Below are 144,179 nucleotides of genomic sequence, written 5' to 3'. Positions count from 1 at the left end.
CAGAGTAGCACAAAGTAATGACATGTTCTAACTATGTAGGGACAGAGTGGGGAAATGATAATGACATAAAAAATTTTACATGTCCAGGAAGGCTTTATTAGTTCCTTACTCTTCCTGGAACCTTTCCTTCTAATTTGGAGAAATCATGACACATTATTTCTCCTTCTCATTTGAGAAGATAGGAGACTTCCCAATATTCAAAAGGATGACATCCCATAATAATATAAAAATGAATTGAACCAAATGAATTTAAGAGAATGCCATCATATGAAGTCACTGCATCAAACAGTAATCTTCCCAGTTAAAACTACAAAGCACTGATAAAGGTAGGTAGATACGTAGTTAAGCGAGTAGATAAATGTCAGGTAAAAATTAGTATAGTATTTTCCAAAGTATATAAAAGTATATTTACATATAAGTACCTAGTGACATAGTGTCAACCTCTAGATAACTATTAACATATTTTCTACTCATAACCCTTCATAGTCTTATAGGAATATGATGTCCTTCTGCAGTTATACCTCTTCATAGGTTTTGTGGCAGTAGGGAAGGTTACCTAAATCCGTGAATTTTGTATTTAAAGACAGTACCCAGTGGTTGTCAAGGGCTAACTGTCAAAAATATCTTCTCATAGCAATGTCTTTCCAAATTGATATTTAATGGTTATAGAACATGTTGTCATTCAAGGTTGTCGACAGTGTGAAATGATCACTATTTTCTTACTGGTTTTGGCAACTTGAAAAATATGACAATCACAAGATGAAAAGGGACATCGTGACCTTTGGACCTGGTGGAAAGTGTTAAAGTGACAAAGGAAAAAGGGCATTCATTCTGTAAGTTCAGAAAACAAACAAACAAAAAAATCAATAGTCCTGTATATGTGAAAAATACACAAAAATTTTCCTTAGAGCTTAAATTAATTCCCTGGTTATCTTAAATAAGCTTTTAAGATTGGGGAATTAAATAACAGAAAGGTAGCCAGAGAAGAGTTCACATGATTTCAAAAAGCCTCAGAATAGTCTTTTTTGTTTTGCTTGAATTTAACTCCTATATTCAATTTTAGGACTTTAGAGTATCCTGTACTATGATTATATGAAAGCTACCAAATTAACATAAGGAGCTACTATTTCCTGTTTATTGTTAGAGGTAATATGAACCTTTTATATGAAATAGAGTATAGAGAAAATTAACAAAATTTACAGGAGAAAAAATGAATTATTAATAAGGTTTATGATTTGATTCTGTGATCAAAGATTGTCTGAATATGCTTTTGTCTTTGTTTTGAGATAGGAAATTTGGAAAGCTCAGAATATCACAGACAGGGCTGCTGAACTACACTCAAGGCTAAGCTGCTAGATTTAAAGCCCAAATCTTGCCAAAAGGAGAAAACAAAACAACAATAACAAAGACACTTCCACAATCACTGTGAACTATACTTCACAATTTGTATTATTTGCTTTTCTTTGCCAGGATCTTGAATTTGCTTGAAGCACTATTGAATCCTACAAGACCTCCTCTTTTCTGCCAGTGATTCACCCATCCACCTTTCCTCCACAATTACCTTTATTAGTCTAAGACTTAGAGAGAACTTCTTGTGACTCTACTTGCTCTCCTCCTCTCCTTTATTTATCACCAGCACCTGAGTCAAGCTCTGGTCTGGATTCTTCTGCATGGCATATCGTTGGCCATATGCTTCTTGACTAGCTGTTAGAAGGGTGGTAATATAAATATATCAGGCAGGGGAAGCATTTTCACAGCCCAACTGAGTAAAGTCCTCCAGAATTTAAAGGATTCATATCTAGCAGAAGAAATCAAAGTTTCAGCTTTAAATACAATTATCTGTAAAACAGAAGCATACTTTTGTGTTTTATAGTTAGTATTGATATTGATGGCAGTGGTAATGGTGGTATATGTATATTTGATTAGTTTTGCTTTTATCTATTTTCTTTCAATCCACTGAGACAGAGTATAGGTTTAGGTTGTAATATGAATAATTCAGCTTTATTGTTAGGAAAATAGCAAATTACAAATGTAAGCATTGAAACACTATCCTAGGGAGTACTATGACAATAGTTTTCTTTCTACTTTTGCTAGAATTGTTGCAACATAATAAGTATTTCTGTCATTGTCCAGGTTGTATGTCATGTCTAATTCAACATGAAGCTTTATTGCAACCCTAGTCATTAACCTTCAAGTACAGTCAGTATTTTTGCCACAACCCCTCCTTAAATTTTCATTGAGATCATGCGTTTCATGGCATACTGTAGAAAAGTATGAAAAATACATATAATTCTATCCTTCCACAATCCTTAAAAATGCAGTTTCCTGTAAGATCCTAAAGCCCTGCTTCTCATATATCTTTAAGTAACTGTGTTTTCAAAGAATGTCTTCTAAAAAAAATAGAAAAAATAATATATTCTCAGACGATATTTTCATTCTCTTCATCTAATTTTAAATAACAGCTCTGTAAACATCTATTAAATAAAATCTGACATTTCAGAAGAGACTTAAGCAAACAATAACTGGAATTGTTATGAAATGACAAAACTTTAGAACAAGTCTCCATTGCCATCTTTTTAGTTATCATAAAAAGAATTATTTTGCTATCTACAGGCATGCAATTAATAAAATCTGATCAAGTACAGGAAAATGATTATTATCTGTTATTTCAGATCCCATACATGATTTTGATTGAGTTTGAATTGTATAAAACATGTTGAACAAATGCAAATTAGAACAAAGATAAATTCTTGTCTCGTTTGACTTTAAATAACAATGTTTTGTAGCTGAAAGTCATTAGTTACTAAGCTTACAGATTTGTTATATCAAATGAGATAATGCATTTGCAAATACATTGTAAACTTTGAAACATTAAAATAAATATTCAACATTACTGTTTTCAAAGATAAAGCAAATGACCTAGAGCAAGCAAACTTATCTAATTAAGAAAAGACACATGCCTGCATTAGGGAAAAAAAATGTTCCCACCTGCTTATTACATTTTATTTTCAGATTGCTAAATTTATAAAATAAATATTGTGGATGGTGAGTGTGCTCTAGCTAATTCTTAAGCAAATGTTATCAACTTGAATTGATCAAAAATGACTGTAAAACTTACTAAAGCAAAGCAAAACAAATAATACATTTAGTCTGACAGCTTATATGTCTTATATGAAATGTGACTATTTTATATTACCCTTAATGCAATCGACAAAATAACAGCACTGGAAATGAAGTTCCATGCACCCTGAAATATGCGCACCTGGACATTTTCAAAGTTAGGGTTAATGCTAAGAAACATATTATATTAAACATCCTGTAGTCTGAATATCCCAACAGCAGGGAGGGGGGATATTGCCTATCAGCCACTTAATTATCTGCAATGTATATGCAAATACTCAGAGTTTGATGAGGTCTTTACATTTCACCTCTAAGCACCACATTAGTAATTCATGAATCCACTACTAATGTTTCTGTGGCATTCATGCAGCAGTGAAAAATTAAGCAATAATGACTTCAAAGGTGGAAGAACCACAAAATAACTCTGTACCTTTGAGGTCATTTTTACCATTTGAACACAAATTATATGAGTGCACTTCATTGGCTTCAGCATTTGCAAAGCATTGCTAATGAATAGGGAGGATATTTAGGAAATGGAGTGCAGGAGGTGGATATAGATAGAACACTGACGCTTAGCAGAATTGATTCCAAATATAAAAAGAAACACACTTATTGCTTTTAAATGGCCTCCAATGCAAAATCCACAGATGAAACAGATTTTGAGAAAATCCGGGGAATGCACTAAAGTTGTTCAATCAGCATTATCAACTTCAGGTACTTGCTTTCGTAAATCTTCCTTGGCTCAGTAGGAACTCACAACTAATCATATATAAATGCCTCTTTGCTCTGTACAGTAGTTGTTTTTGAAAATGCAGTCATACAACACAAAGTATACCCTCCTTAGGATTGCTTAAAAGCAATTTTCCTTTAGGTGACTAAATTGTACATTGATACATATTATCATTGTGTTAAAAATATTAAAAATGTAGTAAAGCAAATTGACTCAGCCTTAACTGTAAAACTTCACCATTATAAAAATAATAAAGGAAATATCAATTTGCAAATGGTCTATTGTTTCAATTTTTTGGAAATCATTATGCAAAATGGTGTAATGCTAAATGTAAAACAATATATTTTGAAATATTCTATGTTATTTAATTCAATGGAAACGAGGCAATCATATTACAGTATGTATTAACTACAAATAAAGACATTCCCATTTTACCATCAGGTAACCATAAAAAAATCAGAAAATCAACAATGATATATTAATACAATGTAATTCTCAGCCCCCATTCAAATTTTGACCATTATCTCAATAATATCCTTTACAGAAAAAAGATCAAATCCAGGATCACTCAGAGAGAGAGAGAGGCAGAGACACAGGCAGAGGGACAAGCAGGTTCCATGCAGGGAGCCCGTTGTGGGACTCGATCCCCAGCTCCAGGACCACGCCCTGAGCTGAAGGCAGGTGCTAAACCGCTGAGTCACCCAGGGATCCCCATCCTTGACACTTTTAATGATTACAGGCCAGGTATTTTGTAATTTACCCCTCCATTTGGTGTATCTGATAGTTTTATATCATTAGATTCAGGTTATATTGTCTTGCCAAGAATATCACAGAAAGGGGATCCCTGGATGGCTTAGCGGTTTAGCACCTGCCTTCAGCAGGCCCTGCCTTCGGCCCAGGGCTTGGTCCTGGGGTCCGGGATCGAGTCCCACATCGAGCTCCTTGTGTGGAGCCTGCTTCTCCCTCTGCCCGTGTCTCTGCCTCTCTATCTCTGTGGGTCTCTCATGAATAAATAAATAAAATCTTAAAAAAAAAAAGAATATCACAGAAGAATATTCTGCTCTTCTCACAGCATCCCAGGAAGTGTACCCAGGAAATACCTGTCCCACTTCCTGTGATATTAACTTTGGTCACTTAAATAAGGATCTATCTCACTACTTTAGTGTAATTCCTTTTTACCTTTGTCATTAATAATATTTAATGGGACCATACTCTGAGACTATGTAATTATTAATCCTTATTGATATATTATGTTGTCTTATTAGCAGCTCTTGCTATTTCTTGCTGAATTAAATTTAAGTATGATGGTGGCAAAGTAATTTTCTAATTTCTTCAAAATGATTAGTTGGCATTATCCCATAGAAAATATCTCTCTGGTCCCCCTATTTATTCATGTCTTCATTTAGTTTATTTATATCAGTAAGAACATGTGAATTGCTCATTTATTCAGCAAGTTATAATCTTTTACTTCTATTATCTGCATTAATGTTTTGGCCAACAAGAGCCCCTTCTTTGTCTTCTTGACATGTTTCCATTATTTTTTCAGCAACCTGTAGCTTTCTGAAACAAAAAGATATCCCTTCGCCGGCCTTGGAATCAGCTCTTCCTTCAAGAACCCCATGAAATGCTTTTCCAAGTAATACCTTATTCAAGTGATCAAAGCTAATATTACAAGGAGTAGGACAAATCTGTAATGTGAACTGCCTTATGAGGTGCAATGAGAAGAACAGGACATTCTTTTGTGATTTTGTTGCCAAGATATATAACTTGAATCTAATAATGATGTTTGGAAATCAAGATTTGAATGTTAAATATGCTCACTGCCATTGGAGATTGCTGTTCTCAGGTCCTGTATGTGGGTAGAACTTGGGGTTACAAAATATAAACGGATGTGTATATCTTATTTTTCTGTATATGTCTGCATGTATTGAAAACTGTAAGTGCACATTAACAAAACCAAATTTGGTCTAATAGCACAAGGTTCATTGTAGTGTGTTATCCTTCATAATATTTGGTCATACATGGGACACTAGAACCCTTTGACCATGAGAAAAATGGCTGCTATTATCTTCAATATATTTACTCATTTGATCAATCCTCCTGTGAGTAAACAGTTCCTTTCACCATGGAAGCCAATGACCCTCTTTATGGCTGCACTCTTCACATTTCTTGTGCTTTGATATCCTGGACCACCTTTACCATAGCTCACCCTCTACATTAACATCTTCTCCATCAGGCCTGGGCCCTGACACCCTACATCAAGATTCATAGATGTGCTTGTCACTCCACTCAGGTCTGACAGCCAACCAGGTTAATGCTGTCACTGCTCAACCTGCACAGACTCACACCTTACTCAGTCCTCTTCAGCCTCCCCTAATGACTTTCAGACTAAAGGAATCAAAGGAGAAAGGGACTTATCATGATCTTTCTCTTGATATATGCATATGATATGTATATGTAAAATACATAATGCATATATGTGTATAATGTATATTAATACATTGTTTTTCATATGCATACAATATATATTTGTATATACATATATAATGTAAATGCATTAAAATATATATGCAAAATATGTATAGATAATACCTATGAATCATAAAATATATATGTATTTATAAAATATATATTATATGCATATATAAAATATATATGCATATATATACATATGTATGTATATATATTTTTATTTTTATGAATCACATAGCTTATAATCTTAAATGCTAAAACAATACAAATTTTATGTTTTGTGTTTTACCAAAGACAAAATGAGGTTCAAAAGTGTTAAGTGACTTGCCCAGGGTCACCCCACTTAAAAGTGCTGGAGTTGAGATTTTTTTTTTTTTTTTTTTTTTTGGAGTTGAGATTTAAACTCATCCAACTGATCTCAGAGCTAGAGCTGCTTGTGCCCCATTACATTGGCCCCTAGATCTTCATCCTAAGGCAAAGAGCAGCTTGTATTGATTATTGGTTTGAGGGTTGCAAATCAGTGAATAGGTGAATTTGCAAATATGGCATCCACTAATGGCAAAAACAACTATTAGCATACCTATACATTTATATATGTTTTTATATCTATATCTATGTCATTTCATATAAATATGATATAACACATTCATATATATGATATATATGATATAACACAATCATATATATATATATATATATATATATATATATGATAGTGTTGAAGACAGTTTTCCCTGAATTTTTCATGTTCCTGAACCATCTGGGCCTTCTGAGAAAATGGCATGTGTGAACAGCAAACATGCCTTGGAAGTTAGAGAACATGTTTTCCTAAAGAGAGAGACCCCAGAAATATCCCAAGGCTAATAATAAAGATAGAGCCTTCGCCATGCTGTCCCATGGACAGCTGCTTCCATACCAAGGTAACGAGTCATCACTTTCTCTGGAAGGGGGTGTGAGCAAATGAGTCAGCCACTCATAAAAACTTAGCACTTCTTAATTTGGAGGTCCTCTCCTGTGATGCAAACCCACTGCATGTGCAGGTAGACAGCTGACCTTGTCATGTCTCACCATAGGGATGGGCATCTGGAAATCCAGTATTAAATCTATCTGGCTGTTCCCTTTCCTATGCCTTATAAACCATCTGTGTCTCTGATTCAGGTTCTAGTGTCTTTTGTCAGCATATTCCATGAAACTGAGGCAGACTGACTTTCTAGCTTTTAAGAAAGGAAAAAGATTAGATCCTTCATAGCCATGGTTTTGGACTTAACAGTAATCTTCAAGAAATATAATAAAACTAAAACAAATAAACAAACAAAAAATCTTAACATTATATTTGAAATAATTATTTCTAAAATTAACAGATGAAAGAAAATACCTTTGCTAATTGCAGTATTGATTTTTATATACCTAACTCTGGCCACTGAAAGGAATAGGGAAATTTTTTTTTTCCCAACTCAACCTAAGAAGAATCCTTGATACCTCTTCTCTCTCTGTTTCTCAAACACACACACACACACACACACACACACAAACGCACACACGTCCATATCCAATCAGTCCTCAAGTGCTGCTGCTTTCGTACCTTGTATTACTTAGAATAGTGTATTTTATGCAAAAGAAAACTGTACAGTCAAAAATATCTGCTTGACTGATGACACTCAATATATGCTGATTCATATTTTCAGTCTTTTTCCAACTTGATTTTTCATGAAACTGTTGGCTGCTGAAGTCTTCTATATTCATCTGGCAGCCAGCAAAAGTGTTAAAATAACTTCCATTTGCATTTCACTGTCCTCAGATTCTACCTGGATTCAGTAAGGTCCAAGAAATGTACCCATGGCTAACCATTTAACCAAACAACAAGTTTACATTATATAAGAGGGCAGTAAAATTTTTCAGTTGGAAATACAACTATCTCAGTTATACCTTAATATATAACCCTCCTCTGTATGCCCATTTTGATCGACCACACATAGATTTTGGCCATAGTTTCATAGGTATTACTAAAAAAACTCCCAAAGTAATTTCAATGTGTCCTCTCTTCTCCTATCCACTAAAATCCACTTTCTCTCTTCACGCAAATTGAAATCCTAATTATAAAATTAAGCATGCTATTTAATTTAGTATGCATCCAGGGACCATTCTCTGTTTCTCAACATGATTTATGAAGCGTCTGTAATAACTGGCCTCTGCCTATGTTCTCACTCTTCACTTTGGACAATTGAAGGCTCACCTTTTATGATCCAGAATGTGAACTTGTAATTTCTCACACATCACTTCCTTTTCACCTTGAATTACCATTAAAATACCAAGTCAGAAGTGATCTACTATGTAACCTTTGCTTATTCAAATTGGCTGGTTTATACAACATGACAAAATGCAGTACATGATAGTATTTTTTATTCTATTGTATTATTAACAGGACCAAATGATATGTCATTTAAGACTTTAATTTGGAGCGTGCCTGGGTGGCGCAGTTGGTTAAGTGTCTGACTCTTGATTTTGGCTCAGGTCATGATCTCAGGGTCGTTGGACTGAGCCCTGCATTAGGGTCCACACTCAGCACAGAGTCTGCTCAAGATTCTCTCCTTCTGCCTTCCCCTTGCTCAGGCTCTCTCTCTCTCAAATAAATAAATAAAAATGAATGAATGAATGAATCTAATAGATAATATGAAATTCTCTTTCACTTGCTATATACCATGTTGTTTCAAATATAAACATATTCAAAAGTCCATCTTGTTATATTAGACAAAGTAAATGACTATGCCAGTTTCTCTGTTCCAATAGCAGGTTACATATAACACTATCATTTCATACGCTAGAACACATTTTGCTATCTTTATCCCCAACTGACCTGTAATAGCTTAGAGTACAGAATGCAATTTAAAAAAAAAATTACTGTTGAAGTATAGTTGACATACAATGTTATATTAGTTTCAGATGTACAGCGTAGTGTTTCAACAATTCCATGTGTTATGTATGCATTGCTCACCACAGCAAGTGTAGTCGCCATCTGTCACCATACCACATTATTATAACATTATTGACTGCATTCCCTATGCTATGCTTTTCAACTCTGTGACTTATTTATTTACTTATTTTATTTTAGCATAGTTAACACAATATTACATTAATTTCACGTGTATAGCTTAGTGATTTGACAAGTTTATACATTATGCTATGTTCACCACAAGTATAGCTACCGTATGTCTCATTATATTGCTACTCTAATATCATTGACTGTATTCTTTATGTCCCTCTTTTTATCCCAGTGGCTTATTCTTTCCATAACTAGAGGCTTATCTGGTCATTTTTTATCTCCTGTGTTAGCAGAAGATTTAGATCACAGATAGTAAATAGGTTTGCTAAGTTTTATGAAATGTGGTATGTTTCAAATAAAACATTATTTTTAGAAATTGGGTAAGATGCATTAATATAGGATCTTGACTGGAGCAAGATATTTTTGAGACTCAAATACAATAACTATAATAAAGGACTTTGTTCCATAAATGAAAGTGATAGAATAATATAATAAAAATAATTCTAACCATTCGACTTTCCCATGAGTTCCTGAAATTTAAGCTCCATTTAACATTCTATCTCTATGATTTCAATTTAGGAAAATTATCATTTTCCACTCATGTGAAAAACCATTCTACTTTTTAATTTTTTTTTCTGGCTCAGAGATACAGGGAGGGACCCAGAGATAAATTGGGAACTGCATTTTTGCACTGCCTTTTAAAACCTTTACCTAGAAAAAAAAAATAATATAAATAAATAAATAAATAAATAAATAAATAAATAAAATCTTTACCTAGTGCTTTCAAATTGATGCTACCTTTCTTTTAAAGTACATCTTTGACTTTCTACATTTTAAACAGCTTTGTTTCTAAAATATTTGTCATTTTAATGGACTTTTGGAGACTAGGGTTTTTTTTGTTTTTTTTGTTTTTTTCTTATTTGACATTTTGGGGAAATTTTTCTGAAGACTCTTAAAGTGCACTAACATTTTGATACCATTATTACACTTAGTGACAGTTTTTAAAAAGGTGAAGATTTAATACTGTGAAATATTTCCTTCAAACATTTTTTACAGATTTTATTTATTTATTCGAGGGAGAGAGAGAGGCAGAGACACAGGCTGAGGGAGAAGCAGGCTCCATGCAGGGAGTCTGACGTGGGACTGGATCCCAGGTCTCCAGGATCACTCCCTGGGCTGAAGGCGGCTCTAAACTGCTGAGCTACCCGGGATGCCCTCCTTCAAACATTTTATCTGTAAAACTGAATTACACCTTAATTGGTAAGCTGCTAAATAACAAATCTTTATTCAGCTGCAATCATGTAAATTAGTGGAATTATATATGCTATGCACATATTTAACACCTAATGTTCTATTTATTGTTTTAAAAAATAAGAAGAGTTTTAAAAAATAAGAAGAGTAAGACAGTGATACTAAACAGAAAAAACTGAGCATGACTTCATTCATATATTCATCAGATAAATCCCAATTGCCTTCCATTTATATGAGACACTTTGTTAGAAATGGGGGCTTTGTATAGGAGTTGTATATTTATTTCTTGTTTTCTTTTTTTTATTTCTTGTTTTCCTTTCAAGATAAACGAAATAATACATACATAGCAAAAACATCTATGTGAAGAACAGATAAATGCCAGAAAATATTTTCTCTCTATCTCAATATACATACAATCCAAGCTGTATTTTAATCTCACAAAATTAAGGGCTGGAGAAACAAAGGATTATAACTAACTCCCAAAGTGACTATATCTTCTTTCAAAGAGCTTGGAATGTATATATTAATGTGTTCTAATTATACAGTCTAAGAAGCAAAGCAATGAAATCTCCAGGTAGTGACTTCATCTTTAGGTATATATCTAATCATTATCACTGTGTATTCTCAAATAGGAAGAACATTTTTAATTTAAGGTATGTACAACTTTTTTTTCATTTCTAATATGAAAAATAAAAGTGCTTTATCATAAAAGATGGAAATAAAGTCAAAGACAATTTTTTTGGATCTATGTTGTTTGCATTAAATCATTTTTTAGGTGATCTAAAATAATGGATTTGAAATTTATAAAAAAAAAACTAGATAATTTATTTTGGAAGTGTTGGTCAATAATTAAGTCATATAAAAAAAGAAGTCATATACTGAGTAGCATGGCTATGAGACTGATGAAAATAAAATCCACAGTATCTATTATAAATTAAAATACTAGAGAGATTACTGGCAGGTGGATAAAATCAGATAAATATGTGTTTTTTTTAATTGGTAAAGAGTAGTTATAAAATGCATACTATGTTCTTTCTATTTGAATTATTATTATGGAAGAAAATGTATTAATCCAATAAATATTTATAGGAAATTTACTATATACTATCATTGAGAGGCTGCAGGGGAAAACAAAACAAAACAAACAAACAAAAAAACAAATCCCAAAAATAATAACATCAAAAACCTATCCCTGCTAAAAAGAAGTATAATGAGAATTAGATTCAATAAAATCATGATCACAACAAAATTTGTTGGTGGTCCAGCAGCCATATACAGGGGAATCTATAAGGGGACAGAGGTGGTTATAGATTTCATCTCGGTAAGATAAGGGCATTCCCCTGGGATAAATAGGATTTAAAACTCTTTTGAAGTACTATTGGAAATTGGGAAGCTAATTTGGCTAAATTTAAAGTGTTCCAAATAATGGGAACAATGTTTACAAATTAGCTGATGAGTTAGATCAAGTATTCTTGAAGTGATTCAGTATAACAGGAATAAAGAGAGAGGGAGACAGAGAGAGTGTGTAGGCTTTGACTTCCATCTAGATCGCAAGCTTATATTTTATTTGTTACTCTAAGAATTCTGCCTGTATTTTGAAGACTGTGGCACACTTTGCAGTACATATATATGCTATTGTGTAGTTATTCGATATTTCCTACAGATGGCTAATTTTATTTAATAAATATCAAATTAAATGGCACTCTTTAAGACTTCTTGAACTTCCGAGTGGTTTGTTTTCCAATTTCAGACCCCCGTTTTTCATAAACAACAATTTACATTCAGTAGTATTATTCTGACTGTAACAAGAATTTGATAAACCAAATATGGAAGAAACACTTTAGGCTAAACTGCCAAAATATTCTGAGGAGGCTTAGCTCAGTTTTATTAAAATAAATTAGTTCTCTTATCGATTAAATAAAGTATACTTGGCAACAAGTTATGCCATTTCTAAAACCTTCAAAATATTTTCTAAGATAGTAAATCATACACTCCTCTATATATGCTTTCAGTAAAACATTCTTATCCTCATGCAAAAACAACAACAGAATACTATTTAGGAGTAAACAGACATCTCTAATGTGGGATATTTCACTCACAAACATAAGGCTAATAAGAGTAACAAAAAATGTGCCCACAATACATCCTATTTATATAAAGTACAACAGACAATCAGTTTACAGGGTTAGGTTGTAATGGTGTGTAGTGACTAGGAGAGAGAACAATGGGGTCTTCTGGGTGCTGACAATGCCATTTCTTGATCTGGGTACTGCTCTAAATAGGTGTGTTCTCTTAATGAAAAACCATCAAGCTCTGTATTTATGATTTCTGGACCCTAAAGGAAGTTCCCTTAAAACGTTAGGAAGATCTATTTACCATGATTCCCATTTTTCTGCATTTTAAGGGAACCAATTTAGCATTAGTTCTGACTCGCTCATAAAACATATATATCAATGGTATTTAGAAATTTAAAAATCATATTCTTGGATTTATGGTATGAGATCACAGAGTAAAATAATTTTTGTAAGTGTTGGGGGGAAAACTGATATTCATGTTAGTGTCAACCAGGCACTATGGAAGACTTAAAAAGGATTTTTCTAATCTAAACTATTCATATGATGGCAGCCCAGGTGGCTCAGCGGTTTAGCACTGCCTGCTGCCCTGGGTGTGATCCTGGAGATCCAGGATCAAGTCCCACGTCCGGCTCCCTGCATGGAGCCTGCTTCTCCCCCTGCCCCTCTCTCTCTCTCTCTCCCTGTCTCTCTCATGAATAAATAAATAAAATCTTAAAAAAATAAACTATTCATATGAAACAAAGATTTAACTCTACATTGAAAAAGTACAAACTACTCCTTTATTCAAAAAGCAAAGAATGAAATGAATGTTGGCAGTCTGAAGATTGCATGAGGAACCAAAGCAGATTCAGGACAGGTGCATTTTCACATAAGAATGGCTTATCAGGGACAGCCCTGGTGGCTCAGCAGTTTACCTCAGCCTTCAGCCCAGGGCGTGATCCTGGAGATCCAGGATCGAGTCCCACATCAGGCTCCCTGCATGGAGCCTGTTTCTCCCTCTGCCTGTGTCTCTGCCTCTCTCTGTGTGTGTCTCTCATGAATATATAAATAAAAAAAAAATCTAAAAAAAAAAAAAGAATGGCTTATCAAAATGTTCTAATTGATAAGCTTTCTGGTAAGGAAATGCACTCATCTTCAAGTTAGTGGGGTCAATAATTCAAAAACTATTCATTAGATTTTGTAGCTGTGATCTAAAGAAAATATAAATTTAAATTGTTTAGTTTACAGAGAAAATCTGTATTCAAATCATGAAGCTGCATGAAGGTCTGTTACTAATCTAGCAGTGTATTTTTTAAGTAGGATACAGTTTATGTGCAGTGCACTGTTCAGTCTTCCCAAACCAGTGACATAGGAGTTATTTTTAATTTTATTTAAGCCCAATTTGCCCACATATAGCATAATGCCCAGTGCTCATCTCATCACGTGCCTTCCTTAGTGCCTGGCACCCAGTTACCCCATCCCCCCACCATTCTCCCCTTCTGGAACCCTTTGTTGTTTCCCAGAGTTAGGAGTCTCTCATGGTTTGTCTTTATCTCTAATATTTTCCCACTCAGAGTCTCTCCTTTCCCTTATAATTCCTTTCACTATTTCTTATATTCCACATATGAGGGAGACTGTATGATAAATTTCTTTCTCCATTTGACTTATTTCACTCAGCATAAACCCTCCAGTTCCATCCACCTCAAAGCATATGGTAGGTATTTGTCCTTTCTGAAGGCTGAGTAATATTCCATTATATAAAGATTATATATATATATATATATATATACACATACATATATAATTTATACATACATAAGTATATAATGATATATATCATATATAGATATCATATCTTCTTTATCCATTCATCTGTCAAGGGCCACATAGCACAATTTGGCTGTTGTGGACATTGCTGCTATGAACATTGGGGTACAGGTGTTTCATCATTTTACTAGATCTGTATCTTTGGGATAAATACCCAGTAGTGCAATTTCTGGGTAGTAGGGTAGCTCTATTTTTAACTTCTTGAGGAACCTCCACAGTTTTCCAGAGTGGCTGCACCAATGTGCATTTCCACCAACAGTGCAAGAGGGTTCCCCCTTCTACACATCCTCACCAACATTTGTTGTTTCCTGTTTTGTTAATTTTTGCCATTCTCATTGGTATGAGGTGGTATCTCATTGTGGTTTTGATTTGTATTTCACTGATGTTGAGTGATGTGGAGCATTTTTCATGTAGTTGTTGGCCATGAGTATGTCTTTGGAGAAATGTTTGTTCATGACTTCTGCCCATTTCTTGACTGGATTGTTTGTTTCTTGGGTGTTGAGTTTGATAAGTTCTTTATAGATCTTGGATACTAGCCCTTTATCTGATATGTCATTTGAAAATATCCTCTTCCATTCTGCAAATTGTCTTTTAATTTTGTTTGCTATTTCCTCTGTTGTACAGAAGCTTTTTATCTTGATGAAGTCCCAATAGTTCATTTTTGCTTTTGTTTCCCTTGCCTTCATAGACGTGTCTTGCAAGAAGTTGCTGTGGCCAAGTTAAAAAAAAAAAAAAAAAAAGTTGTTGTTGTGCTCTCCTCTAGGATTTTGATGGATTCTCAGAATCATTTTGAGTTTATCTTTGTGTAAGGGGTAAGAGAATGGTCCAGTTTCATTCTTCTGCACGTGGCTGTCTAATTTTGCCACCACCATTTATTGAAAAGACTGTCTATTTTCCAGTGGATAGTCTTTCCTGCTTTGTTGAAGATGCATTGACTGTAGAATTGAGAGTCCATTTCTGGGATCTCTATTCTGTTCCATTGATCTATGTATCTGTCTTTGTGCCAGTACCATATCGTCTTGATGATCACAGCTTTGTCTATCACTTGAAGTCAGGCATTTTGATGCCCCCAGCTTTGGTTTTTTTTCAACACACTGCTGGCTATTCGAGGTCTTCTCTGGTTCCATACAAATCTTAAGATTATTTGTTCCAACTCTGTGAAGAAAGTCCATGGTATTTTGATAGGGATTGCATTGAATGTGTAAATTGCCCTTGGTATCATTGACATTTTCACAATATTTATTATTCCATCCATGAGCATGGAATGTTTTTCCAGCTCTTGGTGTCTTTCTCAACTTATTTCATAAGAAACCAAGTAGTATTTTATGCCAAATTAGAAGAGGATTTCATTCTTTCTTTAGAGGAAGTTTTATCTTTGTAATTTTTATTTTATTTTTGTTTTGTGGGAGATAGTTGAATATATGATGCAACATTAAAAACTTATTTATGGGGGGATCCCTGGGTGGCTTAGCGGTTTAGCGCCTGCCTTTGGCCCGGGGTGCGATCCTGGAGTCCTGGGATCGAGTTCTGCGTCAGGCTCCCTGCATGGAGCCTGCTTCTCCATCTGCCTGTGTCTCTGCCTCTCTCTCTCTCTCTCTCTTCTCTGTGTGTGTGTGTGTGTCTATCATGAATAAATAAATCTTAAAAAAACTTATTTACAATATAAAATCTTATTATATGTTTTTAACACCTTATATATGATACGATAACACTTCTTTATGGACAGTGATTTATGAAGAATTTCTCTGTCTCCATTAAAAAAAACATAGAACATAAAACAACTGTGCTTCCCCGTATGGGGTAATTCGAATTTTGGATTTTCTACAAAAGACACAATGATCCATTTTAAAAGCTGGTGGCTCAGTTATTTAAGTATCCGACTCTTGATTTTGGTTCAGGTCATGATCTCAGAGTCATGAAATCAAACCCTGCAACTGGCTCCATGCTCAGCTGGGAGTATGCTTGAGATTCTCTTTCTCCCTCTTCCTCTGCCCCTTCCCTCACATGCTCAATCTCTCTCTCTAAAATAAATAGTCTTAAAAAAAAATCAATCAATCAATCAATCAATCAATCAATCCTAGGTATAATGTAGAGGCTCCCCATGCTGTTAGATGCTGGGTTGAACAAAGACATACATTAAAGATTAGAAAAATATATGAAAAGATAACATGAATGAATATAACATTATACAGGAGCTGACTTGTATAGGCTGACAAGAGCCTATTATTAAATACTCAGTAATTTTTGCACAGGCTATTAAATACAAATGTTTTTTGAAGTAAAATATATGAATTGTACTATATATACATATATATATATACACACACATTTATATTATACTAAAACAAAAGTAATGGTAAAAAAAAAACTTAAAACATAAACTTTTGGGGTACCTAGGTAACTCAGTGGTTGAGTGTCTGCCTTTGGCCCAGGGAGTGATCCTGGTGTCTCACGTGGCTCCCTGCATAGATCCTGCTTCTCCCTCTGCCTATGTATCTGCCTCTCTCTCATGAATTAATAAATACAATAAAAAAAAAAAAAACCTTTCATGCTTTACTAACTTTTACTCTTATCTATACCCTTGAGGTTATTTTTGTCTATTGTACCTATAGAGTAGAAATGATAATAATCATGTGCCTATTTCTTCCTAACTCTATGTTGTTTTTTTAAATTTTATTATTTTTTATTGGAGTTCAATTTGCCAATATATAGCATATCACCCATTGGTAATTTTCCATTTGTATAGTAAAATTTTCACTATTGATTTCTGATGTCTTTTAATTATATCTTCCATTGAGTGAAGGTTTATTTGCATTAAAAATAGTTGGATGAAAGATGAATGGATAAAGAAGCTGTGGTCTATGTATACAATGGAATATTACTCAGCCATTAGAAACGACAAATACCCACCATTTGCTTCGACGTGGGTGGAACTGGAGGATATTGTGCTGAGTGAAATAAGTCAATTGGAGAAGGACAAACATTATATGGTCTCATTCATTTGGGGAATATAAAAAAATAGTGAAAGGGAATAAAGGGGAAAGGAGAAAAAATGAGTGGGAACTATCAGAAAGGGAGAGAGAACATGAAAGACTCCTAACTCTGGGAAACGAACTAGGGGTGGTGGGAGGGAAGGAGGGCGGGGGGTGGGGGTGAATGGGTGACGGGCACTGAGGGAGGCACTTGACGGGATGAGCCCTGGGTGTTATTCTGTATGTTGGCAAATTGAACACCAATAAAAAATAAATTTATTATAAAAAAATAAAAATAGATGGATCCAATATGTGGATTTTATGTGTTCCAATTTTATTTTATTTTATTTTTTCAGATTTTATTTATTTATTAATGAGACACACACAGAGAAAGCGAGGCAGAGACACAGGCAGAGGGAGAAGCAGACTCCATGCAGGGAGTCCGACGTGGGACTCGATCCTGGATCTCCAGGATCACCCCTGGGCTGAAGGTGGTGCTAAACCACTGAGCCACCCGGGCTGCCCATGTGTTCCAATTTTAATACATCATAATGCATAAGTTAGATTTTGTCACTGCTCTCCTGAAAGGCCAATTGCTTCTAATATTATTTAGAGCAAAAGCAAATCAATTATATTTAAGCTGTCTTTTAATCCAGAAAAGCTTTAAATATTATTTTTGCAAATGATTCTAAGATAAAAATGAGTAAATGTGAGTCTAAAATATGTTAAATGGTGATTATTGAGCTTAACAATTAAAGCAATTCGGACTCCATTATAAAACAGAATATAGGGATGAACCCGATATATTCCTTTGCATTTTCTTTTCTTTTTGAAGTGATCTGAAGAATTTTTTTTTTTTTTTTTTTAGCCAGCATTCCAACTATATCTGAAAAGAGAGTAAGAAAGATTAAGAGAGGGAGAGAAAATAACTTTGTAATTAAAATCTCATTCTCACTAAAGACAGTAGAATTTTTATTATAATGCAAGTTACAAAATAAATACACATTTGATGACTACAGATTAAGGTCAAATTTGCCTAATATGAGAATAATGAGCTGCTATAGTTTAAGAAAACATTTCTCAACCCAACCAAAACATAGCTCCCTGCCACATGTAACTGAGCCTCATACACTAGAATGAATGTCGTGAATGCAGAATTTCAGAGCAAATTGGGATTTGACATGACTAATTTTATACCCTCCGTAGGTAAATATATTAAAATGGTAAAAATCACAAGTGTATTTTTGATTTTAAAAAGCTACTCACAAAAAAATAAAAAAGTTAAAAATAAAAAGCTACTCACAATTTCCAAAATGAGTAACTGATATTATTGTGAGTTTGCCTGATCAAGTCATTCTGCTGGGCATTCTGGGTGGCTCAGCGGTTTAGTGCCGCCTTCAGCCCAGGGCCTGATCCTGGAGACCCCGCATCGAGTCCCACATCGGGTTCCCTACATGGAGCCTGCTTCTCCCTCTGCTTGTGTCTCTGCATCTCTCTGTGTCTCTCATGGAGAAACAAATAAAATCTTAAAAAATTTTTTTTAAGTCATTCTATTTAATTTCTTTATTATCACATTTTGAGAATAAATATATTCTAGGAATTGACCTATGGAAACATTATCAGTAAAGACTAGTTATGGTTTTAAGGTTACAAAAAGTACCTCCAGCTGGCTGAGCCATCCTGCTAGGCCTGGATGTGGCTGGGGTTTTTTTATTATTCAAATTTTTTTAGTTGTTGTTGCTGTTGTTTTGTCTGTTTCTTTGTGTTTGTTTGAGGCTTTTTTTTTTTTAATAGGGAATTTTTATTAACAATATGATATTTTGTATGGACAGAAGGTTGCCAGAAACACACTCATGCGCACACACACACACACACACACAAAACACACGAAGAAAAAAAATCATACATCATAACCAGTGTAATCACACATATCCCAAGGAATAGCATATTTATACAACCCCAAAAGCTGCATCTACCTTAACTAATCAAAACTTTCTCCCTCCATCCTTAATGAAAATATAATTAAAGTTTCATGATTATCATTTCCTTTATTTTCTTTATACTTTTGCCCCATATAAGCATCTCTAAAAGCAGAACATTTTATTTTCTATTTTAAAAATTTATATTAATGTACTCATGATGTCAGTTTTTCTTTGTGTCTTGTGTATTTTCCTTAATTTTAGTTTATTTTTTATTCATTCTTCTTCTACAGGTATCTACAGTTTATTATTTTCATTATTGTATGGTTTATGTGTTAATATACCGTAGTTATTTGCTCATCCATCCTTTTTCTGGTAGATATTTTGATTGCAAGTAGTTTTTCAAAACAACGGAAATTTCTGCTATGAACTGTTTTGTATAATCTGATAAGAGGGGTGCAGGCATTTTTCTACTGAATTTAATCAGAAACGAAGTTGCTGGATCAGAAAACACATCTTTTCAAGTTTCCTAGATAATTACTCCACATTTTCCAATGTATTTTTTATCAGTTTATGCTCCAATTATCAACGCATGAGATTCCCTTTTTTTAGAATACTCCTTGACGCTTAGTAATGCCAGACTTGAGTTGCAATGGTATCTTGTGATTTAACTTGTATTTCCTTAATAGATATATTTAAAAAATGATATGCCAAATTCATTTAAAATAATACTACTTAAGAACATAATATGAGTGAGTCATTTAATCAGTGAAGATACGGTCAGAAAAGCAGAAGATGCTCTAGGTATAACCTGGAAAGAGATTTATCCTAAGAAAGTAACAGAAGCAACTATTGGTAAGTCAGGCAGAAACTAGAATCATAGCAAGATGTCAGAAATGGCTGATTCACAGGAGATCGTTTGGAAGCCACAGTGAATCTCGGCCATGTTATTAGAAGCTAAAAATACTAGAGATTTTTTTTTTCAGTAACTTTCTTCAAATCTTCAGGAAATCTCAGCAATTGAATTGTGTTTTAGATGTCTACTACACCCATGCTGTTGATTTCCAAAGATTTCTCTCTGCTTGTTTTACCTGCACCTTCCTCCATAGAAGGAGTTTTCTCTTCTTTTTTCTTCCAATTCCATTGAGAACTCTTTAAGTGCAATCCATGTGGAGAAATGGATCCTGAGCACATCTCCAGCTCTCCGTCTACGATGTCTGCAACTGCACAGTGCTGCAGCTATGCAGCCCAGTCAGCGCACAGCACCTAGATATCCTTTGAGCTGCCCCCAGCTCTCTGAAGCAACAACACTGCAGAACACCCTGTGCTTCCACTGTACACAGTTCAACTATCTCTTGCACAATAGAAAACAGAAATCTGTTTAAAAAAAAAAAGATTGTATTTATTTATTTTTTTGAGAGAGAGAGAGCACAAGAAGGGGTTGGGGTAGGGAGGGACAGAGGGAGACAGAGAAGCAGACTTTGTGCTGAGCAGGGAGCCCAAGGTGGGGCTGGATTCCAGGACCCTGAGATCATGACCCGAGCCAAAGGCAGACGCTTAACCGACTGAACCATCCAGGTGCCCCAGATTTATGCTTTCTCCTAAAAGAGTATGTAAGCTCATAAAAGTGCATCCATTTGTGGGTGACAATCAGTGTTACTCTAGCTTTGTACGTATCACATTATAAAAATCTTGAATTATAGGTTAATATATCCAGGAAGAGGAAACTGACTAGTGTATACAAATATGTACATAAAATTACAGAAGAAAATGTGACTAGTCTCCCTATTTCTTGTCCTTCCTAATGGCAGCCATCAGCCATGTAGCCATGGTGCTATGTATAGCATCCTCTCTCTGCTCTTCAATTGATATTCTCCATTTTTAACTGAGAACCTCATCTGGCTGTAGAACTTCATATTCAATTTCATGAAAGAATTTACACACTGATAAAATATATGAACTCGATAATTTCAAGTGGTTTGAGGAAAAATATGTATATAAGGCCCGCTCATAATATTCTTAAACATTATTAGAACTGTAATAATGCATTATACTCAGTAGAGTTCTAATACTTTAGTCTTGGTGCATAGCAGCTGATCATAGCATCCATGATTAAGATGCTTACCATATAGGAAGTATAGATCTTACATCAAACCCATTGCTCTTGCAGTAAAATTAGATGCAAAAAAATCAAATGTAAAAAAATATAAAATATGAATGCAAGAGCACTGAATATATAAGTAAAATAAAATACAATATAGCACATAAAAATGCACACCTGATCAATTGAAATTAAAAGCCAACTTTAAATAAGACTGACATTAGTGTTATTTCCTCATATTCCTATGGTATAGTTTTTGTCAATAATATTAAGAGATTGGGGGGCACCTGGGTTGTTAGTTGGTTAAAAATCTTATTCTTGATTTGGCTCAGGTCATGATCTCAGGGTCATTAGATCCAGCCCTGCATCAGGCTCTGTGCTCACCTGGAATCTGCTTCTCTCTACATCCCCCGCTCTGTCCCTCTTCCGGCTCATGCTCTCTCTCTAAATAAATAAAGTCTTTAGGGATGCCTGGGTGGCTCAACGGTTGAGCATCTGCCTTTGGCTCAGGGAGTGATCCTGGAGTCCTGGGATCTAGTCCCACATTAGGCTCCCTGCATGGAGGGAGACACAGGCAGAGGGAGAAGCAGGTCCATGCAGGAAGCCTTATGTGGGACTCGATCCTGAAACTCCGGGATCACACAGATGCTGAACCGCTGAGCCACCCAGTCATCCCTGCATTAATCTTTCACTATAATTTCTTATTTCCCAAATGATAAATTATTGCCTTACTATTTACATTTTTAATGTATTTTTCCTCCTTGTGGTTTATTTTTTTTAATTTTTTTCCTCCTTGTGGTTTAGAAAATCTAATATTCTCTTATGTGTAATTTTTTGTATGTAAAAACCATATTTAAAAACTTTTATGTTAATATATTATTTTCAAGTAATAACTACTGCTCCTTTTCCCCACCTCCTCAGAGATAAGACATGTAAAGTTGATTTATTTCCTAATTGGTTTCCCTACCCATTTCATGGATTTTGCTAAAATGAGCTGGACTTTCAAAACCAGGTATTATCACATTTTCCTTCACTCTATTTTCTTATTCTCTTCGGTGGCAAAGGATGGTTTATGTGAAATTACACTTTTTTCTCTGCCCTGGTATGACATCTATATTCACTGCTCCAATTATTATTTAGCACTCACTCCCTTTTGTTTTTGTTTTTGTTTTTGTTTTACTATATTGCCTCTTCCCTCAATCATACAACAGGGATTGAGTAATAATTTGTCCTCCTTCCTGCATGTGTAAATTGGTGTTGGAAGTGCTCCTTACATCAAAATTTATCGATTATCATTTCATTATAAAAGAGATGCCCTTGTGAATCTTATTTAATTAATTTTTCAGATTAATTGAAATATTTTCTATCATCTCACTAATTACAAAAAGTGTTAAATATCAGGAATGATGCTCAGAAATAATTTTATTAAAATTAGAGCTGTTAATTATGTTCCCTTGTATAGATGATAAAGTTATTTGTTACAGGAATTTGACCTTACACAGGGATTTTTAAACAGGCTCTGTGAGGCTGTTGTTTTCATATCTGAAGCCTAAGCTGAATAGGGAAGATATGCAGCAAAAATTGGAGAAAGTAAGAACAAGCTGGGACCTATAAATACAAATACAAGCCACAAGATAGACTGGAATCTATGTGTTTATGGGTTCTGGCCTTTGTGATGTAGGTATCTTTCAGAAATTAGGGTCCTTAGTTCCAGAACTAAACACATACAAACCTGACCCAATAGTAAGAAAAATTAAAGGAGGGTCTCATGGAAGGAAGAGCAGTAGACGCACAGCAACTGTGTGATGCTCACCAAGCGAGTCACTAGGTCAGTGACAATGGGTATGAACCATTAAATGGTTGTAGCTTCACGACCACCTCTCAAATCTTTCACAAAAAAACATTCTCATGACCCACTCCAAACAGGGACATATAAAAATGGGAATTCTTGAAAAGATAGTCCACCTCGGCCAAGTTGTCACATCACAAGGTCACCAAAATGAGCCAAAGCAAATACTTTAGCTCTGGAGATTTTCACTCTACAACAAAATTAAAATAGAGGCATATTTAGGTAACTCTCAAAAGGACCTTAATAATGATTGATGGTATGCATGCCTTGCATTCATTTGGTTTAATATCTCAGAATGATTTGCAGAAGCAAAGTAAATAATAGATCCAATTTTAATGTCTTGGAAATTTCAAATTTGGACAGGTTATGTTTTTCTATGAAGGAATAAAGGAATAAAGAAGTTTGATTACTTGATTAATGAAATGTCAAACATTTACCTTATCTACTGAATAAACAAAAACATGCATTATGACTCTATAAGCAGTGATTTATATTCTAAATAATATGCGATCTGATCTTTTTAGAGAAAAGCAGAACTTAACAGAGAACAGTTTAATTATAGTCTATAATCATTATGATGAAAGGGTGATTTTAATAAGGATGGACTGATAAAATAACAATATGGTTATGATTCATATTTTTTAATAGAGCATAAAGACTCTTGAATAATGGAGAGTATTCTTCTATAATATATCATCCATTATAATGTGCAACTTAGACAATCTTGTAGAGATGGTTAAATCTTCCATGAAGTGTTAGAAAGGATAATTGTCTTCTGTTTTCAGTGTATGTGCTCACGATGCTCCAGCATATGTATTTTTTTCCTATGATGGAAATGAAATCAAAGAAGGGGAGATAATTTTTCAATTCTTTGTATTACATCCTGTAGCATAAGTAGGGTTTATGTGCTAGAATATATAATAAATGACAGAGAATCTGAGAGGTTAAGATTACAATATTGTCATCATTGTATTCAAGGCTGATTTGACAAGAACAAGTTACTGTGACACATTCCAGATACTGTCATTCAAAACTGAAAGCAAATATTGGATCTACTCACATTTTTTGTAGAAATAGTTGATAGGGATACTAAGTCCATTTAAATAAGTGGTGATGCTTTCTCTCCAGCCCTGGCCTCTGTGCAAAGCTCTCAGTTCTTATATTTGTGTATTGAAAATCTTTCGAGCAAATGAAGATTAAAATTTCCCAAACTAAAATTTTGATTTACTTCTAATATCACTAGCTCTATCAACTCTGGTCTTTCTCCATGGAGCCCCATGGACTCCATGGAGTCCTCTCTGTAAATAGTAGGACAATTTACTGTGTTGTCCATTGTTCCTGGATCTTCCCTCCCAGTAATTCTCAACTCCAATCAGTCTATAGCAATGATGATTGCACTTTCAAATATATCTATATTTGGAACACGTCTTGCTCCCTTTCCACTCTATATACCATAAGGATAAAAACATCAAGTATAGGAAATAGACTTACAGAGATACGTTGTACTACTAACTAATTGATTTATTTATATTTTTGTAATGACTTGGTATTTCTATGCTATGTAAAATGTCAAGTATTTCTTTTTAAAAATGTTTTAATTTAAATTCCAGTTAGTTGGGGTGCCTGGGTGGCTTGGTCAGTTAAGCATCTGCCTTCAGATCAGGTCGTGATCTCAGGATCCTGGGATTAAGCCCTGTGTTGAGCTCTCTGGGTAACAAGGAGTCTGATTCTCCCTCTCCCTCTCCTTCTGTGCTCTCTCTCCCTGTCTTCCTCTTTTTCAAATAAATGGACAAAATATTTTTAAAAAATAAATAAATTCTAGTTGGTTAATGTACAATGTAATATTAGTTTCAAGTGTACAATGAATTCAACACTTCTATGTAACACCTAGTACTCATCACATGTGCCCCAATCCCTATCACCTACTTAACCCATTCTCTCACCCACTTCCCCTCTGGTAACCATCAATTTGTTTTCTATAGTTAAGAGTCTGTTTCTTGGGTTTGCCCCTCTCTGGCTTTTTTCCCACCTTTGTTTGTTTTATTTCTTAAATTCCACATATAAGTGAAATATATGATATTTATCTTTCTCCAACTGACTTATTTAAAATGTTTGTGGTTATTGGATTTTTAAAATTGAAATGGCATTGTAATTCTCTATTTTAGATATATGTTTACCTTTTAAAAACTAATGGGAGTATATATCTATATATCTATATCTGTATCTATAAATATATCATCTGTATCATCTCTATCTATCTCTATCTCTATCTCTATCTATCTTTATCTCTATCTATCTCTGTCTATCTCTATCTCTATCTAATCTATCTATATAATCTATACCTATCTACTTTCTCCTAAGGAAGAACCCTCTGAGTTGTATGGGCTTTATAAGTAAGCTCAGAGTTAATGAGGACTCATCTCAATTTTAACTCTCCAAAAACTTCTTGAAAGATAAAGATATTAGCAGGTATTCTGAGGAGCACTCACAGTGGGTTGTGCCCTTCCACAATTTGGGTAGAATGGAATAATATTAGCAAAGAAACCAAGCATAGATTCAATGACAGCTTTTCAGAATCTATGAGGTAGATCAGATAACCATCCACAAAAATGTAAGTCCTCTTACTTACTATATAATTACCAGTAGGAAAAGACTGAAAAGCCAAATACTGTATTTCCAAGTTTCCCTCAACCCTAAGGTTGTCATGTGACTGTTACTTGCCAATGAATATAACTAGTAGGAGGATGTCACTCTCTGGTTTATGGCATTTAGACAGTTAATGAGCCTTTTTGTCATATTCCCCTTACCTGAAAAATTAACAAGAACCCACATATGTTGTAATCAAAAGATAGGAGGACAGTAAGACCCTAAATCACCATGTGGTGGAAAGATACTAATCACCGCAATCCTCTTGAAGAGTCCTTGACTCTCTTGATCATTACAAGAGTGATGAGACAATCATTATTAAATGTTGAAAACAGGCACCTGGGTGGCTCAGTGGTTAAACATCTGCCTTCGACTCTGGGTGTGATCCTGGGGTCCTGGGATTGAGTCCCACATCAGTTCTCTTGCAGGGAGCCTGCTTCTCCCCCTGCCTATGTCTCTGCCTTTCTCTCTCTCTGTGTCTCTCATGAATAAATAAATAAAATATTTAAAATAAATTTAAAATGGTTGAAAACAGAGCCTGTTACAAAACAGCCATCTTAAAAATAAAATTAATTATCTTTAAATTTTCTTTCTTACATAATTTTAGAATATTACTCCATGATTTCTGGTTTTATTTAATTTTTTTCTAAACAGAATAGTTTCACTGCCTCAAAAATCTCTGTGTTCCACCAATTCATCCATCCCTTTTCCCTCAACTCTGGCAACCATGGATATTTCTAATACTGCATGCTTTGGTCTTTCCTAATATGATATATAGTTGCAATTATATAGTATGTAGCCTTTTCAGATTAGCTTCTTTCACTTCATAATACGCATAATAAGTCTTTTCATGCCTGGATAGCTCATTTGTTTTAAGCATTGAGTAATACTCCATTTCTGAATATACCAGTTTATTTATCCATTCACCTACTGAAGAACATCTTGGTTGCTTCAAAGGTTTGGCAGTTATGAAAAGAGCAATTATAAACACCCATATGCAGGTTTTGTATATACACAAGTTTTCAGTTAATTTAAGTAAATATTAAGGAGTGCAATTGCTGAATTGTACAGTAAGAGTATGTTTAGTTTTGTAAAAAATTGACAAAATATCTCCTAAAGTGGCTGTACCATTTTGCATTCTCACCAACAATGATATTTCTACTGCTCCATATCCCTGCCAGCATTTGGTATTGTTACTGTACTAAATTTTGGCCATTTTATAGACGTGTAGTGAAATTTCATTGTTGCTCTAATTTGCACTTCCTTGATGAAATCTGATATGGAATATCTTTACACATGTTTATTTGCTATCAGTTTATCTTCTTGAGTAAGATACCTACTTAAGTCATTGGTTATTTTTAACCAAGTTGTTCATTTTCTTATTGTTGAGTTTTGATAGTTCTTTGTATATTTTGAATAACAGTCTTTTGTCACGTGTCTTTGAAAAGATTTTCTCCCAGTCTGTGGCTTGTCTTCTCATTCTCTTGAATGTATAGAAGTTTTTAACTTTAATGAAGTCCAGTTTATCCGTATTTCTTTCATAAATCATGCATATAGTGTTATAGTTTAAAAAGTTTTAACATCTCATGGTCACCAAAATTTTCTCCTATGTTATTTTCTAGAAGTTTTATATTTTTTGTCTTATATTTAGGTATAAGAAATAATTTTTGGGAAGGGTATACATCTGTGCTTAAATTCTTTTGTTTTTCTTTTTTGCTGTTGATGCCCTGATGTTCTAGAACAATTTGTTAAAAAGTCTAGTTTTGCTAGACTTACTCCTTCATTAAAAATCACTTGATTGGGCAGCCTGGGTGCTCGCAGTTTGGCGCCTGCCTTTGGCCCTGGTTATGATCCTGAAGACCCAGGATCGAGTCCCACATCAGGCTCTCTGCATGGAGCCTGCTTCTCCCTCTGCCTGTGTTTCTGTCTCTCTCTCTCTCTGTGTCTCTCATGAATAAATAAATAAAAATCTTTAAAAAATAACACTTGATTTTATTTGTGTGGATCTATTTAAGAGCTCTGTACTCTGTATATCTATTATTTTGCCAACACCATACGTTTTTGATTATTGCAGTTCTATAGTAAATTTTGAAATAAGGTCACATCAGTTCTGTGACTTTGATACTCTTTTTCAAAATTGTGTTGGTTATCGTAGATCTTTTGCTTTTCCACTTAACATTAGAATCAATTATAGATATCTATAAAATAGCTTGCTGAAATTTTGATTGGGAATATGCTAAAAGCTAGAAATCTAGATGGGAAGAACTAACACCTTGATGATATTTGGTCTTCTTATCTTTGGGCATAGAATATTTTGTTTTTCCTTGAATTCTTTCATTAGAATTTTATAGTTTTCCTCATACAGTTTTATAGTTACGTATTTTAGTAGATGTATACATAAACATTGGCTTTTTGGGGTGCTAATGTAAATTTTATTGCATTTCTAATTTCAAATTCTACTTTTTCATTGCAGATGTATAGGACATTGATCGACTTTTTTACATCAACTTGTTTCCTGCAACTTTAACATAATTGTTTAATAGAGCATTTTGTTTTGCTTTGTCTTGTTTTTTATTTTTGTCAATTCTTTTGATTTTCTACATAATCATTTCATCTGTGAACACAGACATTTCTTTCCTTGTATCTGTATATATCTTTCATTTCTTTTCCTTATCTTATTGCATTAGCTAGGATTTTCAATATAACGTTCAAAGTCATCTTTGACTTCTTCCTGAGCTTAGTAGAAAAGCTTCAAGTTTTTCACCATTAAATGTTAGACCAGTTTAGTGACTAGTTTCTCACCATTAAGTATTTTAGATAGTCTTTATCAAGTTGAAAAAAATCCCCTCTATTCCTACTGAACTGGAAGAGTCCTTCTTCCTTTTTCTTTCTTTCTCTTTCTTTCTTTTTCTTTCTTTCTTTCTTTCTTTCTTTCTTTCTTTCTTTTCTTTCTTTCTTTCTTTCTTTCCTTTCTTTCTTCTTTCTTTCTTCTTCTTCTTCTTCTTCTTCTTCTTCTTCTTCTTCTTCTTCTTCTTCCTTTCTTTCTTTTTCTTTCTTTCTTTTTTCTTTCCTTTTCTCTCTTCACTTTCTTTTTCTTTCTTTCAGAATGGGTGTTAGATTTTATAAAATGCTTTTTATCATTGTTCCAGCTTTTTTTTTCAGTCTGTTTTTTTTTGGTCTACAATTCTTCTTCAGTCTGTTGATATGATGGATAATTCATAATCTTAATATGTTCATAATTGCTTTATAAATGTAATATATTCTCATATATATAATACACATGCACACATCTCAGATCTGAACCAAGAGTTAAACCATTCATCAGAATGTAAAAGCTGAAGAATAGGGATACATATGTAAATAAAGAGAGATAGGTAAATATTGTATTTTATACAATTGCAGATTTTTTTCTTTGCAATAATAATAAAAAAGAATAATTCCTAGAAAGTTCAATGAAATAAATGAAGAGTATATATGTCATCATTTATACAAGCATAATATTGAATAACAATTTTATTAATTGATAAAAAAAGCCTTAAGTATTATGACAAACTGATTAAAATAGAGGAAATAAAACTAATTCCAATATATGCAGAAGAGACTAATATTGCAAGGAATGGATTCCTTCATTTGACCAAAGACATGATGTTGATCATAAATGACACATAATTTCAAAGTCCAAAAGAGAGATATTATATGCTAATTTAAGATACAATTTCAATTACTTATAGAGTTAAAATGGTTCCAACTTTCCTATTTTCCTCAAAATTTAATTTAAAAAAATAAATACTTGCAGAAAGTCTGAGTGACTTGAAAGGGATTTGAAGGCATCAATGACACTTCACACTTGAATAACTTATCATGAAATTTGTAAGTGTAAAGACACTGGTTTACATAAGCACAACATCATAATATCTATCTAAAGAAACTAGCAATCATCACAATTTATAATCTACTCTCTTGTACAAATTCAAATTTCTCCTTCTTGCCCAAAATGCTTTTTAAAAGATTTAATCAAGACTTATGAATTGTATTTATTTGTTAGATTTTTTTTTTTTTTGGCAATTTAAAATCAGGGACAATAACCCCATTTTATTTTTCTTGAATTGTCCTTCAAAAAGTTTACCTATAGGTTATATCTCATTGTTTCCTTATGTTGTCATTTAATTTAATACCATCTGTATTTTATATAAAAATGTCAGAAGATGAATAGACTCAGACTAATCAGATGATTATGAATCTTTTCCATTAGAAAGCACGTGATGATTGTTATACTGACATTAAAAAAATATCTTTGAACAGTTAATCAAGGTGATAACTGCCAAATCTTTCCATTATACAGGTATACATTTCCTTTTGTAACTAGATAAATAATCTGTGGGGAGATGCTTTTAGGTGCCAGTAATATCTTATTTTCCAAGTCAATCATTCAGTGATTCCGGCTCACACTGATATTCCTTCTATAAATCATTTATTGTATTAGGGATTATAAAACAGTGATGTTTCTGATTACATTATTCTTTTTTTCTCATTAGTTACTTGGTGGTATTGTGTAAAGAAGAGTTTTATTAATTCTCACTTTTTAAATTCTTATCAAGGATTTTTAAAATTCATTTCTTCATAATCCATTACGATCATCATTTGTGTTTTTAACATTCCAAATCTGTCCACTTAGTGCCCCTTTATTGTTAGTTCCCCTATTCTTTTTCAAGGAGGATGTCTCAAGGCACTTCTTGGAAAGCATGCACTACCCTGTTTCTCTACACCAGAACTAGAATAAAAAATTTATCTAAGAACACTTGAGTCCTGTTATTGGACATAGGCAATGCTAATTTAAATCTGAGATCTGATCTCTAAGCGAACAGTTTGTAACTATTTATAGAATTAATATGTATAAAATTAATATGTCTATTTTCTTTTTCAGTTGTATATTTCTTCATTCTGTAGTATATTAAGTCAATTTCCTATTTTTTTATTTTTTATTTTTTTCATTTTTTTCAATTTCTTATTAATAGTTATTTTAGTTTTCAGTCTTTTATCAATACAAGTAGTACTACTTATATATAGCTATATTATTTATAGTATATATTTTTTAAAGATTTTAAAAATTTATTTATTTTAGAGAGAGAGAGAGAGAGAGTGTAGGGGCAGAGAGGGAAGAATTGGGAGAAGCTGACTCCGTGTTGAGCATGGAGGCAACAGGGTGCTTGATCTGATTATCCTGAGATCAGGACCTGAGCTGAAATCAAGAGTCAGTTGTTCAACCAACTGAGCCACCCAGGTGCCCTGTTGCTTTATTTATTTATAATACACTTCTTGAAGTTGGAAGTCAAATAGCAATTATAATATATATGTATATAAATATTATAGTCACTATTTATTATGCACATTATGTATATACACAATATGTGATATACATACAATATATTTATTTAAATATGTATACATACATAATTTATATATATAATGTAAATACAGCCACATGTGTCAGATATCACCAAGTTCTATTCCATAGGTGTTGTATCATTTTATTCTAAATGCAACTGAGGGCCTATTTAAATACAAGACAGGGTCTGTTTTCTCAAGACTATCAAAAAAGTGCTGGGATAATTCTTGAATATGTTCCAATTTCTGACTTAAATGGCCAACATTAATATTCTGTATGATAAGACCATATTTACTTTCATCCACTAGTTCACGGGACAATAGTAATACATGCCAGGGATGCTTTAGATGGAATCTACACATTAGAAACAATCTGACCTTTGAGATTCTAGAAATCTTTATCATTAAAGTAAATGAAGATCAGTAATTTAAAGGTTTGCCTACCTCCATTCTGAGTCAGAAGTTTTAAAATGCTTTTGAAATGGGAGAACTTCATTTTTTTTAAATTAGAAATTCTTAGATATCCAAAAGACTAAAGGTCTCCCATGCATGAATGGTTCTAACCAGTTCTGGTAATAATCTAGCATTGCTTCAAAGACATATTCAACTTCGTTACAATTCAGGACTAAGCTGCAAAGAAGCATCACTTTCACTGAATTGAACTTATGTAAATAGTAAAGCATAGCAGGTCAGGATGTAAACTGTCGTGTCAATGTAATATACATGGTTTAATCTTTTGTACAAAAGAAAATGCCACTGAGTTTCCACCTAATATTTGTTTTTGTAAGAAATTTATTTGGTGCATTTAAAGTATTGGTTTTATTTAGCATGTTTTAAATGTTTTTGTGTGTATATATATATATTTTTTTTTACTGAAAGGATGTGCCTAACATTTTTCATTTAGGAAAATTACATCCACCTCCTCAAAATTTGAAGTGGTCCATATCTTTTCATATCAACACATATCCTTTTTAAAGATTTTGTTTATTTATTCATGAGAGAGACAGAGAGAGGCAGAGACATAGGCAGAGGTAGAAGCAGGTTCCCCGCAGGGAGCCTAATGTGGGACTCTGTCCCAGAGCCACCCAGGTGTCCCAATATCTATACATATCTTGAAAAGTTCTAGGTGTATCAGTCTTGCTTATGTCATCAATAGCCTTTTCATAATACTTTATAAATATGACGAAGTTTAATGTCAAATTCAACTAGAAAAATGCATATGAACAAGCACAAGTCTTTTTTAAAGAAACAATATCCTGTACTTGTAAAGTTAAATTTGTAAATAACATCAAAATTCATATATTCCTTTCTGCTATGATTGGTTCTTCTGGGAGGTCTCAAAATGGTTACGACTTTAGAATATCCTAGCAATCACTACCTGATTTTAGTTATAAAATTAAGTAGAATGGTTCACTCAACATTTTTTCAACAGAAATAAACTAAATTGTTCTAGAGTAATCTGATTAAAATAAATTGCATGTAATTACTCAGTTAAGCATTTAAGGAACTATTGTTTCATGTTATAACGAGAAGTACTATTTATTACTAGAAAAAGTAAATATGATTTCTCAGTTGGAGAAGTGCAATGTATTTTTATTTTCTGGATGATGTATAGGACAAACAGTATCAATCTGGTTTCTCTTTTTGAGCTTTAGTAAATTTACTTTTATTTAGTTGAAACTTATGACTAGATCTTTGAAAGCCAAGCATTCATGACCAATGACACATATCCTACACAGATCATATGTAAGAACCAGGAAATCTACAAAGAAGCTTAAAAGTCTATTTCAAATGCTGAAGTCTATAACACAAAACAGACTTTAAAGGCAGAATCAAGTTGTGTGGGGGAGGGAGAGCAGAGACAATATTCTTTGAAAAAAAAATAAAGTGCTAGTGAGTTTTGCTTTAGGATGTGAATTACCATCATATGCAACCCCTCCCATACCTACATACATATCACTCACTAGTGAAAGAGAGATAGCAGAGTAAATCAGATCTAACCAAGCATTGGTTTAAGCAACTATTTTTACTTTCCATCCATCCCCGTCATCCTAAAATAAACCAATCACTTGCTTTCCTGCTGAATTAAATTGACAAAATATTCACTGTGCCAACAAAGAGTGAATTTAAACATACATTACTAGAATGAGGTCTAGTGCCTTCTCCTTTGTCTTTTAACTATTAGTCAAATCAGCCTTATCAAATGTGTGTTATGTCTTCATGCAGTAGATATTCAAGAATGAAAAGCAGAATGATGATCAAGGCAGCCAAAAGCAGGTATTCTGAAGTAATACTCAGAAAAATTGATATGACACAAGGAAGAGTCGATCAAGGGAAAAGAACTCACTGTAAGGGCTATTTACACCACCAAATGAAGTAAGATCCAAGGGTGAGAGTAATCAGACTGCAGTTATTTCCACAAAGTTTTGTTTTATTTCTTATTATATATTTTGGTTAGGTTCTCTTTTTTTTTTTTTTTTTAAGATCTTATTTATTTATTCACGAGAGACAGAGAGAGAGAGAGGCAGGGACCCAGGCAGAGGGAGAAGCAGGCTCCATGTGGGGAGCCTGATGTGGGACTTGATCCTGGGTCTCCAGGATCACACCCTGGACTGAAGGTGGTGCTAAATTGCTGAGCCACCCGGGCTTCCCGTGGTTAGGTTAATATGTCCCCCTCCTCATCTTATATACTGTAAAACACATTCATATTTGTACAATTTGGGAGATACACACACACATCTATACAACCACTACTGCCTCCACAACCACGTGACTTTTTCTCTCTCTCTTATATTTACCTTGCTGTAATTGTGTGAATTATTTTCCAGAAACATGATCACAGGAAGCAATTTCATAATGTAATTTTCATCATAGAATCTCTATATTAAGAATACACCGTAAATGAGTGATTGTGTGTTTTAAATACATGTAGTACTAACACTAACACAGTTAACAGTGTGGCAAGGCAGCCAGGGTGGCTCAGCGGTTTGGCACCTGCCCTTGTCCCAGAGCATGATCCCTGGAGTCCCACGTCAGGCTCCCTGCATGGAGCCTGCTTCTCCCTCTGCCTGTCTCTCTGTCTCTCTCTCTCTCTGTCTTTCTGTATCTCAAGAATAAATAAATAAATTCTTAAAAAAAAAATGGCAATGTAAAGAATTACAGAGGCTGTTTTCTCAGCCTATTGAAATTATTAGGACGACTCATTAGTACTATAATTTTATAGGTCAAGAACAAAGGCTCATAAATGATACACTTCAAAATTTACTTGGTATTATCTAACATAAAAATCTTCAGTCTTTATCTCAAGGTTTGTTCTCCTTCAATCATTTTTAAAAGATTTATGTATATATGTATGTATGTAATTTATTTATTTATTTATTTATTTATTTATTTATTTATTTATTTGAAAGAGAGAAGAAGAACAGGAGCAGGGTGAAGGGGCAGAAGGCAAGGGAAGCAGGCTCCCCACTAGCAGGAAGCCTGATGTCAGCTGGATCCCAGGACATAGGGATGGGGCCTTGACCTGAGCCAAAGGTGGATGCTTAGCCAACTGAGCCTCCTAGATGCCCCTCTCATTCATTCTTATAAGTCTCTCTCCACTCCTTGTCACAATCAAAATTCTGCCTCTTTACACTAATAAGAACATGAAATATAAGCAAAATTTTAAAAATTGATTTACTCAAAAGAGAGAGAGACTGATATCTATTAGTAGACTATTTCATTTGTGACGTTCTTTAGTTTTCTATGCTCCATGAAAGGCAGTGCAATTTAGTGGACTGATCGCTGGATTTAAAATCAAAGTGAGTTTAATGACTCCTACTCTAACCAGGTATATAATATCAAACATGGATTTACAATTGTTGAGTTTTGTCTCACCATGAAAGTTATGGGGAGTACCACTTAAAAAAAGCTCAATATCTGCAATTTTAGCAATCATTTTAGCTTTACTTTAATCATCTTTAAAATAGTGTATACTTTCTTTTTTTTTAATAGTGTATACTTTCTATCCTAAAATGTGTTCTTCAACTTTTTGTTTTTAAGAAAAAAGAAATAAAAATAATTAGAAACTCTCATCCTAAGTTTTAATGCAAAGAAAACTAAAATAAGTTGTAAATACCAAGTGAAGTTTTAAGGTAGAGCTTAATTCATATTTTGGCAGTGTAAACTCACCCTGTTTTGCCTTCCAGAGTGTTTTTAGCATATCACTGGCTAACATGCTTAGACTAACACTTTTGACTCATGTACGGCTGGTATCATTCTGCTCTCTATGGCTAATTGCCTCATCTACTCTCTTTAAAATGACATGGTAAGTTAGAGTAACAATCCTAAACACTATTATATCATTTGTTTAAGGAACCCTAGACAGATAATTAATACAGTTCTCCACAGGTCGAAATCTGGAGCTCATAATGAAGCCTAAAAATCTATAACTCCACCCAAGGGCACCTCTCAGGAGTTCAACTCTATCCACTCAGGCAGTTAAAAGGATCTCATAATCTTTTATTGCTCTACTCCTAATAGCTGCACTGAGGAACAAAAAGCTTTCTGTTTCCATGCATTCCACTCCTACGTTATCAAGTCATGTATCACTTCACTATAGCTTGGCACATACATTCATGTCATTTATATGTCCTAAATGAATGCATCAATGAGAGCTATTTTACTGTATTTTTTCATAAAATTAGAAATATTGTGTGATTTTAATTTAAATAAGGTGATAAAGCAATATTAATGAAAAAACAAATTCTATAGATCAAAATAATTATATCTTGTGTTGTTGATTTTATCCATTGTGACAGATGAGTGAGGTGATATCTCCTTATAGTTTTGATTTGTATTTCCCTGAGGATCAGTGAAGTTGAGCATCTTTTCATGTGTCTATTGGCCATCTGGATGTCTTCTTGGGAGAAATGTCTATTCATGTTTTCTGCCCATTTTTCACTTGGATTATCCATTTTGGGGGTGTTTTATAAGTTCTTTATATATTTTGGATACTAACCTGGTATTATATATGTCATTTGCAAATATCTTCTCCTATTCCATAGGTTGCCTTTTAGTTTTGTTGATTGTTTTCTTTCCTTTTCAATTTCCATTGTACTTAAATTTAAGGAATTTTGTCTTATAAAAATATGTTTAGCATATTATCCAATGCTCAGGATAAACTCTTAATAAATGCATTTACTTTGATTCACAACTCCTGATAAAAATGAAGTTTTAGTAGAAATGAGATATTTTCTTAATTACTCACAGCTATATAATAGAGAAATCTATCTACGTATTTTGTTATGTTATTTCCACTAAAGGGGGATCATTTTTTTATGTTGGAACTATAATTAGTAATCAGTACAGTACAGTAATCAGTACAGTATAACAAATAACTGTAACTTCCATGTTTAGATATGGAATAGCTTATAAATATTCTGTTTAGACCAGAATAGCTTCCTGCAGGAAATCATTCAGTAACCACCATGATGACTCAAGGGCAGAAAATGAGAAACCTGTACAATAAATTGTAACTGAAATGAGGTGTTGGGATGGGAACATCAATGAGGATGGATCCACAGAAAACTGCTGGACATAGACATGGACCGTGATTCCATTTCTGACTTGAATTCCTTAAATTCCCCTCAACATGGTGGACAGTTGTGGTGTGTGGGGTCCTCTGGTACTATTTTGAGCTCAGAACCTCACAACAATATCCCTGGATAGTCTAGGTATTTATTTTTCCCTACTCCTTTAATTAATGGTAATAAATCCCTGGAGGGAAGGATTGGACAATTTCTTATCAAACAAATGTATATGTATGCCTCATATATTTATTGAAACATTTCAGAATTTTGGTTCAAAAGAATATGTCTCCTCTATGACTCTGGGTTTAAGATTTGGCTTGGATTTAGAAACTGGTAAGGAATCTAGTTGTAGCAGTTGATATCAGCATTTTGCTTTCACCTCTCAAGAAGTTTTTGTTTCCCCACAGATAAGACAAGAACTAGCTTGGTTAGCTGCAAAAGTAACTTGCCCCCTACGATCTTTTAGCATTATTAGCAATTCATGCAGATAAAGGCATCCAAGTTTCCTTTCTAGTCTTCTTGCTCATTAAGGTAATGACCTCTCTCTCATGCCAATGCCCTTCACCTTTTCATTTCTTACTGAAGAAAGTGCTTTCCTTTATTTTTCTTCCTTTGTTGAAGAGTGTCCTCTAAGTCTTCCTAGGGAATACAGTCAAATGGTAAGTTCTGGGATGCCTATAATAAATTCATATTAACCTTAGTCCAGAACTATCTGACTCCTTATTCCAAACTCTGCTAAGGAAGTCCAGGCATTCCGGTCTCACTGACTTTAGGCCATCTTATTGCAAGTTTAATGGAGCTACCCTAGAAGCATTTTAAGATTTTTCCCAGATTTTTTCCCCAAGATACTTCTGGGGTAGCCCCTTTCATACTGTAATCGGTGTGCATCTGGTTGGCCTGGCAACAGCTACAATATAAACATGGGTCCGAAATATGTGAAACCGAATAATGCATATGAAGTATTCCCCATGATGTCTGGTCTATAGGAAGTATTAAATCTCAGCTATCATAGAAAAATCATCGGGCACAGGGTGGTTCAGTCAGTTAAGTGTCTGCCTCTGGCTCAAGTCATGATCCTGGGGTCCTGGAATCAAGCCCAGTGTAGGGGTATAGGGCTCCCAGCTCAGCAGGGAGTCTGCTTTTCCCTCCCTTTGCTCCTCCCCCCTTCCCCTGCTCCTGCATGCTCTCTCTCTCTCTCTCTCTCTCTCAAGTAAATAAATAATATCTAAAAAAATAATTAATACAATTATAATCATTCTTAAATGCAAAATAGCAAATGAACAATCTGATAATTCCTAGCAGCAGTGGAAGGCACAGAAATCAGTAAAGAAGACGGATATTGTATTTTCAGCTTTTATTCTCAAATAATGTACTTTTAAATGGAATTGACATACCATTTTGAAACATGACTCTTCTCCCATTCTAGACCAAGCTTCATTGACAAGAACACTCTCCTTTAATCTTCAATTAAGCACCCAAGAGTTTTGAATAAATAATACTCAAGCTTATCCCTATAATGTTACATTGGGGCTATAATAAAAATGAAGAGGGAAAGAATATAACATTTATTGGGAGCCCAATATGTGCAGTCATTTTTATTTAATTTATGTAAAAGCTTTAATGTTATCCACATCATAATTACTTTATATTCAGTGTTCTGACTATATGCATGGGGAAGCATGGTACTAACAAGATAAACAGTTTTGCCAAAAACATACTATTGATATGTAGCAAATCTGTAATTTAAAATTTAAAATAACGTTTCCCTAAGTCCAAAAGCTGCTTTCTTTACAAGTATGAGGAAGCTAAATTGACCATTAGTGGCATATACTAAGCCATAGCATAATTTACATGACAAAAAATGTGAATTCTACAAAATGCAATTAGATTTACAATTAATAAAACTATTATGCATCCAAAGTTAAGACCTGCATGCTATGGAAGAATGTTTTTGTAATACTAATCCTTTAGGGATCTTTAGAGCTCAAGTAAAACTATTGAGTTTTCTTAAAAAGTGAAATCCTTGTAATTAATTTCAAGGGGAGAAGAGGATAAAATGTACTTAAAGATAGACAACACACAAATACATCAACCTACAAGCACCACATTTACAGAATATTCATTATATTTGTGGTAGAATAGTATTTTGAGATAAAAATGGAAGTTTTCTTTTCTTTCTCCACACTTTTTATGCTATTGTCATTTCACAGTCAGAGAGAGGTTCTTATGGTATAGCATAAAAACAGGAAATATTTCGCATTTAGAAGCCAGACCTTTAGGCCTATGAGACTCAGTGGTTGTGAGCTGCAAAATTTTAAGCTCTGAAATCTGTAGGACCAGAGACATGAACCCTGAATTTTTTAAATGATTTTTTTTTCTGTTCTAGAGAAAAATAACTATTCATTGGTTAGTAAGGAAGAGAAAGAGCAATCTTTGAGAAAATTTTATAAATTTTTTTTCTTCTAAAGCTGATAACATACCTCCTGATACAACTGGGGACCAGAGAGAAGAAATGCCTTGCGATAGAGGACTGTGTGCAGCAGCCATAAGCGAAGACTGGCTATTCCTTACCAATACAGGGACATGATGGAAGCCCCAGGACAGGGTAAAGTAAAGTGGCTAAGCTTTAAACTAGATAAGATTTGATTAGCTGCTAGGGAAGTTCATCTCCAAATAATGATAGATTCATCAAGATTGAAGATATAAGTCTTTCATGTTAACAACTTCCAAAGAAATGTTGTTTAGGGCTATGTGATTTTCTGATGCATGGTGTTGGAATTTCAGGCTTCTCTCTTGTTGCTCTACATTCATGACAATGGTCCTGAAGTTATCTGATGGTCCAAGATGGCAACTCTAGGTCTAGTCATCATGTCTACATTTAAAACTATAGAAAAGAAGAAAAGAGGGAAGTTGGTTCCTCTCTATATAAATATAAAAGCTTTCTCAAATTTTGCTCACACCACCTTTTCTAACTTCTACTTGGCAGAATTAGGTTATGTGGCCATACCTGACTGTGAAAAAGGCACAAAGAAAATGTAATCTTTAAAAAAAAAAAAAAAAAAAAAAAGAAAATGTAATCTTTGACTGTACAGCCATGTTCCTAAGTTATAACGTTATACAAAAAGAGAAAGAACAACTAATTATAGCATAGCTAATAGTTTCTACTACCAGAAGGAATCCTTGATGATTGAGACTTATTTTCAGTCACCCAGAGAATTTGTTATTTAAATGTAAAAATTGTTATTATAAAAAAATAAAGTCATATTTCATGCATGACAAAATTTGTAACCCATTTGTACCCACAACATGTTTCTGCATGAAAATTAGAAAATTACATCACCAAAATAATTTGGAGTCACACCTCCATCAAGAACAGATGAAGAACCATACTTTTCAAACTTCATCTATCACTAGTTACTTTTTATGGCCATCTGGATATTCCTTTGTGGCAATTCCTTTTTAACATTCTGTAATCGTAAAGTAATTGGCAATTTCTTACAAAAATTAAGAAAATTATTTTTTATAAAGCCCATATGTTTCTAACATGAATACAGCTTAAAGGTTTTAAAGGGCAACAAACACGATTCTTTAGGAATCACAGATTTTGATGGCAATAAAATTTTATCTTTTGGATAGGTGGCAAATGATTTAGCGATCTAAGGGTTTGGATATTAAAATGGATTCTCTAAATGTCAAGCAAAACTAAACTTAAATCTTACATCATTATCTACTTAAATGTGTATATATTATAGGCAACAGTTGGGATATTTAAGACAGACAAAATCAATTTGTAATAACAAGAAACCATAATGCGATTGACACAATTACATACAAATTTAAGTTGCAAACTAAACACACTAGGAACTTTTTCTGATAGAAATGTTAGAAATGATTCTATTAGTCCACATTTCTTCCACTTACATAAAATAGTGGGAAACTTTTTGTTTGGAAATTGCCTTGATAGAATGATTATCAATATCACTAAGTTTCACTCTTTTAAATATGTGAACCAGAACATGGATTTGGAACCAGTCAGTGTTACTTTGTGATACATTTACTTTTCAATTTACTTAGCTCACTAGAAACTAAAAACTTAGAAACTAGAAAATTAGCATATGTGTTTTATTATTGGAGATTGGCTTAAAAAATTAAGATAGTATGATAGAATAATTCTGTCCTTTGAGATTCCTAATAATTTGTCTTTATTCCTGGCATATCCACTGGAAGTTGCACCTGAACAGTATTTCTGAAGATTGTAAGAAAAGGATGGCAGATGATGACTTATGATTTTCTTAGTCTCCTCTAGCCAATGATTTCTGTTTCTCTTTAATAGTTTAGTTTATGGACTGTCTTGATGTTCTATACGTAACACCTCTTAGCTTCATCACATTGAATCAAGTAGATAACACTCTTTTAAAAAATATTCACCAATATTACACACACACACACACACACACCAAACACAAACAAAAACATAAAAATAATATTTTCTTTAGTTATGCATCATTGAAGATTTGGGGAATGGAAGTTCTCAATGAAGAAATTTTATAAAGGAAGCAACATAAGTCATTGTAAATCTTAAAATAACCTTTGACAGTTTTGGCAAATCAACTGCAGAATTATGCCATTTTGTTAGCCACTGTTATTTTTAACAGTTCTGGAGGCTGGGAAGTCCAAGATCAAAGTGCCAGCTGATTCAGTTCCTTGTTAGAACACTTTTCCTGGCTTGAAGAAAATTACCTTCTTGATGTTCTCACTGGTGGTGGAGAAATTTCCAGTTCTGATATCTCTCCCCTTTTATATAAGGTCACTAATCCCATTATAGAAACTCTACCCTAATGGCCTCACCCAATCCTAGTTACCTCCCAAAGGACCCCTTACAAATATTATATTGAGGGTACAGCTTCAACATATGAATTCTGAGGGAATGTAAAGTTCATAACAGGGAATAATTTTAACACTTCTATCCAAAAAAGGTGAAGTCAAATTCTTTCTGAAAGAAAATACTCATGACAATAAAAATTAAACATGCTACAGAAATATTTCAGAGTAAAAGTTTAATGATATGGAAGTTCACATACTAGATATTTACATCAAGATATTTGATCTAAAGAGAATCTTACAGTGCAACTCTGATAAAAATTATAAATTTTTAAATATATTTTAGTTCAATATAGTAATAATCTAGCTAACACATGTTTTTCTAATGTAACTTTTAATAGAGGATAAGCAAATTTTGTGCAATTGTATTCTTATACTTTGGACTAGACACATGGCTTACTCCCTTCAAATAGTAAAACAAAAAAATTGAAAATATTTCAATTACTTACTTCTGTGACTTAAAGATTTTTGAAAAAGAAATAAATATTTCTATTCTAAATCAAAATTCAGTGCATTTCAATTATTGAAATATATCAGTATCATTTTTTGGGTTTTTAAATATTTATAGAGAAAACAATCAAATTTTGGACAAATGCCAATCAGCAACTACTGATAGTACTAGAGGAATAGTACTAGTAAAGGAGGAATAGTACTATTATAGGAAGAATAGTACTGTCTGCAAGACACAGAAAAGTCACTGGTTTATCAGGAGTTCATGACCACATCTTATATTCTCCATTAAATAATAATAGAAGGAAGTGGACTTCACAAAATCACTAAAGATAAATGAGGTCAGGGCAGCCCGAATGGCTCAGCAGTTTAGTGCCGCCTTCGGCCGGGGGTGTGATCCCGGAGACCTGGGATCGAGTCATATTGGATTCCTTTCATGGAGCCTGCTTCTCCCTCTGCCTATGTCTCTGCCTCTCTCTCTCTCTCTCTCTCTCTCTTTCTCTCTCTCTCTCTGGGTCTCTCATGAATAAATAAATAAAATCTTAAAAAAAAAAAGATAAATGAGGTCAGTGGAAAAAATATCACTAATGGGTGACTGAGAGTTTTCCTGAATGTGGTGGAATCTTGTCTTGGATATCTTAAAATATTTGTAAAATTTTGATATGTGAAAATTATAGTAAAGACAATGAATGCTGTCAAAGAGAAAACTTCAGGCATATATTTTCTGGGATAAAATGAAAGAAAAAAAACAGTAGTAGATTATTAGGGCATACAAGAGATGATCTTGAATAGTGGTATAAGCAACTATTTTATCCTGTAGGAAAAAAATAGCTGGTGTGTGTGCGTGCATGTGTGTGTGTGTGTGTGTCTGTGAGAAAGAGCGACCCACACAGAGAGAAAGATTATATTCAGATCATGTTTACATACCAGTGAAAGAAAAATTTTTTGTCCTCATCTATAACAGCATTTCAAAGCACTATTAGTAAATAAATACAATATTCTATTTTGGATTAACTTACTGAGTTTCAGTGGGAAGAAATAAACAATTCCTATGCATTGACTATGTTTATGGGATGGAATAGAATGTATTGTGCATGTGTGCATGTGTGCGTGGGTGTGTATGCACACGAGCATGTGCACACACACGTACGCACCTGGTTAATGCTTTCTTTTATTTAATTTTATTATATACTTATTCCATAGTATAGTAAATAAATACAAGTAAAGATTTAAAAACAACACTGTAACATGCCCTTAATTACATTTCCAAAGGCACTCATTTCCAAACCTTTTCTATTTGGGGTTCTAATAATTTAATCCAGTAGGATAAACAATATTCTCTTGTCTCTAATTCTAGATTTATCAGCTCCTCACAATATATAAGAATCTTTCTATGAAAAATGAGAATTTAACAAACCCTACCAGCTCTAATTATCCCTACCCTTCTGAAAATATTTGGCAAATTTAGTATGGAATTTTAATTTTGTTATTGGACCTATCAATGTGTTGTAAATTTTTATAAACCTATTTTTATCAAATTTTCTTAATGACTAAATATCTCTAAGAAGATATTGTTATCTCTTCCCCTTCTCCCAATTCCACCTTCTAAAAAATGTAAATATGCATTTACACATAGTTTCTCCAACCTTAATTAGACTTTTCAGATTTTATCTATAGTCTGATTTAAAGAATTAAAAAGTAGTAACATTTATATTAAAATGACAGAATTATTTTTCATTGCAGTACTAATGAATGTGCTTTAAATAATGTTTCTTTGCCAAAATACCCAGTGATAAAATGCAAAATTCATTTGATTGATTATATTCCCATTCAGGTAAACTAATGTATTTCTTCTTACAAACCATTGATTTCAAAACTCATTTAGCGTTTCATTTTGATTATATTTAGACTTTATTTTTTTCTTTATTTTTTTCTTTATTTTTTTTAATATAATAGGACCCATTTTTTTCTTTTCTTTTTTTTTTTTTTTAATGATAGTCACAGAGAGAGAGAGAGAAAGGCAGAGACACAGGCAGAGGGAGAAGCAGGCTCCATGCAGGGAGCCCGATGTGGGATTCGATCCTGGATCTCCAGGATCGCACCCTAGGCCAAAGGCAAGCGCCAAACCACTGCGCCACCCAGGGATCCCTATTTTTTTCTTAAATAAATTTGTCTACTTTTTTGTTTGTTTTTCCTTGCAGATGCAGATTTTGAAAATTTGTTCATTTTAAGAGTAACAATAATAGAAATCAGATATACCCAAGTGTTTTCAATCTTGGCAGTCACACTAACAGTTACAAATGTAAGACTTTTTTAAGACTTTTTTAAAAAAACACGGGCACTTTTGCAAACATACTTCCTCTTCTGATCTCTGCCTGTTTTATATCTACATCTTCTATGAACTTTCCTTTATTGCATTTCTTGTTTAGATCCATTTTTTCAATAGATATTATTTTATCTTTCTTTATCTTGTATCTCTCACTCATTTTGCTTGATAGCCTCCACATATGGAAAAGACTTTGTGAAAGACAAACTTATGGACTCATATTTTTTTTATTTTTTTTTGTTTTTATATGGAGTCATATTTTAAAGCTAATTTCAATGTCTATGTTTAATAATTGTTCAATATTTTTGTAATGTAGAAGTTGTGAGTTAAAGGAATATTGTTTTATTAATAATGGGTAAGTATATCCATTCTCTTCAGTTATGAAAGTTTTAATTTATTCAGATTATTTTAGAGCAGCTATTGAAGTGATCATACTGAATTTCTCCTTGAACTTATTAATGTGATAAAATACAGTTATCTGTTAGCATATCTTAAATATTAAGTATACTTCTGGAATAAATAGTACTGAGATCATGACCTGAGCCAAAATCAAGAGTTGGATGCTCAACTGACTAAACAACAATCCCCACCTTGTGCTTTTCTTATTTGTGGAAAAAGAATGGTGGTTGAATACCTGGATTTTTTTTTTTTTGTCTGCTAATTTTAAATATTTAGGATGTCTTGGTAAATTATAATTTGTAGAAAATATATATAATACTTAGATATTCAAGTACATAGCATATGTTTTTCTCTTTCATCTCTTTTGTATTTATAATTATATATTTTTTAAAAAAGATTTTTTAATTTATTTACGAGAGAGAGAGAGAGAGAGAGAGAATGGCAGAGATACAGGCAGAGGGAGAAGCAGGTTCCATCAGGGAGCCTAATGTGGGACTTGATCCAGGGTCTCCAGGATCATGCCTTGGGCTGAAGGCGGCACTAAACTTTTGAGCTACCGGGCTGCCCAACATTTTTTATTTATAAATTCTCTCTCTCTTTTTTTTTTTTTATTTTGATCTTATGTACTAGGAATTTAAATTATGGCTTCCTTAGCTCTACTGTTTCATATTTATATTTAATTAACTCCACTATCATTTTTGTAAAACCCTATTTTCTACCTTATTTAGGTTTATTATTTCATTTATTGGTTCGAGATTTGAAACCTTCAGGATTTCGTTAAAATTTTGTTTGTTTGTTTGTTTTTAAGATACAGTTTGGTAGGATTTCTACTTCATGGAAGATAGAGTAGATATGTTTTTCCCTATCCCTTCTGCAAGTTCAGTTAAAAAACCCTGGACATTATACATATAACTAACACAAAGAGACTTAAAAGTAAAGCAAAGAAGTTTAGCTGCCTAGGGAGTTTAGACCCAGAATTGACACAAGGTTGAGTTTCCTTGTTTATATTTGATTATCCCAGACTGGGTGCTGGAGAAGCTGGAAATGTCCAGATGCACAGATGACAGAAAGAAAAAAAAAAAATGTCAAGAAAAGGCTACTTTCTCTAACCAACATGCAAAGGAAGGGGCAGCCTAGAGAAAAGAGAAACTTTTAGAAAATAACTTCTCTACTCCAGCCACATTTTTCTCCACAGTGGGGGAAAAAAATTACAAGGTTTTGGCACTTTTCTTTTGACTAGAGTTACCTGCCTCAACCTTCAACAACTGTATCTACCTGAAACACACCTAAAAAATATATGGGATGTTATTACTGAGTACCACAGTATTTCTGTCTAAAAACTATTTAAGTGATAACAACAATATTACCCAATGGCAGCTCTTAGGACTGTTTACTATTAACTGGCCAAGTGTACAGTCAATTCTTATTGATAATGCCTTCAACAGATAGAGCCACTTCTCCCCCTAATTTTGATTATCTCCTCTTTTGAAAGACATTTTCTCAATAATCTTATATCTGAAGTTTCTCTACAACTTTCAGTTTGTCCTTTTAAGATCTTTCTCATAGCTTTCCAAGACTCTTTGAATTCCAATTACCTTTTCCAATTAAAGAGCAACAAAAATTCCAGCTTCTTTCTTAATTCATTCTAATAAGACTGGTCAGATATGTGTCTTTCACTTCCACAGATCTTCCCTTAAACACTCCCCTCCCTACAACTCCTTCAATCTGCTATCTCCCCCGCCCCCTTTATTTCATTCTTCTTATGTTTAGAGTAAGGTAAGAATGACTTTCACGTTGTTTTCATCCCTTCCTTCACTGTATCTCTTTGCAAACTTGACTCTTCAAAATATTTGTTGTTGGGATAGTCCCATTGGGTGATTTTCCTCCTCCTCCTCCTCCTTCCCTTTCTTCTCCTTCTGCTTTCTCCCCCTTCCTCTCTTCCTCCTCCTCCTCTTCTTCTTCTGATTGACCTATTCTCTATAAGGTTTCCTCTTTTGCCTTTGTAATGTATACACTAAGATACACTAAGAAAGATCCACTTACCCATGTTCATAAAACTTGTACTGTAAGAAAAGAAAAAGTTTGTTCTGACTCTCTTAGGGTCTCTAGCTCAGTCTGAGAATTAAACTGACAACGACAGATTAACAGGAGAAAAGCATAAACATTTTATTGATTTTTAAAAATATTTACATGACAGTCTTTACAAGGGAATAAATACCTGAAGAAGTGACCAGAGAATTTTTTTTTTATGTTTTCCAAAAAGAAATAATAAGCTTGTAAAGAATTGATGAGACAAAGTGATTTGTACCAGGAATAGTAAGTGGTGAAGAAGTAACTAGGAAGATAAGAGTTTAATAATGTTTGTTTCTACAGATTTCTTGGTCTTAAATTTCCCATCTCTAGTGGCAAGAATATTTTCTCTCCTTCTGGTACAACCAGGGTACTATTCATACAGGACTTTTATGACTGAATTCAAGGAAGAGACAAGGGAGCAAGGTCAGAATGTCCTTCCTCCTTCTACCATTTTTTAACAAATATTTTCAGCTTAAGATATTTAATAGGCTACAGTACTAGAATTTGAGGTATTTTTTTGAATTTTTTAAAAATTTAAGGTATTATGTCATGAACCCCATCAGTATATTTACATTTTGTCTGTTTTCACATAAATTTGTACTGATCTTTACAAGGTCTCCATGTATGACTGAATTTCCAAAACATAGGAAGTCATTTTTCCACTCTAAGTAGACAAATTTGAAGCAAGCTTTTATGTACCCACTTTAGCTTCTTAAGCTTGAAATCCCAGTTAAGCTTGTCTTAATTACTAAACTTCCTCTCTTATCTTGCTCAATCTAGCCATGGTCTAGTGATCAAAAAGACTATTAACACTTATCCTCTATCCCCATAGTTAGAACTGGTTTAACCTAGAGATACATCTGAGGACAATAGCCATTGTAATATGCAGAGATAAAAAGTCCATATATATAAAATATAACTTCTTACTTCTAACTTCTTACTTCTAAGGTTTAAGGTCTCCAAGCTACTTCTTCATGTGCTGGAGGACACTGTGGGTCTCCATGTAGTGTGTATGGAATGGATGAAGAAAATATATTGCCAGTAAATCATCCACAGCCCCTACAAATTCTGAGACAGATTTATTCTAGGCACAATGGGCCAGAGAGAAATTAAGCATCAACCTGTACTCGATAAAACTGAATTTAAGTTTAGAAGTTGGACCAAAATCTAAAATAGGAATCTCTTCTCTCTCCTCCATGAATGGAGCAATTGGAAACAAAGTAGCCTTTTTCCACAGCACATAAAGATAAATCTAATCCCAGTGAGCATATCATGTCACAGAGGGAAAGCAAGGGAAAAGTGTTCCACATATGGTTAAGGAGTTCACAGAGAATGCAAGAGAAACCACTGTTCTCTATTTTTAGCCAAATAATTCCATTCACTATTTTATGGAATGTGGAAAATCTCCACCACCTGGGAGGTGGTTTTGTCAAGGTTTAATGATGAGTAAAAGTGTGCAACACATCTTACACAGACACTAAAACTTAAAAATTAGACATTTGCAAAGACTTGAGGGTAAGTTTTTCATAATAGTGTGCCGAAGCATCTATATTATTTATTATGACCAAAAGATGTATACTTTTTAATCTATTGAATTTCTGATAAACTTGGAAATTATATTTGTACATGTGTATTTTGCATACCTATCCTCAGATAGTTGAAAATTAATTTTTTTGTGGATCTACTATTATTTTAACTTTGATATTCACATATGGTTTATTTTCTGACATTGGTATCATTACTTAGGTGATCAAGTTATTTATTTATGTGTTTGTGTATTGTGTATGTATGTATGTCTGTATTTATTTATTTTTACTGTTTTCTTATCCTAGTTCTACTGTGGGTTGTTTCCTTCCAATTTTTCACTTTGTATTTCCTTCATGTTCCTTGTAAGGGTTCCTCACTATCCTAAAATACACATTGTCATTTACTTCCATTATATTTGAATGACTCCCTAAAAGCAGACTTTTAACTTCAATGAAATTTGTCCTATGTTTCCATAGTAACCTGCTCAAAACATCATTGTAATCTTATCATACTACTTCACAAAAGCTTTTTGATATATCCCAATTGTTGATGAGATAAAGTTCACACACCTCAATTTGGCATTCAAGGAAATCTGTGATATGATGCACATATTTTTAAAGTCTGACTTTCCAAACTCAATTATATTTTATTGTTTAACCAAATTATAAAAAGTCATTATTCCTTACATACATCTTACATTCTTCTACCATTTTATATTTACTTTTTATAATGTTCATATAATGTGGAATATCTTGACCTTCAAAAATATGTCTTTAATGTCTTCCTAGCTTTAAATAAATCCACTTTGATTTGTATCTCCCTCATGAACTCTTTTCTAAATTTCTACAAACTCTAATTCTAATCCAAGTTTCTCTGTGAATTAAAAACGACTCTCTAGCGAAATATTCACTGACTACTGGCTATTTTGCTACCAATAATTCAATATCTTCAAAGCTGAATGTATTTATTCTCTTCTTTTGGCAGAAACTATATAATTGTTTATGAGACAATTTCCATTTCCTCTCAGGAATTCAGATTAATTATATCTTCCAGTCTTCTTTATAAGTATATGGAATAAAGTAACTAAGTTCTAGGCAATGAAAAGTGAGCATAAATGAAAATAAACTACTTCCCACAAAAGTCCATTAATAAAAAAGCCAATCTACAATGAGACTCTTCATGTTTTCTTTCACTATGTTCTATTTAATTAAAAAGAAGACAAGATCTTGAAAGGCTGTAGAGTCCCATTCAAAACAAAACTTTAGGTACACTTGGATGGCTCAGTGGCTGAGTGTCTGCCTTCAGCTCAGGGCATGATCCTGTGGTCTGACTTCTTGCGGGGAGCCTGCTTCTCCCTCTGCCTGAGTCTCTACCTCTTTCTGTGTGTGTCTCTCATGAATAAATGATAATAATGAATAAATAAATACATTAAATATTTTAAAAAGACCCAGAACTTTCTTCTTTTGGTGACTACGTCAGTTTATACTTATATAGCTTTGAACACTGATGTGAAAAGTATGTTTCACATGCTAAGCCAGTGATATCATGAGGGTCTACACTAACTGATTTAGCCTAGAATATATACAAAAGCTTGTCATTTCTTAGTTCACTTCTATCACCATAGTCCAAGCCAATATTATATATTATCTGCAACAGTACAAACTTACTAATAGCTCCCCCTCCTTCTGCACTTAATTCAGAATAATTTATCTTCTTTGCAGCCAGAAATCTTTTCAAATGTAAATTCAGTTATACCATCTTTTATTAAAATTATATAATTATTTCTCATTTCACTGAGAATAAAATGATGAGAATAAAATCCACTTTTCTAATCCTAATTTTTAAAGAATACTCATTAAATCAAAACTCTTTTAGCAAGAGGCTTTGGGAAGTGAAGTTTCTATGTCAGGTTTGCAGCATTTTAGGGTTACAGACCTTATAGTTTAGGGGAAGCAGTAAAAAACAAAACAAAATAAATTAAAACAAAAGGTAATGTAAGTTAACCGCAATACATGCCCATATGTACATCACAGTAGATTATAATACAATAAAAATCAAAATCATACTTTTAAAATCAACACTATATAGTATATTGAGTTATCAATATATATGTAAAAATGAATATTGAACCAATACATGACACATAGATCATATTTATTTTATCAATAAAGCCCTATTGATTTTCATAGGTATTGGTCTTTGTAGTTAATCATGTGTTCTCTTGAGTTATTTCTTTTTTAATTGTATATATTGACCTCTATATACGTATATCTTGTATTTATATTATATTGTGAATTCTCAGTGATGAACTGCTCAATTCAGATTTGTAATTGGTTATACATAAGCATGAACCATTAATTTAAACATAAACTGGAATTCTTTAATGTAAATATGAGGATGGTATATAATGAGCTAGAACAGTTGGATAACAATAGATGAGCTCAACTGGATATGATTTATGGTTGAGCATTGCAAGAAACAAGAAAAGTGCTTTCCTGCTGCTGTCATTGATACTTAAAATATATCATTAAATGCAGGCAAAGTAGAGTGAAGAAAGTTTTATGTGACAATATGTTTTAAAAAAAATCAGATTTGGTGCTGGCAGAAATCACTTTGTCAGATTTCAGCTGCTGATCCAATATTATCTTAACTAAAACTGGTACTATAATCTTTAAAGTGACACCAACACAAGAATGAATATCTTAAATGAAAGTAATCTTCCCCTCCGAATTCGTGCTCCAATGTATTATATCTTTGAGGTTTTTGTTTTGTTTTGTTTTGTTTAAAGATTTTATTTATTTATTCATGAGAGACCCAGAGAGAGACACAGGAGGAGGGAGAAGCACGCTCCTCACAAGAGGAGCCCAATGGAGGACTTGATCCCAGGACCACAGGATCATGCCCTGAGCCGAAGGCAGATGCTCAACCACTGAGCCATCCAGGCGTTCCTGTATATTTGTTAAGATGAAAATTGTTCAATCTTTAATGTACAAGTATTTGATTCAGCAACTTCAATACTTAATAATACTTAATACTTAATAATACTTAGTAAATCTATACTTTTAAACAGATATAAATAAACATATAATATTGATAACGATATAAAAATATTGAGTAACTGCTTTGTGTCAGGTAGAGTTTAAGGATACTTACAAATGATCACATATACATCTCACCATAAGTCCAGGAAACAAGTACCATAGCTATCATTATTTTATATTGAAGGAAACTGTGGTAGTGTACCAGACATGATGAACAAAAAATTAATATAAAATAACAATTTAGATATAGATATGAGGTGAGTATAGTTCCCAAAAGTCTCTGGAGTATTTTAATAGTTATTATGGAATTTGGATTGGCATTTCTTGTATACAAAATTATGAAATTTTGCCACATTGTTTTATGTACATCTTGCAAGCTACAAAAGCTACAAAAAATGGATTACTGAGGAAGAAGAATAGAATCAATGGGATTAAATAAAATGCACTGAGAGGTGCCTGGCTGCCTTAGTAGATTAAGTGTCAGACTCTTGGTTTTGGTTCAGGTCATGATCCCAGGGTCCTGGGATGAGCCCCTCATTAGGCTTCCTGCTCAGTGGGGAGTTTGCTTCTCCCTCTCCCCCTGCTGCTGTTCATTCTCTCTCTCTCTCTCTCAAATAAATAAATAAAATCTTTTAAAAATATGGAATTATATCATTGATATAATAATAATATAATTCTTTTTGATGCAAAGTTCCTTTTAAAAAATGTTTCCAAGTTGTAAAAATGTGTGGGGATAGTGATACTCTTACTGCTGACTTCACACTGTATTATTTTGTGGAGAAAATATGTTCTGCTTGCTACTACTGATCTTTTGCAATTTGAAAATGGGATCAGTTAGTGAAAAACCCTGCATATGCTGAGAATATATTTTCTTTAATGTTGGATGCAGTTTTTTATTGTTAAAGAAATGTGCCAAAGATTATCCCTGTATATTGATCCCTACTTCTACTCTACCAGCTGATGCTAATTACCTTAAAAGTCCACAGAAACCAAATTCAAATTTTTACACATCAATTACTTTAATAATAGCTCAAATAACAAGTTTCTAGCCACTTAGAGCCTACTTGGTTGGTATAGGCTGCAAAGCTACATCCAATAGCTGTCACCCATTGATAAGATAGACTTGTTATTATAAGACCCAAATTATTACGACCCTTCAAATTTTCTAACCCATGGACTCCCCACTATGGTGCCTGGCAACATCACCTAAACATGTCAGCCCCCTCGTAGACATTCTTCTTTCCTGAGAATTCCCTTACTCTTCCTCCCTTCTAGATGGTGGCCCCCATGCTGTAAGTCTCAGGATGGTCTCATGCTGTGAGGAATTTCACCTCATGAAACTCCCTATATTTCCAAAAAATATCTCCTCCAAGTGCCACCCACCAAAACTCATGTGTGTTACTGCCTCTAGTGGTTATATTTTTCTCTTTGATCAATTCCCAAATCTCACAAACTCCTACATTTCTATATGTCCATAAATTCAAAATTATCCATTATTTTTTCTTCAAATCTTCCAAAACTCACTCAGTTTTGTTTGTCTTATTAATCCCTTAAGGAAGGATTGGTGACATAAATATCCTATACTTCCTGTGGATTTATTAAATTCTCCCTTTAATTTTATTATACCTAAAAAGTATTATATATACACAGGCATAAGTGTGTGTTTATATGCTCTCTACAAGTTATATCTGCAAGTATATAATACATATATTTGTGTTATAGAATATATAAAGGCTATATAGGCAGTACAAATTATAGATCTTAGTCCATGTGCTTGGAGATATTTGCTATAAAAATCCCTTTGAATTAAATCTTTCATTATCCCGTTTACTCTTATCTTTAAGATCATTTTACTCATTAAAATCTGTTTTTTCTCTTTTATGGCTTACGTGTTCTCCTGTTCAATTGATAGATGGATTTTTTTTTTTGGATCAATTAATTTCTTCCCTGGGGGAAATGCATGAGGTTTTTATTCATTTATCCTCCTTTTCATGATAATATCTGCTTTCCAGTTCAACAAAGGCAGTGTCATTGAACACTAACACTGAGAAATACACACACACACACACACACTCTCTCAGAGATGTTAGAGACACTCGTAAATGTTTTTTTTTTTTTTTTTTTTTCTCTGTGTGTGTGTGTTTCCTACTTTAAAAAATATGTTTATGGGGATCCCTGGGTGGCACAGCGGTTTAGCGCCTGCCTTTGGCCTGGAGACCTGGGATGGAATCCCACGTTGGGCTCCCGGTGCATGGAGCCTGCTTCTCCCTCTGCCTATGTCTCTGCACCTCTCTCTCTCTCTCTGTGTGTGACTATCATAAATATATATATATATATACATATATATATATAATGTTTATGAACATTTCAGTGAAAAGCAACTCCTTGACTAAGTTAACCCATCTAGCTTCCATAGCCCTCATTTTATTTCCTCCATTCTTCTCATTTTATGTTTAATATCGTTTCTGTGAATTGCCCTATACTTTATTTTTTGAAGTTTTATGGCATAAACCATATTAAAACATGTTGCTTTGAACGTGTATTAAAAAGTGAAACTTCAGGGGCACTTGGGTGCCTAAGTTGGCTAAATATTGAGCTCTTGATTTTGGCTCAGATTGTGGAGGCGGAGAAAATTAAGGCCATTCCACCTTAAGTTCAGCGTTAGCACAAGTACAGCCCTCCCAGGCCCCTGTGAATAAGAGCTGAACTTTACCTTACTTCACTTACAGGAAGAAAACAGCTTGCAGCTTAATGTCCTAGAAAGCCCCATATTAGAATAAAAACAGAGCCCAAGCCAAGGGCAGGAAGCCCCTATTAGAATGAGAACAGAGCCCAAGCCAAGGGCAGGAAACCCCTATTAGAATAACAGAGCTCAATGCCCTTGAAGGCCCCATATCAGAATGTAGACAGAACTTGAGAAATTCCTCCCCCCCTTCTGAAGATCCCCTAGACCAGCCCTTAAAACTAAGCTGAAACCCACCTCGGGGTCCAAGTCCCTGCTCCACTGCAAGGGGTATACTTGGACCCAAGCTCGAGCTTGTAAATAAACCCTCGTGTGTTTGCATCGATGTCGGCTCCTTGGTGGTTTCTCGATTCGCAATCTTGGGCACAACAAGATCAAGATCTCAGGCTCCTGGGATAGAGCCCTGGTCAAGCTCCCCACTCAACAGGGAATGTGCTTGTCTCTCTCCCTCTGTTTACTCTCTCTCCCTCTAAAATAAATAAAATACATCTTTAAAAAATGTAACTTCATAAAAATAATTATATATTGTAACTTCATAAAATAATTATATATTAGTGTTGAATATCTAGGTGGTAGACAAAGTACCTATTACATAACACCATATCTCGGTGTAAAAGAGAAAGAGATAAGGACGACAAAAATGGTATTGTAAAATGGCTATCAGTAGAATATAAAGTGTACATGTTTAATCTATATTCAAGATTGAAGCTTTATTTTCTCATATGTAAATCGAAGGGGTGGAATAAATGATTTCTAAGGACTCCAGCTAGCTCACTTGAACCAAAGTGAAATCTGTACCCAAATTTTCTTAAAATTATTACTATTGTCTCCCTAAAGAAACTGGATTTTATAAATGTAAACATGACATGTAATTTGCACATGTATATGAACAATACCTCTAAAAATCATCCTCAATGAGAAGAGTATTATTTTACATTCTAAATGATTGGCATTTTTGTAATGTTAGTAACTAGCATTTAATAATTCTATGTGTGCTGGCTGTAAACAACAATGCTAATTCCTTAGGCTATAGGAGTGAAATTTTCTAAAAGGCACATCTGAATATAAGTTTGGAACCTAATTTCAATTGCTTTCCAAAAATTATGATCAGTGATTATTTTTAGACATTTGACAATAATATAACTATACAATAAGTAAAAATTATATATATGATAATTCAAATTAAACTATCTTTACAAATATTATTTTTAGTGAATTAAATATTCTTGAATAAATGAAGCAGGACTCATCATACACACAATATTTACTAAATTGCAAAGAGCCAAAAAGAAAAATACATTACCTTGTCTCAAGATTTGACATGATATAGCTGATGTTGTTGATTTTAAGAAAGAATTGATGAAACCTTATGAGAATGTAAATTGACTCAAAGTCCTCAAATGATTGGCCTTTAGGAAAAAAAAATAGATATATTTTTAAAAAGCACAAAATATTTCTAAATATAGGGGAAATAAATTAGTTATATTTTACTAAGGGGAATATGAAAACAGAAGTGAGTGAGTGAGCTGCATAGGATTCTGGATTGATTTGTTTCACAGGCTACAATCATGGCAAGAGTACATGGAAGTCAATTTGTTTTGCTCCCTCAAAACCATTTCATAGGTCATCACTTCTCTGGTGCCTGCTTCCACCTTTGTTTCCCTTAATTCTACTGTTATTATACTACCAAAGTGATGATTTTAAAATATAATGTTAAAAAATATATAATGTTGATTATGAACATTGTATTGCTAAACTGTAATTAATAAGTTAATTATGGTTCCTGATTTACGTCACAATTAAGCCCATATTCTTCAAAGACTCATAAAGCCCTTTGGCCATCTCCGACCTCATATAATGCAACTCTTCTTCTCCAGTCATACTGGCTTCCAGGCTGTTTATATAAGCTAATTCAGAAAAGACTCAAAATACAATTATCCAATTAGTAATCTCTTATTTTGCATTTTCTCCATTTATTTCTCAATTTCCAGTTGAATGTATTTACCTTTGTTTCACCATAAAATGTTGTAACTTCCAGGATGCCTACACTAATACAGAAAGGCTAAGAGGGATCCCTGGGTGGCGCAGGGGTTTGGCGCCTGCCTTTGGCCCAGGGCGCGATCCTGGAGACCCGGGATCGAATCCCACTTCGGGCTCCCGGTGCACGGAGCCTGCTTCTCCCTCTGCCTGTGTCTCTGCCTCTCTATCTCTCTGTGTGACTATTATAAATAAAAAATTAAAAAAAAAAAAAAAGAAAGGCTAAGAGGGAGAGGAAACAGGGAGGGAAATTGGAGTTGAGAGAAGAGGAAGCAGAAGCAGAAGCAAAGCAGAGGAAGAATACGAATAGGAATAAGAAGGAGGAGGAGGAGCAGGAGGGGGAGGGGGAGGGGGAGGGGGAGAAATGGTAGTTATTAGAAAGACTGAAAAGTAAAAACTGCTCCGTATCTCTTTTTTTTTTAAACTTCAGCACTATTAATATTTTAGGCTACATAATTATTTGTTGGGGAAGGGAGGAGGCTGTCCTTGCACTGTAGGATATGTAGCATCATTCTTGACCTCTGCCCATTAGATGCTGGTAGCACTTCCCAAAGATTGTGACAATCAAAAATGTTTCAACACATTGATAAATAAGCCCTGGAGGTGAGGAAATAAAATTACCACCTGTTATCACCACTGATCCTAATTGACTATTTAGAGAATTATCTGATTATTGCTAAAGAAATAATAATAAAGGTATTTTTGGAAACAGGAAACAGGGTTTTGTGTCACTCATTTTTAAGACTAATAATTAATACTGGATTTGATATTTGGAATTGTTATATAGGAAAAATGATTACGTGAAATATAGACTTATTGACAGTAATTGATGAACTCATGCTATTGTTTGTCAGTATCTTAAAAGACATGGAAAGGAAAAGAAATCTGGTCAGGGAGGTGGTTTAGACTGTGGTTAGACCTAATTTAATGAATGGTAAGAGCCTTGGTACATTGTTGGATTGAATATCAGTAGCTTCAGTATGACACCCTGACACTGGCGTGATTTGTCACGCCAGTGGTTTTCTCTTGAAGTGCGTTGTGAAATAATGAGAATAATTCCTTAGCAAAGATTAGAATTAAGATATTTTCTTCCCTGTTCAATTCAAGTTTCCTATTTTGCATAGTATCAAGGAATTCAGCGTCAGTTTGGAGGAGGAGATGGGAGATGGGGCCCAGGGGTAAAAAGAAAGTAAAAGAACAAAATCATTCGGCCTAAAAAATGATTAGATGAAATCTTGTGGTTTAACTGTACATGAACTGACAAGGAGGAAATTGATCATTCATTTAGTGTTTTTGAAATAATGATTTTGGCAGAGAAACACAGTCTTGACCTACAAAAACCTGTAATTCTTCCAATCCTAAAGCAATTTCCTGGACCTACAAACCTATGTCAAGCAGCACGTGGGCTACCAAAGCTGGACAGACTTGTTGATGGGCAGTCTTGCCAGTGGAGTCCTCATATGTGGCCAAGGAGGATGCGAGACCAGGAAAGCAGCACCCATGCTCACAGTGGACGATTGACAAGTGTGCATCTCCCTGTGAGGACAGCCAAATGTGTTAACCAAGGCATTTTCTAGTAAATGAAATCATCACAATTGTTTCCTAGAGGACTACTTTGTTTTCTGATATCCTGGAATGTGACCCAGTGATATTTCTAGACTGGATGCTGAAAATGACAAAAGTGTGAGAAGAAAGTGCATGTGGGTATTTGAGTGACCAAGTGGCAAATGGATAGACAGTATATATATATAATAGAAATATATAATAGGAATGCAAACTGGTGCAGCCACCCTGAAAAATAGTACAAAGATTCCTCAAAAAGTTAAAAATAACACCATGTTTATATGTGTGTGTGTGTATATATATATATATATATATATATATATATATATATATTTAGTTAGTTAGTTAGTTAGTTATTTCCAGGGTGGCTGCACCAGTTTGCATCCCTAGATTCTCTTTGTCTGTGTCCTCCCCAGCATCTGTTGTTTCCTGTGTTGTTGTTAATTTTAGCCATTCTGACTGGTGTGAGGTGATATCTCCTTGTAGTTTTGACATGTATTTCCCTGATGTTGAATATCTTTAAGTGCATATGTTGGCCATCTGGATGTCTTCTTGGAAAATTGTCTATTCATGTCTTCTGTCCATTTCTTAATTGGATCATTTTGGAGGGTGTTAAACTGATAATTTCTTTATGTATTTTGGATACTGTTTCTCAGATATATCATTTGCAAATGTCTTCTCCCAATCCATAGTTTTCCCTTTAGTTCTGTTTGTTTCCTTCACTGTACAGAAGTCTTTTATCTTGATAAACCCTAATAGTTTATTTTTGCCTTTGTTTCCCTTGCCTCAGGAGACATAATTAGAAAGAAGTTGCTGTGGCTGATGTCACAGAGGTTACTACCGGTGTGTTCTCTTCTAGGATTTTAATGGTTTCTTGTCTCACATTTAGGACTTTCTTCCTTTTTGATTTGTGTGTGTGTGTGTGTGTGTGTGTGTGTGTGTGTGTGAATGGTGTAAGAAAGTGGTCCAGTTCCATTCATTTGCATTTTGCTGTCCAGTTTCCCCAACACCAATTGTTGAAAAGCCTGCCTTTTTCTAATTGGATAGTCTTTCCTTCTTTGTCAAAAATTAATTGACCATGTAGTAGTGGGTTCCATTTTGGGGTTTTATTTTCTGTTCTATTGATCTATATGTCTACTTTTATGCCAGTTCCAGACTGTCTTAATTATTACAACTTTGTAACAAAACTTGGAGTTCTGAATTGTGATACCTCCAGCTTTGCTTTTCTTTTTCAAGGTTGCTTTGGCTACCTGGGGTCTTTTGTGATTCCATGAAAATTTTAGGATTGTTTGTTCTAGCTCTGTAAAAAATGCTATAGTATTTTGTTTGATAGGGATTGTATTAAATGTGGATTGCTTTAGGTAATACAGATATTTTAACAATATTTGTTCTTCTCATCTATGCGGATGAAATGTTTTTCCATTTCTTTGTGTCATCTTCAATTTCTTTCTTCAGGATTTTAGAGTTTTCAGAGTATAGATCTTTTACCTCTTGGTTAGGAATATGGCTGTGTGGTTCATTAGCATAAACTTTCATGACAAAAAGAGCTTGGTCTCAGGGACATCCCTAACAGCTGAAATAGTGCACGCCATTTTAACCAGCTCAAAGCTGAGAGCTATTTATCTAAAAATTCAAAAAGTGGAAAATAAAATCCAATAGTAAGAAAAATTTAATCTACATGCTGATATTTTATTATGCTCTAACTGATTTACTTTGAATCTTCATATTTAAGTATTTGGAGACAGGCTATTTGGACCAAACGCTAAAGAAAGCAAAGTAGGCCATTTCTGGTTTACTTTAACCTGTGTTTTCATAAGATTGCTTTTCAAATCCCTGTAGTTAAGGGGAAGTAAAAACACATACATACACTGACATAGAAATCTATTAATGCATTACGGAAAGACAAGAGAAAAAAAGCATGGAGGATCATATATAATTAAGACTTTTTTGCAGTCTTGGTTAGATAAATTAGTTTCATTGTATTAGTTAAGTAACATTATAAAATCTTATCAAATGTAGTTTTTAATATTTAATAAAGATAGCCTGACAACTGCTGCTCCAAAGTTTAACGACTTCATTTAAAATGGGAGAGAGAGAGACCAACAGAATGGACATCGGATGTCATAAAAGACCTTGAAAAATACTAATAATGTAAAAATAGCTATTATCATCTCGGTGTTTTTTCCTTTCTCTCTCTCTCTCTCTCTTTCTTTTTTTAAATCTGTGCCTCAGCATTCTCTATAGCAGGTGGCTTTTAGCTGAGTATTATTGGGTGTCTCCTTGTTCCTAGACTGAGAAGTCTTCTGTAAGTAAAGGAGACAATACTGAGTCTAGTCTGCTTATGGGATACTCTGCAATAGATAAAGACAGCAGCCTTGGAGAACAGCAGATGGCATGGGCAGGCATTGTGCCAGCTCATTATTATGACCTTGTAGGCCCAGGGGACAACTTATGTGCACCTTAGACCTGGAACTAAATGGATTCATATTTTTCCCTATTATATTCTTCGTTTCTATTGATGTGGTTGCTGATACAGTCATAAGAGAATAACAAAGGGGTTGTGTGTGAGTGTGTGTGTGTGAGAGAGAGAGAGAGAAAGAGAGAGAAAGAGAGGAACCTAATGGAATACATAGCAACCATAGTAAAAGAAATAGAATTTGGCCATTTATAAGTCACAATGGTTCACTCTGTTACTATAGATTTTGAAGTTGCTGTGTCTAATGATATTGCTTCCTATTCAGATATAGGCTGCACTTGTGTTTATTGACCACCAGCTATGTGGTTAACGTACAAAACAGAAAGCTGTAATGTTTATCAATTTCATAATTTTTCAACATATTAAGGTTGATAAAAACCAGCTCTTAGGAAGCCTATCATAGGACCCAGTGTGAGCAATGGAATCTTTATTCAAAGAGCAGCAAGGCTGCTGCTAGCAGTCTGTAAATAGATGTGGAAGTAAATGGGAAGGACAGCATTACAGGTACTGGAGTCTACATTTGGGCGGCTATCATCCCTTGAATTTCATAACATAAAGTTGAGGTACACGGCAGCTTCAGGTGTTGTAGATATAATGAGGTGACTAGCTTTCCCTTAATTTTCTAAACAGAGACAATAAGGGAGATAACAGACATTACAAGGGAGGAATGGTTGGGACACATTTTCTTCCTACCCTTACCTTATTTGAATTTTTTTTAAATCTCCTAATGATATTAATGAAGTAGATTTTTTTTAAAGATTTTATTTTTTTAATTTTTATTTATTTATGATAGTCACAGAGAGAGAGAGAGAGAGAGAGGCAGAGACACAGGCAGAGGGAGAAGCAGGCTCCATGCACCGGGAGCCCGACGTGGGATTCGATCCCGGGTCTCCAGGATCGCGCCCTGGGCCAAAGGCAGGCACCAAACCGCTGCGCCACCCAGGGATCCCAATGAAGTAGATTCTTATAGAATCTGTCCCCATTATTTTATGCCTCCCTGTACCTACCTCTACCTCTCTGTATCCCCTCCCACAGTGAATCTATGCTTGGTGAAGTCTTGAATAACTTTGCACATTGAGTTTTCCCTCTCTGCTGAACTTGGGAACACTGTAACTATCAACATGCAAAAAAGCTTTGGTAGTATGCTGTTGGATGAGAGACTATGAAGAAATCCTGAGACATACTTGCTATATCACACAAGACCATGGCAAAATGGCCAAGTCCAGTTAGGCCACCAGCTGACTGGAAAGCATGAGTAGATCCAATCAGATCAGAACTGCTCTTCACATGAGATGACAATTATTAAATAAATTATTACAAATGTTTTATTTATAAATGATAAAATCTATACAAGTGTATACATTTATAAGTCATACAAATTTATAAATGTGTGTTAAGTCATTAAATTTTGGGGTGGCTTCCATGTGGCATTAGAAAACTGACATATTTCTGAAAAAGAAATAAACCCCATATACACCAAAGTGTCCACCTCGGGATCACTTTGATCAAAAGTGAAAAATCTTTTAGGAGCTCTCTAACACAAAGCCTCTCAAACTTTATTGATTTTGATACACTAAATATGAAGTGAAACCTAAAAATATACCTTTCTAACCTACTCCCAGATGTTGTCTATAACAAAATCTAGAATTCTTCCTCATTCTAGAATTACAAAAACTGAGAATCAGGGATTTTGCAAAATCTTGACCAATTGTTTCTTGAATACAGTAAAGTATGTCTTTGTTTATTTGTGTATAGTTGTCATTGTTTTCAACAACTGAAGAAATAGAGTTGTCTTCAGATAAAAAAAGATGAGACATACAGATCATGATTTAAAAGCGAGGAGGTAATATACAAATAACATAACTTACCCATCTGAATATCTGAATCTATTAGTGAACTTCAGTTTATCTAAGACAGAAATGACTCTCATACATTAGAAAATAAGACAAATCACCTACAAGGAAGAATTAGGTTGACATTCATCTACCGTTCAGTAATATTGTAAGCAAGAAATAGTGGTTTGTCTCCAAATTTATGATGAATTAATTATGACCCATACCCCTACAGCTAGATTAAATTACAGCCATTTTGAGTTTATCATCTGTTCGTATGACCACACCCTTGGTCTCTTTTTTTAGGGTCATTTCCTCAGCTGAAAGAAATTAATGATAGCCACGCAATTCTTTCTTAACTCTTAATAAACCCTTGATTTATCATTGGCCTGAAGCTGGCCCTTAATGACTGCATCTCTAGATGGTTAAGAAAACATTTCAGTTTCCAGATCCATCTGATCTAGAATTTCTGGTGTGTGTGTGTTTGTGTGAGCGTGTGTGTGTAAATTTTCTTGCAATTTAACCAGTTCTTTTGTGAGCTCCTTTTTTTTTTTGTTTTTTTTTTTGTTTGTTTGTTTTTCCCTAGGAAACAAATTTCAACAATCAACATTCTGTTTGGGAACCATTTTACCGAACCTGTAAGATCAGTTAACTGTACCTTCTATTTCCCATGTTTTTGCAGGATACAGTTGAATTAATTTTTCTTTATTACCTATATAGCAAGTCACCTTCCTATACCAGTCTCATCACCCACCGTTGGTCTCAAAATCAATGCGACATTTTAGGTTAGCAGCCTTCCCATTTCACCTTTCCTTGTTAGTCAGGTTTTACATGGCTATTGCCATCTTCAGATGAATAGAAGTGAAAACAACTATAAACTTAATCCAAGTCATCATTCTTAGCCTTTATATTGAATTATCCCTTTTTATTTTGGCTTATATCAATAGCCAAATAAATTTGGTAGTATGGCTAAAGAAAATAAAACAATTGTAGTAATCTATACTAGAAGGGTTGAAAAATACCACAGTTGTCTTATATTATTTAGAGCTTTTAAAATGAAAGGGTCTACTGTGAGCTTGAAAATAAAGACAGGGCAGCCCGGGTGGCTCAGCAGTTTAGCACCACCTTCAGCCCAGAGCCTGATCCTGGACATCGGGATTCGAGTCCCATGTCAAGCTCCCTGCATGGAGCCTGCTTCTCCCTCTTCCTGTGTCTCTGCCTCTCTCTCTCTATGTCTCTCATTAATAAATAAGTAAAATTAAAAAGAAAAGAAAGACATGTTATACATAATTTTAAAATGATTTAAAAATAAAGCTTTTTCCTTCTTACTAGCTCACTCACTGCCTCCCTCTATTTCTTCCATTTTAAGTCCCTCTCTCATTCATTCTTTTAAAGCATTTTTAGAGAACAGAGTTCCACAAAATATATTTTTATAAGCACTGTATTGAAGCAAAATAAATGCATGATGCAATTACTCACTTAAAAATTATTTTTTCTATTCTACTTTTATCAAAACATATAATAATGTTGCTTATTAGCTGAAGTTTGATTACTTTTCCATTATTTAAAAATTGGTATATCGCATAGAGTTAATGAAATACAAATATGCACTTGTCTTCCAGAAGAAATATGCTTCTTAAATGAAAAGCATAACAATTATAAAATGATATAAACTAAAACTGTAATAAATCCTCATGTGATTTTTTTAAAATGTTGGTATTTTTGAAAAAGAATTAATATATATTATAAGTATTCAAATAAGATTAAACAGTTACTTGAGCAACTATAGAAAGAAAAGTGTTGTGTTCTACTTCAAATAATCCAAAGAAAGATACTATATATATATATATATATATATATAACTATATATATTACCATATATTCACATATTTATATTTAAAGTGACATCATATAAGTATCTATCTATCTATAATCTTTCTTTGGATTATTTATTTATTTATTTATTTATTTTCTTTGGATTATTTATTTATTTTTTTTTTTTCCTTTGGATTATTTAAAGTAGAATGCAAACTTTTTTTTTTTTTACCATAGCTGCCCATATATATAATGTAGACTATGTATATATAATTTGTGATAATGGTTCACACAACAAAATTTATAAACCACATATTAATAGATAATGGAGAAAACATATTGTCCTATTTTATATAGACTAAAATTTTCAGGTTATTTAAGACTAGAGATATGTTTCTTAGCTAAGTACTTTGTATTTTGGAGCATTGTTGAACTCACCTATTCCCTGAAAAAGAGCAGCTTAATATAATTTAGAAATTCTGTATTGGTGATTATTGCATTTTTATATATTGAAATGTTTAATTATAATCATAAAGGCATTTTTCAAATTCACTCTCAGGGATACTAAATGAAAAAAAAAAAGATAAAGCCTAAAAAAAGGAAACCAAGTTAAAGCACTTAACAAATAATTTAAAAGGGGATAGATTTGTTATATAAAATTGCACTAGTTTCTTATAAGGGCCATAATGAATTCCCCACTGAATAGGTGCTTAGTGCTTAATGAGAGCCCAGAGAGAGTGACCTGGTGCTCTTGAGTAATTAAGTCATTGCCCCTTTATCATTGAATAAAGCATGAAGTTCTTTTAAAGAAGGCGCTCATTTCAGAAAGGTAACATGAGGTAAAGCACATATTTTAATAAAATGATGGTGTCGTGTATTTTCATTTCCTCCTCTTTACATGGCATTCTTTAAGAATCCATTCAAATTTTAAAAAGTCATTTCAATATTTTAACCGACTGATGAAGTTTAAGCAGCTCAGAAACATGAACAGATGTCTGCGTGTCTCACTTGACTTTAAGAGTATTTGAAATACTTTCTTCCATCTACATTTCTTTTGATTCTCTAGTTTTGCCTGAGATGAAAGATAAAATGGAAAAATAAAAATATTTTTTTCATTGAATTAAAATATATTATGGACAGAATTTTTATCATTCTTTATCCCTATTTGTATCTCATGTGTTTCTGCACAATTTCAGTATCTTTTTTTTTTTTTCAGTATCTTTTTAACCAAAATTTTCTGGTGTTTTTCTATCAAAAATATTATTCATGAAACATCAACTTTACATAGGACTTTCAGTTTTGCAGCCTTTTCTATCCAGAAGATTTGAGTATAGAAATTTTAATATCTATTTGATATCTCTGATTTTATAAAATCAAAACTTAAGATTTTGTTTTATGGTTAGAACTATGTTTCCAAAGAGTGGTTTTATTCTCCTCCTTTCTCTCAGAACAAAAAAGAAGATCACGGAATAACAAAATCTGTTGAAAAATAAAGTAAAACTGACCAAATAAGACTAGAAATAATTTCAGTAATAAAAAAAGCCAGATATCAGGAGAAAAGTTTCATGGAGAAGTTAGCCCTGAAAAAACAATTATTCAAACACATGACTCAAAGTTAGAATGAAATGCTAAATTTCACTGAATTAGCAAGCTGAAACAAATTAAGATACATATAATGTTAGTAAATAGTCTTTGAACTGGGCACACATACTCAGTGGTAAATCAGGCCACCTGAAATCAAGTCATGGTTTTAGAATTCAAACTTACAAAATAAATATTAAAAGGTTTTTGTCGTGGCATCATTTTTAAGGAAGAAATATGAATACAGAAATACACAAAAACAATAACTTTCAAGCTAACAACAAAACAAAATCTGAACTCAGCTCTTCCCCAATTTGGGATGAGGTTACATCTGATAATCCTATTGTAAATTGAAAATATTATATGTAAAAAATGCATTTAAAACATACCTAGCTAAACATCATAGCCTAAACTTTCCTATCTTAAACTTGCTGAAGACACTTACATTAGCCCAAATCCTTGAATACAAAATCTATTTTATAATAAAACTTTGAATATTTCATGTAATTTTATTTGTTAAATGTGCTGCTGACACTTTCCAACTCTTTGGAAATAGCCTTTTACTCTTCTTGCTATCATACCAATTTTGAAATTAAAAATAATAGTATTAACAATAATAAATAGTAGTTAAACATAAACATATGTAGGCCTTAATGAAAAATAGAAAATATATGAAATTTATATTTTGAAACCAGTGATGTCAGTGGAAAATGATAATTAACTAGAGAATGGAACTACCAAAAATTTTAAGAGTTAGGTAAAATAATATAAATTCCTGTCAGAGCAATACAGTCTACAAGCAAGTTGCAAATAATTGACTTAAAAACAGCCTAAATGGCAAAGGGACTGTAGTAATCTAAGCACAAGCACATTTTAAATACATAATGACTTTAAAATAAGTGCACAGGTTATGATGACTTTAGAGTTTTCTTAAGGGAAAGGCAAGTTTCAGGTTGCTGTGGGCATCCATCTAGTAGGAGGATGTGGTATATGGTGTTGCTGAAACATCCCTGAAAAAATTGCTTCTTCCATAGAACTCAGAGTAATCTAAATTTTTAAAAGTAACCTCAAATCACTCTGATGCATGAGGCAAGTAGAAGAATCTTTGAATAATAACTAAGACATACCAGAGTTAGAAAAAATGATTTTTCCATGTTTAGCATTTCTTTAGTGTAGCTTAAAGAGCTGCCCTGAGGAGCACCTCGGTGGTTTAGTCCTTTAGCTTCTGACTCTTGATTTCACTTAGGTCATGATCTCAGGGTTGTGAGACTGAGCCCCTTGTCTGGCCCTAGCTTAGCGGAGAGTCTGTGTGAAATTCGTTTCCTCTCCATCTCCCTCAGCCCCTCCCTGCTCACATACATGTGTGCTCTCTTTCTCTTTCTAAAATAAATAAATCTTAAAAAAAAAAAAAAAAAAAGAGCTGTGCTGAGACATCCACATTTCCTGATGAGTGTTCCTTGAGCAGCATCCTCATAAACAGACCCTTACCCTTTCAGCTGAGCCCACTCATACGTGCAGGAAATGCCTGAAAAGCTATGGATGGGTTTTAATTCTGTACTACTCCAGACTTTCTGCCTCAAAAAAGAAGCATAACATATGAAAAAAAAAATAAATAAATAAACAAAAACACAATATTTTAGAATCAAATAGATGTCTCTTTAGCTTTTTAGTTGCGCACATCATATACATTAGTTTAGTATTTTTTTCCCCTTAAGCCCAATTTTCTTTATTTTTGATAGAGAAAGAACAGTTATAAATTCATAAGATTGCTTTTGGAGTTAAATGAGATGATCATTTAAGTAACAAATAGTTTCTGAGTATCAGAAACTGGAAAAAGGGAGAGCAGGAAGGAGGAAGAAGAGGAGGAGAAGAAGAAACAATGTTTTGCCTCTGATTTTGAAAGACTCACTTTGTGCATTTCATGTTTATACCTCATGGCTGGCATTTGGAGCACACTTGTTTTATTAAGTTACTTTTACTCATCATCAGCCATTATAATAAAGGACATTTAAGCAAATGAGTAATAATTTTTCTTCCCTTTGTGTTTTTTTTCTTTATCCTTCTCATTGATAACCTCACCAATTTCAAGACTTTCTTTCTCTCCTATTTAATTTTTCTTCTCTTTCCTTTCCTTCCAACTTCCTTCCATTTCAGTGGGAAAATATAAATGACCTTCAGTATAACTAATAACATTATACATTAGGATGAGAAGTAACCAAAAAGCAACACAAAGTCTAAATAGGTAACAAGAATATAAATGTAGAAATAATTCATTTTGAACTCAATTGATTAACCACAAACCATTTCTTTCTTATTATGTATGAATATGATTGAATTACTTTTATGAAACTATTGATTGTAAAATCTGGTTCATTAGATTCTATTTGGCTGAGTTATAAACCTATTAATTTTGCTTTAGCTGTGCCAGAATTAACAAGAATAAAAAATCTGACAGATGAAAAAGCTTGAATATATACCAGCTGACTTACAAATGTTTCATGTTACTTTGTGGCAGGTTTCTAAATATTCACACCTCAAATAAAAACATGATGTGCTAAAATATTTGTATGTGATTGAATTTTAATATATCCAAAATAAGACAGCATTATCCTTAAACACAAAATTATAGAATCCTTCATACAGATTGACTCTGTTTTTACAGGAAAAGGAAAAGATAGAATTACTGGTGTTAGAAACACCTGCAAATAAAATAAACAAGAATATTATAAAAATTCTAAATAATCAATTCTCAAAGAACAAAGATAATTTTTAAGGGAAAAAAAGTCCATGTATTTTACCTAATGAAATAATAGTATTTCTGTGAATATGGCTACTGGGATAATATATATTTTTGTATTCTTTTTTTTTTATTTTTGTATTCTTATTAAATAGTGCATGTTCTTATAAACATCAGGGGATAGAAATCTGAATAACCACAGTACCTCAAATTATAGAAACTCATAATCTAGCTGGGGATATAAAAGCATGCATAATACACAAGGCATATCATACATTTCTAAAGAAATATCCAGTGGATCATATAATAGCAATTACTGGTGACTATTTATTATTTATTAAACCAAATATAATAAATAAGATCAACAAATAAGACATAGAAAAAGAATTAAATAAATAGCATTTACAATAACTAAAGAAATGAACTTATATTATAACTCGGTGTGCGTGTGTTTTCTTCCTAAAATATACTTCAGGGTAACTGGAAATCATGTGGTTCAGGAGCTTATTTACAAAGAAGGAAACATAGAATAAAAATATTATATCAAGTTTTCAAAATCTAATTACAGTGGAACCTAGATGCCTTAGTGAGACAGAGTATAGAATATTGGAATTGTCATCATACATCTGATTTGTTGATCTAACTCAATCACTATTTAGCACTATTTTGATTATTCCATAATAATGAAATCGTCTCAGTGTTTAAATGTAGAATTTAATGATGCAATATTATTTCTAACTCAGTAACCCAGTAAAATACTGTTTCATTACTGATTTAGTCCACTTTAAATTAATTCCCTCATATACACGTTGTCTTTTCTCTCTTTCTCTCTCCCTCTTTCTCCCCCCCAGACCTCAAAATTAAAGCATCTCAGGAAAATTCTTTGTATTAGATTGAAGATTGGGTGGCAATATATTTTTTAAAGTTACAGTTGAAATTGAAAGATTTGGAAATTAAGTGGATCACTGTTAATCATTACTTTTGGGTAATAAGCATAAACTAAGATTGCCTAGGCAAATTGGCACATGTTAATTTTAGATTAAAGATACCCAGGACCTAAAAGTCACTGTCACAAAATAGTTTACATCAACATGACCATAAGATTTGAATCTTGTTCAATGAGAAAAAGTGAAAGCATTTTACAAATATGGTCAATTTTGGTGATAGTATCCATTCAAATGGTCCATTTGTATCAAAAGCATAGTCTGTCTTAATCTTTGGAAACTTAATATCCTTAAATGTCATTTCTATTAGTATCCTACTATTAAAAAGTCATATTTTAAATATTTTTTATGGAAAAAATTAGTTAGGTTCCAAATACGGTAACATAATTCCTTCAAGGTCTGAAATACACGTTAAGGATTGTAAATGTGAATCACTTCTTGGCCTTTGGCTAAGATCCAATGGATGATTGTAAATGTGAATGTCATTCTAGGTCAGAGCAAAAAGTCCAGTTCTTTCTAATAATTTTAAATTTCTACAACTGCTATATTTACTGCACTAGCAATAAAAGTAACTGAAAATGAAAATGGATAAAAATGAACTATGGAAATAGAGAAGATACAAATGCATGAAATCTTTCTTTAGGATATTCTGTGTTAACTGTAGTATACTAGAAATTATGAATTACTAAAAATGTTCATAACCAAATTCAACATTCTATGTTGAGTATTCTAAGCATAATTCATTTACCCAACCTGGCCATGGGTTTCCAGGACTTACTTTTATGCTCTCCAATTACTTGTCATGTGTTCATTTGCAAATGAGAATCACTCTATTAAAGATGCAATGGTATTTATATTCTTATCAATATTCTCCTTTATTTGGCATGTTCTACTTTGTGTTCATTAAAATCTATTTAACATTTAAGTAAGTGTGTTAATATCAACCATCTTCTTTTCAATCTGTTTTCTTCACTGATATTTCCTTAAGAATTAAACTTTAGATATTACAGTATTATGCAACTTCGAGCAATCACCATTTTCATTACTTCATTCAAAATTTTATTGGATAACTATGTATTGGGTACTATGGAGGTTGATAATAAAGAGAATAGTGTTACAAGACAAATTGTACATTAAAATTTTGAAGAATTTGTTTGACCAAACATGGAGTTGAATCTGGCAGTGCCAAAATGAAAATGATTAGGAGCACTTAGCCAACAGAATCTAAGGGAAAGATTCTTGTAGAGTAGACACAGAAGTAAAGCTTAAATGATTGCTTAATTTGGGAAAGTCTAGTTGGCTGTTTGTGATTGGTTGTTCTTAGGTTTTAATTTCTTACCCTTGAAGCATTTATAGGAATTAACTCTGGGTTACATTTCAGTTTGCTTACATAGACTGTCAATGCATTGATTCCACCTCAGTCTGATGGCCTCTTTGTTTAATTACTTTAACAATAAAAAATGAAATTTCAGGTCTCATGGAGTTTACATTGTATGTCACCAGCCAAGTGGGTTTTGATTGCACGGATCTATGGTTGGAAAAAAAAAAACGTTAAATCTCCCACTTGCCTACTCCTATGTTTAGATCTATATTTAAAAAATACTGTATACCACTTGTATATACGTGAGGTATATCATACATTTCTAAAGAAATATCATCTACTTACCTACTCTTATTTTTAGATCTGTATTTTTTTTAGATCTGTATTTAACAAATACTGTATATCCACTGTTTTCATCAAAGTCAAATATGCCCCCCCAATTTAAAGTACATTAACCCTTTCCACTAATATGTTAGTAATATCTGCCAATCATAATATTCCGTGAATTCCTAATGCCCTCAGAGGAAAAAAAGCATAACAGATCAGGTAGGTTAGAAGGACTTCCATAAATACATTACCTCTTATTTCTCCTGGCTTATTTCCTTCCGCTTTTCCCATCAGCGTGTCACATTCCATGCTCCAACCATGTTAAACTACTTTGAATCTCTTTCAGTCCTAGATAGCATAATTAATAAAATGATCACCATCAAATCTGTTTGAGAGTGTCCAAATAGTGTCCCAGGGGTAAGAGTGACCTAAAAACTTTGTTTTCCTTTTTTTCTCATCCTAGAGCCTTGAAGACTAGTGAAACTGACGTAACAAAACAGGAAAATTTTGTCTGCACACCTAGAAATCTTCAAACATGTTAGTAATTCAATAGAGTTCTCTAAATAATTACATATTGTCAACTAAAATCCTACTTTGAAGTAGATGGCATTTAGATTGCAAATAAATTCATATGTATTAGAGCTACTGAATGTAGCATGAATAGCTAAAAAAAACATGCATAATTTTATTGTGGACAAACACGTGAAATATATACTGAAAATAGCTTTGTCATAGCCTTTGATTCTATACTACTGAATAAGTGATGACATTTAAACTTGTGTATTACTTGAACATATAAAATTGAAAACATTTTTCTTAAGAAAATAAATTTCAGGCAACCCCGGTGGCGCAGCGGTTTTGCGCCGCCTGCAGCCTGGGGCGTGATCCTGGAGACCTTGGATGGAGTCCCACGTGGGGCTCCCTGCATGGAGCCTGCTTCTCCCTCTGCCTGTGTCTCTGCCTCTCTCTCTCTCTCTGTGTCTCTATGAATAAATAAATAAAATCTTAAAAAAAAAGAAAATAAATTTCATCAAACTATAAAAATGAGAAATTTAACAAATAATTATTATATGACATAAATGTGAACCTCATTTTGAGTAAGTAACCACTGTAGGCAAAAATGCCAATGTTTTTGTCACTTTTATAAGAGACATAAATGTGTAAACGATTAGAACTATACAATGAAAAATGATATATCTTTAATATATTATTATGAACTAGATTTACTATAAATCATAAATGTCATTATAAAACTTTATGTAAGAATGGTACTTTTTTACCACTTTATTACATGTATATTTGACCCTACTCTTAATTACAATATGCCAGCTGATTCACTATATTGCACATAAATTTAAAAGAACATATTTTTATTTTTCTACTGCTTTTTATAATGGAAATAATATGATGATAAAGCTTGCAAATAATGCACTAAGCATACACTCCACATTTTGAATCTTTTTAGAATGTAGAAAGTTTTTATATATAAATACAAAAACAAATGTTTATGCATGTCAAATATTTTTAAAAATCACTCAAATCATTTATAGAACATTCTCTTCTGTCACTCAATATGATTTTTAATACTAGGTCTTTTATTACATGACAATGCAACAACAGTTGACATTTTGTAAGAAACTGGCTCTATAAAAGTTGATTTAATATCCCCTCAGAGCTTTAAGTTAAAACACATGAGTTGTAACTTCTTTTTATTAAAAAATATTTTATCACTGAACTACTTGGAAATTGTGCATTAAAGGGTTAACTCAATAATTCTGGGCTGCCTAAACCCACACGTTCTAGCATTCTAAATTTCTTTAAGAATGGTTATTGACTAGCTCCTGGAAGATAACCTCTGAACCCACAGGGTGCCCTGGTTGATAAGAATATCTTCGTATGCTATAGCTACTGTGGAAAACAGTATGGGGGTTTCTCAAAAATTAAATTAAAATAGAAGCACCATATGATCCAATAGTTGCGCTACTGAGTATTTACCTAAAGAAAATGAAAACACTGTTCAAAAAGATATATGCACACCTATGTTTATTGCTATATTATTTAAAATAGCCAAGGTATGGAAGCAACTCAAATATCCATTCATAGATGAATGAATAAAGATAAGATATATAAATACAGATATGTTAACTATAGGATATACGTGTTATTGATATATATGAGTGTGTGAAAAACAAATACCACACAGTTTCACTTATATGTGGAACCTAAAAAGCAAAACAAATGAGTAAACAAACAAAAAAACAAAATCAGACCTACAAATTCTGAGAATAAACTGATGGTTGCCAGAAGGGAGGGTGGTGGAGGTATGTGCAAAATGTGTGAAGGGGAGAAGGAAATATAGGCTTCCAGTTATGGAATAAATAAGTCATGGAAATAAAGCTACAGCTTAGGGAATATAGTCAATAGTATTTGAATAGTATTGTATGGTGACAGAGGGAAGTTTTACTTATGGTAAGCACAGTAAAAAGTAAAACATTGTTAAATCACTATTTTGTACACCTGAAAATAATCTAATATTGTGTGTCAACTATAGTCAAATAAAAAAAGAAAGCCTTTATATAACTGAGGACTTATGCAATATGAGATAGTTTATGCTAACAATGTGACTTATGGCAAATAACATTCATGACAATGGTATTATACGCTCTCAACAGCTAAGATTGATCTCGAATGGTTGGTTGATTTAACATCTGAAAATAATTAATGTAACATACGACATTATAAAGAACAATAACCACATGATCAGACAAGAGATGAACAATCATGTGAAAAATAATATACCTAATCAATGAACTGGGAATAAATGGGATTTTTCTCCACTTGGTAAAGTGCATCTATGCAAATCCCTTTGCTAACATCATATTTAATGTTGAAAACTGAAGGCTTTCTCTAAATATAATGAACAAGGCAAGGATGTTTACGTTTGCCATTTCTATTCAACATTGTAATATGCATTACTCTAGCTAGCACATTAAGACATCAAGACAAAGAACAACAAAATAATTTAAAGGCAGCTAGTTTGGAAAGAAAAAAAAAACTAAAACTCTACTAACTTCCAGAAGATATTATCTTGCATGTAAGAAATTACAAGGAATACCCCAAAATAACTATAATAAACACATGTAGGGATGCATGGATGGCTCAGCGGTTGAGCATCTAACTTCGGCCCAGGGCGTGTGATCCTGTGGTCCTGGGATCAAGTCCTGTACCAGGCTCTCTGCATGGAGCCTGCTTCTCCCTCTGCCTCTGTCTCTGCCTCTCCCTCTGTCTCTCATGAATAAATAAATAAATAAAAACTAAAAAAAAAACACACATTTAGCAAGGACATAGTACACAGTTCATTATACAAATAACAGTCATATTTTTATACAGTAGCAACAAACAATCACAACTTGAAATGAAGTAAATTATTGCATTTGCAATGACATATTTAAGCCAATTAAATGTATAAAATACCATTAAAATAATGAAAAGATAAGCCACAGACTGGAAGAAAATATTTTTCTTTTTTTTTTGTTTCAAGTTTTTATTTAAATTCTAGTTAGTTAACTAAGAGTGTAATATTGGTTATAGGAGTACAATTTAGTGATTCATCACTTGTGTATAACACACAGTGCTCAACGCAAGAAGTGCCCTCCTTAAAGCTCATCATACATTTAGCCCATCCATCCACCCTCTTTCCCTCTAGCAACCCTCAGTTTATTCTCTACAGTCAACAGTCTATTTTATAGTTTGTTTTTCTCTGTTTTCTTTTCTTTTTTTAAAAAAAATATTTTATTTATTTGATAGAGAGCTAGAGTCAGAGAACACAAGCCACAGGAATGGCAGAGGGAGAAGAAGAAGTAGGCTCCCAACTGAGCAGGAAGCCTGATGTGGGGCTTGGTTCCAGGACCCTGAAATCATGACTAGTGCGGAAAGCAGAGGCCTAACGAACTGAGCCACCCAGGCACCCTTCTCTCTTTGTTTTTTCTTTTTCAAATGTTCATTAAACATATGAGTGATATCATATGGTATTTGTTTTTCTCTGACTAACTTACTATACTTATTATGCTTGTCGTGATACATGTGAACTCTATCCCTGTCATTGCAAATGGCAAGATTTCATTTTTTGATGGTTGAGTAATATAGTCCATTATGTGTATTCATACATATGTATACATATGTGTATATATACACAAATATGCAAACACATATTCTTTACCCATTCATCAGTAGATGGACATTTGGGTTTAGGTCTTTCCGTAATTTGGCTATTGTGAATAATGCTGTTAAAAAACATCAGTTGCATGTCCTTTGAATCAGTATTTTTTGTATCTTTTGAGTAAATAACCAGTAGTGCAATTACTGGGTCATAGGGTGGTTCTATTTTTAACTCTTAGTTTTTTCAAGTGACACTTTTAAACAGCTTATCTCAGACCATATAAAGAATATCTAAAGCTTTCATTACTAGGAAGACATATGATACAATTTAAAATGGGCTAATATGAATGACTAATAAGCATCTAAAAACATGATGGATACTTTTCAGAGCCTATGTTAGGTGAAAATGGATTCAAAAGGCCACATTCTATGATACCATTGTAGGGCATTTTGTAAAAGGCAAAAGCCTAAAGACAAAAGTCAGTTAAATACTTGCTAAGGGTTGAGAGTAAATGGAAGGATTTGTTACAAATGGGCATGAGGGATTTTTTTAAAAGATTTTATTTATTTATTCATGAGAGAGAGAGAGAGAGAGAGAGAGAGAGAGGCAGGGACACAGGCAGAGGGAGAAGAAGGCTCGATGCAGGAAGCCCAATATGGGACTCGATCCCAGGACTCCAGGATCACGCCCTGGGTGTGTAGGCAGGCACCAAACTGCTGAGCCACCCAGAGATCCCCAAGTATGAGGGAATTTTTGAAGGGGCAATTGAGTTCTATAGTTTGTTCATGTTGGAGGTCATGAAACTTTATATATTTTTAAAACTTACAGAAATTTCCAACAAAAATATGAATATTATAGTGTATATTATACTGTAAATTTTTCAAAAGACATTTAGTAAAACTAAACAGAACAATACAAAACAATAATTTTAAATAATATTAGAATTTCAACTCTAGGGCAGCCTGGGTGGCTCAGTGGTTTAGTGCCACCTTCAGCCCAGGGCATGATCCTGGAGACCCAGGATCAGAGTCCCATGTCAGGCTCCCTGCATGGGGCCTGCTTCTCCCTCTGCCTGTGTCTCTGCCTCTCTCTCTCTCTCTCTCTGTCTCTCATGAATAAATAAATAAAATCTTAAAAAATAATAAAAAAATAATTTCAATTCTAAGTATGATGTTAAAAAGATACAAGGGAGTGTTGGCCCAACCATATCAATGTGAGAAAGCTCCAAATCTACAAATCATGACTTTCCTTGAGTAAGTCAGTTGTGACTAGGGAGTGTTGGCCCAACCATATCAATGTCAATTGAATTTCAAAGGGGGATAATTCCTGCAGAGTTGAGACAGAACTTGAACTCTTTCTTTTATCTTTAATAAATCGTTGAAAGAAAACACAGTCACCATAGAGGTGACTATGGTGACACCATAGAGGTAGGTAGAAACAGATTAAAATTTTATGATATTTTTTAAAAGATTTTATTTATTTATTTATGAGACACACACACACACACACACACACACACACACACACAGAGAGAGAGAGAGAGAGGCAGAGACACAGGCAGAGGGAGAAGCAGGCTCCATGCAGGGGAGCCCGATGTAGGACTTGATCCCAGATCCTGGCATCATGCCCTGAGCAGAAGGCAGACACTCAAACGCTGAGCCACCCATGCATCCCTAGAATATTTTATTTTATTTATTTTATTTTCCTTCCCTAGAATATTTTAGATGCTGAATGTAAACTGTCACTTAGTTTAGTGTCCCGGGAACATCAAACAGGAAAAGCCTGAAATCACTGACAAGCTCTCTTCCATGGTCGGTCTCTGTGGATACTTTGATAAAGATTTTAGGTAGATATGGAGATCAGTGTGGCACATGGACACTGTCTGCTCCCCAAATCCTTTTTTTAGGGGAAATAAAAGCTTTGAGCCACTGTAGGTAAAGCAGCACAGGGTCTAGGCAAAGATCTATTGCTATGATAGAGGCAAAGCCTATGGAAAAAGAAGTTAACAAACAAAAAAGAAGAAAGAAAATTCCTGACCTGGGAAAAAGCAATAGACAGCTGAGGAAATAAGGAAAAAATCCTTCTGGTCCAGGGAGACAGGAAGCCAATTCTGACATTAGCATAAAGCAGCAGGAAACTCCCTTACATATGGCTGTCACAGGCAAAGCTTCACTGCCACTGAACTATAATTTCTGAATTACTTAAGAAAGTTTGTGTATTATTAGATCCAAAAGATATTCTCCTAGTATAGCCTCCTAAAAAGGTTCACGGTTTTAGCTATTTCTTTAGGTTTCGGATCCATCTCAAAACTGGTATCTATCAAAACCATTTGTTTAAAATATCTTCTCTTTCAAATTGAATTCATTTAGTGCTTTTATGAAAAATCCAGTGAGTATTAGGGAAAAGAAGGAAGTGGGGAATGTCTATTCAATGGGTATAGTTTCAGGTATGCAAGATAAATGAGTTTCATTAAGAGGGAAGCCCTTATTAATATCAACACAGTAAAACAATCAAATGAGTAAAATTGTAGGTCTATTATGGAGTGTTCCATTAAGCTATGTATTGAATCATGGACTAGTGTCACACTACTTAATTACAGAAACTTTATAGTAGATCTGAATTCAGGTGTTATAAGGGCTTTTTTTTTTTTTTAAGCTATCTATTTTTAAGGGAGTTCTGGGTTTTCTAGATTCCCCAAATTCCCATAAAGTAATAGAAGTCTCTGTCATAGGAGTCAACTGGAAAACTGAAAAGTTCAGTTTATGATTGAAAGCAGACAAGCATGGTATTTGGGATCCCCAGATATTACCAAAAGTTATTATTGAGGGAGAATATTCATATAAGAAATTAAAATAAGACCTTGACACAGAATTATGTCAACATTTCCTTAAGCAATCATCCTAGATAAGTAGAATTCTTTTTTGAAAAGATTTTATATATGTATGTATGTATGTATTTATGAGAGGGAGAGAACAAGCAAGGGGGCAGGGGAGAGGAAGAGGGAGAAGTTGACTGAGTAGGGAGGCCCATGTGGGGCTCAATCTCAGGACTTTGGGATAATGACCTGAGCCAAAGGCAGACGCTTAGCTGACAGCCATCCAGGCACCCCAGAATTGAAATTTTTATATTCAGATTTACATATGTTAGTTTTCTGTTAAGTATAACTTCCAATAATTTGGATTTTTCTGTAATAATTAGCATATATCTAAGTTAAAATGCATAGAGAAACAGTTTTAGCCCTTGTATTTTCATACATTTTGATTATTGTAAAAGTAGAGGATAGAAAATGCAAAAGTGACCACAATCACTTTACATTATGCATTTTGTAATTGAGACAGTTTCATAGTTATCTATCTGGCCATTAAAAAGGATGGCCTTTGATTTTTCCCCAGAAATACAGAAATATGTATGTCCATAAACAGAAATTGCATGGTCTGTGAAGAATGAGAAATAGAAATGCAATGAAAACAAACTGATATGACTAATACACACATGAAATACACAGCACTTATTTGTAGGGTCACTACCCTAATCCCTTACCATACTATCCAAAGATCCAAAGAAAGTGCAAATAGATGAGCTTTTCAGAAATGGCCAGCAAATAGCTTTGTTGTTCAGTTAAGATACTTCAGCACTCCCAACTCCTTAGCTTCTTTGGTTCTCACATTCGGGAGATAAATGAATCATATCATGGCATAGAAAGATTTTCTGAAAGGGTTTATTTTGACATCTATTTTGACATCACTCCAGCTAATGTATTATGTGAACAGATCTAATAGTTTAACAACATCAGCTGGCAGGAAATTCACCCTCTCCAGTCCGTAGGGTACCTATTTAGCCTTGGTATTAAACACTCTTATTATCACTATTACACTTAAGGTAACCAAAGCTTAGTTAGAGCTTAATTAAATTTCTCAAAAAAAACTCAAGATGAATACTGTTTGTTTTACCTCTGGAAAATAACTTAATTAAATTTCTCAAGAAATTTCAGATGAATACTGTGTTTGTTTTACCTCTGGAAAAATTGCTCCTAACTATTACAATATACTGTCCTTATTTGTGGAGAACAAAGTATCTTAAGGGATAAATAGATTAATATGCCTTGTCTTTCAAAAAGTGGCACATTCTTAAGGGGTTTGCTAGATATAATAGATTAAAGAAAAATAAAACTTTTAGGCACAGACCCACATAAAAGTTTTTGGACTAATGATCACAGCTGAGAAAGACAGGACATCTGTTGTAACAACCATAAAAGAGTTGATATATTTTCACCAAGTAAAAGAAATTCTCAATTAATTTTACAGAAGTGCATGACTATGTATCTCTAATAACAGACATTTAAAATATTGAAAACTTATTTCAAAATTCAATAATATTTCATAATTAAATAATTTCACACACACACACACACACACACACACACACACACACACACACAAAGATAAAATTACCTGTGTGTATCAGTTAGGGTCCTCCATAGAAACTTCATGTTTGGGATGTCTGGGTGACTCAGTGGTTGAGCGTCTGCCTTTGGCTCAGGTTGTGATTCTGGCGTCCTGGGATCAAGTACCACATCAGGCTCCCCACAGGGAGCCTGTTTCTCCCTCTGTCTATGTCCCTGCCTCTCTCTGTCTCTCATAAATAACTAAATAAAATCTTAAGAAAAGAAAAACAAGAAACTTATGTTTTACCCTTAGGACCTTTTAACTACTTGGATGAGGTTCACTCACATTATTGAAGGTGATCTTCTTTGCTTAAAGTCCACTGATTGTAAATGTTAACCACATCTACAAAATGCCTACACACTACACCTAGATTTATGTTTGTTTAAGTAACTGGGTACTATACCCTAGTCAAGTTGACATATAAAACTAACCATTACATGCTGTTAAAGATGTTTTAAGAAATGTGCTATAATTCTGATTTGTACATTAATTATCTTCTATAATCAAGAGTTTTATAATGCTACATATAGATAAATCCTTGCACAGTAAAAACGTGTTTCCAAAATAAAGGGAAAAATTCATTTAATACAATCCTTTTCCCATATCCACTGGTTCAATATTTTATTTAATCATATAGTACCACTAGAGTGTTGAATTAAATGTTAGATGCCAAATAAATGTAGGACAGGAAGTTCTACATATTTTTACTCATTAACTTTTTACACTTGTTTAACAAATCTCTCTGGATTCCAGAAACATGATGTGCAGCGATGAGATATTTAGCTTTTATACATTGTTAAACTAATTCCAAACTCTGCTAAGCTTTGAATAGGACCCAGAGCAAGGATTATCCCTTTGTCTTCTTTTTTTTTAAATTTTTTTTTGCCTAGTCAAGATTTTTAAAATAAATAGTTGTAAATTGTAACATTAAGTATTAGCAAAATGACTCAGTTACAGTATCATGTCTGGGAGCATTCTGGAATCACAGAGTCTGGAAGTATTACAGTAAGTATCTAGGACTCAGTGCCAGCGAAGGGCCATTTTCAGTAGTTACCAATAGCTACCATATTCCAATCAGATTATTTATACATCAAAATTTTGGCTGTAACTTTTTTCTTTGCTTCTGGTCCAGTTGGGCGCCCCAAAATTTATTTCACTCATGATTTCCAAACCTTCATTTTTTTGTTCAGTTACAGTCCTGATATGTTAGTATCAGAGCTTTTTAAAAAAATAAATGTAAATATTAACTCCCCACCCCGCTTTTAAGTTGACAACCATACCCACAAATGTGACATATAGCACTATAAAAATGAGGAAAATGGACAAAGTCCTCACCTGCCTATAAAATGGCAAATGAAAAGATCTCAAAGACAGGGAGTATAGTATATAAAGAAATTGTATAAAATCCTGTGTGCAATGCAATGTTTCCCAAGGAATCCATATTCTTTAAAAATCTTTCAGTCAGTGAGAGAGTGGGAAATTTTCTGTACATTCAATAGCTAAGACAGTCAATACTCTTTTGGAATTACCATCAGGAAAAAAAAAGGGTAATGATTGCAATTTGACAGAAAATAAAGCTGATGAATAAACCAATTTCAAAACCTCTCAGGCTAGTGGTAAATCTCCTGATCTAAAGTAAATGGTATAAGCTCCACACTACCACATGGAACAATATTATAACTCCTATTTATTTTTACAATACGCTTAACTTAGATTTTTATAGGATGATATTATAAAAAATACTTGAATATGTAAATCATTTTATTGACACAAAGAGATCACCTACTTTCAATGAAAATATCATATTCTCACTCTAAATTACATTCTATATGCATTTGATTTTTCTAAATGCTAAGATAAATGTCCATATTTTTAAAGAGCAATTAAGAATAAACTGGTACATCTTAATGACTGAACCCTTCTTGCATCACAGAATATTTCTTAGCTCACTGCTGTGATAATAAATAAGTAAAAAATTTAAATAGGATATATGAATAAAACTCATTAAGAGGGAGTTTGAAAGTACTAATATCTCATGAAGCACTTAGAAATGTTTGATATATAGGACAATACTCCTGTTTTCTCCTTTGATATGAAGATACTATGGAAGAATATAACATTCTGCAAAAGGTTAAATTTTGGGGGACAATCCATTTTATTAGTGTTTTAAAAAAACAGAACCATCAGATTTTATTAAAAGGAGTTGGGATATCTGGTGGTATAGTTCTAGACAGGGTCCAAAAGCTTGAAAACTAGGAGAATGATGATATAAGTTCAGAAGACCAATATCCAGCTCAAACTGTCAGACAGAGAAAGCAACTTCTCCTTTTCTCTACCTTCTTGTTTTTTTATTTATTTATTTATTTATTTATTTATTTATTTATTTATTTATTTATGACAGTCACACAGAGAGAGAGAGAGAGGCAGAGACACAGGCAGAGGGAGAAGCAGGCTCCATGCACCGGGAGCCCGACGTGGGATTCGATCCCGGGTCTCCAGGATCGCGCCCTGGGCCAAAGGCAGGCGCCAAACCGCTGCGCCACCCAGGGATCCCTACCTTCTTGTTCTATTCAGACCTTCTCAGGTTGGATGGTGGCCACAAACATTGGGGAGAGCAATCTGCTTTCCTCAGTGCCAATCCAAATGCAAATTTCATCCAGAAATACCCTCACAGACACCCAGAAATTATGTTTAACTTACATGTCTGGCACCTTTCTTTCTTTCTTTCTTTCTTTCTTTCTTTCTTTCTTTCTTTCTTTCTTTCTTTCTTTCTTTCTTTCTTTCTCTTTCTTCCTTCCTTCCTTCCTTCCTTCCTTCCTTCCTTCCTTCCTTCCTTCCTTCCTTCCTTCCTTCCTTCTTTTCTTTCTTTCTTTCTTTCTTTCTTTCTTTCTTTCTTTCTTTCTTTCTTTTCTTTCTTTCTTTCTTCTTTCTTCTCTCCTTTCTTCCTTCCTTTCCCCCTTTTCTCCTTCATCCCTTCTTTTTCTGCCAAAACAACAAATAATCATACTCAACATTTGAATGTACAAAGATACTGAGGGATAGATATAATGGACTGCTGTCTTCCTTATGACTCAAAGAAATATATTCTACATGGATCAATCTAAATTCCCTCACCTTGCATATCTGTACATTCCTAATCCCACAGTGACAAACAAGGCTTCCACCTTCTGCCATCCTTTTACATAATTATTCCATTCCCATAAAAATGTTTAGCACTCTAAGCATTACCAATCCAAATTCTCTTAACTACTTTATCAACCAGTGTGTAGTGCTTGTGTGCAGTTCCTTACAGACTCCACTCATTCTAGAGTTGCTTTGGTCATCATCTCTGCCCCTATGACCTTCAGTGAGATTATTTCCTACATTTCCCATACAGCTAGATTCTCTTGTATCAGGTGTCAGGGATTCCAGGATGACATTTTGTGTATTTACACTTATTAATTTTCTTGTTTTTGCCATAAATTTCTGTGGATTTCAGCAAGTGCATAATGTCCTTTATCCACTATTGTGGTATTCTATAAAATAAATTTACTGCCTTAAAAAGCTTCTGCATTCTGCTTATTCATCTTTCACCACAAATTCTACCAGTGGTAACCATTTTAGTGTCTCAATAATTTTGCCTTTTCTAAAATGACACAAAGTTGAGAATATGCAGTACGTAGCTTTTCACTGGCTTCTTTCACCTACCAATATGAATATAAGTTCCCTTCATGCCTTTTTATTGCTTTATAGTTCATTTATTTTTATTGTTCAAGAATATTCCATGGTACAAATGGACTGCAGTCTATTTAACCCTTTGCTTTTTGAGCAATATCTTGGTGGCATCTAGTTTTGGCTGATCTTAAATAAAGCTACTACAAATATGACCATGCAGGATTCTGTGTGACTACAAGTTTTCAATCAGTTGGATAAATATCTCAGAGTACAACTGATGGATCAAATGGTAAAGCTATTTAGCTTGTAAGAGACTGACAAACTATCTTCCAAGATGCATACATCATTTTGCATTCCCACAAGCAATGAATGAGAGTTCCTGTTGCTCTACATTCTCACAAGCATTTGGCATTGTAGCCATTCTAATTAGTGTGCAGAGAGACCTCATTGTTGTTTTAATTTGCAATTCCATGATGACAAATGATGATGAGCATCATTCATATTTATTTACCACCTGCCTATGTTCTTTGGTGAGAAATCTGTGAAGGCATGCTGCCGATTTTTAATTGGTAAGAGTTGAATTTCAGGAATGTCTGTTGTCTATCTTAGTTCTTTAGTGTTCTTTTGGTTCCTTTGGATCTTTTCCCTCTGAGTATAAAGTTAAAAGCAGTTTTTCAACATCCATAAAATAACTTCTGGGAATTTTCTTTGAGATTGTGTCTAATCTGTAGATCAAGTTAGGAAGAATTGATATCTTCACAATATATTGCTTTCCAGTCCATAATTATGAATAAATATTCATATTTATGGTTGTTACTGGGTTTCCTGTGTCAGAGTTTTATAGTTTTCTACACATGGAATCTGTATATATTTTGTTGGATTTATATCTAGAAATTTCCTTTTGTGGTGCTATTGTGAAGAGTATTGTGTGTTTAATTTAAAACCCAATTGATGGGGTAGCTGAATGGCTCAGTCAATTAGGGGTTCAACTTCTGATTTCAGATCAGGTCATGATCTCAAGATTGTGAGATTGAGCCATGTTGAGTTCTGCACTGGGCTTGGAGCCTGCTTAAGATTCTTCTTTCCCTCTCACTCTGCCCCTTCTCTCTCTCTCTCTCTTTCTCTGAAAGAAAAAGAAAAAACAAGTAAAATGTTAATTGCTAATTGCTGAAATATAGAAAAAAACTTAGCCAAAAATAGGGAAAAAAATCAAAACCATCCAGACTTTTGAGTGGGATTTGAGGAGATTGAGAGCTTGGACATCAGATGTCTACTGATTGGTCACCAAATTCTCATTTTATGTTTAAGAAAAAGTGAAGCATTCCAGTGAACACTTAGACTATCTCCATTTCTATTTTCTAAATGTATGTGTCCCCCACCAAATTTATATGTTGAAGTAATCGTATTAGGAGGTGGGGCCTGTGGGTGGTGATAAGGTTGTGAGAACAGAACCTCCATGGAGTGTATTAAGCCTCCAGGAAGCTTGTTTGCCCATTTTACCATGTGAGGACACAGGAGAAAAATAAATTAAAAAATAAAAAAAGAAAAGCAAGTGAGAGTGTGTTTTATTCCTCTAATAATATTCTAAAGGAGTATCACTTTCCCCCCTCCAAAAAAATAAGTATATGACACATCTATATAAACCATAAGATGGAAACAGGTTTTTACTCACTCTACTGTGGCATTGGAATAGCATAATGTTTTTATCATGTGAACAAAACAATGGAAATCAGGGAGAAAAAAACTTGGTAAAAAAGTGGTCTTTGCAGCAATGAGGAATCAAGGAGCTATTTTCAAAAGAAATGATGAGTAGATGAAACATAGTTTAAAAAAATCACCTTTTGATTTACTAATACATCAACTTCTAAGAATTTTAGGGAAAATGGAGATAGGACAATTGTTGATTGCAAATTTTCATCTTCTGGAATATGCAGTAAATGTCTTTCCTATTGCACTTTACTGCTGTGTCTGGAAGAAAACCTGTTCTCAGAAAAGTCTTCAGGATAAAGACTTATCCTGAAGATTTTTGCTCTGTTGTCTAGAAACCAAGTTAAATGAAAAATTTAAAAATTACAATCTACGTCAAAACAAGACTGATTCTATGGCACATTTCAAAACAATAAACCCATTTTCTAAGTAGCTTATTTTTTATTTTTACCTAGTCATTAAAGACCATATTAATGTGGTCTGCAACCACACAGATGGATCTGCAAATAGAAATATTATTCTTACTAAAGTGTTCTTTTAGGATGTTTATAACAAGTAATACCTTTTCACATTTAATATAGTCTAAGTCTGAAATATTTATTCTGTTCATACCACCAAGATATCTTGCATTTATGTTTTTCAAAATTATATATACTAAGAAAATTGTATTCAAAATAAGATATAAATTTCATTTTGCAAATGTCTTTAAATGTACCCTTGCGTATGTGAGCCACAATATATTGCCACATTTGTCAAGGTTCGCAGAACACAAATTATTTAAATAACCCTTGGTTTCTAAATATGCAGCAAAGATAAATAAGTAATCTTACCACAGGCAACATTTTCATACTTCTCCCACTGTCTGACAGCTGGACCTCTTTAATATCCCAAACCATAACTGATTGGCTAATGCCACCTGTTCAGCACAAATTCAAAAGTCATTCATTTGTGTAAAGTAAACAAGCACATAAAGAAAGCATATTTTTGGAGAAAATATTAAATATATACTCTAATGAGAAATAGGAGCAAAAAAATGAAAGAATGTACTTAGAAGGGAAAGCTATGTGATTTTGTAAAACATCTAACATAGTATATCCATTGCAACATTAAACCATTATGACGACTTTCTTTTCCAAACACATCATAGTTTGAAAACTAAAGGTTGGTAAGATGTTTTAGATCTGTCATTTGCCAGGTGTGCTGTCTTTTAAAAGATATTTATCCTCTCAAATACGCATTTCTGCATCAGCAAAATAACACTTAATTCAGAGTTCTTGCAAATATCTAATAAGATAATTAATAAAAACTGATTAATAAAGTTCTGGTTTAATAGGATACTTCAGTAAATGTTAACAATTAAAAAACAAATCTAATAAAATTTCATACACTGAAAACTTTGATACAAAAAAATAAATATTACTTGCCACTCCATATACATATATTTTCATCATCATGCATATTTGTGATTTTTCTTGAATTAAAGAACATAATGAATCTTATTAATAAATAATGTCATTATAAATATTATGTGATTAAAATATTTTTCCAAATTGCTATGACTACTCTATCAGTCCAATTTAGTGATGTAAATCAGTGACCATTCTATTATGCTCTTGGACTCTGTGGTTTAGGAGTTGGGGCAGGACTCTGATGCACAACTTTCATTTGGAATGTCTGATATTGTTTCAGTTAGATGTTAGCTGGAGCTATAATCATCTGAACACAAGGAGGCTGGGCAATCATGATGGCTTGCTCACATGGCTTTCTGTAGGCTAGAAATTCAGCTAGTGCCATTGACTAGTGTCATTGAATAATCCATAGCATTTTCTGCATGAGGGTTGCTCGCATGGATTTTCCCAGACTGAATGTCCAAAGATAACCAGGTTGAAGCCACATGACCTTTTACTTCCTAATCTTGAAAGCCATAAAGTGTTGCTTTTATCATACTATAGTCAGAAGTATGCCCAGATTCCAGAGAAACTTACTTATTAGGTAAATTTACATTGCAAAAGAACATGTTGGATGGGAAATAGAAATGAGGAAGCTGTTTTGGGGGTCATCCTTCTGGGAAAAGTTGTATTTAGTTCTTTCTCTGATATACTTGGAGAAGACAGGAGATTCCTGATGAGATAGGTGGTGATACAGTCTGTGACTGGATGAATAAGTACATATAACTAAAGAATGAAGCAGTAGAGATTTTACAACACCACAGTTCTCAAAAGAGACCAGGTATCGAAGAACATTTTTGAAATAGTTTTGTCAGTTTTATATTAGTAAATAAAGATAATATGAGGAGAACATTATTGGGGAACATGTATCTGCAGAAAGATGTTCTGTTTCTCAAAACAAGTGAGAGACAACACCAAGAAATAATGCTTAAAACAATTAAATCAAGTAACAACAACAAGAAAATGCTAAAAACTGTGGAACACAAACATACTTAAATGCTTGTACAAATTAAAAGGAAAGAATGTGAAAATTTCAAACAAGTCTTATGGTGAATTGCTTCTTTTATTTAAACTTCAGATTCCGAGAGCTCATTAACTACTGTGAAAATCTACCATAATTTTTTACAAGAAAAGGGGAAATTCTAGGCATTCAGTTCTTGTAAGGCTATTTTATTCTAAGAGTTTTACAAAATACAAATGTTGTTTCAAAATACAAAATGTTCCTACTAGTTGGTGAAGTAATGTCACAAGAAACAATTAGGTACTTTCACTATATTCATTCACCTTTATTTTTTTAATTTTTTAAAAGATTTTATTTATTTATCCATGAGAGACACACAGAGAGAGAAGCAGAGACACAGACAGAGGGATAAGCAGAGACACAGACAGAGGGATAAGCATGCAGGGAGCCCGATGCAGGACTCAATCCCTGGACTCCAGAGCACTCCCTGAGCCAAAGACCGACTTTAACCACTGAGCCATCCAGGTGTTCCAATATTCAATCACCTGTAAAAAGAAACTTAATAAATATAATATTCTTTGTTCCTGTACAATATACATATTGTATCTACAAAGCCTAATTCTAAAACTGTTAAGTGTATTATAATTTGTAATTCAGAATGTTTTTGGATTTCAGAAATGAAAGTAATAGGTATACGTATCTTATATTGTAGGATACCACTTCCAAATTTAGGACTTCTCCTTTCCATCAACTATCTATTTCCTCAAAGAAGTGTGTGAATATTCATAATAGGTAGATTATAAATACATTAAGTACAAGTCAAATAAGACTTTGTAACAAATCTGTAATAAAATCAAAAAATTTTGTCAGAAGATTTTTGTTTTCACATTTTTAGATGAGAGATTTGGGGTCCAAATGTAGGATATAGTATGTCTCTGTTTCTCAATATAGATAGACAGACAGGTAGATATGTACATATATGCACATACACTTAAAATATACACACACATCCATATACATTTTTGCTTCTTTTACCTTTCACACCTATTTATCCTTGAATTATTAATACATTAATAGAAAATATGGTTGAGCAAAGAAAAGAAAATGATAAATATCCATATTTTAGAAATAACTTTGAGAAAATGAAGAATTAATGACGCTGACTCCGGGCAAATTTAAGTTTTGCTTATATTGATAGTAGGTAACACTATATTATTAGGATAGTTTCATTGAGCTATGACATTATCAAATTTGGTCAGTTTAAGTAAACCACTAAACTCTTTTGGTTTCTCTAAAATGAGATTCTTTGGGATCCCTGGGTAGCTCAGCGGTTGAGCATCTGCTTTCAGCCCAGGGCGTGATCCTGGAGTCCTGAGATCGAGTCCCACATCAGGCTCCCTACATGGAGCCTGCTTCTCCTTCTGTGTCTCTGCTTCTCTCTCTCTCTATCATAAATAAATAAATAAATAAATAAATAAATAAATAAATAAATAAATAAAAATAAAACTTTAAAAAATAAAATAAAATAAAATAAAATAAAATAAAATAAAATAAAAAAATAAAATGAGATTCTTAATTTCCAAAATGAGAATATTGAGTATATGGTATCTCACTTTCCATCTGGTCTAAAATTAACATGGTTATCATCACTACTTTTTCAGAACATATTACCTTGATCATGTTTAATAAAATAGCCACTTCCAAATAAAAACAAATCTGGAGTTAGATAGGGATGTGTTCATTAGAAAGATTATTGCAGTTGGGAGAATGAATCAAAGTTAAATCAGCAAATCTCAAAACAAACAGAAAGACATTTCATTTATAAGAAGGGATAGGAAGTAAGTAAGGGGAAGCTGAGTAAGTTAGTTGAAATGATCAATAGGTTCTGACAAGAAAAGTGAATTCCTGTGATCAGCCTATTCTCAGGTAGAGTGGTAAGGATACCCACCTACTTCTTAGTGCTTGCACACTCTTGGAGGCAAACAGATTTCAGGGACCAATAGGAAGGAGAGAAGCCTGAGTAAAGTCTGGTCAAAACAAACAAAGGGTGACCAATGGTAATTGTGAGCACTTGGAATCAGTCTATCTCCCAGAGACTGCCATCTTTCTCTGAAATTTTCAGATCTAAATTTGATTTAATTTTTAAAATGTTGTGATTCCTTCCCTTAGGGGGATGCTTAAATATATAAATGTTGCCATATCCACATCATGCTTGCCATTCTACTGTGCTAAAAATATTTTAATATGTGGAATCCATTCTGTTGTCTAATATTTCATGACAAATCTACTTATAATCACTTCACTAATGGTTCTGTTTAAATCAGAAACTTAATCTAATGATATGTAACTTTTTGATGGCCTTATAAAAGCAAATTGCAATATTTGAGATGAGAGGGCCAAATGGTGAGAAACTAAGAATGTTTTCTAGAGGCTGAGAGGGCTCATCAGCTGACAGTGATAAAAACAGCGTTTTTGTTCATATAACCTCAAAGATATTACTTCCTTCAAGATCCTTCATGAGCCTGAAACAGAATCTTTCCTACTGAAACTTCTAGATTAAATGGCTGCCTGACAGACAAAGTTATTTTAGCCCTGTGAGATACTAAGTTATCCCCAGATTTCAGATCTACAGAAACCGTGAGGTAATAAATGGGTATTGCTTGAAGGTGCTAAATTTGGACAATATTAAAGCAGCAGCATCCAGTAAGTAACAAGGCGCATATCAAAAATCTTGCAAATATGTTTGGCTTATTATTAAACAACATGTAAAACATATCATTGTCTTCCTTCTTAAACTAATTCAAAATGAAAGTCAGAAAAATCTGTTAATTTAAGTTTTACACCTATTGTGTGGAAGCCATAGAAGTGGTTCCCACAGTATCATAATACTTCACAACTTTGTAAAAGATATAGATATTAGATATAGATATGGAAATTAAGGATGTATCACAACAAAGCACACCAGGAGACAGTTCTGAAAATAACAAATGCTAGCCCTTATTTGAGAAGTACACTTACTAGGATTGAATATCAATGAGACATAATTGCTAGATGCTTTCATATTCCAGCTTAGCAAAATAAAACTGTCTAATTTTTGAAATGTTGAAAATGTCAATGTATGCAAATTTGAGGAAGGGCTGGAAATCACAGGGTGACAGAAGGGAAGAAAGAAAGGAGATGAAATCCTACAATTAGATTCTCCTGATGTGAATATGAAATGTAAAATACACGTAAAAAGACTAGTAGTAAATTCCTCAATTGCCAATGTCACCATGTTCTATAAAGTGATAAGTGGAGAGTCTATGTTAAGAAAGATGAATGACCTCAAACTTTGTAACCTGTAAAATAGGATTTTGAAGTTAATAAATGGGCAGTTTCCCTTAAGACATTATTGCCAATGCAACAAATATAAAGTATATTTGCCAGAAAATGTGAGGGTCTTTGTAAAGCTATTACCAGTATGGATATTCTTTATGACAGATAAGCTACTACTTCCCTGCATTCTAAATATACAGAAATTCATAACTCATTAAATGTAGATATTATGCATCACTTCCTTTTTCTCTCTCTGCTCTAAAGATTTTGTTCAATCTATTTGAGCAGCTACTATTGTCCAGAAATACTTAAAACATATTTGATTACAGTTTGGTACACTCAATTTTTTAAAAAATTATATTTTATTTATTTTTTAAAGAATAATATATTTACAAGGAAAAAATGAAAAGAAAAAAATGGTATGTTGTGAAAAATAATCCTTTCTTACCCACTCCCTCAGCGTTCCTCTTTCTACTGGTCATTGTAATTGTTCATCTCATGATTCTTCTTATGAAGATATTGAATGTGTATATAACTGTGTGTGTTTGTGTGTGTATGTATATACATATTTTGTCTGCATATGTGTAATTGTTGAAAGAAACTTCCCTTACCAATCACCAGTCTTACTCTCAAGAAGCAAACTCTTTTAATGTATAAGCTTCCACTTGTGATGGCTCATTCCATCTCTTTAAATAACTCATTAGTATCACCAGATAATTTTATTAATTTAAAAGAATATTTGCTAACTTTTTGAAATAATAAATACAAATTTTGCTGACCTTCCCATAATTCTCCTCCTTTAGGCCTCGAACTTATATATATTGCAACATTGGAAAATATTATTTCTCATTCCATCAACTATTGAAAACTTGTCCTTAAGAGTTAAAGCTCAGAAAGACAATTAACAGAACAGAAAATCCTGGTATACCATAAACATATAAAATATTACTCAATTTGACCAGCAATGAAATAAATAAAGCCTATATTGATGATAGCATAGCAAAGTAATTAAGGGAATTTGTGTCCTGATATGTAAAGAGAACCCAACTGTAAGCAAGAGAAAACCATTTTAAGATTCATAAAATAAAGCAGTGTAAGGTGCCACTCCTGTAAAGTTTCAAGTAAAAAAAAAAAAATTCAACTAAGCCATTAATCTGACATATTGTTTGTAATTGTATATACATATGCACTGTATATACATATATGCAAATATGTAGTTATGCATGGAAATTATATATATATATATTTTTTTTAATCTATTTTTTTTAATTTTTATTTATTTATGATAGTCACAGAGAGAGAGAGAGAGAGGCAGAGACACAGGCAGAGGGAGAAGCAGGCTCCATGCACCGGGAGCCCGATGTGGGATTCGATCCCGGGTCTCCAGGATCGCGCCCTGGGCCAAAGGCAGGCGCCAAACCGCTGCACCACCCAGGGATCCCTATATATTTTTTTTTTAATTTAAGGTTGCGGTGACCACTGGGTATGAAGGAATGTGGAGAGATTGAAGAATGTGATCCTGTGTGAAGTCCACAGGGCTGGTCCTCTGTTGGCCTTGTGTTGCTTCTTAAATTGTATATATATTTTGTTATATGTTTCATAGGCTTTGTATGTTTAATATATTTCACATATTCTTAAATCTGAATTTAGTTCACTCTTCTCATTATATTGGGAACACCTGAGCAAGTAGAAATAGATTTGGGACAATTTTCTTTGTTTCAACCTAAAACTTCTATTTCTTCTAGTAATCAGCATATAATTAATATACAATATTAATTCAATATATTTTTGTTTGTATCATTATTTTTATGATTTTTAATAATAAATTCATATTCATAGTTAATTATATCTTTATCACAATAAACTGGGAAACAACTATCATTGGTAAGGTAAACACAATGGTTAAAAATAATGGTCTGTAACTTCTCTTAGCTACATGCATTTTTGGTGTTAGAAGACACTAGCAAATTCAATCATAACATGTTATGCATGCATTTAAAAATTTTTAAAGACTTATTTTTTATTTTAACTTTTAAAGAGAGATTTTCTTATATACCTTAAAGTCTGCATACTGATTCAATAAAATAACTGGGACTCAGATATTCACACAGCAACAATCATTTCCAGGCTTTAATTTCATATTAATAAAAAAAAAAAAAACTTGTTGACTTGGAGGCTCATTTGAATTAATTATATTATGTGCTCAGAAGCTGTGAAAACTAAGCAACACACATTATTGAAGAGTGACTTAAGAAGTGAGATTAGGGGAATTGTTTCAGAAGCTTTTGATTCAAGAGAAGTAATTACTTCAATAAATACAACAACACTGGCTATTTTTCTACATAAGTTCACAGATTCAAACAACTGAAGGACGGTGAAATTGATTCCTTCAACAATTTAATCAGCTGCAGAGTTTATTAGTGTTTCACTCTGTTTGCATCATTGGATGCCTACCTTCCTTATTAAAATTTTGCATTCAAATTTTATACAAATACTGAAAATTGAGGCTAAATGTTTTCAAATGATAAACTCAAACATATTGGGAATATACTTAAAGTGTGAAAGAGTTGGCAAGAATATGTTTTACATATATTAGTTATGATTGGCCCGTTATGTACTAGGTGAATGTGACAACCCTGAAAAATATTCAACTGTCTTTTAATTGATATATTTTAGGGCAGCCCGGGTTGCTCAGTGGTTTAGCGCTGCCTTCAGCCCAGGGCCTGATCTTGGAGACCTGGGATTGAGTCCCACGTCGGGCTCCCTGCATGGAGCCTGCTTCTCCCTCTGCCTGTGTCTTGCCTCTCTCTTTTTATGTCTCTCATGAATAAATAAATAAAATCTTTAAAAAAAAAATAATTGATATATTTATGTTAATAACAGTTTCCCTCCCAGGGAAAGTACACTTGAAGACATAGCAATGCTTCCAAATACATAATTATTATTAAATGGAAAAACAACTAATATTAAAGCCTCAAATGTACCATTTTTATCTTTTTCAGTTATCAAATTCTCATTTCTTTTTCTCTTAAGATTTTATTTATTTGACAGAGAGAGAGGTCACAAGCAGGGGGAGAGGCAGACAGAGAGGGAGAAGCAGGCTCCCCACTGAACAGGGCATTGGATTTGGGCCTCTATTCCAGGACCCTGTAATCATAACCTGAGCTGAAGGCAGACACTTAACTGACTGTGACACCCAGGTGCCCTCCATTACACTCTTTATTGTTCATGGTTACACATCTGTTGTGGTAACCCCTCAGAAGTAGAATGTATTCCACTACACCCCTAAAATTTGGTTTGTTGAGTCTGATAATGTTACACATGTACCAGGAGGGTATGAAAACGTTTATGGATTACATAATGAGGTTTTTGGGGAAAAACAAGACAAGCTTTCAAGCTGGTCCAAGATTGGCTTGCAAGAAATGGAATGGAGATTTGCTTCACTTCATAATAATTAATGGCTAGAGCTGGGGTGAGTGTTCTGCACTGGTGAGGGCTTGCACCGTTTGATTTTTCTACCAATGCAAGATCAAGGAGAACCTTGACTGTCTAATTACTTTGCTTAGATGTACAGTAGAGAGAAGGCAGCCATGGTGGGACTTAAAACTTGAATGCAAATACCAAAAATGGATTCCAATTTAGTATTATAATTTTAATGGGTCAGATATTGCTGAATAATGAAGTTACCTAGTGCTTTTTATTCCTGAGCATCTTGGTGCACTATGTATCAAAGTTCAAAGCAGTCAAGGATAAGCCCTGTGACTGAGTTATAGCCATTGAGCATTGAGAGTGACATTAAAAATTCTGAACCTAGATTTTCAAATGTAACACACAGTATTAATTACAATTCCTTTCTTGATACAGAAAAACACAATCACATTTATCAAGTGTGATAATACATGTTAAATCTGTAACTGGTCTACCAGTTCATTGCTTTCCCAATGAGGATGGCAATTTCAGAAGCTTCTGGGCATTTTTATTGCTTTCTGCTCCAAATGAAATCAGCCTCCTTTGGCAGAGAAGATGATAGTCTTCATGACCTATTCCATCCCAATACAATTTCTGCTGGAAGTAAGCCAGAAGGGCATATGAAAGAACCCTCAAGGAGGAATGCCACAGACTTTTACTCTTCTGAACCAAAGCTCAATAATTTTTCAAGAAAAGAAGCTTCAAATTTGTTATATTCCTTTGATCAGGTTCCAGATTCCTAAAATGGCCATTTTCCATGATTTTACCCATTTTATAGTTACTGTAGTTTCACAATGTGATTTTGTCAAACTTCGTAATCCACCATGTCATAATTTATCCCTTCCTCATGTCTGTTGACTTTCTTTTCTTCTTTTTTATCATAAGTCTTGTTTTCCTTAGAACACTTTCCATAGTGATGAAGTTTTGGAATTATGGGTGAGGTCTAGAGACAACGATCAAGAAAGAATTCTGGAGACGTCTTTGGTGAAAAATGGTGGTTTTATTAAAGCACCGGGACATGACCCATGGGCAAAGAGAGGGGCTGCCCCAGGCCTGTGAGGGGTGGCTGATTATATACCTGGGGATTGGGATTGGTTTGAGGAACGCGTGCTCTCTAAGGAATTTTGGAAGCAAGGTTCCAAGGACCTTGAGGGGGCTAGCTATTGTTAGGAAAATGTCACTTATTACCGTCTAATAAAACCTGAGTCATGAGACCCATTAGATGTGTTATCAGTGGGCCATGTGCTTGGGGGATGATCGCTGATATGTATCTTGGGGGTTTAGAGATAAAGGAAATTTCTAAAGGAATTTTTATATGTTAAAGCAGACTTGCAGGCTCCCGGGGGTCAGGCTAAGATTGCCTTCTGCCCTTAGCTAAGTATGAACATTGAGGCAGTTGAGTCTGTAGAGGAAGGTACCTCTGCATGGGCTTGTCAATATGCTTTGTTCTCCACTAGTCCTCTGTTTCCCCATCACGTAGTATGCATTTATATATTTTTATATTGATGTCAATTTTAATTCTTATTTATGAAGTTATTTTTCTTTTATTTTTATTTTTCCTGAGTTCAGATATCATTCTTTTTTAGTTTGTGTCCTCATTCATTTTTCTCATTTATACTAATTCTGATTTATTTTCTTCATTTATTATTTACTATTATTTAAAAAAAAACATTTTCTTTTTTTTATGGGTTACATATCTTTTCTGTTTGTGGGACTATCTTTAGAGCAAGACTTTAGTGTTTTGTTTTGTTTTATTTAGTTTTTTCACTCTGTTCCTCTCTCCCTCTACTATCTAAAAATTGTCTTGCCTTTACCACCTACTGACCATGTTTGACTTAAATCTATTGATATGCTTACTGATTTCTATTCATTTTAGAGTTTGTTCTAGCAGGATGTTTTGGCCAGCTGGTTGAATATTTTTAGGGACTGGTATGCAGCAATACCAGATATTTTCCTACTTGCTACAACTCGTACATGTTTTACTCAGCACAAATCAGAACTCAAAACTCCTTTTGACTATTTTTCTCAAGCAGGCTTAGAAAATTTCCATTTTAAAAGAAGACTCACTTATGTAATGAAAATTTGTCAGAGATCTCTATTTTTCATCTATTTTTCATTGGTCTCAAGATCATTTAATGTTTCTTTATTATAGCATTGCTTCTTTCTAAATAGATTTTAAATCTATAGATATCGTAACTCTTATGTCTACTTCTAGTTGGTTGCTTATGAGAATACCTTGTTACCTAGTTTTTATTGATTAGGTTCTGGAAGTTGTTTTTAATAAGCTAGTTTGTATGACATTTTTATTTCTATAGGAAAGGGATTTGGGAGATGTTTTTGACACACTATTACCTTGCTGTTAGCTGGTGTTTTGAATGTGTCTCTGCTGTAAACTAGTCTTTTAAATGTTCTCTTAACACAGTTCAAAAGAAATAGGAGTAAATGGGACAATTTAGTATGATATTGAACAGGAGAAGGAAGGAATATAAACCAATACAATACTGAAATTTCTGTGAGACTGATGATATTTATTTAGCCTGGTGAAAGTGAACAGTATGTTAGACATAATTATCGTATTTTTTCAAACTTTTAATTTTGAACTAATGTTAGGCTTACAAAAATTTGCAAAAATATTATAGAGAGCTTCTGTATGTTCTTAACCTAGGCTCCTCTATTATTATCATTGTGCATAACCATAATATAATTAGCAAAAAACTGGAAATTAATATTGGCACAATACTATAGTTACACTGTTGATCTTCATTAGTATTTTCTCAATAATGACCTTTATTTCTTTCCTGATCCAGGACTCAAATATTTCATACTACATTTGTGATATTTCTGCATTCTTTCCTTATCTTTCATCACCTTGAAACTTTTCTTTCTTTAAAGATTTTATTTATTTATGTGAGTGTGTGTGTGTGTGTGAGAGAGAGAGAGAGAGCGAGAGAGCAAGCATGATCTGGAGGGGAGGAGCAGAAGGAGAAGGAGAAGCAGGGATCCCTGGGTGGCGCAGCGGTTTGGCGCCTGCCTTTGGCCCAGGGCGCGATCCTGGAGACCCAGGATCGAATCCCACGTTGGGCTCCCGGTGCATGGAGCCTGCTTCTCCCTCTGCCTATGTCTCTGCCTCTCTCTCTCTCTCTCTCTCTCCCTGTGTGACTATCATAAATAAATAAAAATTAAAAAAAAAAAAGAGAAGGAGAAGCAGACTTCCTGCTGAGCAGATAACACAATGTGGGGTTCCATCCCAGGACCCCAGGGTCATGATCTGAGCCCAAGGCAGATGCTTAACAGACTAACCCACCCAGGCATCCCTCATTACCTTGATACTTTTCATGATCACTGGTCAGTTTTTATTTTGAAGTCCCTTAATTTAGGATTGTCTGATATATCTCAAGAATAGAATAAAACTACATCTTTTTGGTTAGACGATCTCAAAAGTGCTATGTCTTTCTCAGTACATAACATCATGATGTCAGTATATCTTATTATTTATTACAGATAATGTTAAACTCAACCAATTAATAACAGTTGTGTCTACTGGATTTCTCCACTGTCATGTTACATTTTCCCCCTATCTTTATGATGATTAACATCTTGGGGACAAAATTTTGAACTTATACCATTTTTCAAACATTCACATACTAGCTTTAACAATTATTGGAGAAAATTTTGTTTATTCTAAGTTTTTGATAAATATTAATGAAAGGGCTACACCCATTCACAGGTAGATTTCTCTGTAGACACTAATCTTGAAATAAATTGGGCAAATCTATAAATTCAGTTGTTGGATTATGTGGAAAGAATACACTTAGCTTAGTAAGAAACTACCAACATGTCTCCAACACATCTGTACTATTTTTCATTCTCTCCATCAATGATTGAGCTGTTTTTTGCTTTGCATCCTCATCATCATTGGTATTGTCAGTGTTTTGGATTTTATCCATTCTATTTTTTTAATACAGAGTAATTTTTTAAAGATTTTATTTATTTATTTATCACACACACACACACACACACACACACACACACACACACACAGAGGTGCAGAAACACAGGCAGAGAGAGAAGCAGGCTCCATGCAGGGAGCCTGACTTGGAACTCTATCCCGGGTCTCCAGGACCAGGCTCTGGCCTGAAGGCAGCGCTAAACCGCTGAACCACCTGGGCTGCCCAATTTTATTCATTCCAATAGGTATATAATAATAGCTCATTGTTTTTTGAATTCAAAATTCCGTAATGATAAACAATATTGATCCCCTTTCATATGTTTAATTGCCATCTGGATCTCTACTTTGACAAAGTTTCTATTCAGATTTGCCATATTTCATTGGGTTGTTTGTTTTCTTATTACTAAGTTTTAAGAGTCCTTTGTATACTTTGGATTCAAATGATTTATCAGGTATACATTTTGCAAATATTTTTCCTGGTCTGTGGCTTGTATTTTCACTCTTTTAATATTTCTTTTATTGAGAAGTTTTTAATTATAATAAATTTTGGGTTGTCATTTTTTCCCATGAATTGTGCTTTTGATATTGTCTTAAAATGTCATCATAAAATATAAAGTCATCTAGATTTCCTCCTATATTTCCTTCTAAAAATGTGAAAGCTTGCCATTTAGGTCAATGATCTATTTTAAGTTAATTTTAAAATTTTTTGAACTAGCTGAAAAACAGAAATACAACTTATCAAAATTTATGAGATGCAAACACAAGAGTGTGTAGAGAGAAATTATAGAATTAAATAATTCTAATGGGATTATTTCCAATAATTTTGGGAATTAAAAATCTAAAATCTATATTCTAGGCCTAGATTGTTGGAATAAAGTACAAAAATAGTAAGTTAAACCAAAATCATAGGAAGAAACTAATAAAAATTAGAGCTTAAATCATAAATGAAACTAAAAATAGGAAAACAGATAACCAATAAAACCAACGTTTAGTCTTTGAAAAGGCCAATAAAACTGATAAACCCATAGCTATACTAAAAAAAAAAAAAAAAAAAAAAAAAGAGACAGAAATGATCAATTTAGAAATAAAAGGGGCATTATAACACCTAATCCCATGGACACTAAAAGGATAACAGGAATACTATGAATAACTGTATGTCCACAAGTCTGATAACTTATATATAATAAACTAATTAATTGAAAGACACGTACTTAAAAAATCACATAGAAGAAATAATCTAAGTTTATATCGATTCAAAAATAATAAATAATTAATAACCCTCCAAGACAGAAAGTATCAGGATTAACTTTACTGGTGAATTCTACCAAACGTTTAAAGAAGAAACTATACCAAATCTCCACCACCACTTCCAGGAAACAAGGAGAGGAAACACTTCTGACCTCATTAATGGGGCTAGGATTACCCTAAGAATAGAACCAGATAAAAATATTACAAGGAAGTAAAACCATAGATCCATATCACCCAAGGATGTTCATGCAAGAATCCTTAACAACATATTGGCAAATAGAATTGAATAACATATTACAAAGATTATATACTCCAACCCAGTGGGATTTGCAAATGATACTAACAGTTGGATTAATATATACCATGTTTGTAGCTATTTTCTATTCATAGCATTTTTTTATCCCTCCACTTTATGCCTTTTCTTTAAAAAAATATTGTATTTATTTATTTGAGACAGAGAGTGTGAGAGAATGAGCTTGAGTGGAGGTGTAAGAGCAGAGGGAGAGGTAGAAGCAGGCTCCTCCCTCAATCCCTGAACCCCAGGATCATGACCTGAGCCCAAGGCAGAAACCCAACTTAGTGGGCTACCCAGGTACCTCTGCTTCACTTGTTTTAATTAAACATTTCATATGATTCTATTTTATCTACTTAGCACACTGATTATATTTTTTAAAAATGTCTAGTTATTTTTCTAGCATTTTCAATACATATTTCATCTACTTTAAGTATCCTCTCAAGCAACACTATACCACTTCACCTGTAGTAAAAGTACCTTAAAACAGACTACTCAATTTTCCCACCAGTCCCTTTTGTCATCACTGTCATCCACTTCACTTATCCATATGCTATAATCACCCAATGCATAGTTAAATGATTAACTGTTATCTTTTAGATATATTAGAAGTAGAAATATGTTTTATTTTAAGCAGTTAAGTCTATGCTCTCTTATTATTAGGACTGATAAGATTGTTCTAAGTGGGTAATGTTTTATCATTTTTGTATTTGCATTTGCTACATTTACTTCTCTACAAGATATGTGCTCTTTTCTCTTGTATCTATTTGCTTATTTATTTGTTTATTTAGGAAAGTTTGTACTTTGTCTAGTTTTTATCTTTTATTATATATTTTTCAATATCTTCAGAACTTTAACCTGTTAGTATATGAGTTTACTAGAATATCCCTTAATACCAACCGTTTGCCTATATAAAAATAAGCTTTTCTATTATCTGTTTTCCATTCTCATCATTTTTATATATTACAAAATGTTCATCAGTTTTCCTGCATTCTGTCAGAAGATGGTCACAAGGTGAAGAGATCCTTATGTTTCTGTATGCTGAAAACTATTTTGTTTTTTGTTTCTAAAGCCTTGATATATAAGAGATAGATGAGCTGGATATAATATCCATGGCCTAATTTTTTCATTTATTATAATAATAATTATTATTAATGTTCTCAATCATTACTTCTTTTTACATGCCTGCTTCGAGAAGTCTGATGAGAATCCGAAACTGTTGCTTTTGTAAGTTGTTTGATACTTTTTCCTGAAGACCTTGATAATTTTATTTTGTTTTGTTTTTGAAATCTAGTACTTATACTAGGATATGACTTGGATTTGACATTTATTATTTTTACAGTTATCCAATAACCACTTTCACAAGCTTAGATTCATGTTTTGCTTTGTTCTCTTTTTTCTTTTGTTTTTCTTTCTATTTCTGGAAGGTCTCTTGAATTGTAGAGTTTGTTTTCATTTTTTATATTTATTTTAAAAATTTCTACATTGTTTAATTTTATCTTCAGGAACTTTGAAATTTAGAAGCATTTTAATTTTTTTCTGAATCTTTCCATTTCTACTATCTCTTTTTACTTTTTTTCTATTTGTCAAGTTCTTCTTCTTGGTTGTTTTTCTTACTTTCTTCAAAGTCTATTAAATTTTCATATGAATTTAGTATTCTTGGAGACTTACAATTTACTTTTCCTTTCTGAGAGTTTGGGTTTTTCTTACATTTCTTTCTGATTTCAATCAATTTTCTTCAGTAGTCACTCTTTTTTTGTAATTTTTTGTTGTTAGTTTTTAAATATTGATTCACACACATCTACTCAAAATTTGTTTGAAATATGAATATATTTAATTTTGTTTGGAGTGTTGACTTACATTTTCTTCTGGTTCATTGCTGTTTTTCATAGGTATGGCACATCAGCTTACATATTTAGAATTTTGTTTCTAGATTTTCCTCAAATAGCTGTGAAAGGGCTTTACTTTCTTCTTAACGGATTTTTATAATAAAGAAGTGTGTCATAAGATTATTAGTTGAATGGTGCCCTCTTCTGTCAGGATAGGAAAGTCCAGTTACTTTTAGCATATAGTTTTTTAAAGTTTGCTATGGGAATGTGAGAGATTGTGAGTACTCCAAATTGATAGTTTACTTTTGTCTTTCAACACCCTAACATCTCCCCCTTTTTCCCCACCCAGTTGCTAGAGGATGCTTTTCTCTTTCTTTCTGTTTCTTATTTTTCTCCCACTGCATCCATGTTGCAACAACTGCCCTTTAAATTATGCAATCCTTTAAAATTTGACTGACCTATTTAAATAACACTTGTAGCTTTAAATCGTGCCTTTTCAAGTTGCCGATCCTTTGTATCCATTCCCTGTAGACTTCAATCTGTCTGGACACGTTTCCAGTGGTTTATACTGGATTAATCTTGATGGTTGTTCCAAATCATTTTCATGGCCCTTCACTAGTCTCTGTGTTCTGTCTTCCCTATAGATTTTCTGTCTTTATTTGCTCTTCTCAAAGCCTCACAGTTGGGGTAAGGTGGAGTGGCAGCCTAAGATGCTACACACAGCAATTTGGTGATATTTTACTTTTTACTCACTGCTATTTTGCAATTTGACATTATCTGTCTTTAAATTAGACTAAATGTACAGCTTCAGGTTGAAATTATTTTTCCCGTCTCATTCTTTCATGTTAGCTGGCAAGGATATTTGGAGACATGTTTTGTAATGCATCCAATGTTGTTCTTGACTACATCTCTTATGACAGTTTAAGAGTGTCCTTCAAAAGAAGCATTAGTATTGATACTTTTATCCCTGGGACAAAAAGTATGATCACTAAAGAAAGCTATTTAGATATCAATTTAAGGAAGAATATCTAGCAGTTCAAAATAACAAAGATGAAATAGGCTGCATTCAAATACACTGACTGTCCCATAAATACAGCTGGTAAAAGCTTTTTTGGAATCATCACTTGAGAAAAATGGTATGAATATTTTGGATGCTATGGATCTTTGGGAATTGTCTAATTCAAAATATAGATATTCTAAATTTCCTCTAACAACCTATACAGCTCTAAAGATCTTTAATTTTTTGATTATCAGATACCTGATAACCAAATACTTTTTGTAAATTTTTTTTTACTTCTATAAATTTATCCTCCATTTTCTACTTTCTTTCTTCTCCATCTTTCTCAGAACATTCAATATGTTTTCTGTTGTTATTTAACGCACCACCTATTTAATCTTAAACCTCTACAATATGTGTTTAATTTTTAATTGTCAATAATTCTTATCTCCTTTAAATCATCCACTGTAATATTCACATGGAAGATTCTGTTATATATGCTTGACAAATAAGCATTCTAAATATATTTTATTGTTAATCTTTGTTTTTAAAGATATTTGTTTGTTTATTTATTTATTTATTTATTTATTTATTTATTAGAGAGAGAGAGAGAGAGAGAAAGAGAGAGAGAGAGAAGCTGGGGGAGGGAGACAGATAAGCAGATGCCACACACAGCTTGGAGTCTGATGTAGGGCTCTATCCCAAGATAGGAGATCATGATCTGGGCCGAAATCAAGAGTCGGAAACTGAACAGATTGAACCACCCAGGTGCCCCTGTTAATCTTTAATATATCTTGACAGATACTTAAAGTCTAATATGATAAATATCATATGACTCTGAATTCAGTTTACTTTTACTCTCTCTTTTTTCTTTATTTATTCATGGGAGACATACAGGGAGAATAGAGACATAGGCAGAGGGAGAAAGGGGCTCCCTGCAGGGAGCCCGATGCGGGATACCATCCCAGGCCCTAGGGATTATGACCTGGGCCAAAGCCAGATGCTCACCACTGAGCCACCCAGGAGCCCCTCACTTTTTCTTAAAATGAAAAAGAACTTTGCAAAATACTGTGACTGTAAAATCAAATTTCTTTTTTTCATGATGATGCCAGTTTTATGCTTAAAAGTAATGTACTAATATTTTAGCATTATTTGTTTCAGACACTACTTCTATTCTTAGAAGACAAGTAAAGAAAATCGTTTTAAATTAAAAAATAAAATGTCATTGCATCACAATAAATGGTAGCATAGCTTATATGAGCAAACAGACACTGTACCCCAAAGGGGTAGAAATGTATGATGTGGAGCCAGAATGCCTAGTTTTAAGCATTGAGTCTACCTATAACTATTTATGTGACAAGAACTTTATGCCTTTCTGTACCTCAGTTTCTTCATCTGTAAAATGTGAGTAATAATTGTAATTACTATAATTAAAGAGTAATTACTATAATATTAACTAGTCAATGTTGTAAACTAAATGAATTAATATCTATGCAAAGGTTTATAGGATTACTAACTATAATCATATAATAAAATCTAGCTTTTTATAATCTTCATTATTGGGATTTTATACTAAAGTGAAAAAAAGAATTAGTGATTTAAAGTTACTTACTCTTCTATAATACATTTGGGTGATAGACATTAAAAATAGTCTGTCAACAAATAATATTATTATACATGAGACTAGATTTTCTTTAAAATTTGATAGTCTTTTTCTTCAGTTTTATTGAGGTATCATTAGCATATAATAAGTCTAAGGTGTATAATGTGATCATTAGATGTATATACATGTCACAAAATGATTGCTACAATAAGGTTAGTTAACACTTCCAACACTTCCATCCATACATAGTTAATATTTGTGTGTGTGTGGTGGTGACATTTAAATTTAAGATTTATAGAGGATCCTTGAGTGGCTCAGAGGTTTAACACCTGCTTTTGGCTCAGAGCATGATCAGGAATCCTGGGATCGAGTCCCACATTGGGCTCTTCACGGGGACCCTGCTTCTCCCTCTGCCTGTGTCTCTGCCTCTCTTTCTGTGTCTCTCATGAATAAATATATAAAATCTAAATTAATTAATTAATTAAAGATTTAAAACTTTCAAGTATATAATATTGTTAATTGCAGTCACCATGCAGTGCATTGCAGCCCAATATCTTACCTACCTTAGGGCTGGCAGTCTGTGTTTTTGACCAAAGTCTCCTCTTTCTGCTATGCCCTGTCTGCCCACCAGCCCCAGCAACTGCCATTCTACTCTCTATTTCTGTAAGTTTGGCTTTTTTAGATACCACATATAAGCGAGAGCATACAGTATTTGTCTTTCTCTGTCTGACATATTTCTCTCTGCATAACGCCTTCAAAGTCCATCTCTGTTGTTGCAAAAGGCAGGATTTCCTTCTTCTTTTTAATGGCTGAATGATATTCAGTTTTGTATGAGTGCACATGGGTACCGTATCTTCTCTATCCATTCATCCGTTCTTAGACACTTAATAAACATGGGGATACAAATATTCCTTCAAGACAGTATTTTCATTTCCTTCAGAAGTGAAATGGTTAGGTCCTATATAGTTCTATTTTTCATATTTTCCACAATGGCTGTATGAATTTATATATCCCATAATAATGCACAAGGGTTCCTTTTTCTCCACAGTTTACCATCATTGTTGTTCTTGTAGTTCACTGAATTTCTTTTAGAAGGTTATTCTGAATTATTTGTTAGACAATTCATAGATCTCCATTTTTTTTGCAGTCAGTCATTAGAATTTTAATTTCCTTTGATGGTACCACATTTTCTTGGTTAATTATAATTCTTCTTGCTTTGTGTTGGTATCTGCACAAAGATATTGGTACTGCTACCAATCTTCACAGACTGACTTTAGGAGGCAAAACCCTTCACTAGTCATCCTGTCCAGACATTTATGTGTGTGCATTCTGTTGTGTCTGTGGATGAGCTTGCTTGGAATTCTTGAGGGGCCTAGTACTGAAGTGGATCAAAAGTCTGGGACAGGGATCCCTGGGTGGCGCAGCGGTTTGGCGCCTGCCTTTGGCCCAGGGCGCGATCCTGGTAGACCCAGGATCAAATCCCACATCGGGCTCCCAGTGCATGGAGCCTGCTTCTCCCTCTGCCTGTGTCTCTGTGCCTCTCTCTCTCTCTGTGACTATCATAAATAAATAAAAAATTAAAAAAAAAAAAAAAAAAAAAGTCTGGGACAGTGGTATCCAGCCTGAAACTGGCCCCCCTGGAGCCTTGATTTATGGCCACTTATTGGGATCCTGAGGTCACAAGCCTCACCCAGGCTGTAGGGACAGAAGCCAGATTGCTGGGATTGCCAGAAGCCTGGCTTTGCTAAAGCCCTCTGGGAGCCCCCTGGGCCAATGGGAGTGGCCAGTGTTGAGTGACTCAGGAACGTGAATGCAAGGAACTAGGTTCAGTGGGAGGTGGCCAGTGCTGGGTGCAGGGGACAGAAGCATGGATCATCGGAGCTGCCTGGGGCCATGGTAATGTCCAGCACTGGCAGGCATGGAATGGATTGTGGGCCTAAGTCCATGGGAATCCTCAGGGAGCCTGGAGCTCAAGAAGCTATCTGGAATTATAGAAGCCACGTGGGGTTTTGAGCTGGCTGACACCCAGGTGGGCCAGGAACCTGGGTTTGCAGGGGCTGAGAGCCTGGGGTTATAAAGCAGCCCCAGCTATGGAAACTGTCAGATTGCTGGAGCTGGCAGGCACCTGAGTGGGCCTAGGGCCGGGGTCCCAGGTACCTGCTGGGTCACAGGATGTGTCTGAGTCTGCTGAAGTTGGCAGACATCAGCGTGACACAGAATTCTCCTGGGAACCTAAAGGAGCTTTCCATGCAAGTTCCCTGGAGCTGTGTGTGTTTCCGGGGGGTGCCTGATGCTGCAAGAGTAGGCAGGTGCCATTATGAGAAGGGGGCATGAGTCCTAACCATCTTCAGGGAGCTCTGCTGCAGAAAGTACTGGGCCTGTGGGAGGTGCTTGGGGTCACTGGAGAAGGCAAGTGCCAGGGTGGGGTGGGGAAGGAATTCCCAGGAGCCTTCAGGGAGATTTGCCATGAAAGTTACCTAGGGTCACTCTATTAGGCAGGCACAGGGATTAACCAGGGTCTGGATTCACAAGAGCAGGTGAGGAACTTGGTACCAAGAATGTCATTTGAATCCACTGGAGTCACCTAGAAGCTAGTAGGTGCTGGAGTGAGCAAGATGGGGAGGGCCTGGGTTAATGGAAGCCAAATAGAGCTGTGAGACTTACCTGGTGCAGAGGCAGGACAGTTCTGGGGCCCACAGTAAAGTTGTGCACTCACTTTACTATCCTTCTCCCAAGGGGAGCATGTCTTTCTCAGGGTGGGGCTGCACAAGCTTGGAGAGGGGTAATGAGGGTTCGGGTTCCTGAGAACCCTTTGGGACTCTGATGAGACAGGAGCTGCCTGAGGTCACTGGAATCAGCAAGCACCTGGGTGAAAAGAGGCTTGGAATTCTTGGCTCTTGTGAAGTATCTTTGTTGTTCATAAAGATAGTTGTTTAAATTGATGTTTCTATGGGGAGACTGGCCCACGGAAATTCCTCCACCACCTTTTTTTTTTTTTTAGATTTTATTTATTTATTCATGAGAGACACAGAGAGAGAGAGAGAAGCAGAGACACAGGCAGAGGGAGATGCAGGCTCCATGCAGGGAGCCCAATGTGGGACTCGATCCCGGGTCTCCAGGATCACACCCTGGGCTGAAGGCAGTGCTAAACTGCTCCGCCACCCTTTTACTGATGTCACTCACCAATTCTTTTGTTAATATGACACTGTGTTTTTCAATTTTTAATTTAAAATGCATACCATCTATTTTACCACTTTATACCTCTTTTAGGAAATGCATTAGAAATGCTCAGAAAAAAATATACATTGAGGCCACGTTCAATAATTATTCTTAGCTAAATCATTTCATATATATGTACAGAAATGATTTTAATTAAAAATAAAATGAATTTGAATTGCAATGAGGCCCCAAAATATTCTCTCAGAAAAACAACTTAAAATATAATATTCTAAAAGAAAACTATGGGTATCTGTTTGATTTTTGAAGAAAACTATGGGTATCTGATTTTTGTGGTAGATTCTTCATAGATATTTGATTTTGTTCATTTGTGTATTTGATTAGTTTGTTCACATTTTACACATTTTAAGTTAGTTAATACAGTAAGATTTTTTTAAAAAACTGAATTTGAGGGGTGCTTGGTGAGTCAGTTATTTAAGCATCTGACTCTTTCTTGGTTTTGGCTCAGGTTGTGAACTCAGGGTCCTGGGATCCAGCTGCACATTACACTTTGCCTCAGTTTGGAGTCTGCTTGTCCCTCTCCTGTGGGCCCACCCCTATTCTTAAGTTCTCTCTCTCAAATAAATAAATGAATAATATCTTTAAAAAATGAATTTGATTCCCATTAACCTCTATTCACTATTATATAAAATTCTGTATTGATTCTTAGTATCTTATAGAAATATATATATATATGATATTCATGTGTATCTCTTAGATTTTTAGATACTGAGAATAGATTTAAAAATTCATATAACTTTCATTACATACATAACAGAAATGATATTTAGAAATAATCAATTACTGGTCATATTCAGAACATGAATGATATTAATCTTGGCTAAAGATTTTGGTAAACAGGCAGCCCCCGTGGCGCAGTGGTTTAGCGCCACCTGCAGCCCAGGGCGTGATCCTGGAGACCCTGAATCGAGTCCCTTGTCAGGCTCTCTCTATGATGCCTGCTTCTCCCTCTGCCTCTCTCTGTCTCTATGAATAAATAAATAAAATCTTAAAAAAAAAAAAAAAGATTGTGGTAAACCAAAATTTAAGTTTGACAAAATTTAAGTCAAATCAATACTTAATATTAGTTGATTTTCCTTCCCTTTTGATCAAAGAGTTTTTATATATTTCTATGTGGATACTTTTTTAAAACATATAGGATTTGATTTAAAAGTAGGGGCACCTGGGTGGCTTAGTGGCTGAGTGTCTGCCTTTGGCTCAACTCATGATCCTAGGGCCTGGAATCAAGTCCCACATTGGGTTCTTGCTCTGCAGGGAGTCACTGTCTCTTCCCCCCCCACCCCGTCTTTCTTGACAAATAAATAAAATCTTAAGAAAAAAATAAAAGGTCTTAAGAGATATCTGGGTCAATAAGTCAGTTAGGAGTCAGATTCTTGATTTCAGGTCAGGTCATGACCTCAGGGTCCTGAGATCTAGCCCCTAGTCAGACTCTGCACTAGGCATGGACCTGCTTAAAATTCTCTCTCTCCCTCTCCCTCTGCCGCTCCCCTTCCCACTTATAGGTGTGCTTTCTCTCTAAAGTAAAATAAAATAAAACAAAACAAAATAAAATAAAAAGTCTTGAATAAAATTAACAGGAAGTAAAATTTGTATAAAACATATTTTTCTGATGTGTGATAAAACTCAAGTAATTTTTTACTCAATTGTGAAATTAGTTCCCACATCACCTTGTGTTTCATTTACTAGCAAAAATAATAATTTCCAAAATGTGTGGATATTAGCACAACCAGTAAAAATTCTTTGCATAAGGTTAACAAAAACCACTATCTAAAACACACAAAATTTAAAAAAATATCTTATGCTTGTATCAAATGCAACAGCTTATCTCAGAGATTATCTATAATAAAAGAAACAGACAAAACATTTTTTTTCTCAAACTTAACCATATAATTGTAGCTACTTTATAAAAAAATGTTGTTACTGATTTGCAACTTGCAAACTTTCACTCAGTCCACAAATTGCTAGAAATGATCAAACTGCAACTTGTAAACATATTATTTTTATTTAAAAGCCGGTCTTGCTATAAATAGCTAGTTCCATATACTTTGTTTTTTTCATTTTCAAAGAGCAAGTTTATTCCATCTCAAATTTCAACTGTTTTTTCTGGGAATGACCTTAGTTTTCCTCATTCTAATATAATGCATAAATAAATATAAATTACTTTTGGAAAGCAATATAGAGATACAAAACATTTGAAAAACATCAATGGAAGTTGTTTTAAAATCCATTTGTAAAGTAATTTATTGCATATCCTTTCTTTTCAGAAGATGTAAACTGATGTATTCACTAGGAAATTCTTCTAAAGTATGTAGATGTAATTTTAGTAGTGGTTTATTTAAAAATGTATCATCTTTTCTGCCTATATGTATTGATTTCCTAATTCATTCAAGACAGATTTGACATTCTATATTTTTTGTTAAAACTGTTTTAAGTGAACTTACAATACATCATTTTAAAATTATAAAAGAAGTGTGAATATTAATAAATATCCATCCCTCCCAGGAAATTGTGACCTTGAATTTGATGGCTGATTATTACATAATTATTTTCCTGCTTTTATGGTATCATATAATTTTATGGATTTTGAAATATGTACTATAAGTAATGTCTTCCTCTCCCTCTATCTCAAGAGTTATTACTTATAACATTCCTCTTAACTTCATAGAAATTCTGATTCATTACTTATAAATGTTTAGCTATAGAGTAAGACCAACTTAATTCTCTCACAAACCTGAGGACAAAGAAACTCATTTTCTAAATACCAAATAATTTACTTTCAGACTTTAACATCAAGACATGATGCCTTTTTATTTTTTTTATGTTTTTGGCTGGAATTATTTCTGGGTAGTAAATTCAAAGTACATATTTTTTCTAATGATAACATCAAAAAATCAATGAAATCATTGTTTTTAACCAGACTAATGAGATTATAATTAAATTCTTTGAGTACGTGTTGGTATATGGAAATGAGTTATTAATTCATGTGGTGTACTAACACTCCTGTTACTGTATCAAATAATATGTAGAATTATTAATTAGGGTTTTAAGAAGTCTTAGAAGCCATCTGAGATAGTTGTTTTCTTTCTTTTCTTTCTTTTTTTTTTTTTTTTAGATAGTTGTTTTCTTAAAGAAAAGAACATTCTATATTGTTCCTTAAGAAATGCAATTCAGGGGCACCTACGTGGCTCAGTCCATTAAGTGTCTCCTTTGGCTCAGGTCATGATCCCAGGGTCCTGGGCTTGAGCCCGAGGTTGGGCTCCTTACTCAGTGAGGAGCCTTCTTCTTCCTCTCATTGTTTCCACTCTCTCTCTCTCTCAAATAAATAAATAAAATCTTTTTAAAGATAAACATTACAATATCAACGTCCCTGTTAAAATTTGAAGTACATAATTCAAAAGCAAATCCTGCTGTGATTTGATGGCCCATGTAGTCCTGAGGCCTAAAATTACAATAGCTCCATCTCTTAACATAACATCCCAAACAACACTTTTTATATTTTCATAAAAAAGATAAGGATAAAGCATCTAATTTTCATTTTCTTATTTGCATTTTTTGAATTACATACAAGACTTCTTATCCTTATGGAAATTGTTCTTCTGGGTTCAATATATAATTTTATTCTTTTTTTTTTTTTTTTTTTTTTTAAATTTTTTTATTTATTTATGATAGTCACAGAGAGAGAGAGAGAGAGAGGCAGAGACACAGGCAGAGGGAGAAGCAGGCTCCATGCACCGGGAGCCCGACGTGGGATTCGATCCCGCGTCTCCAGGATCGCGCCCTGGGCCAAAGGCAGGCGCCAAACCGCTGCGCCACCCAGGGATCCCTATAATTTTATTCTTTAGAGAATATCAACCTATAAAAAAGATCAGTGCCTACAAATTTAAATGTACTCCCATCGACAAGGAGAATATAAAAGCAAACAATGGTAATTAAAATATATGCCTTCCTAAAACAACAAATAACATACTATGGAAACACTGAAGAAAGAGCAGCTAATCTGATCACAAATTATAATGCTCTCAAGTCATCCTCTCAAGTTAATATTCATCAAGAGATCTCCTTATTCGGCAATATTCCCCTTCATGTACTGATAAGTTGAACAACCTAATTCACTGTATTTTTCTTCATTCATATTCCTGATATCATTCTGAGTGGCTCCAGTGTCCCTTCAGATGCCTCTTCCTTAGCCCTGTTATCACACTTACTAAACAATTAATTTCTCATGACCAAGTTCACCCCATCTCAGTCACCACCTACAAAATCAGTCTCTTATCAGTATCACCTAAAGCTGTTCCACTTCCCAGTAAAGTCCATATTTCTTTTTCTGAAACGAGAAAATCATATTCTTACTTGTTCAACTACCTCCACTATGTTAAATGACCATACCCTAGAAGAGATGTCTTTGATTTTATGCAAATCTATACTAACAAATTCTATCCTTTTGAAATGTTTTCTTCATAGATTTTCATACTTTCTGCCAAGTTTATTTCTAAACACTTTGTTTTGTTGCTAATGTATTTTTCTTCAATTATGCCTTTTAAATGATTATTTCAATTAGATATGAAAGGCTATTTTTGTATGCCAACTTTATATCCTGCTAGATTATTTAATGCCTTTTTGCCTTTATTACAGTTTTATCACCAGGTTTCTTGGTATTTCAGGTATATTATTTTTAAATAGAAATATATTTATTTTTTTTCTGTTTCTTGTAACTGTATCTTTTGCTCTTCTAATTGCATTGGCTGATATGTATATATATTTTTAAATGATATTGAATAGGGAGAGCACTTTTGGTTTATTTTTTACTTTAGCAGGGATGACATTAACATTACCTCATCAAGTAAGGCAGTGGCTTCCTAGATAGCTCCACAATATACTGGATGACAGGGATGCCTGGGTGACTCAGCGGTTGAGTGTCTGTCTGCCTTTGACTCAGGGCCTGATCCCAGGGGTGCCACATCAGGCTCCTGCAGAGAGCCTGCTTCTCCCTCTGCTTATGTCTCTGCGTCTCTCTCTGTCTCTCATGAGTAAATAAATACATAGATGGATGTGACAAAATCAAGAATATTTGTTGAATTCCTGTTGAGCATACTGCAGATAACCACATAATTTTTCTCTTTAGATATATTTAATGGTGAAACATTTTACTGAGTGTCCTCAATTTTTGCATTTGGGGATTAAACTCTACTTTATTATAATATATACAATTTTAAAGTATTTTTAGATTATTTGTGTTAATATGCTAATATTTGAATCAATAACTCGATGTCCAACTTGCTTCTTTAAAATAATATTTTGATCAAACTTATTTTTCTATGTTACAAAGTACATGGGACCTTATAATCTGGCCTTTCACACTATGGTAGACTTTATCTGTGAAACCATAGAGGTTTGCTCCATTATTGTAAGGCTAGATGAAATATTTTCTGACTTTAATGGAAATTAATTAGACTTCCTTTCTTTGCAAGACTTATTTTTGATAAATTACATTTTCTTTGGAATTTTTCCATGTATAGGATAGGTCAGTGAACAGAGTCCCCCCCACACACACACCCAAGAGGAAAACCTGGCCATACTCATTTCTTTGTGCCTCGTCTGTGGCTACTTTCATAAGATGGTAGAATTAATAGTTGAAACATCATTGACTCACACAGCTGAAAATAATAGTATCTGGACTTTTCCATAAAAAGTTTTCTAACCCTGATAGAGATTAACAATTATTTGAGTAGGGGCACCTGCATGGCTCAGGTCGTGGTCCCAGGGTCCTGGGATCAAGTCAGGCATCAGATTCCCCGCAGGGAGCCTACTTCTCTCTCTGGCTATGTCTCTGCCTCTCTCTATGCCTCCCATGAATACATAAAATCTTAAAAAAGAAAAAACCCACAATTATTTGCCTAATTTTGAGCAAATAAGTCTCTGTTTTCAAAATTTCATTTGCTTTGACAGTTATTTCTCTCTTGACTTTTATTTTGTGTTTTTATGCTTTCTTTCTCATTTTTTTAAAAAAGTTTGATCAGTTCTATTTTATTATCTTAAAATTCTTTAACGTATGCTTTTTAAATTATTATTATTATTTCCACTTCTTTATACCACTTTATACCACTTTATTCCACTTCTTTATCCATATCTTTTTATATTTTTATAAATAAGATATTCATTATTATTACTTTTTAAAAACTATCACTTTTTTTTTAATTTCCTCTTAGAGTGAGTGCCATATTACAATGTGTTAAAAAACAAACACACAATGTGGAAGGCCCTTTTTACTTTTGTAATAATTTCAATATTTATTTCATTTGTGGTCTGTGTTTTATTTTTATTGTTTTGTTTTTAATTTATGAAATTTGTTAAAAATTTGATTATGGATCTATATTTTATCAAATTTCATGAAAAGGCTATGTGGACTTCAGATGAAGGCATATTCTGTGTTACTAGTGTGCAAGGGCTTTGGGACCTGAGTATAGCTTGATTGATGTCAGGATTGTAGTTTCCATCTTTTAATTGTTAACATTTGTCTGCTATATCTTTGCCATTTTCTATTACCATTGCCCATTCAGTTTCATAAATAATTTGTTTCATATGTTGCTATATAAACAGGATATACTTGGGATTTATTTATCAGCGTTCAATCAAGGAAGTAGAACTGATGTGACTGATATGAAATAAAAGGCATATTATAGGAATTAGATCTTCAGCATTTGTAGAGAACATGTGAAGATGTCCACAGAAGGATCTTACCGCTGTCAGGTTGTAAGCCTTAAGTCACTGAAGTCAGAAGTAATAGTAATCAGAAAGGAAAACTGAACATGACATTGGAAGGTATGAGGATCAACTAGATCCTACAAGGAAAACTTGAACAAATGAGGTCAAACTGAAGCTTAATTATAACTCTAACCTCTTAATTATAACTCTAACCTCAACAATATGAGCGACCCTCCAAAAACCCTGACTTCCTTTTTCATGAAACTATATATCACATATGGCACAGAACAAAGAGAAGCTAAAGGAGAAACTAAAGGAAAAGATACAATGGGTTCCGGAAGAGCTTAGGCCCAGCTGCTCCCTGTGCAAATAAAGGAAGTTAGAGTCTTGTGCTTTCTACCAACCTTCAGAGCTTTATGACTGAAGCTTCACTTTGACTTCTGAATATAGCATACATTTCTCTGGCAAATGATAATCTTGATGCATACAGTGAAATATACTTTCAGTTTATTTAAATTAATAAAACTAAACAAGAAGAAAAACAAAAAAGGTATTTACATGGATGTGTTCACAGACACAACCACATATTGTGCTGCATAAATTTTGTTGGCCATTGTAATATATAAAAATTCAAAGCATATGTTAATTATCATATACATTTATAATATAACTAGCTAATAATCTTAAAAGCCAATAGTCTTTTTTATTATCAACTTTAGATGATTCACTTTCATTGACTGAAGTAAAAGATGTACAGGAAACAGTGGAATCAATATATAGACATAATTTAATAAGACTCTAGACAGTTATTTTAAGAAATTAATTATAGTTTTTTTTTTGCTTCAAAGTAAGTGCAGATTAAAAAAAAACATAAATGTAGATCAATGCATTCTAAAACAGATAATGCCTATCATATAGTATATGTGAAACTTGTAAAGTAAAATATATCTTTGTAATATGTCAATTAATCTGCTACAGAGATAATTATTCCTATTTTTTACCAATTAATATATTGAATTTTAAGAAGACTACATCATTTGGTCAAGTTCACAGAATAAGTGGAAGAGTCAGGAGCTAAGTCCAAGATATCATGTCTCCAAAATAATGCTCTTTTATGCTGCCCTGATTCAGTTCAAAAGAGATGAAGGCAGAAAACAGGTCATAGTCACCATTTGTGTTTGAGGATTAAATGAATAAATTTTTGATAAATACATGTACCAATAAATTATAAAAGAATGGATAAAAAGGTAATATTCAAGAGAGTTAAAAATATTGATAAAATTATGACCAACTTTTACAGAAGCTTCTAGATTATTATATCAGGTAATGTATTTTTATATTTTGGGGGCCATTCAGTTTTGCCTCAGATGATAAGATTTTATTCACAAGAAACTTAAAATTAAAGCTCCACAACCACTGAATTTTGAGAGTCACTAAGATATGTGGGAAATTCTAGCATAACTTTTAGAAAGATAAGAAATATAAAGAAAATAAAAGAAAAAATACTACATTATAGAGCAATATATTAAACTAAAATTTCTACTAAAGAAAAGACTTCTTATTCTTGAAATGAAAATGTGCTTATTCATCTAATATGTGGAAATTATGTATTTTACAATTTATATCATTAATGCTCTGTACTTATAAATGAACATGAAATTATTTCTAAATCATTATTTGATCAGTCTCTCTTATAGTAGAAAACTGAGTTTAATAATTTCCCAAGGGCATTGAATTAACTCTTGTAAATGAGCTTTATGGATAAAACCCCCGTCCTTCCAAAGTTTATAAATTAACTTGCTTGTACATAATGGTTGCAGAAGAACATCAATTTATTAGAAAATTATTGCCAACAATACTTTAGTCTCTCCATCATTCTTATGGAGAAGTATCAAATCTATTTCAAATACAAAATGCATATTGGAGAATGGTGTCAAGATATATGATGTCAGAATATTCTCCTCATCTCTTCCTGGAAATAAAGTGTGGTCTCAGAAGAAGAGGAACAGTGTCAAACAGGAGTTTGGAACCAGACACAGCTTTCTGAGTAAAAGTTTCACTCTTCATAGTTACATGACCCTGAGGATTGTAAAAAAAAAAAAAAAAGAAACTCACTAAAATTCTGTCTTTATCTGTAAATAAGAATGGTATCAAGTATCGTATGATGATTTAATTATTTCAAGATAGATTAGCTAACTTTAATAAACCCTGTGTCATGTCCAAACTAGATATGTGTGTCTGTATCCAACTTGAATTAGAGAAATGTAACCTGATCACCTTAGCTAAAATGGCCCCAGACATATTTTTCTATTTTATTTTTATCACTGTAACTAACTGTACCTGAAAGTGTCTTACCAAGTGATTTATATGTTTAGATGCTCATAGTAACAGAACCACTGGTTATTTTGTTCACTGCTATATCCTGAAGACCTTGAACTGTTTCCAGAACATACTAAACTCTTGATTTTTCTTGACAAAGGAATACACGATATAAATGTGGGAAAATGTTCTAAAAGGTACAATGCATTAAACAATTACTTTGACATCCTTTAAAAGAGTATTAGTATGTTAAATATCATAATTCATATAATTATTTCCTAAGAATATAGATTTAATAGTGTACTAAGCTCAACACAATAGGGAGTAAATATAAAAAAGGTGGTTAATATTTTTCTAATTATTATTCCTTTTTTTCTAATTATTATTCCTAATCCAGTACTTTATCAGACAACACTAGTTTCCCTCCACCACCATTTTTCCCCTTGAGTTTTAGAACCTCTTGAGTTTTTTAGAGGGCACATGGCTGCTTACCTAAAAACTACATTTCTTAGCATATCTTGGAGATACTTGTTACTATATGACCAGATGTTTGCCATCTAACTTCCACTAACATGAGTGGAAGTCTTGCGTGTTACCTTTATTTTTCAACTTTTTTCTGGATTTCAGTACAGATATGATGGTAAGAAATGGCGTAGCCATTAACCATCTTGTACCTAGATGAATGATGAAGCCATTCTCTAGTACAGAGAAATAACATAAAATAAATAAATTAATTTAAAAAAAAACTAAGCTTCTAACATTATAAAGAGGTTGTATCAGAATTATTTTATCAGAGTTTTAAGTGGGGAAAAATCTTCATTTTTTAAGTCATCTCATTACAGACTATAGCTTATATCTTGACTAAATCCATATGAACTTTCAAGTCAGCCACTCCTGTTATATTCTATAGCAGAGCTGTTCTACAGAAATTTCTGCTGTAAAAAAAAAAAAAAAATGTTCACTATCAATGCTATCCGGTACAGCATCTACTAGCTTCATATGGCTATTGAGCATTTCAAATGTGCCCAGTGCAACTGAGGAATTGAATTTTTATTTTATTTTAATCTGCATTTAAATTTAATTAGCCAATGTGGCTAGCAACTAGCATGGTGGATAGCTTAGCTTTAGACCTTGCAATTCCTAAAAAATGTACCCCTTTGGTCACCTCAATTTCAGGCATGTTATCTTCAATCATGCTATTCTTTACTTTGTAGAGGACTCTCTAAAACATCAAGGTCATGAAAGTCAAAATAGGCACAAAAGAATGACTCCAGAATTATAAACTAACAATGATTTAATTCTTGATTGCATCCTCAATTAAAAATAAATTTGGTATAAAGGATATTATAACATGCATTACTTAGACAATTGGAGATATTTGAATATAGATTGTATATTAGATACTAACATTTTATTATTAAATTTTTTCAGTGTGATAATTTTATTGTGAATAGATAGAAGCATACCTTTGTTCCTAGTATCTAGAAGATATAAGGCACTAAACAAAGGAGTAGCTTCTTTAAGGTGGTAAAAGAAGGAAAGTGACTCCTAGGGTACTAGTATAACAAAACTATCCTTCAAAAATGAAGGCAGTTTTCACTTTTTATACAGGGATGTAAAGAGATGGAAGGAGCTTCTTTCTCTTTCTCCTTTCAAGGAGAAAACCCATAGTACATTTCAAATTTTTGGCTTTTTACCTTTGAACTCATCATAGAGTTGAAGTAAGAGAGGGCAAACCCTGACTCAAAAATCTAAGGAGAAACAGTATTTTCAGGAAAAGAGGAGATTGGAACACATGTCCATCTGTGGTAATCGCTACAACAGGATATTAGAACAAGAGTCCAGCTGGAAAGGCAGACAAATTGGAAAAGCCTGCACTAGGGCTACTGAGATAATGTGAAATCCCTGGAGTGCAGAATTGGAGAGTTTGTACCTCCTTACTGGCTCTTTGCCATGAATCCACCAGATAGATAGAAAAAGATCACAAAGAAGCCCTATAATTGTGGGGTCCATTTTGGTGCAGACTTGGCCAGGTAATAGCAATGTGGACAAGAAATTCTTTACTCATGCTATTTCATGGGAATTTTTGCAATGAAAGGATGTCCCTCTTTTTTCACTATGGGACGAAAACCTTAATAGTGGGGAAAATGGCAACACTGTTGGCCTTAAGATATTGATGAATACTCCTTACAGCAGGAAAAGGGAGACTGAACCCTTTCAGTTTCAGTAAGTGATTTCCTGATGATCAGTGAGTTTAAGGGTCTATTGATAGAAACAAGAAAAAAAAAAAGAACATGTTTAATAAATACAAATTCAGAGTATTTACAAAGAAGCTATTTTGTGCAAGGTTTTAACTTTTGTGATCTAGAAAATATTAACACTTCTGTGGAAAATTAATCTGGTTAATGATGCAAATTTGTGAGGAGGAAATTTTATTTTATTTTATTTTATTTTATTTTATTATTTTATTTTATTTTATTTTATTTTATTTTATTTTATTTTATTTTATTGGAAATTGAGATAAGGCATCCATGTGAGTGACTTCTAAAGAGATGGGAATGAAAGATGGAAGTGGAGATGACAAGCCTTTGATATGTGAAATCATGATTTTGATGGCCTAGGTACTTGATTTGGTTTCAACCTAATTTCCACCCCGCAAAACCTACAGACATTTTATTTTACATAGGCACAGTTCCAAAAATTGCCTTGAGATTAGAAAAGCTCTGACATTCCTTGTATGTTTCTTACTTTAAACTGTTTTTCCTTCCACAAGTAGGTGATTGGGTGCATCAAATTTCTGCTTTTGTTTATAGTTCTCTGCCTAGGCCAGCTCCAAGAGGACCCGTAATGCAGCTGCAAACTATCTTTCCTTCCTTCCTTCCTTCCTTCCTTCCTTCCTTCCTTCCTTCCTTCCTTCCTTCCTTCCTCTTCCTTTCTTTTTCTTCTTTCACATTCTTAGTGAGCCTATCCGTTAAGAAAGCTTACATTTTTTCCTTCTCTATATGCTGCTCATAGGGACATCTATATTACCATAGGTCTGAGCTGGCTGAGAGACAGGTGCCAATACAATTGCAGGAGAAATGGGCTAGGGCTCTAGGCCACCTTACTGCTTACATTTGTTCCACCAACATTTTGTTTCACCTAGTGTAGGAGTCAAATTTATATCCCTAACCATGGAGCATGCTGATGCCAGGACCTCCCCCCCACCGCCCCCGCAGAAAACAGCCTGACAGGCATTGTAATTACATCAATGCGGTGAAAAGAATCAGATGCAATAGCTGATCTTTTACATTTTTAACAATGTCTCTGTAACCCCCAGAACGCTGGACCCCTAAAATCACTGATGTGGTGGGCCCCTGAAACATTATAATAATTTTTCCTCTTTCTCAGAGGCATTTACATTGCCAAGGCTTCCATTGTATTGTCACTTTTTGATTATACAATCTGATTAACATGACAGCATTGATAGAGTGCAACAAGGTGATATGCCACAGATTGGACCGGATGCCAAATTCCTTTAAACTATCTTACAGCAGAAGCCAGTGGCAAGTTAACATGGTGCAAATTAATACATGTATCTTACGTAACTGAGGCTATAGTGATGTGAGTTAGCAAAGGCAGAACAATTAGACAGCAGCTGCAATGGAAAATAATTTGATTGCTTTGTGGTAGTTTGCTGGTGCCCTTTAGGATCTATCAGGTTTTTTTATTTTTGATTTTTGTTTTTTGTTTTTTGTTTTAAACAGGGGTATTAAGTAGATGATATACTAGGGTCCCACCATCCCTGCATCCTTTAGGTTTCTTCTCTTATGATTTAATCCTTTACTTTCTCCTCATCCTTTTCTTCTTTCTGATGCAGGAGGTTGAAATCTGTATATTTTACCAAGGAGACATTCTGGCTTTGAAACTTAACTTTTAATGGAAGATTAATAATTCTTCATCTTTGTCTTTTCCCCAAAGCATTGACTTCCTAAGTATCTGGTGCCATACAATTAACATATCTTATGTATTTCCCAAACACTTGCTATCTTTTACCCTCAGGGGAATTCCTTTCCCCTCCTGTATTTTCCTCTGAAAGTTTAACAAACACACCACAATGTCATGTTCTAAATATCACCACTGATGACCTTACTGCCAGCCAGGCATTGTATAAACCAGCTACAAAAGCACATTCTAGGGTCTGTTTTCTAACTGCTTTCTCCCTACTTTGAACAGATAGAATAGTCACATATCTGGTTTCTCTTGAAGCAGGCTTTGAGATGCAGATTTCTACTCAATAAATTTACTGGAGAGATTTGAGGTAAAAAAAAAACATTAAGAGAGTACAATAATGGGCAGAGTAAAATGACCTACAATGCAGTTGCAAAAAAATTTTAGCTTATGATAGGGAGCTCTGGAGATGGGATAGCCCTTCAGCTTTGTCTCTAAATTGGGTGAGGGGCTATGCCACTTATATTCACAACAACAAATCACTGGACATTTCTAGAAGAGGATATGAACTTAGGACAGGTGGCCTCATTGAAGGAAATCCCCAGCAAGGGACTCAGTTGAGAGCTATCAGCTACTCACAGCAGTTGGGGAATGAGTGCCCCAATCCTGAAAGAGGGGAGCCTGGGTGCCTCACCTATTAGATATTAAATACTGTGTAGTCCTTCTCACTTTGTACTGTTTGAGGGCTTTTAGGCAATTATCATGGATAATAAAGATTTATTGAGGCAGGAGACACAATGGTGTTCACTATACTTGATCCAGAAAGTGTATCATTCACATATTTCAGAAAAAGTGATGAAGTTTGTGAGTTAATATATAAGCAATGGAAGGATGATTGGTCTTATAAGGTTTAGATTATAATGTAAGATGTAACATAGAGGTCTGTGTTTTATGATACTATTCCCTATAGTGTTTTATGTTTCTACATTAGTAATCTATAACACGGTTTCAGCACAGAGAATGCATATATAATATACATATTATATATAAAGTACTTTAATAATTTACCTAATCATTAGCATCAGTCGCGTTTTACAATTTACCTCTTACCCTTCTTAAGTCACATCATTCAGCATCTCTCTCTTGAAAATACTTTCAACTGTGTTTTCATTTCCATCCACTTTTTCTCCTATTCACCTGCATAAATTCAACTATTTACCTTTACTTTTTATGCACTTCAGCAATTGAACATTATCAAAAAAAAAATAACAGAAAAGATTTTCTTCATTTAAATTTTGTGATCTTAAATTAAATAGCCACTATCATTGCCATAAAATTCTTATATTTACCTATTTTTCCCCCTAGGCAGAAATATTATTCTTCTACTCTTTCTTTGGATCTCTCTTATCTATTAAGAAATTAGAAGCCATGAGATGTGAAATCTCTTCTATCCCTACCATTGCATTTATAGCCATATATATATATATATATATATATATATATATATATATATATTTCTTCACTTTTCATTAAAGTACCAAGTGTCTGTGCTCCTGTATATAATAGGCCATTTCTTAGATATTTGCTTTCAATTCCACCATCTCTCACCCTCTCAAAGACATTTTCTCTAGTGTTATATGCTTTCTGTTTTATATCATTAATTTCATCTTTTCCACTAGCTCTTTTCTCACTGAATAAAAATATTTTATAGAATTTTACGCTTTCTATAAAGTGGGATGAAGAGAAAGAGTAAGGAGAGAAAACAAAGAGGAGGTGCTATGTACTTCAATTTCACAGGACAATATTTATTTTTTTAGGTTCCCCACACTTGTTTTCATTTCTTCACCTACTCTTTATATTCCAACCAGTTTGATGTGGTTTCTGCCTCTATGCCTCTATTGAAATCGATCCTGCTAAATCAGCAACCTCTTCTGCATTAGAAAAAGTGACACTTTTTCCTTCTTCTAAGTCTCAGCAGCATTTGTCAGAGCTGACTACACACCATTTCTTGAAACAATCTCTTGCCTTACCTAATAACTAATGAAAATTTCATGTTTTACATTATTTTTGTTGAAACATAGATGGAAATCTTACATGGCAATTGGTACCAGTATAGGGAATATTTGCTGTCATTTAGAGAAATGTGAGGAATCATGAGATAAAGCAATGCAAACTTGTTTTTTAAAGATTTTATTTATTTATTCATGAGAGACACAGAGAGAGAGAGAGAGAGGCAGAGTCACAGGCAGAGGGAGAAGCAAGCTCCATGCAGGGAGCCTGAGGTGGGACTCGATCCCAACACTCCAGATCACGACTTGAGCTGAAGGCACATGCTCAACCACTGAGCCAGGCATCCCCTTATGTTTGTATTTAACTCAATCAAGCATTTATAAAGAGAATGTTTCATGCTGGGTACTGTATTTTGTTGCTAGGTATAAAGAGCTGACCTGCCTCCTGTCTCTATGCTTACTGGGTTTGCAGACTAAAAGCAAATACCATCTATGGTTCAGTCAGGAAACAGAGAATGCATAATAATTTGGACAGAGGATATTTGTTATGAGGACTTTTTAATCCTAACAAGAGAGTGATGATAAATATGGAAAGGAAATTCAAAAAAATGCCTTAGGGCTAAGAAAGAGTACTTTTGAAATGATGAACATAAAATGGCACCCATTTCCAAGGCTCTAATTCATTGTAGAAGGTGGAATTAAGGTCCTTTAGATGTCATGTAAGTTTCCTAGGCTACAAGGCTGGAGCTGATCCACAGTTGTCAGCCAAGTGCAGTCATCTGGGGTACACACAAGCCAAGGCTATTGGACCCAGATTGCACAGAGAGCCAGGGCATTGGACACCTGCTCACCAGGTCTGTGTGGCCAGAGGAAACAACCCCGAAGTTGTAGTTGGGCTGAGTCTAGAGGGCAGGTACTCAGAGGGATTTGGAACTTTAGGCATCTACTATACAATAGGGCAGGGAAAAGTCTTGGACATGTGGTAGATGCCTTGGGAATACCGTTACTATGTGGTCACTGGGCCAGGATGAGGCAGAGAGTATAAAAGAGTTCACTATATTTGATCCAACAGATGTATAATTCATACATTTCAGATGATTGCACAATTAAGCCTGGTACAGAGCGTCATTGGAATATTTTCACACATATGCTACTGAAAGCTGTGCAGCAGGAGTGAGAACAAATAAAACAGCAGCACACAGGAGCCAAAAATGATTCCCCTTCCTACTTTGAATCAGTAAAATGGAATGCAGTCCTTAGAGCAAGGCAGAAATGTCCATCACTGGACAGGAAATGAAGAGACAATATGTAACATTGTGACAATCAAGTTGATAACTGACACAGAAAATAGGTAATTACATTGAACTGAAGATACTATGAGGAGTAGTTAATAAGATGGTCCTTGCAGCTACATTTATGTCAAATTTTATTCCATTCTCATTTTCTTCATTTTTCCATTTTAAGCTATGGTTGCACCATCAACCATATAACATAGTTGTATTTTTTTAAACTAATTTATATACTTGAGACAGAGAGAAAGCATGCACAGGTTGGGGGATGGGCAGTAGGAGAGAATCTTCAAGTTGATTCCCACTGAGCATGGCCTGACTTGGGCTTGATCTCATGACCCATGAGATCATGACTTGAGCCCAAACCAACAGTCAGATGCTTAACCAAATGAGCCACTGAGGCACCCCTAACTTAGTAGTTTTATAGATTGTAATATTTTTACACTCTAGAGATTTCTATTACTTGATTGTAAGCTCTACTGATAATTTAACATAATACTATTTACTATTTTTACATTTTTAAGTGCTTTGAGGATATATTATAAATTATATCACCTGCTGTATTTCCATAATTGCATATTTAATTGCATATTGGTAAATATGCAACTATAAAATATAGTTGTTTTTAAATCCAGTATTATGGATTCTGATCTGTATGCTTTTTTTTTTTTTTGGTTCATGATCTTCCTCTACATGATTACACATTTTATAATTATAAAAGATGCTATATTACCTAATTTTGGGAATTCTTGAAGAGATGTGACAGCTACCCTAGATCATGACCAAACTGGCTTGTAAAATGTCACATTATAAGGTTTTTTTCTCTCAGAACTTTTTAACGTTTTCTATTGCTATCTGATAGTGACTGTTGCTGTAGATAATAAATCCCATTTTATAACCTATGATTCTCTCTTAGGATTCTTTGTTTTTTTTCCTTAGGTTTAGAACTGTGTATCAATATTTAAGAAGGCAGTTCATTTATTGACTATCTTAGTACAAGGGCATGCTTCATTTTCTGCTTTGTTCGTAAAGATTTGTGGAGAGTTAATCATGGAAAGGATTCAATTTTAGAAAGGAAGAAAGAGACAAGAATAATGGAAACAAAATGTGTCATCCCAATAGCCTAAAATTCTAGAGAAAATGGAATGTATCAAAAAATTAATGGAAATGTTATGGCCCATGGTTTACTTTTGTGTTTTTTGAGACTCCTCAAAGAAAATGACCATTTAGACTGCTGCCACAATAACTTGGAGAATCAAGATTCAAGTGGAAAATTATCGATGTGTGGAGCTTTTCTAAGTAGCCTTTGCATCCCATGTGGTAAAAACAAAATCCAGCATTTCCTTTATCATCCAAAATACTGCCAGAAAACATTTGACCTAAAAAACAATAGATGTTACATGGGGATGGACTTGATGAAGGCTAAGATATGTATCCTTGAAGGCTAAGATATGTATCCTAGATTTAAGAGACAGATGGAAGACAATAGCCAATACTTATTGCCTTGGCAAAAGTAACAGTCAACCTGAGGGCTTGAACCAGAAATTATCACAATGACCTGAGTACTTCTAAACCCCTAAGGTAGTTAAGAATATCCAACAAATGTCAGTGGTTTTTATTTATATTTTTAAATTTAAATTTTTAACTTTTTAATTTAATTTTTATTTTCACTGACCTTGACAAGTTTTGGTATTAAGATTACACTAGTCTTAGAAAGTAAGTTAATTAGATGATTCACCATTATTTTTTGTCTTTTTATTATAGTTGTTTTTAAAAAGATAATATATTCTTTCTTTGAAACTTCTTAATGCATCTTTGAAAATTTTTATTCTAAATTTTTACTACTTTGTTTTGTTGGCAATAATATTTTAACACTGTTTATGGTGGCATTTTTATGGTTATTTTTAGATTCTAATATTTTCAAAAAAAACATCCATTAACTATTTTATTGGTCCTTTAAATTTTTTCTAAGACTTTTGCAATAAATACATAGTTCAATATTTTTGTCTTACACTATTAGAATTTTCTATATTTTTAAGCAATGTAAAAGTGTATTTCTTGCATGAGAATGGGAGTTCTGGATTAATAAGAGTAAACCAACAGAATCTTTTGAAGATTCACCATTTGTAAACCATAAATCAGTCTGTAATTACAATGTTTTTACTAGCTAAGACAATATGTTTTACTGTTTATTACTCAATTATAGCCACTTTTACTACTGTAAATTTAATTAACAATTAAATTATATTGACTCTTCTTATGGTTTAACGTGGAGGAACCCTTCTAATCTGAATTTTTGTTGACAAATAAATATGCAAATTATGATTATGATGGCATTTTATAAATTGCATCTATATCCAATATCATTCCATTGGCAAGACCAGAAGACGAGAGTTAAAATTTTTGTAATGTTGCTCCTATGTATTTGCATCTTATACAAAAGGAAATAAAATTGTATTGATTGAAGACTTATGCCATATATCTTATCAGTTAGTGTTTGATCAAATAAATGGGAAAAGCATGAATGATAGAAAAATTGATTTATTGACATAGGTATGATATGACATAAGCAATTTATTGTAAGGATTGGAGCTTAAAGCAATTTTAGGAGCTGATAGAAAAATCTAATGCTGTTTCATCTGCAATTAGTATGAGACCAATATCTCTATAGATCAGAATAGCTGGCAATCAGGATGAAAACCTAGACATTAGTGGGCAAAAGTTAAGGCAAACTAGTCCACATGATTGAAATTAAAATAACATAAACTCTCTGATTCTGATCAGGAGCTGAGATAGTCATCTGCTTATTGATTTTACTGTTAGTCTAGTATCTTTTCTATTCTGCATTATTTTTAAATTATATAATCTCAAATTCTTGTTATCCAATAATGGGCATAAAGTATAATTTTTTCAACTATTTGCAAATCATATCTAGATTTGGTTTTTGGATGTCATTGAGTGATATAAAAATAAAACAAATTAAAACCAATATGCCTATTATCTTAAATTATGAAATATTGGTTATTTTCTTAATGAAATGTACTAAAGTGAAAGAGTGTTTGGAGTCACTCAAAATAAGCAATAATGAAGATTATCTTTTAATTTGCCTAATTTGATGGTAGTTTTAGAACAAAGGGAAGTATAATTGTGGTTATTTTACAAATAGCTAAAGGGAATATATGACTCATTTCAGAAAACAAATTAGTGAAAACAAAGCATAAACACAGCATGACACTTATCTTCTTAGGTCTAATAATTTTTTCATCTATAATGAAATCCTTGACCTCACTTTCCAATGGCTTATTTTTTCTCTTTGGTGAGAAAGCAAAATAAGTATGTCATACAACACACTTGTAGACTTGGAAATAATAATGTATACTGACTAGATTATAATTAAGATAAATTATGTTATAGAGCATCATATGCATGTATTTTATTTTGGTTGATTTTTTTGCATCATGATACAGAGAATTGGATATTATATTTGAGCTAATTTTCCTTGTTTCATTTTTTACCTACAAATGATATGCTTTGAATCTGATGAAGTTGCAGACTTTTGCTACTATTAGATTACTTGAGTGATATGTAATATCAGAACATATTCTATGATACAGAGTATCACTACCAGAAGATAATGACTGATATGAAGTCAGAGTAATGCCAGAGAATATTTGACTATAATGAATATTATAATTAGTAGTTATTTGACAAGAATGTATTGGGTCCTACTATGAAACATATGTGTGAAAGACATCGTCTTCCTATAAATGTTCAGCTCTAGGGATATAGTTTTCTATAATCTGGTCTATGTTCCTGGAGTTAGGACGATTAACAGGATTTCCTGGTGCCAATATTACCTTACTTCCCCTTGGAGAATATTAATAAAAAGTATCAAATTCTATCAGTATCATATATCCCTTGGAATCACAGTGCAGGTTGCTGCCACTATCAGATACTTGATATATGCATTTGTTGTGATTCTTATCATATTCCCACTTATTTTTTAAAAACTTATGTACATCAGGAAAGAGATGAAATTTGAGGGATGATAGTGAATTTTAAAGAGTTTAATCAAGTCATATTTCAAACTGCAGCTGTTGTTGCAGATGTGGTTCTTGTTGGAATAAATCAGTATGGATGTTGCATCAAGGGAGGCTTTTGCTCCACTGCTTGAAGAGAAAATATTTTTAAATGATGATTTTACGTAGAAAACATAATATTGCAGTGATATGAAAATATCAACACTAATATCATATCAACAGTAATCCTCTTGCCCAGTGCTCCAATTTAATTACATGAACTTTGAGAAGTTCTCAATCCCACAGGACATTGTGCTGATTCACTGTATTGAGGAGAGCTGCCTGATAAAACCTGCAGTTACTTTAGATGCCTTGCATAGAACAAACTTAATGAAGAATGGGAGATTATTATCATCAATATGTATCTGATTGAAATTTCTGATGATCCACTGGGATATATGTTGATGGAGCACTAAGTATAAAAAAGTTCCCATCATTGGTGGCTTATGCCAAAGCAAAAAATTGCACTAGACAAAGTTAAGAAAGACTTGACTCACTCAAGGTGATTGCGAGAAGAGAGAGGCTAGAGCTCAGTCTGATAATAGCCCTGCTAAAACAAAAGTCGGAAGGACTTTTTAGACATGAGATGAGCTAGTGGAAAAATACAGAGGAGGACATTGATTGCAGGGAGGATGGTCAATAGGATCTGTTGAGTACATTGAGTTATTCCTGAGTTTGCAAATGTTTGTCTCTATAATTAGGCCATCTGTGTTTGTGAATTGGCCCCCACTAAAGGTAGGCTCCTAGGTCATAAAGTTGGTGAGATCTTTTAAAACTATTTAAATCTCAAAAAGAATTAAATCTCAAAGAAATAATTTATAATTGTAAGTTTTCTAAAGTAAATTTTCTAAGAAAACTAAGCTGAGCCTAGAGTTAGGAAAGAACCTATCTAAAGTTTAATCATGCTGAGGGAAAAGCTAAAGTGATTGTGGTAGCTTACTTTTGATTTTGAGGGTAATACAGTTAGTTATTTGAACTATTTCCTAGATAGCCTAAATGATTGAATGTCATATGGGAACCAACAGAAGAGGGCTATTCTTACTTTTCTGACTACATAGGAAACACCTCTTCCTCTTTGTGAGATGCAGCAGTGTAGGAAATATCTATAACAAATGAAGATATTTCATCTGTACCATGGCAATTCATGTGTTGGGAATCAGAAGGCCCACAAATGTTACTGAAACAAATTATCCTTCATTTGTAAAATAATTTCTTCTGCTTTCTCTTCTCCTTCTCCTCCTTTTTCTCTTTTTCCAGGAAAGTTTCCTGACTTGTTAGGCTTTGACAATACTGAAAAACTTACCATGAGACATAAAGACATTCCCTGATATAAGCTTCTCATTATCAACTGGATTTTCAACTAGCTATATAGAGTTTAAAACAGCATCTCATAATTAGAATAAAATGGTGTATCTGAATAACATCAAAGTTGGTTCCAAACGCATAATTAGGTTGTATGTGTGGTGTGTATGCGTATATACTATTTTGCATATACTATGCAAATTCCTTTCAAGGGCAGCCATTGCCTCCCCTTATCATGTTTGTATAAGAATTTCCCTGTCTAGTGTTTTTGGGAAGAAAATCAGATACTACTGTTTGCTTTATAATCTTAAACAATGGTGGCCCTAAAGGACAGTGGAAAAGTGCAAACTTCTCAGTGGCAAATTCAAAAGAAGACAGTTTCAGTTCAATATCTATTCAGACTTATAGGTACTAGGCAGGAAATGGGAAGAAGTATATTCGGCATTTGGGTGACAAGGAGTTTTTGAGAAGTAGTAAGTAAAATAGTATCAACAGAAGGGCTCTGCTATAATCTGAATTTTCCTAAAATCCATATGTTTAAACTTAGTCTCTACTCCGATGGTATTTGGATGTGTGGGGCTTTTGGGAGGTGATTAGAGCATGAGGACAGAACCCTCATGAATGAGGTTAGTGTCTTTATAATGAGGCCTTAGAGAACTCCCTTGACCCTGCCGCCACATGAGGACACTAAGAAGATGGCCTCTGTGAACCAGGAAGTGGGTTCTCACCTCACCAAATCTACTAGTGCCTTGATCTTGGACTTCATAGCTTCAAGAACTATGAACAATACATTTCTGCGATTTAAAATCTGCTAAATCTATGGTATTCTATCACAGCAGCCTGAATATTCTCAGATAGGCTGAAAATAAGAGACAGTTCTACCCAGTATAAATATTAGAGAGGTCTTCCTAATCTGGAGGTCAGGACAGTAATATACTTACTGGAATGCCAGTTGAACACTTTCTCTAGCCACACTAGAGTCTGTAAGATGGGATCATAAACACTGTCCACAGAGCCAGAAACGGAGATTATGATGGCATCAGCAAAATGGACTTTCCCCTTATCAAGGCTGCTGAGTAGTTAATTTACCAGTATTACAATTACATTTCAGCTCCTAATAGCATATCTCAGGGAAGTCAGCCAGCTGCCTAAAGACAACTTATCTACATTAGAACCAATGCATAATGGAAGAGTGTATTCATTCTAGAGGCAGTATCCCAGGAGACTGTTGAGAAGTTTCTATTTTTCAACCCTGGAGATGCCTTAATTACTTCCTATTTCCAAGCTTCATTTCAGATTCCCTGGCCAATCTGAGATGTATGCAGTATCCTTCAAGTAAGTTTCCTTTCCATATAAACAGGAATTAGTTACTGCTATTTGCAACTAAATATTATTAATATTGTACAGTTTAGATGAAAAGAAGGCAATATATTACAGATCAATTAAGACATAAATATCAACAATATTTGGCAGATTGATTAGCTATCACAGTGGAGAAGGATAATAAAGATTAATGCTCAAGTTACTTGGCCACCAGATGGACCATTGCTTCATCTACGGAGATCAGAAATAATAACTCCTTTTTGTTTGTTTTAATAATCTGGGTGGAGTGAATACTAAAGAGGTCCTGAGACTTAGTTGGACAGGAGGCTCTATATGGTTTTTGGCTGTAAAGCACTTTTACAGGCTCTGCATCAGGCATGTAGTATGGGGAACCTAGAGCTCCAGGAAGATGGTCAGCCTGCTGGACACAGCCATGGCCACACAGGCCTATTAGGCCTGGATGCTGGAGGGAAGATGTGTTGGAGAGAACTATATATGCACCTTCCTGAGCACTTGGTATCCAGGCTTCCTGGAATAGGTCCCTGGGGTCTGGGTTGTCTAGGAATAGGCTTAGCCACAGGTAGGACTTCATCAAGTTCCAGCCCATTCTGAAAGAGAGACCCCTCTTTCCTTGAAGCCAGATCTCTTGGGATCTCCAAATCTAGTCCAGGTCTGACAAGGTCTACAATGGATGAAACCAGCTGGGAACCATGATTGCCAGACAGGCCCCAAATTCTTTAAAGACAGTAGGCTATATAAGGTCTGACTATAACCATATTTGCAACCTCATCAGTGATGCTGTGTGGAACTGCTGGCCCCAGGCTGATGACCTGGTTGGCAAGAACAGGCCCTGTCCTCACAGGCTTTATAGGCCTGATGTTCCCTGGTAGGTGGGTACACTAGAGTGAGGTTCACATGTGTGTGCTTAGGGACCTAGAATCCTGAGATCAGGTACAAAGGTAGGGTACATGTTTAATAATGATAACTGATTCTTCTACTCCTTCTAATAATAATAATGATCATGATACCAAATGATAATAATTCACATTGATTGACCATTGTGTGTCAGGCTCTGTGTTGATACTTACCAGTATTAATCAATTCAGTTCCCACAAAAGTCCAACATGAGAGCAATAAACTTATTCTTTCAAAGATAAGGAAATTTAGGGGTACTTGGATGGCTCAGTCAGTTAAGCATCTGACTTTAGCTCAGGTCATGACTGAGGGTCCTGGGATAGAGTCCTGCATCAGGCTCTTTGCTTGGCAGAGGGCCTGCTTCTCCCTCTTTTTCCCTCTGCCTGCCACTCTGCATACTTGTGCTCTCTCTTTCTGTCAAATAAATAAATAAAATCTTAAAAAAAGATAAGGGAATTTAAATACGAGAAGGTCATTCAACATATATAAAGTTATATAATAGCTAGTGGTGGAGCAAGAATGTAAACCCAAACTGATTTCAGAGACCATACTCTATTATTCCCATAAATCTAGTTTTAACATACTGAGATGTTGGTAGCTAGTTTATATTCATTACACGGCTCTTTCTATGTGCCTGAAACTCAACAAACAGTTCGATAGTAGGTACATATTTTGAATGTTTGTCCATATGTGAATGATTGAGTAAAGGAATGAACACTATAGTAAAGAGTTTGAGACTTAGAGAAAGACTTTCTGAGGTTAAATAGGGACAAATACTAATCCATCTTTACTAAATTTGAGGGCATGGGTTAAAAAGTATTTTATATTTTGTGGCTGTTAAATAAGCAACTCTTCTGAGGAGATATTTTCCTTCATGTTCACTACAAAAGCTCAAAACGGATGATATTTCTTTTGAAGAATTAAAAGAGGGAGAAATGAATACTTTCTACATATTCTCAAGTAAATGAAAAGCAGTATCCAAGTTAAGATATGACCAATGATCTGTGTGCTTTAAAAAAATAAACCTTTTATTTGAGATAATTATAAATTAATCTGCACTTACAAGAAATTGAAAGAGAGATTTTCTGATTCTTTACACAGTTTTCTCAATGGTAGCATCTTGTCAGACAATAGTGCATTATCACAAGCTGTGATATCGATGGTGATATGGTTATATGTAGAACTAGAGATCCTTATCATGCCTTGTAACCACAGCCACTTGTCTCCCACATGCACTACTCTCTTAACCCCTGGTAATCACTAATCTTTTCTCTACATCTATAATTTTGTCATTTCAGCAGTGTTATATAATTTGAATTAATAATACAAATGATATGAATTTAACCTTTCAATGTTGCTACTTTTTGCCTGTGTCCATTGGCTTTTCTGGGTTGCGAGTAGCTTCAACTACAAGTCTTAGAAAAATGAAACAAAAAGAAAAGCCCATGGAACTTACCACCATGAGATTCATCAGTCTCAATTTCCCTAGGAGATCATCTGCCTTTTCTCTACTCTTTGAAATTTTCTTTTTTTCAACCTCTTCCTCTTTTTTTTTTTTTTTAAAGATTGTATGTATGTATGTATGTATTTACTTGACAGAGAGAGAGAGAGAATGATCAGAGTGAGGATCAGAGAGAGAGGGAGAAGCAGACTCCGCACTGAGCAGGGAGCCAATGCATGGGTCGAATCCCAGGACTCCAGGGTCATGACCCGAAGCAAAGGCAGAGGCTTAACTGACTGAGCCACCCAGGTGCCCTTTTACTCCTCAGAGTCTTCTTCTGTCTGTTTTATATATAATATTCAGAATTTTTAGTTGCACTTAGTAGGAGAAACAGAGAAAAGCATATTGCTCCACCTTCTCAAAAGCAGGGATTATAGTGTTTTAATTTATGACAAAGATAGTAGACTACTTTTTCAAAAACAGCAAATGAAAGAAAGGAGAAGCATGATGAGCATTGTGAAGAGGGCCCAAAATGGGAAATCCTGATATAGAATTGGGGTAACCTTCTCTAAGTGTCTCATTTAAGCGATAATACTATTGTAAAATAAGCCTTGGGCTTTCTGAAAAACTTTGTTTCTTCTGGTTATATAATTTTATGTCTGGTAATTCAGCCTAGAAAAAATAAATGGCATTTTCTTATCTAAGTCTTGAGAAATTTCTTTCTTTTTAAAAATTTTAATACATTTCAGCCTCAAATATACTTAATCTTATTGTTAGATAATGAAGTAATTATGTACTTGTCTTTGTTCTTAAAAATGACATATAATAGATAAACGTATTCATTTTTTTCAGATGAATAACAGGTCACATATAGATGTGGGTATAACTTTGTCTTCAAAATATTGTAAATGTTAAAATATTTCTGAAATGTTTATAATATTGTCATATATCTTTGACTTTTCCTTGTGACATCATATAATATCATCATATAATATACCATTGCTGCTAATTTTCAGGAAGATAGTAAGATTTCCTAAGAAACTGATATTGAGATCAATATTTTCCCTCACTCTATTCCCACTAAAGATAAGGGTGGTCAGAACTACATAGAACTGTCCAGTACCTATAATAGATGGTACAACCAGGGTACTACTAATGGAAGAAAGAATTTCTAAGAAAAGCTTTTCTCAGGTGCTTTACTTCTTAAGAATAAATCTGATCCAGATATACAGTAACTTATATTTACATAATATTTATTCAAATTATGTGATGTTTATTTCTAAATTCCAAAAAATTAGAATATTGGGAATATTATATTGATGTCCTTTGAACATTGATAAAATTATAAATATAAATATATGTTTTTAATTTTTAATTTATAAATATAATTCTTAAAATTATAAATAAATAAATAAATATATACATATATACACACACACATGCACGCACACAAACACAGTTGTAAACAAGAGTTCAGAGTTTTCCACCAGGAAGGTAACTTCAGACAGGGCAAGGTGTAATCAATTTTCCCAAATCACATAAAGTAACCAAGTATGTTATTGGGAAACAAGTGTTCTAATACTTGTTCTTGAAGTGGAATCATATTTTTATAATGAAGTTAAATAAGAATAAAATAGGTGTTCAAGATAAGTGGTTTATGGTTATAATAACTTGATTAGTTTTTAATGTCCAATTTATTCAAAAGACTACTTTGAAAATCCAAAAGAAAAAATATATAAATTCTGGAAAGATAATTTTAGACATGTAATAGAATGCAGTACTGAAGCTTCTGCATTGATCACACAATTTTTATAATAAACTTTACAAACTGGAACTGAACTTTGTCAGATTCAAATATTATGTTAATAACTAATAGATGTTTCCATGCTCTATGCATCAAGAACATTAATTTATATCCTGTATTTTGGGACTATGAATTAATATGTAGTAGAATAAGATTTATAAATACTGAAGGGTGTAATATCCAGCAAAGACAAAATTACCTACTTTTAATTAAACACCATTCATGAGAATTTCCTCCAAATTATGGCTATATAACTTATAGAATGTTATCTAAATTATATAGACTATTACTACCCAACTGATAAAAAACCCAAGTATTATTAAAACCCAAGTATTGTTAAAATCCAAGTATTGTTAATGCAGCACAAAGTAAATATAAATAATTAGAGTAGCATACAAATATTTTAGATTGAATATTAAAAACAATTTAAGGGGCACCTGGGTGCCTCAGTTGGTTAGGCATCTGCCTTTGGCTCAGGTCTGTATCTCCTACATCTGGCTCCCTGCTCAGTGAGGAGTCTGCTTCTCCCTCTGCCCCTCCCACCACTTGTGCTCATGCTCTCTCTCTCTTTCTTTTTCTTTTTGCAATAATAAATAAAATCTTTAAAAAAATCAATTTAACATTTTAAACTTTTTTAATGTTTGTAATGATAAACTTAAAACCATAACTGAACCATTTAAGAATGGCCTCATTCTAAAAGTAGGACACCTGGGGTACCTGGGTGGCTCAGTGGTTGAGCATCTCCCTCTGCAAACTCAGGTCATGATCTGGAAATCCTGGGATCAAGTCTCCACATCGGGCTCCCTGTGGGGAACCTGCCTCTTCCTCTGCCTATGTCTCTACCACTCTCTTTCATTCTCTCTCTCTCTCTCTGTGGCTCTCATGAGTAAATAAAAAGTCCTTAAAAACTAAAATTTAAAAAAAATAAAAGTAGGACACCTATCTAGAAAATCATCATTTTTGTAAAAAAAAAACAAAAAAACAAACAAAAAAACACAAAAAAACAGTACTTTGTTTAGTCCACATTAAAATAACATTGATTACTATAAAGATAACGTGAATCTTTAACACATATACATTTATACATTCCAGAATAATAGTTTTAGATGCCAGAAAGAAATGTAATACTGAAGCTTCTAAATTGGTTACATAGACTACTTTTTTTTTTTTTTTTTTGATAGTCACACAGAGAGAGAGAGAAGAGAGGCAGAGACATAGGCAGAGGGAGAAGCAGGCTCCATGCACCAGGAGCCCGACGTGGGATTCGATCCGGGGTCTCCAGGATCATGGGATTCGATCCGGGGTCTCCAGGATCATGCCCTGGGCCAAAGGCAGGCGCCAAACTGCTGCGCCACCCAGGGATCCCACATAGACTACTTTTATGTTAAACTTTACAAACCAGAAGTAAGTTCATATGACTAAAATGGAGTGATGGGAAATGGATTTATCTTCTTATCTCAAAGAGCTAAAGAGAAGAAACACAAAATTTATGTCAGACACTTTTAGGATATTGGATATCAGTTAATGAGAACAGTGATTCCCTGAGAAATGAGAAACAGAAGAGCCAAACCCTACAATTATCCCAGCTTACCTCCTGGAGAAAGCTCTTAGGCTGTAACTTACGAAGAACACAGGTGGAGTTCAGATTTTTCCTTGAAGTGAACAAATAGAACTGGGAGTCTGAAGGCAGGAGGAAGCTATGTTTCACATGGACAGAATATCAAACATGAGTGAGGTGAAAGGGAGTGAGATAGACAGGCAGAAGGAAAGAGAATATAAGAACATGAGAGAGTGCACAAACACTGGAGATCTGAAAATGAACCCCTGTGATTCTTTAGCTGCCTATGATATGGAAGAGAGGACATAACATGAGAAACGGGAAGGAGTCATCTAAAAAGACTGCAAAGAACAATGCACCCGAATTATACAGTAAAGAGAATAGTTCTTTTTCTACCAGTCAAGTTGAAAAACCTCATAATTCATAGGGGTATTGGATAGAGTTCAGAATGCTTTTGCATCTGTGCTGATATAAAATTAGCCTGAAATTAAATGCTGCTCTGGCCCTGCCTAATAAAGCTTATCCACAAGACTTCAACACAATCAAAAGTTTCCAAGTAAATTATCTGTGTCCTAAATCAAAACTCAAAAATGTTGATAGGAATGAAAAAAAAAAATTCCATGCCCAACAAAGTAAAATTTGCAAAATAAAAATTTATGAAACAAACAAAGGAGAATGAAGACAGGGTATATACTGAGGAGGAAATGTTATCAATTGAGTCAACCTCAGAAATGTTACAGGTACCAGAATCAGTAGACCATAACTGTCATTTAATATGTATGAATCTAAATGAAAGATTGTGCATGTAGGATAGTGAAAGAGACCCAAACTGAAATTTTATATATGAAAACTATAGTAGCTGTGATAAAAATACAGCAATAGCATCAAAAGTTTATTAGACATCATAGAAGAATAGATATGTAATCTAGAAGACAAAAATTATTTGAAGTGAAGCAAGAGTAAAGACTTATTTTTTAAATAAATTTTAAATGACATCATCAGAGATCTATGGAACAATTTCTAAAGGCCTAATATATATGTGTGTAATGGGAATTTGCCAAGAAAAGAGGGCATGATAAATATTTGAAAAGAATAATTTGATGAAAACAAAAATCTTCAGATAATGAAACTCAGCAAATCTGAAACAAAAGAAACTTGAAGAAAACTATACCATGGCACATTATAATCTAATTACTTAAGATCAGTGACAAAGGAAAAATCTTAAAGCATCCAGAGAAAAAAGACTCCTTATCTGCAAAAGAACAAAAATTAAAATGGCAGATTTCTTGCCAAAAAAATTAAAAAGCTGGAAGGTAGTGTACCACCATATTTAAAGTAATACAAGGGTAAGTGTGGAAACTACCAAACTGAAATTCAATACTTGGCACAAATATCTTTTAAAAGTAAAGCTGAAATGGATATTTTTTTTCAATTATGCAAAGTTGAAAGAATTAACTGTAAAGACTCACACTATAGCAAATATTAAAGAAAATCTTCCCATCAAAGGAAAAAGGCTACTTTGTGAAAACCAGACTATATAAAAGGGAAAGAAGAACAATGGGAATGGTCACTGTGTGAGTATAATATAACATATTTATCTTACTATCTAAATCTTTGGATAATTGTATGATGGTAATAAAGAAACTTGAGAAGAATAAGGAAGCATATATTTTATAAGTTTACTTTATTGTAACACATATGAAGCACTGTGATATCACTGAATTTAAACTATGAAGAGTTAGAGAATAAAAAAAAGTTAAAAAATGAGGGTATAAGTGAATTCTGCCCTGTTAAAAGCTGAATATATTACTAGTTCTATAAATTTAAAATGTTTGTATTGGCAAAGCTCAGGACATTTTGGAAAGAAAAACTTGAATTTAAACTAGAGGTCAGAAAAAAATAGAATGCTGTGAATTGCATACATACAAAAGTCACCGGACTTTTAAAAATTATACCATTTCTCGAATATTTATGGTAGCTAGATTGATATAAATAGATTCCAAGGACAGCTCTTTTGAAGGTCTTTGTGTTAAACAATTGTAGACAGTGATATAATTTTGCAGAAAATTATTATAAATTATGGAGCACATAAAACAATATGAAATGAAAATGAAAGCGTTAGGATTTTGTTTGTTGTTTGTTTTGGTCAGTCTGGCTCCTTCTGGCATCGATATTCTCGTTTTTGTGGTCTTGGGTATTCCAGACACAAAATCACTTACAAAAATATTCTAAGCACATAATATATATATATTTTTAATTTTTCTTCTCCATTTTGGATATTTAGGAGTCTTTCTTTTTTCTCTTGGATCCACCAAAACTATAATTATGTATTTCATTCTTGATTTCTCAAAAAACAGTAGTCTAATGTGTTCCTATCATCATCATGTTGTATACATAATGTTTTTACTACTTGTGTAGCAAATGTGATGTCCAGTCAAACACTAAACATTCTTTCAAACTCTACTACAATCTTCGGGTTTCGTGTAAGGGAACTGATTGATGCAAGTCTTTGATGCAAGTGTTCAGGGCCATATACCTCTCCAATGTAGAGCTGGGATTTGGACTGTGGTTGGTACAGAAGTCTGTACTGTTAATAACAAGGCTCTGCTGGGCCGGTAGCTAAATGCAAAAGCAACAATGCCAAAACTATCGCCTGGTGCTTAATAAATGTTAGGTCAATATTCACAAAGGGAATAGAGAGAGAGAAAGGAGGGAAAATAAATAGGTGAAAAGAAAGGAAAACTGTATTACAGCCAAGAAGAGGGCATTTTTCCTTAGTCACATTATTGTTTTCTCTAATTTTCAGGTAGTAAGAGATTTAAGAGATTAAAATTTGTCCTATAAAGTGATATATTTTTCTCAAGACTCTGCTTCAATTAACTGTAGAGTCTGATGTATAGGATATATTAGTTTTGACTGTGAGCAGCACAGACTTAAAGTAGCATTGACTTAAAGGAGGTAGAATTTTCTCTCTGATTTAAAACTTTAGAGGGAGCTCATCTATAACCTATTCAGAGATTCAGAGTTTTTCTGTCTTTTGGCTCGACTTTCAAGCATTTTATTCATAGTACAAAGCTTTTCTACTTCCAGAAATGTCAGCTTTTAGGCTAGTAGATAGAAGAGAGGGAAACGGAGAACAGGAATAAGGAAGGGAGTAAGGGAGGGACAGAAGAAGAGAGGGAAGGAGGAAGACAGGGAGGGAGGGATGGAGGAAGGAAGGAAGGAAGGAAGGAAGGAAGGAAGGAAGGAAGGAGGGAGGGAGGGAGGGAGGGAAGGAAGGAAGGAAGGAAGGAAGGAAGGAAGGAAGGAAGAAGGGAGGGAGGGAGGGAGGGAGGGAAGGAAGGAAGGAAGGAAGGAAGGAAGGAAGGAAGGAAGGAAGGAAGGAAGGAAGAAGGGAGGGAGGGAGGGAGGGAAGGAAGGAAGGAAGGAAGGAAGGAAGGAAGGAAGGAAGGAAGGAAGGAAGGAAGGAAGGAAGGAAGCTGTCCTTTCAGGGAATAGATGACTGTGGAATTGTCATAGGACACTTTTGCTTATATCCTACTGGCAAAAATTGGTTACATCTCACATCTAACTATAAGTACAAGGAAGACTTGAAAATATAGTGTCGATCTTGAAAAGCCTAATGCCAAGCTAAGAATCAGGATTCTGTTATTCAGGAACATAGTGAAAATATATTTTGGGAAGAAATTACCAGTCTCTCACAGGCCAACTATAATTCATAACAGCAAATCTAAATAAGGTAATTTCAGTCATTAATACTGACTAAATTTGTTTTCTTTATAAGGGTTTTAAAGCATTTCTTTAGGATGGCTAAATTAACATCTCAGGTAAGAAGACAGACTGACAATTGGGATATTAAGAAAAAGTAAATTATTCCTAAGTCCAATACAAATACTACCTTAGGAGAGTTATGCCTTTTAATACTTTGTCTTGCCTAGCTGAGCCACCTAAATCTCGTGAATTCTCATATTTTAGAACAGTTTACAAATATTTTGTTCAAATTCTAATTTTATTTTTAATTAAATGAGTCAATAACTGTATTCAGTAACTCCTTTACTCAGTATTTGGGATGGTGGGTTTTATGTATCAACTGGGCTCAGGCTATCGTCACCTGGTTGTTCAGGTAAACATTGATCTAGGAGTCGCTTTGAAAATATTTTTTTTTATAATACACAAAGTTGATGTTTTAATACATGTGGTTAATATCTACAATAAGTTGATATTAAGTAAAAGGAATTACTTAGATATGTGGGTAAGGCTCATGCAATCAACTGAAAGGTGTAGGGGCAAAACTAAGGCTTCCAGAGGAAGAAGAAATTCTATCCAAGAAAGCAGCATGTGACAGGTAAAGCATGGTGCATTTGGCAACTCCACTGAGAGAAGGCTTGGGGTAAGTTTTGATGGGGAATCCTGGAACAGAAAGTAGGTCAGAAGATGGTGGATGAAGTTGAGAAGAGTGAATAGGAAGGAGAAAAAGAAGATGAGGGATAAGGGCCTGGCACAATTCTGGAAGAAGTTTGGGAAAAAGAAAGGTAGAGGTGCCCTCAATTAATGGTTAGGATGGCACTTTTGCAAGAAGAAGGTTTTTTTTTAAGATTTTATTTTTATTTATTCATGAGTGACACAGAGAGAGAGGCAGAGACACCGGCAGTTGAAGAAGCAGGCTCCATGCAGGGAACCTGATGATGGATTCAATCCCAGGATCCCAGAATCACAACCTGAGCTAAATGCAGATGCTCAACCACTGAGCCACCCAGGTGCCTCTCTAAGAAGAAATCTTAACAAAGGTTTGCTGAGAGGAATTGCTATGTACAAAAATGGCAGCTTTGCCAGAAAAAGAAGATCTGAGGGCTCTGCTAGTTGACAGGATCTGAGGGAACAAGGGTCTGTAGGGAGCCAGGGTCAGAGAGTGGGCTGGTACTCTACTAAAAGAGAACACACATAGTAGGCTTGGTGGAAGAGCAAAAATTATGTTAGAAGACAGGGTTCAACTTCTTTGGGTGTGGCAGTGAACATTCTCTCATAAAGGATCTCAGAAACACAGCATGCCTGGGTGGCTCAGCAGTTGAGCCTCTGCCTTCGGCTCAAGGTGTGATCCTGGGGTCCCCGGACTGAGTCCCACGTCAGGCTCCCTGTATTGAGCCTGCTTCTCCCTCTTCCTGTGTCTCTACCTGTCTCTCTCTCTCTCTCTCTCTCTGTCTCTCTGTCTCATGAATAAATAAAAGAAATATTAAAAAAAATAGCTATCAATAATGCAAAGTGGAATGTGCAGTTTGAGATGCCAAATGTACTGTGGTTGAGAGCCCGAGCTTGGATTCATTCAAACTTGAGTCCTAATAAGATTGTGTCATGAAATTGGAGAAAATTCTTCATTTCTTTGAACTTCTATAAACTGGAGGTGATTGTAGTACTTACATTACTAGATAATTCACAGTAAGTTGATTGGCACAATGCCCTGGCACATTATAAATACTTTAAAAATGTAAGTTGTTATAATTGAAAAAAGGAGTTTGCATATTCAGGCTTCAGACTATATAAATTCAGTTGTAATTTATATAGTCTAAAGTTTACTACTTTGAGCCAAAATTTTCAGCATGCGTTTAAAACTTAAGTAGTCTCTAAAAGAGGCTTCCTAAAGAGAGTTTGAAGCAAGGTACAATATAAAATATAAAAATAAAGGACAATTTATAAGCAAAGGAATATAAGGAAATATGGGCAAATAATTATATTAGGTATAGGGAAAATAGTTACCACAATTAGACATTGATTTTGTTCTGCATTTCCAGATAAAAGAGAGAAAAGAGGGAAAATGGTAATGATCTATATCATTCTCATTATCTAAAGAAATAATAATCATTAATCAATGAAGAAAAATTCTATATTATAAGAGGAATTTGTTACCTAGAATAGTGATTCTTAATCTAGAGTAATGTACAAACCCTTATTTTTTTTAATTTTATTTATTTATGATAGTCACATAGAGAGAGAGAGAGAGAGGCAGAGACACAGGCAGAGGGAGAAGCAGGCTCCATGCACCGGGAGCCTGACGTGGGATTCGATCTGGGGTCTCCAGGATCGCTCCCTGGGCCAAAGGCAGGCGCCAAACCGCTGTGCCACCCAGGGATCCCTGTACAAACCCTTATTGAAGGAAAAATAAATCTCTTGAAATCTGCATACCTTTGAAAATTCCATTTTAAGAGGCACTAATGTAAGAAATTAAAGTCTGCCCAACAGTATGAATGTATGTCACGTCACTGAACTATACATTTAAAAATGTTTAAGGAGAGGGGCACCCAGGTGGCTCAGTTAGTTAAGTGCTGGACTCTTGATATCGGCTCAGGTCATAATCTCAGGATCTTGAGATCCAGCCCCATGTCAGGCTTATGCTCAGGGCGGGAGTCTCTTTGCCCCCTCTCTCTGCTCCTCCTCATGCTTGTGCTTTCTCTCTCTCTCTCTCTCAAATAAATAAACAGATAAAATCTTTATAAAAATGGTTAGGATCATAAATTGTATGTATGATTAGGATGATAAATTGTTATGTATAAAGATGCATGTGGTATATTTTGCCACAACAACAAAAGGAAAGAAAAAATAACTACAGCATTAGCTCTTACTAGAGAGTTTTATTAAATATTTTATTTGTTTGTTTATTTTAGAGAGAAAATGAGTGGGGAGAGAAAGAGAGAGAGAAGGAAAGAAGCTCAAGCAAACTCCACGCTAAGCAGGTAGCCCAACGTGGGGCTCATCTCAACCTTGAGATCATGACCTGGGTGGAAATGTCAACCGACTTAGCCACACAGGCATCCCCCTACTAAAGGATTCTAGCTTGCTGGCCTGTCCTATTGATTTCATACTTGCTAGTCCTTAAATCTGCAAGTCCATTGCTTCAAATAAATCTCACTGTAAATATTCTACTAGTTTTTGGAGAAATCTGTCTGATAAAATGGTACATAAAATTTTGGATTTATACTATTTTTTGTTATATATTTATACATATATTTAGGTAACAATAATGTGGAAAAATTCCATTACTTTATTTTTTTCTATGTCTTAATGTACCTGATTGTGAGAATTGGCCTGTATGTTTAATCAGAAGTATAGCCATAAATTAAGTGCTGTGTGTTTAGATTTCAGATGACAAATAGTATTTTTTTAAGTATTGTGTTGTTATGAGATCCAGAATGTTTTATCCTTGAATGTTATCAAAAGAGTATGTTTTTCTTTATGATGTATTAGGGCTGGTATAAAGTAATGTTGATTGAATAGATTACATGTCTTGTTCATTGGAGATATAGCTATTTTACTATGTGGTGCATTGAGTTTAACAAATGATACAGGTCAGATAGAGTCAATGTATCTGAATCAGAAAGTACTATGTCTTATTCAGAGAGTGATACAACTAGTTCAAGCGTGATCCTGAGTAATTCATCTTTAGGTAGCAATATACTTTGGTTTGTGGGTAATTATTCTTGTTTGTAAAATATCTTTCTTACATTTTGTTTAAAATTTCATGTTTGTATTCATGACATCCCAGTCTGATGCCTTGTCTCATTTACTTACATAGAAAACAAATAAATGAACAAACAAACTCTTCCTTTTTCTATTTGCTGGCATTCTATTTACCTAACACGTAAATTTGAAAATCAAAGAGGAAAATCATTAATTCAAACCTTTATTGAAAATATTTTAATGTGAGGGATGCCTGGGTGACTCAGGCATTGAGCATCTGCCTTTGGCTCAGGGCATGATCCCAGGGTCCCAGGATCGAGTCCCACATTGGGCTTCCTGCATGAAGCCTCCTTCTCCCTCTGCCCAGGTCTCTGTTTCTCTCTCTGTGTGTCTTTCATGAATAAATAAATAAAAATCTTTTTTTTTAAAAAAGATAGTATTTTAATGTGAGAACAAATCAGGACATATTTTTAAAATATCAAATAAATTATGTAAAGTAGAAAGCTTCATTAGAACCTAACCGTATATTAGATTTAGTAGAAACATGTAGTAGAAAACAATCAAAACCAAGTACATCCTAGATCCTCTTAGAAAAATATAAGCCCATGATTACAGAACAATCTTGTTATCCATTGAATTCACTGATAAAGATGTGCTTTACCAAGCATTCTGAGAACATTGTTAGCAAGAGATGGTACCACCATTCCTTTATTATAGACATGCTGGAGATCAACAATA

General features: G+C 33.9%; 1 long non-coding RNA gene across 1 annotated transcript; it reads left to right on the top strand.

Moving 5' to 3' along the window:
• Nucleotides 1-60,702: 60,702 nt before the first annotated feature.
• LOC140603501 (uncharacterized) lies at nucleotides 60,703-142,903 on the top strand. The gene is made up of 3 exons (XR_012006490.1): nucleotides 60,703-60,956; nucleotides 71,473-71,546; nucleotides 142,649-142,903. It is a non-coding gene; the product is annotated as an uncharacterized lncRNA (long non-coding RNA).
• The last annotated feature ends 1,276 nt before the right edge of the window (nucleotides 142,904-144,179 follow it).

The sequence above is a fragment of the Canis lupus genome, chromosome 14, assembly GCF_048164855.1.
Source record: "Canis lupus baileyi chromosome 14, mCanLup2.hap1, whole genome shotgun sequence".
Classification (NCBI taxonomy): domain Eukaryota; kingdom Metazoa; phylum Chordata; class Mammalia; order Carnivora; family Canidae; genus Canis; species Canis lupus.
Note: the sequence above shows the minus strand (reverse complement) of the source record. Positions and strands in the feature narration are given on the sequence as shown.